Source organism: Podarcis bocagei, assembly GCF_964188305.1.
Source record: "Podarcis bocagei genome assembly, chromosome: 5".
NCBI classification, from domain to species: Eukaryota; Metazoa; Chordata; class Lepidosauria; order Squamata; family Lacertidae; genus Podarcis; species Podarcis bocagei.
This window is the reverse complement of record NC_138129.1, coordinates 91,979,117-92,101,415: the sequence shown is the minus strand read 5'-3', so window position 1 is coordinate 92,101,415 and position 122,299 is coordinate 91,979,117. Positions and strand designations below refer to the sequence as shown.

Genomic DNA, 122,299 nt, shown 5'->3' with positions numbered 1-122,299 from the left:
CGGGCTTGTAGGTGAGATGTCACGTACGGAGATTTTAAAAAAAGGGAAGAGTAGCCCATCCGTATTGTTCTGAGTGTGACTTGCGAGGAGCGTTTGCAGCGTTTCCCTCGGGGCGGAAATCAATAGAAGGAAGGAATTGTAGAGTTGGCTATAATTAAATAAATGGGATTGAGAATGTTAAGAAAAGTGAATAAGATGGACTATAATTGGAAATTGTTTTAGTTTAATAATGATATTGGAAAGCTGTTAGTTTTAATTACAAGGAAATTCAGAAGGGAGGGATTTGAGGAAGTCAACCAAGATGTTTAAAAGGTTGGATTTGTGAAGAATTAAGTTTGTTGTTATTGTTTATTTCTTTATTATTCCCTTCCCCCCTTCTTTTTCTTTTTCTGTTTTTGTGTATCATTTTGCTTTGTGGTTGGTGTTATCATTGTGGAAAATCTAATAAAAAATATTTTTTAAAAAAATTGTAGAGTTGGAAAGGACCCTTTGTTGTTTAATCGTGTCCGACTCTTTGTGACCCCCTGGACCAGAGCACGCAAGGCCCTCCTGTCTTCCACTGCCTCCCGCAGCTTGGTCAAACTCATGTTGGTAGCTTCAAGAACACTGTCCAACCATCTCGTCCTTTGTCGTCCCCTTCTTCTTGTGCCCTCAATCTTTCCCAACATCAGGGTCTTTTCCAGGGAATCTTCTCTTCTCATGAGGTGGCCAAAGTATTGGAGCCTCAGCTTCAGGATCTGTCGTTCCAGTGAGCACTCAGGGCTGATTTCCTTCTTCTTGCAGTCCATGGGACTCTCAAGAGTCTCCTCCAGCACCATAATTCAAAAGCATCAATTCTTCGGCAATCAGCCTTCTTGATGGTCCAGCTCTCACTTCCATACATCACTACTGGGAAAACCATGGCTTTAACTATAAGGACCTTTGTCGGCAAGGTGACGTCTGTGCTTTTTAAGATGCTGTCTAGGTTTGTCATGGGATGCAGGTGGGGCTGTGGTCTAAACCACAGAGCCTAGGACTTGCCAATCAGAAGGCTGGCGGTTCGAATCCCCGCGACGGGGTGAGCTCCCGTTGCTCGGTCCCTGCTCCTGCCAAACTAGCAGTTCAAAAGCACGTCAAAGTACAAGTAGATAAATAGGTACCACTCCGGCGGGAGGGTAAATGGCGTTTCCGTGCGCTGTTCTGGTTTGCCAGAATCAGCTTAGTCATGTTGGCCACATGACCCGGAAGCTGTACGCCGGCTCCCTCGGCCACTAAAGCGAGATGAGCGCCGCAACCCCAGAGCCGGTCATGACTGGACCTAATGGTCAGGGGTCCCTTTACCTTTAGGTTTGTCATTGCTTTTCTCTCAAGAAGCAGGCGTATTTAATTTCATGACTGCTGTCACCATCTGCAGTGATCATGGAGCGCAAGAAAGTAAAATCTCTCACTGCCTCCATTTCTTTCCCTTCTATTTGCCAGGAGGTGATGGGACCAGTGGCCATGATCTTCGTTTTTTTTGATGTTGAGCTTCAGACCATATTTTGTGCTCTCCTCTTTCACCCTCATTAAAAGGTTCTTTAATTCCTTCTCACTTTCTGCCATCAAGGTTGTGTCATCTGCATATCTGAGGTTGTTGATATTTCTTCCGGCAATCTTAATTCCAGTTTGGGATTCATCCAGGTCATCTAGTTCAACGCCCTGCAATGCAGGAATCCCCTGCCCAACGCGGGGTTCCCATGACCCTGAGAGCCTCATGCTCTACAATTTGAACTATCCACACACAACTCTCCTCCCTTGGAGGTTTTAAAGCAGGGGTTTGGATGGCCATGTGTCACGGTCCCTGGATGATTTAGTTGAGATTCCTGCCTTGCAAAGGGGGTTGGACTAGATGACCCTCAGATCCCCCACAGAAACTACTGTAGTAGCAGAGAGGGGGGAAATTCATGCTCTTTCTAACTCAGGACTTATTTGATATCGGTATTATTCATATTTTATATTTAATAGCCCCCTGATACTAGTTCTTTTTTCCTCTCTTATCTATTTTTTTTAACAAGCAATATTCTCCCCAGAAGGGAGGTGCACTGTTACTGGAGGTACAGTCAAATCTCGGGTTACAGATGCTTCAGGTTGCGCTTTTTCGGGTTACGGACCGCTGAAACTCAGAAGTACCAGAACGGGTTACTTCCAGGTTTCGGTGGTCACACATGCGCAGAAGCGCCAAATTGCAACCCGTGCATGCGCAGAAGTGCCGCTGCGGGTTGCAAACGTGCATTCCGCACAGATCACGTTTGCAACCCGAGAGTCCACTGTACTGCAATACCAGGTCGATGCATGGAGTGGATGGATCAAGTCCCTATTCCATCTCCCAGCTCCAAAAAGACATTTAATATATAGTCTCTGATACTAGTTCTCAGTGCTGCACTATTTTGTTCTCATGATATTGCAAGGTTTGGGTATAAACATCACAAAGTTTGGGTGCAGCAGCCTTGGGATGTACAGTGGTGCCCCGCAAGACGAATGCCTCGCAAGACGGAAAACCCGCTAGACGAAAGGGTTTTCCATTTTGGAGGTGCTTCGCAAAACAAATTTCCTATGGGCTTGCTTCGCAAGACGAAAATGTCTTGTGAGTTCCTGCGGGGTTCCCCCCCCCTTTTTCCCAAGCCGCTAAGCCGCTTATCGGCTGATCCTAAGCCGCTAAGCCGCTTAACAGCTGATCCGCTAAGCCCGCTAAGCCGCTTATCGGCTGATCCTAAGCCGCTAAGCCGCTTAACAGCTGATCCGCTAAGCCCGCTAAGCCGCTAATAGCGCTAATCCGCTAATGGGCTTGCTTCGCAAGACGAAAAAAACCGCAAGACGAAGAGACTCGCGGAACGGATTCTTTTTGTCTTGCGAGGCACCACTGTAGTCTGTTGTTGATATTGCAGGCTAGGGTTCTGAACAAGGCCAGTTTGCAAAAAAAAAACCTGCCCCCACACCATGCAAATCCAGCATCAAGCTCAGTTCTGCAACATTCCTTCTTCAGCCACTCTCAGAGCACCAATCCAGGATTCAATTGCAAACTACTGCTGTACTCGCATTCATGAAAACCAATTGCATTCTTAAATGAATTTTTTAAAAAACACAACTAAGATTAGTTAGAATGACTAAAAACTCTTGCATTTATTATTTACTTGATGACAACTATGGTAGTTTTGCAAATTGAGGTTGGAAGTTGACATCGATCAATTCCAGCTGCTGTGTTAGTAAAGTGATCTTCAAATACGCAATTTTTAGTATCTGGAACGACAGTTTGAATGTCTCGATCGCATCGAGTAGTCATTATGAATTATTAGGTGCAAATTTTATGATAGAGAACACCAGAATATGAGAGAAGCACCTTCTAGCATAGTAAGGCAGGAATGGGTTGCGGGTGAGCAATTTGTAGACTGCTCTGGACTGTTCAAACTGTCAATTTTGACCATGACTCAGGACAGACATTATTTACCAGTAATTTTCACACAAAAATATTAGGACTTTTGGAGCACGACCTTTCTAAAAAGTACATGACAGCATGAAGAAATTATGTGACAGATCTAACATTCCTCATACGTACCAAATCACATTTTAAAGAAAAGACGCAATGGAAGAGATAGTAATGTTTTATTTCGGCTTAAGTACTTGAGAAAGGTTAAAAACATTACACTGTGTTTCATAATTTATCTGTTCAGAAGAGTTAATCAAATGAAATAAAGAAACTACATAAAAACCCTGACACCTGGGACATCCTGCCCATGGGAAAACAATTCTTTACACATGAAGCTATTACATATTAGCTGTTGGTTTGAATTTTTCTTAGAAAGTCAGCTTCTGAATTAGCAAAACTGGGAGGGGGGGGGACACAACTTAAAATACGAGTTGGTTAGTCCAATAACAAACCTCCAATGAGAAAGATTAAACAGAAGAATTAAGGATTTGCCTTTTTAAGGCTGCAGTGCAAGATTTGCTTCATTAGAAGGAGGAAGCATGCCTAACCAAAACAAGTGAGACTCGTTTCCAAAGAAACAGAGTTAGGATTTGATTACAAAATAAGCTTTATAGAGCTCCAGTTCCTGAAACCGAACAGGGAAAGCAGAATGACAGCATGTATTGTACACATCATCGTAAGCCAGAAACCAAAGTTTATTGTGAACAAGCAGTATTCTGGTGCATAACTGCATGGTCACTCCTGATCTCCTCCTCCCCTACATCCCTACAAGGCATGTTCTTTGGAGTATTGTGATTCCCAAACCTGGAACTGTGACTTGTTTATAGAAAAAGAAAACCACAATCCCAGGCCTTACTTTCTGGAAGAGGACACTCTGCAGATGTGGGGAAATGGAATAATATAGCCATGGATATAAAATATCTCCAAAAATCCTTTCATTTGTTAACACTTTTTGAATAGTAAAGCACAAATGTTTGTGACAGCAGAAACAAAATTACAGGTGTATGCAATTCAGGCATATTTAGGCAGCTCACAAACGTCCGCTAAGAGATCGAGGATTCCTAATATTTAAGGCTGCAATCCTATGCTCACTTGCCTGAAAAGAAATCTGGCTGAAATTGCTTCTCAGAGGACAACTGTAAAAGTTTCTAGTTCTCAGGATAAAAGTGATAAAATGTGGTGTATGATAAAATGTGGCGTCCATCGTTTTAAACCCTCACTGAAATGCTCAACTTTCATTATGTTCAAATCCAGATATAAAAGTTCTCCAAAACAATGGCTTTTCAGATTTCTCATATCTGATGTGAATACAGTGGTGCCTCGCAAGATGAAAAGAATCCGTTCTGTGATTCTCTTCGTCTAGCGTTTTTTTTCGTCTTGCGAAGCAAGCCCATTGAAGGATTAGCGGATTAGCGCTATTAGCGGCTTTTAGCGGCTTACCTGCTGATCAGATCAGCTGATAAGCGGCTTAGCGCTATTAGCGGCTTTTAGCGGCTTATCTGCTGATCGGATCAGCTGATAAGCGGCTTAGCGGCTTAGAAAAGGGGGGGGGAAACCAGCAGGAACTCGCAAGACATTGTCGTCTTGCGAAGCAAGCCCATAGGAGATTCGTTTTGCGAAGAACCTCCAAAACGGAAAACTCTTTCGTCTAGCGAGTTTTCCGTCTTGCGAGGCATTCGTCTCGCGGGGCACCACTGTATAAAATATACCGTACACTAACTTATATTTTCACCAATGATAGCTTTCATCTCTGCCATGTTCAAGATATGCAAAATCAATTAAATGCCATTAAAATATACAAATTAACTCCAGTCCGCCTTATGACACATTTGCAATATGGTTCTTGGGGTTATTTTTTAAGTTGCCAACTCTTTGCACTCGTGGGTCTACCGCTCTTCAACTGAAGTAACTTTTTAATGTCCCCTTGAATTAATCTACTGGTGTTGCCTATGTCAAAAAGAGACAATTCAGTGCTAGTTCCATCAGGTCCTGTTATTTTATTTTATTTTATTCTTGCATCATGGTAGCGATGCCAAACGTTTCAGTGGGTGTATCAAAGACTAAGAGAGTACCACACATCTGACACAAGTTTTCTGTGCCACTCTGATCCTCTGCCCTTGCCAGGCCCTCCTAATTCACTCCAGGCATGTCACAAGATCCCTTTGCCTATGCCACTTGAGGCAAAACACCCCCCCACACTATTTTGGGCATATTTACTTGGCAAAAAAGAATCACTAAAAAGATGTTAACGATGTACGTTTCTGAATCTATGCTAAGGATGAAATCAGCTTCATAGGGGCTACCTCTTAATTTAGGACCTTTGTTCTGGTGTATTATTTGTTATCCAGAAAGACTACATTTTTACCTTGGTTTTAAACAGCTGAGCCGGCATATTTAACCACAAAACTAAGAGTCTCAGAGACAACTTTAAGCTGCCCCTGCTTCTAGGATATCCCAGGACCCCTCCCTGGATTTTCAACTTGACTTTTTCTTTTTTTTATAGTAAATCTCCAGACCTTTTATTTATAGAGGTACAAGAAAAAATATGCAGGCCATTTTCTACTCAATTGCTCATTTAAAAAAGAAGCCTGCTTCTGGCTTCCAGCATTGTGACCAATAAGAAAAAAGGCATTTATTGGGGGGATCTGACATCGTGCACATTTTCCATGTCTAAAAGATCGGAATAAATTATGTAATGTAACAAATATGCATATCTCCTTATTTTGCATAATATATGCATTTTTCATAATGCTGCTCTTCTTGGTATAGAACGTAGATTGTTGAGACAGAAATTGGTTTATTTTTTGTTTTTTTAATGGCCCTGGCTAAAACACCTAGCTGTAGACACGGGTTACAAGTTGCTGTAAACATCTGTCATTTTCTTTGGAAAGAAGGTATAAAGTGCTCTGCAAAAGGTGCAGAAGAATAGGATAGAGAAACCTGCCCCAACTATTCTAGCAGTTTTAAATATATCAACCACAACTATGAGGAATGGAATCAGACCACTCCACTGTCAAAGTATCTGCCAAATGGGGGGGGGGGGGGATCTGCCAAAGCTTTTAAATACAGATGCAATCATTCAGCTATAGCAAAGGTCAAAACTACATGCACAACTATGTTGTGCAAGACTCCCATAAGCAAATCGTTTCACCCCGTCATTTGAGATTTCCCAGCGTTTTCTTCTTAGCATGTTTCATGCAGATTTTTACTCTCCCTTAATGGTTACTTGATTTGATCAGGTCCTTGTAAGTTCTACTGACCCTTGGCTACAGGTCTCATTCCCGTGAGAGGGTCATCGGCCTCAATGAATATATTCTCAGTTTTAAAGCAATTACAAATGTTGAATGAGTCCTGTCGCTGACAGGTCACTCAAGTCTTCACCCCTTTGGTGAGAGCAAGTAGTCTTTGGAGGCCAGCTTCCAAGTTGTGGGAACGAACGACGAACAAGAAGTAGTAAGTGGCAGAGGAAAGATGATTCAGACTATCAGCATTCTCAAGGAGCTGGAGATTCAATATGTACGAGTGCTCTCAAATAGGATTTGAGAGTTTGAATAGACCTCTCTTTTCTAATTTTAAGGGTACTCTGATCATAAAACCTGCAAGGATGGGCTTTAGATAGCCAAGATAACCTTTTTCACTTCTCAGACTGTGGCTCAGGACAGTTGCCCCCAATATCTCCCCTTCTGTCTTTCCCCCCTTCAACTGCATCTTCTGCACTTGGCAAAGGCACACTTGCTTCCTTCAAACCTTCCCCCTGAGCAGAGCTGAAGCCTTTGGCGTCTAAATTCACTGACACCTCCGCATCGCTACCTTCAGTCTCTTTGGCTTCTGGAGAAACTGGCAGATTTATTGACGCTATTGCCAACTTTGCAATATTCAAAATGGACTCCTGTGCTTCAGGAGAGCAGCCCGGGAAGGAGAGAGAATCCACTTCGGTCAGAACAGAATGAAGAGAGGGGACTTCTGTTTCCGGCAAGCCAGATCCTGGATCTTCAACATAATGCCCTGTTTGGAAATGGTCATCCACTGGGACTGACTGAAGAGAAGGAAGCTGTTCTCTTTCCTGGTCATGCTTTCTAATTTCAGCATGTTGTTCTACCTGTGACTTCTCTTCTATAGGGACATGAGGAAGAGGGGAAAGGTCTCCTTCCCTCTGGCCAGATTTTCCACTTTCAGCAACTGGCTTTGTTTGAGATTGGCGATCAGGGCTGTCACTCTTCACATCCGTGTACCATACGCTGATCTTTGTCTCAGACTCTGCCCCTGGGCTAAGACCTAGTTCTTCACACACCTTGGAAGGATCCGGGTGAGTAATGTAGCGTCCTTCCCCAGAGACACTTGTCACGTTTATATAGTCCCCTTCCTCACTGGGTGGAAGGGAAATTCTTGTCACGTTTATATAATCTCCTTCTTCACTGGATGGAAGAGAAATTCTTGTCACGTTTATATAATCTCCTTCTTCACTGGGTGGAAGAGAAATTCGTGCCACGTTTATATGACCACTTTCTTCACTGGGTGGAAGAGAAATAGTTGTTGTGTTTGTATCGGCAGCTTCTGTGCTGGGTGGAAAATGCTCTTCAGAAGGTTCATGCATCTCATCTGTTTGACATTCCTCTACGTTCCTTTCCTCTTCCTTATCCTTCGTTTCTGCAGATTCCTGTGGCGTTAGAAGCCCAGTTTCATGAACTTGTTCCTTCTTCTCAGACGGAGGATCTGGCGGCAGTTCAATAGTCACAGTTAGCAATCTTCTTATTTCATCCACACCTCCAAGAACCGGAAGCTTTTCCTCTTCCTCGGGTACCTTATTTTCACTTTCTGTGCTTCCACCCAAACTTGTTTCTACCACAGTGAGAAGCTGTGGATCCACCCTCTCTTCCCTTCCTCCAGTAGGAATGCTAGATAGAGTACCGGAATTCTCTTCACTTTTGTTCCTAGCCTCGTGGCATTCACCCTGAGCCAATTTTTCCGGGGCGAACACTTCATTACTTTGAGTATCAGTAGCCAATGTCTCTATCAAGCTGGCGGAAGGCTTCCTAGCTGGGCTGGCTTGTGCTGATCCCGAAGGCGTCTTTAGATCACTCAGACTGGAAACACTTTCACAAGGCAAGTGCACTTCCTCATAAAGGTTATGTTTCTTCAAATGAGCAGCCTCTTTTATCACTAAGTAGGAAATAAACAAAAACAAAAAAGCGGGGAGAAAAGAAATTCAGCCAAAGGATGTGTAAGGGTGGAGAGGACAGCAGGAAAGTGACACACAATCCTAGAAAATCCAGGAGGTGGGGGTAGTCCCTTCCAAAATAAATTGTTGATTTGCTGGGTTTCTGTCCTTGAATCCCACTCGTGAATAAGCTTGGCTAAGTCTAGAGGGCAGAGGGGACTGGCAAGACCAGAGGTAAGGGGGCAAGAAACACAAAGGCTCCTGCTGGCTGTGGTTGCGAAAAATAGGTCAGGGACATGGGCTTGGTGGTATCAAGAGCTGGGTGAGTGAACCAAGGGGGCAGGTATTGGCTGGGTGATAAGGCATGGCTTCAGGAGCCTAGACTGTCTCCCCACCCCACCCCCTGAAAAGTTCAGCCTGTTAGGGGGAAGATTAAGGGTCTGGAAGACATCTTAGAAGATGGAGCAGAGTCGTTCTGTGTTGCTCCAGAGGGCAGGAGTAGAACCAATGGGTAAAAATGACAGGAAACAAGATTTCAGCTAAAGATTAGGATAAACTTTATAATGGCGAGAACTGCTCAGCAGTAGGGCAGCCCATCCAACCCTGGAAAAGCTTTGAGGGTGTGTGTTTTTTTTTGGGGGGTGGAACCCGTAGAGTCAGTAACCATCTAAGGAGGGCCACCATCTAAGAAGAAACTAAATGGATAAAGCCAAACTTCCTATCTCGAAAGCGGCTGCCAGTTTCTTACTTCGTGGGATTATTAGCGTTTTGTCACAGAAAGCGAAGTTACCTTTGAGGGCTTCGTCGAGCAAAGTTTGCAGCAAAATCTCTTCGTAGACGTTTTCGACTTGGATCACGTTGTTGTGCTCGGCAAAAATGAACTGCTCGTATTTCTGGAGCTCCTGTGGGGTGAGACACAATGTCAAGAGGATTAAAAAGGACCACGTCCCAGCTGCAGAAAATCGGAGTTCTTCCTGCATGTGTGAAAGAGGCCCAAGCCAGCTCTGTGCCAAAAGAAATTTCAGAGGGAGCGGGCGGATTTGCAGGAAACAGTGAGCAAGCCAAGGGAGCAGAGTTCTTTCCAACGAGGCAAGAAACCCAATATATGACAAGGCTGTATATTGTCTCCCTGCTTATTTAATTTATATGCAGAATTCATCATGTAAAGGCTAGGCTGCATGAATCCCAAGCCGGAATTAAGATTGCCGGAAGAAATATCAACAACTGTGGAACGCTCTCCCACCAATGTCAAAGAGAACAACAACTACCAGACTTTTAGAAATCTGAAAGCAGCCCTGTTTACGGAAGCTTTTAATGTTTGATGTATTACAGTATTTTAATATTTTTTTGCAAGCCACCCAGAGTGACTGGGGAAGCCCAGCCAGATGGGCCGGGTATAAATAATAAATTATTATTATTATTATTATTATTATTATTATTATTATTATTATTATTATTATTACAGTGGTACCCCGCAAGACGAACGCCTCGCAAGACGGAAAACCCGCTAGACGAAAGGGTTTTCCGTTTTGGAGGCGCTTCGCAAAACGAATTTCCCTATGGGCTTGCCTCGCAAGACGACAGCCCATAGGGAAATCTCCGGGACAGCGGGGAAGCGCAGCGCGTCTTCCCCACTGTCCTCGGACCTCCTCCCGCCGCGCAGCATCGGAACGAAGCTCCGATGCCGGGCGGGAGGGGAACGCCTCCTCCCGCCGCGCGGCATCGGAACGAAGCTCCGATGCCGGGCGGGCGGGGGGGAACGCCTCCTCCCCCCCCGCGCGGCATCGGAACGAAGCTCCGATGCCGGGCGGGGGGGGGGAGGCCTCCTCCCGGCGCGCGGCATCGGAACGAAGCTCCGATGCCGGGCGGGGGGGGGGGACGCCTCCTCCCGGCGCGCGGCATCGGAATGAAGCTCCGATGCCGGGCGGGGGGGGAACGCCTCCTCCCGCCGCGCGGCATCGGATGGCTTTCCTGAAGACTTGGGGTGGGAGGAGGGTTTTCCTTCCCACCGCCAACATTCAGAATGCTGTTCTGAATGTTGGCGGCGGGGAGGAAAAACCCTCCTCCCACGCAAGCCCCGGGAACAGAGGGAAAGCGCTGCGCGCCTTCCCCTCTGTTCCCGTACCTGTCCTGAAGGCTTGCGGTGCGGAGAAAAGCCCTTCTCCGCACCGCCAGCCTGGCAAGTGGTTTCCCTAGGAACGCATTAATTGATTTTCAATGCATTCCTATGGGAAACCGTGCATCGCAAGACGAAAAAACCGCAAGACGAAGAGACTTGCGGAACGAATTAATTTCGTCTTGCGAGGCACCACTGTATTATTATTATTATTATTATTATTATTATTATTATTATTATTATTATTAAAATGCCCATTCACAATGATAAGCCCAGTAGCTTCAGTATGCAAATCCTTCCTCTCCTTTCAATTCAAATACAGGTATTGTAACTTACCGGCTTACACGTTGACGCCAATGTCCGCTGAAGCGTGGGCAACGAGATTTGGACCAAGGCATCCTGAAATATCTTTTTCCGGGCGGTACTGCTGTCATAGTCATATTGCTGTCAATTTAAAAATAAATAAATAGAATCAGCTGCGAGATCTGAATGTGCTGGCAAACGTCTCCCAGCTTTCTGCACAAAATCAAGTAAACCCCATCCAAAATCAGTGCACAAAGGCAATCTATAGTTTCTTTTCAAACTATTCCAGGAATTCTTTGGAAACAGTTGCTTTAACCAAGTCCCTTCTTTTGTTCTTGCAAAGTATAATGTGCACAATCTATAAAATCCACATGTTAAAAATAAATGTGTGTGTGTGTGTGTGTGTGTGTGTGTGTGTGTAAGAAGTGAACACACACACACACACCTCCTCAAAAGACTCCTTGTTCTATCACACATGACTCACTTATCATAAGTGTTATTAATAAAATAAGAAGCATCTGATGCAATTTTTATTACATTTACTCTACCTTCAGATTGTTTCTAATCTTGTAGATTAGAAAACCTCAGATTAATTTTTGCTTTCATTCCGATCAACAATTGGATACGCACCAACTTCACACATTTACAAAATGGCTACAGCAGGGTGAAAGGGCAAAGGAGGACAGGGCTTCGGGACCTTTTAATAACTGTGGGGGGAAAGGGGGCGCACAACTTATCACGCACTATTAAAACAACAGAAATCGTGTCTTCTTTTGCAACCGAGCTAGAGCTGTTGCATGATTACATTCAGAATGAGACAACCAATAATAGCAGGAGTGGCCGGTATGATGGAGCGGCGTTGCAGAGTCCTTCAGATCCACTGAAGATATTTCTTCCCCGAATATCTATTAATATGTACTATGAACACTTTAGGAACATTAGGGACGCGGGTGGCGCTATGGGTTAAACCACAGAGCCTAGGACTTGCCGATCAGAAGGTCGGCAGTTCGAATCCCTGCGACGGGGTGAGCTCCCGTTGCTCAGTCCCTGCTCCTGCCAACCTAGCAGTTCGTAAGCACGTCAAAGTGCAAGTAGATAAATAGGTACCACTCCAGGGGGAGGTAAACGACGTTTCCGTGCGCTGCACTGGTTCGCCAAAAACAGCTTAATCATGCTGGCCACAAAGCTGTACGCCGGCTCCCTTGGCCAATAAAGTGAGATGAGTGCCGCAACCCCAGAGTCGGCCACAACTGGACCTAATGGTCAGGAGTCTCTTTACCTTTATGAACACCTACCGTATTTTTCTGTGTATTGGACGAGGTTTTTTGACACAAAAATCATGTCAAAAAACTGGGGTCGTCCAATACACAGACATGCTGTGCGCAGGGAGCGATCCGGGGGCGCTGGCTAGTGGCGCGCAGCTTCCCCCGATGCCGCTGCATGAGGGAAGCACTCCCTAGATCATTTCCCGCATGTAGCAGCATCAGGGGAAGTTGCCCTCCGGCCAACAAGCTGGCTGGCTGGAGCGCAACTTCCCTCGATGCTGTTGCGTGAGGAAAACACACTCTACCTGCGCGCAGGAAATGATCTAGGGAGTGTTTCCTTTCCGCAGCTACGTGAAGGGCGAGGCTCAACAACTTTGGGCCATCTCCCCTCATTTTCTTAAAATTGAGTCCCCCAAAATGGGGGGGATGTCCTTATACACGGGGGCATCTAATAGACAGAAAAGTACGGTATTTCCATTTCTTAGCATTGGACAGGAGCGCCTGGCATGGTGGATTTGCGTCGCTACAGCTCACCTGGCCAGGGGCAGGGCAGCATTGAAGTTGCAGCTGTGTGAACGCATCGGCAAGGCTGCTCCACTTCCTTGTGGGGCGGTGTTGCAGGTAGGCCACATGGCCTTCTGCACACAGGGAGTCCCTGTGTCACGGACCCCAGTCAGCCAATCCAGCTGGCCAAGGGGCGTGGCTTAGTGCATTTAAGCAGTCGCCGGAGGATCTCCCTTCTTGTTCCTTCTCCCACCCTCTTTTCATGCGTTCAACATCTTGGCCTTGCTATGGACCTCGGTTGGTCGCCTGTTGAGGGGGCCTGGTAGGATTTTTTCCACTTGGCAAATTGGCACTGGCCATTCGGTTTTTGCCTACCTCGTAGCAATCCTCACAACTTTTGTAAGGTTTGGCGCGTTGGTGGAACCTGGTTCTGGGGAGTGGAGGTTGTGACCATCACCTGCCCCTCCATTTTAAGGGTATTCCGTTAAAGGGATCCGGGGCTGCGGATCTTGTCCGAAGCCCGGCTAGGGGCTAGGGCCATGCCATGACCCCATCAGGGACCCTGGGGGAGCTCTTAGTTGATGTACATCAACAGGGCTCCCCCTATTGGTGGTTGACCCTTACTGGACTACCTGCACGGCAGGCAGGAGTCAGATACAGTGGTACCTCTGGTTGCGAACTGGATCCGTTCCCGAGGCCCGTTCGCAACATGAAAAGAGTGCAACCTGCAGCGGCGCGTCTACGCAATGCGCGGGTTGTGATTCGCCGCTTCTGTGCATGCCCGTGACATCATTTTGCGCATCTGTGCATGCACGAGCGGTGAAACCCGGAAGTAACCCTTTCCGGTACTTCCAGGTCGCTGCGGGACGTAACCTGAAAGAACGTAACATGAAGCGGACGTAACTTGAGGTATGACTGTATAGTCAATTCAATTCCAATGCCTAATAAGCCAATACCACTCACATTCTGTAACCAACAAAGTTGTGACCTTTATTTGCCCATTAACCTAAAATACTGTGTCCAGGAGGTGTTATTATTCAACATAAGGGGAGGCCTCGGAGTCTTGACACACAAGACAGCCAGTCTGGTTTTGCTGCTGCATCTTCACAGCCTTAACCTCACAACCCCCCTAACCATTTGGTCTAGCTGCAGGGGTGCTGGTACTGGGAGTGGGGTTCAGTGGCAGCGTCCCTTCACACAGCAGCTCCTTACCAACGCTAAGAAATGGAAACACATGTCCAGGCTATACATTAATAGAAATTGAAGGAATGTACCCTTTCTCCTAGGCTTCTGATAGACCAAGATGATAATTTATTTTTAAACTGTAAGTGTGCTGTCGTATCTTCCTGAGGCCGTTACTAGGGGGTTGCGGGGATTGTTCTGTGTATGTGTGTGTGTGTGTGTGTGTGTGCGCGCGCACACACACACACACAGTATATATATATGTGTGTGTGTGTGTTCATTTTTTAGTGTTTTGTGTTTTTAAAACATATGTTTGAAGCTGCTTCTGGGTAACAAGCGTCGTAATACGGTGGTTCTCAAACTTTTTCTTCTCTGGGCCACAATAAAAAATTGGTTTGCGCCATGCCAAATTTTTAACTGTTAACAAATACAATGGAAAACAAAAAGAAACAACCCCCAGCAGTGCTTGATTTGTAACATAGAACTCAACTGCTTTATACTATGAACATGTTTATAATATGAGCAGTGGCTGTTCCTAAGAGGGAGCACTGAAAGTATGAAACAATGCAACTGCATAAGACGATGATTCATTCCCAAAATATATTATAAACAAGCCTGAAATGTTTAAATATCTCTTTGATCGTCCTTGTGTCTTCCCACCCCACTTGCCATCCTCTCCTGCCACACCCTTTGCGAACCACTGGTCTAACAAGTCTAAATGCGGTGATATATATATAATTATAATAGACACTACACCCCTAGATTTCCCTTGCACAGGAATAAGTAAATAAACAGCATACCTTAAGAACACGGAGTTTGACTTTCTCAATGGCTGTTGACACTTTGGCTGCATCCCTATGATGGCTTAGACTCAGCAGGTGATCGAAGGTATATACAGCATTTTCCATAAGCTATAAACACATTGAGAGATAGATGCCATATTTATTTGCCTACAAAATTCCAAGAGTCACCAAGATGGACCTTTCAGTCGACATCAACCTCAAGACACTTGAGCACATCATCATCTTGGTTCTGTCAGAGACTCTACGGCTTAATTCAGGAGCCTTGTGGTCTAGGGATGGGATCTAGCCTGGTGATTATTGTGAATCCTCTGTGAATCCTCTTCAGGCACAGAAGGGAACAGTGACATCATCTCCTGCGATGGGCAGGCAACATGAAGTCTTTGCATCAATCTGGTCTGATATAGTTTCCATTTGCTTGACTTTCTTCCCTCGTATCAGGCGAGTGACTTCTATATTCTTCACTTCCTGCTCCAGTAACTGAACTAAGAGCTTAGGGACCTTGGCTTAGAAGGCACACACTCCAGATCTGGATTTCTGAGATGGCTGGTCAGAATGCTGGCTTGGCTCTGATGGCGCGAACCGTTTTCCAGATAGCATTTGGGAGTGCTTAACGCCTTAGAATGTAGGGACACGGGTGGCGCTGTGGGTTAAACCACAGAGCCTAGGACTTGCCGATCAGAAGGTCGGCGGTTCGAATCCCCGGGACGGGGTGAGCTCCCATTGCTCGGTCCCTGCTCCTGCCAACCTAGCAGTTCAAAAGCACGTCAAAGTGCAAATAGATAAATAGGTACCATTCCGGCGGGAAGGTAAACGGCGTTTCCGTGCGCTGCTCTGGTTCGCCAGAAGCGGCTTAATCATGCTAGCCACATGACCCGGAAGCTGTCTGCAGACAAACGCCGGCTCCCTCGGCCTATAGAGCGAGATGAGCACACAACCCCAGAGTCGGTCACGACTGGACCTAATGGTCAGGGGTCCCTTTACCTTTACCTTTACCACCTTAGAAATCAATACTACCCCACTGGAAATTGGCCAGTAATCTGAATGTGTGCTGAGCCACTGACAACACTAAGGGGCGCACGCACCAAGACCAAAACCTAGGCTGACTGTCAAAATAAATGTGAATTTTACAGTACCTCCTGCATGACGTTCTGGGTCATCTGAATAACCAAGCCAATATCATAGAATTTGAAGCGGCTCTTGAGGTCCTGCAGTTGCTCTTGAAGGAAGTCGACTTTCAGATAGCAAGGTTCCATTTTCACAGAGTTGTAGGGCAGGCTTGTCAGGTGCTTCACGTTCTGTCAGGAAGACAGTATCCATAGGTTTTCAGTAATGTTTATGCAACTACTTTGCTCTGGTGAAACGCAGTGGCTAAGAGTGTTATCCCAGGCAAAGAACTGATGGCTCAGGAACCCTGAAGATCCAGTGGTAATGACTGTGTGGTAATGAATCCAGTGGTAATGAATGACTGATCCAGTGGTAATGACTGTGTGAGTGTCTGGAGGCGGTTGGAGGATGGATGGCGGCTAACAGATTGAGGTTGAATCCTGACAAGACAGAAGTACTGTTTTTGGGGGACAGGAGGCGGGCAGGTGTGGAGGATTCACTGGTCCTGAATGGGATAACTGTGCCCCTGAAGGACCAGGTGCACAGCCTGGGAGTCATTTTGGACTCACAGGTGTCCATGGAGGCGCAGGTCAATTCTGTGTCCAGGGCAGCTGTTTACCAGCTCCATCTGTCTCCCAGTACACTTCCAAGCACAATTCAAAGTGTTGGTGCTGACCTTTAAAGCCCTAAACAGCCTCGGTCCAGTATATCTGAAGGAGCGTCTCCACCCCCATCGTTCTACCCGGACACTGAGGTCCAGCACCGAGGGCCTTCTGGCGGTTCCCTCACTGCGAGAAGCCATGTTACAGGGAACCAGGCAGAGGGCCTTCTCGTTAGTGGTGCCCTCCCTGTGGAACGCTCTCCCACCAGATGTCAAAGAGAACAACAACTACCACAGTGTTTCCCAAACGTTTTTGGGCAACGGCACACCTGTGTACTAAAAAAAAATCTCGCGGCACACCACCATTAAAGCCCCGCCCCGTGACGTCAGCGCGCAGCGTCACGCCGGGAGGGACGCACAAAAGTGAACGTTTTTTCCCTCGGCAGCTCCTCTCAGCTGCGCTCAATCCGCCTCCGCGCAGGCTGAGGGAGGGAGGGAGGGGCGCGTGTGACCCGTCTCTGCTGGGAGACCAAACCCAGCGAGACAGAGTCGCGCGGAGGCGCCCAGGCAGCGCTGCCGGCTGCGAGGAGGAGCGCCAGGCAGCAGCAGGAGGCGCGGCCTCTCCTCGCCGCCGCCGCCCCGCCTCTCGCCGCCCGACTCGCCCGCCTCCCTCCAGGCATCTCGCGGCACACCAGCCGGTGTCTCACGGCACACTCGTGTGCCGCGGAACACCGGTTGGGAAACACTGAACTACCAGACTTTTAGAAGACATCTGAAGGCAGCCCTGTTTAGGGAAGCTTTTAATGTTTGATGTATTACAGTATTTTAATATTTTTTTGGAAGCCGCCCAGAGTGGCTGGGGAAGCCCAGCCAGATGGATGGGGTATAAATAATAAATTATTCTTATTATTCTTATTCTTATTCTTATTCTTATTATTACCTAACAGCCAACAGAAGGCAGAGTTGGGCTTCTTAGAATGTCAGCCCCATAGAATAGGTCAACCAATAATGTGACTGATCCATTATTGACCTAGTTGCCATTGGGTTAATTGTATTGATGTCATAAGGATAGTGCAAATGAGCTAAGTAGTTGAGTGATAAGGGGCTCATAGCGTCAAACTAAACTTCAAATTTGCCACCACGGGAACTTTCCTCCCAATGTGAACAGCAGGCACATGGTGACAGCAAGTCTGACCAAGACAAAAACAGTGGCAAAGGGTGAAAGATCCTCTACCCAGATGCCACTATCTTAATCCGGCCCAGTATACCCGAAAGAGCGTCTCCACCCCCATCATTCAGCTTGGACACTGAGGTCCAGCGCCAAAGGCCTTCTGACGATTCCCTCACTGCAGGGTGAGGTTACAGGGAACCAGGGATGGCGTCCACCCTGTGGAACACCCTCCCATCAGATGTCAAGGAAATAAACAACGATCTGACTTTTAGAAGACATCTGAAGGCAGCCCTATTTAGGGAAGTTTTTAATGTCTGGTGTTTTACTGCATTTTAATATTCTGTTGGGAGCTGCCCAGAGTGGCTGGGGAAACCCAGCTATATGGGTGGGGTATAAATATGTTGTTGTTGTTGTTGTTAATATTATTGCTCCCAACTAGCTACTTGCTTTCTGTAAATGTAAACTGGCAAGGGCAAGCTACAGGACAAATGCCATATACAGTATGACCTTGAGATGATCTAAGAATTGTAATTCCAATTGCAGTAATCACTATATACTGCCGCAGCCTTTACAATTATGTACATTGGCTCTTTCTGAGCCTTTGAGTAGGAAGATAATGGCTGCAGACAAACAGATGACAATTACGGCTTATGGAATGTAGCTTAGCATTTGTAACCTTGTTCATTAGGCTTCTCGGCAGGCAGCAATATTCCCTTATCCTATTCCTCCTGAAAAGAATCCTGTGAGACAGGTTATCATTACCTTTTGGGTGAACAGGTGGGGACTGAACCAAAGGTCACATCACCTGGCTATCATACCTCTTTCAGCTTTGCAATGTCATTCGTCTCTTGGAAATTTTGGCTGATCTCGTTGACCTCTTTTTCAAAGAGAAGACGGACTTCGCTGAACCCAGAGCTCACTGGGCCCATGAGCTCCTCCAGGATGGAAGCCAGAAAGGGCTGGATGCTTTCGCCACAACATGTCTGCATGGGCTCAGATATACTCTCTGAAAGTTTAAGGCAGGCCAGAGTTAGAGGCTCCAAGGACAAGAAAAACTATCATAATCCAAAGGACACCTAAAGTCATTTATCAGTGAGGTACCAACTAAAGAAGAATGGCAACTTAAGTCAACAGAATATGCACAACTCGCAGACTTAACATATAGAATAAGAGAACAAGAAGAACTTAGGTTTAAAGAAGATTGGAAAACATTTATTGAATTTATGGAAAATAACTGTGTACAGCTGAAAAAGCTGGCAGCATTAAGATAAATTCAACAGGGTAAATAAGTTATGACGGATGTAATAATGGAATACTGAATAGTATAGTTTCTGAAAATATGCAAGAATTTATGATATGTAAAATGAAGCATTGAAAGAGAAGGAGGGAAGTCATTACTATCTTTAGGATGTAAAATTAGTATTTTAAATTGTAAAACAGAAATTTAATACACACACACACACACACACACACACACACACACACAGTCGTACCTTGGAAGTCGAACGGAATCCATTCCAGAAGTCCATTTGACTTCCAAAACATTTGGAAACCAAAGCACGGCTTCCAATTGGCTGCAGGAAGCTCCTGCAGCCAATCGGAACCCGCAGAAGCCCCATTGGACGTTCGGCTTCCAAAAATAGTTTGCAAACCGGAACAACCACTTCCAGGTTTGCGGCGTTCAGGTGCCAAAACGTTCGGGAACTAAGCTGTTCCACTTCCAAGGTACGACTGTATATGGTCATTTATCAGTGGCAGATTAATCAATACACAAACCTATTTCTATATCCTGCACGTCGTGAGAATATGCACATTGTGTCTGGCTTAGTTAGCAGTGTCTCCCATTGAGTTCTATGGATCAAAGTAATAGGACTGCACTATGAAGTACAGTTTTAACTCTTGACTCTCAGTCCAGACACTGGAGTCACTGGCAACAAGGGCAGCTCTTGTTCCATGGGACTGGAACAGTGCCTCTCTATGCGCTCTGAGAAAAGGATGCATCAAGCACACTCTCACACAAACAAGCATATTGCACATCATGCGCACAAGCATTTTACAATATCCTTGTTCAACATGACTAGGGGAGGAAAGAGTCTGATAACTACCAGATCTTTCCTAGACTGACACTCTTGATTCAGTTTCTTAGTCATGATGTAAAGAGAAGGGAGTAACAACAGGATAATTATACATGTAGTTTTGCAAAACAAGCTAGTTGATTGGCTACCGGCAAAATAGCAATGTAGGTGAGTTGCAACTTGGAAACTTCATACTGTAATCAAAATTTCTGAATGTTTCTTTTACCAGATGTGAAAGTCTGGAGCAGTTGACTTCTTAGCTCAGTGTGCTATCCCTGTATCAGTTCCACAGAGCTTTAGCACTTAGAAAAGGTCTATAATTATGGTAACCCTTGGGCATATTTAGGCTTGTTCAACTCCCTTTGATGAACAAGAATGTAGCTTTTATCTCTGACTGGCCAGCCCAATTTAAAATAAGTTGCAAGCTTTAAAACAATAGATTAGTTTATTATTAAGTACAGGGAATCAAGGCAAAACAAGACGTCCAAGATACAGAGGCTGTTCTGTTCCTATTAAGCCTTGGTGAATTGTTGCTGTGAAAACACAGGATACTTCTAGACCACACCATGTAAACTGTACTCCAGTTCAATTCAGCTGAAATCTCCCAAACAAGGATATGGCTAATGGTTACGGAAAGAACTGAAGGATGAGGTCACTAATATATTTTTGCTATCAACAGAAACATAGGCAACACCCATCACCAACTGGGAATTCTAAGTGAAGTTTGTGCCCTCACACACATTACACGATGGAAATGAAATGTGTAGTGTATTCAAAATGTCGGACAAAACTGGAGAAGGACGCCCTTTCACTAAAAGGCACAAAGGTGGGCCTACTTCATCTTTCCATAATACAAGGAAGAAACCACCAATTTGGATTCAACCAACGCGATGAGGGTTTCATCACTATCTAACTAAAGTTTAAGGGGAAGAAAACATAAGCAGAAAGTAAAAGACATGTTTTCTTGGTGTTAGTTCATATTAATGCAAGTGAGCACAAGATCCATTGTCCTTTATTGATCTGGTCACCTGAAAAATTAACATGTGTCCTGTCTTGTAGGCTTATTGTGCCACTTTCCTGCCAGCTTGCAATAGAGTAACATACTTTCCAGAAGGCAAAGGAAAAAGATTTTTACACGTGAACACACCCTACGTCAAGCAGTTTTCTGAGGATAAGCCTTTGAATCGTGCTGTCAACTCCCGTGTCTCCAAAGTATGACGATGGAGCAATTCTTAACCAGTTCATAGACTGGAAATTTGCCGTGAAGCTTTTGCCCAGAGCATAAATCTTAGGTTTGCAAACTAGTTTTACTAGTTATGCTCCTGTGACCTTCACACGTAGGGAGGGAGCACTGCCTCTGCACTTTGGAGGCTTCGCGTTGCTATCGCTGAAGCCAAGGAGCCTGCATTCGCTCCATAGGACGCACACACTGTTAGGATATTTCCGTTCCACCTTAAAAGGGAGCAGGCTTTGAGAGTCACAGAGTCTGCATATTTCCTGTTCACAGGATGTTTATGTTTTCTGTTGCTTTCGTTTTCTCTCTGTGTCTGGAGACACTGATGCAGGCAGTCATGTCTTTCTTTGTCCTGATCAACGCTGAATAAAACTTGTAAATAATGCTCTCCTGAGTGCGACTTTTGCTGTGCATTATCTGCTGATAGAGTGTGCATGAGCTCTGGAATGTGGCAAGATATTTTCTAGAAACTCATGTCGCTAATTGCTGATACTGCGTGCCTACGGGAGATCGATGGATCGTCCGGCAGACGGCATGGGGCCATGATGGACTTTGTCTCCCTGGCAGTATCCCAACACACACATCTCCCCTTAATTTTTGGAGGGGGGAAAGTGCGTCCTATCGAGCGGAAAATATGGTAACTCTTTAATGTCAAAGTTCTGAATACCCCAACGCACCAGTCCAGCATCTAGGCAGCTATTCCCAGATCTGTGCTCTGCGGAGCAGTTGCAGCGACTGGGGATCGCTCCCTCTCCACCAGTTTATGTACCTCACCCTAACGGGTTGTGTGCATACAGGCGGAGACTATGCCTGAGTAGAAGCTTCCTCTGCTCACCCCTCTTCAGTCCCCTCCTGGTTCTGGAAGACAGTGTGGGGACAGTGTGGGGAAACACCTGACCCTTCACGTGCCTGACCTGCTGCCTCCTTCTCTTCTTCCACCCCATCCCGTGCTCCACCCTCCAGCTCTGAAGCTTCCACTGCCTCTGACTCCTGCCTCCTGGCCGGTACAGTTCCCCACAGATCACGGGCCCCCTGTCCCAAGTCAGACTCCAGCCCCCTTCCCCCTGCTGCATTCTCATCAACGTCCTGCCAGTCCCTGACACACCAGGGGAAGCCCACAAGCAAAGCAAGAATCCTCTCCCCAACCTGTGATTCCCAGCAACCAGTAATTAACACCGCCAACCTTTTATTTTCCCAGCTAAGTGATTCTTGGAGGTCAGAATTTCATCCATATTTGACCGAATGGTTCCTTCAAGGCCTGCGGCGACTTCTTTGCATTCGTCTTTCAGGGTACGTAAGCCTTCGGAAACCTGATTTTGGACCAAATGGTAGGTTTCTTCTAGGATCTAGGACAAGGGAAAGCACAAAAGGAGCTTGATCATCAACGCAGGCCAGCTAGCTACTCTGCAAATTAACCATACAGTTGGAAGCGTGTTCTCTGGATCAAAAAGATCGCTTTCACTGAAGTATTTTGTATATAGCTAGAAAGCTGAGCGAGATTGCTTTAATATCCTTTGATCTCCAGTGGCTACTGCAAGCCACTGGAATTTTTGAAAAGTACCTCAGCTTCCTGGAGTGGAGCTGAAACAAACAGTTTTAAATCTATTTCCTGCAAGAGAAAGAAGTCTCAGCATTATAATATAAGAAGCAGCTCTGGGTGTGTTTGTACCTTTGAAGGACTGATTTCAATACTAGCATTGTCTCACACTGAACGACTGCGTCCCTCTGCTCAGCCTATAGACTTTATTACAAAAGGCACTATAAGTCTCTGAACTATTCAATCTGTAAAACGCTGCCCAGAGACTTCCTACTGCTCAGGAAATAGGGAAAACAATACTTACACCAAACCACGCCCGCTTTCGATCATGTCGCTTCCCTTTCATTTTAGGAAGCACCATAGTCTGAAGGCTAGGTAAAAGTTCCTCCATCACAAGGTTGCTGAGAATCTACAAGGGAGCAAAAAGAAACAATTATATTCTCAGCCTCAAAAGTATGTACCTGAACGCTGTGAATGAAGCTACAGTGGTGCCCCACAAGACGAATGCCTCGCAAGACGGAAAACTCGCTAGACGAAAGAGTTTTCCGTTTTGGAGGTGCTTCGCAAAACGAATTTCCTATGGGCTTGCTTCGCAAGACGACAATGTCTTGCGAGTTCCTGCGGGGTTCCCCCCCCCCTTTTTCTAAGCCGCTAAGCCACTTATCAGCTGATCCGATCAGCAGATAAGCCGCTAAAAGCCGCTAATAGCACTAATCCGCTAATCCGTCAATGGGCTTGCTTCGCAAGACGAAAAAACCGCTAGACGAAGAGAATCACAGAACGGATTCTTTTCGTCTTGCGAGGCACCACTGTACCTTGGCAGAAACTCAGAGGCCAAGGAGCTGGTTTGTGCGGGAGACTGCTGTCAAGCATAACTATACATGACTTCTAGTTAGTGCATGAAGAGGTTAAGGACCACAGAGCTGCACTGCTAGATAGATTCAATGAGATCACACACCCTCTCCAGAGGAAGCGAAGCTTTCCCTCCCACGCATCATGTAACAAAGGATGAGTGTAAGCTTGCTTCCAAGCTTAAAGCACATGTTTGGAACTATATTCTATACTTTCTGCCCAAGAGTATTATGCCTGTGCTTCTCCTTGCAGTTGCATGGAACAACACATGTATCAGACCTGTGAATCTGCAAGTAAAGCATTTTTAACTTTGTGAGAGGGGTAGAAAGAGGGGAGCACTGTAAATGGGATAATAAAGTTCTGACAACCTATACAGTGGTACCTGTATAGGGTTACATACGCTTCAGGTTACAGACTCCGCTAAACCAGAAATAGTACCTTGGGTTAAGAACTTTGCTTCAGGATGAGAACAGAAATTGTGCTCCGGCAGCGCGAGGACCCATTAGCTAAAGTGGTGCTTCAGGTTAAGAACGGACCTCCAGAATGAATTAAGTACTTAACCCGAGGTACCACTGTATTCCTAATGCTACACTGTTGTTCAGAGTCAGATGGGCGGCCCAGAAATAAAAATTATTATTATTATTATTTTGCCAAATTCTTTTTATCGATTTTCCAAATTTTAATGAATCAACCACAAATTAAAACTAATACAATTTTTCCAAAAATGGTTCCCCTCACTCCGTTGTCAATGTGTCCATAATTTCCTCTAGTTGCTGCAGTTTTCCCAATTATTTCTAATTCACATTTCATTTCCAATAATTATCCTTACATTACAATAGTTTTTTGTTACTTTTATCCATCAGCTATCCATTTGCCAATTCCTGCATGTACATTACGATGATGGTGGTGGTTTTAATACTCTGTTTTTAATACACTTTGCACAAAAAGAGCAGGCAATAGCGAACCGCGTGACTCATGACTATGGAGATAATAATGTAATCTATCTAAGCTCTGTTAAAATAGGGCTCAAGGGAGATATGGGCTGTGAGTAATTCCCACAGCTTGCCAAATCAGCTAATGAGATGCTATAAGCTTGCCAGGTGAATGCGGAGCTGTGCAAGTTTCAAATAATACTTTAATCCCCTCTGGTACATCAAAATGTCCAGATGTTATCACATTTGAGGTGAGTGGAAGCACTTTGTAGAATCATTTAACCTGCAGCTAGACAGCATCTTAAAAAGTAGAGACATAGCTGGATAGCTGATGGATAAAAGTAACAAAAAACCTTGCCAACAAAGGTCCGTATAGAAATAGCTATGGTTGTCCCAGTAGTGATGTATGGAAGTGAGAGCTGGACCATAAAGAAGGCTGATCGCCGAAGAATTGATGCTTTTGAATTATGGTGCTGGAGGAGACTCTTGAGAGTCCCATGGACTGCAAGAAGATCAAACCTCTCCATTCTGAAGGAAATCAGCCCTGAGTGCTCACTGGAAGGACAGATCGTGAAGTTGAGGCTCCAATACTTTGGCCACCTCATGAGAAGAGAAGACTCCCTGGAAAAGACCCTGATGTTGAGAAAGATTGAGGGCACAAGGAGAAGGGGATGACAGAGGACGAGATGGTTGGATAGTGTTCTCGAAGCTGCCAGCATGAGTTTGACCAAACTGCGGGAGGCAGTAGAAGACAGAAGTGCCTGGCGTGCTCTGGTCCATGGGGTCACAAAGAGCCGGACACGACTAAACAACAACAACATAGAAGTATGGATATGGGGCTGAAGCGTGGCCTTTAAACTCTATGAAAAGCTAAACTTTTAATAAATATGACTATATTCACGCCTCGGTCCAGTATACCTGAAGGAGCGTCTCCACCCCAGTTCTGCCCGGACACTGAGGTCCAGTGCCGAGGGCCTTCTGGCGGTTCCCTCACTGCAAGAAGCCAAGTTACAGGGAACCAGGTAGAGGGCCTTCTCGGTAGTGGCACCCGCCCTGTGTAACGCCCTCCCACCAGATGTCAAAGAGAAAAACTACCAGACTTTTAGAAGAAATCTGAAGGCAGCCCTGTTTAGGGAAGCTTTTAATGTTTAATAGATTAATTATTGTATTTTAATATTCTGTTGTGGCTGGGGAAACCCAGCCAGATGGGTGGGGTATAAATAAATAATTATTTTTTATTATTATTATTATTATTATTATTATTATTATTATTGCATATGGGTTTTTTTTAATCATAGTTGAATGCACATCTGAGTATCACCTAACCTCCAACTTGCAGCCTAGTCTTGTTCTGGTATTCCGTTTTCCTGTTATGGAAATGGAAGTGTCCTAGCAGCAGAAAGGATGTGAGGGGCGAGAGTCTTTGTGCTGACCACCTCCATCGCAAGGATCCTTCAGAAGGGAACTACTGCCAGGAGCGCTATGCACAGGTGGATTTTGAGGCATTGAATAGAATGGAAGTTTATGAACCATGGCGGAGGGGAGAGCACGTGCACAAACTCAACAGGGCATTGTTTGTTTTGTTGCTATTTTGTTAATGTTGTTTTATAGCAGGGGTGTCCAACAGGTCGATTGCGATCGACTGACCGATCCTTTGGTGGTTCTGGTTGATCACAGGCTCCTTTTCCTTTGCCCCGGCCCCTCGCCCCGTCCTCCATTCGCACATGATCACTAGAACGGAAGACGGAGTTATCCCTCAGCGGCAGTTTGTTTCCTTAGCGATCTTCTGGTGAGCAACTTTTCCCCTCTCCCCTTCAATAAATTTTGACATTTTACTCTCCAAAAAAAGCTCTTTGACCTGAATCCCCTCAAAAAGGGGCAGATCACTGCCAGTTTTTTATTCTGTGAGTAGATCACAGTCTTTTGGGAGTTGGACGTCCCTGTTTTATAGATATGAATGCTGTCGTACTTTGTGAATCCTGTTATATGATTTTTGGTGTAACTGTGATGTTTATCCTGTTTTTTAGTTGTTTTGTTAATAGTGCTACATAGATGTTAATTATTTGGGATTTGGGGTTGTTTTACAGGTGATTTATTAAGTATTCTATAAGATTTACGCTGCATTCCTGATGTTATTTTTATCTTTTGTTTGTAAGCCGCTTTGGGATTTATTTGAATAAAAACTGACATAGAAATAGAATCAATCAATCAATCATTTCTGGTTAAAACCTGCTCTGCCCCCTCCGGGTAATCATCCCTATATTCTAATACTGGTATCATAAAGGATACAGGTATCATAAAGGGTAACAATCAGTGCTGTTCAAGTATTTAAAGTCAATCGCATACATTCTTATCTCTGTAAGCCTTTGGGTAACGCAGGTCAGCTTAATTGTCCCTGTATTTCACGTAAAGGAGGGGCTGGGGCTGAAGTGGGCATCACCCACAGGGCACCCGAGGCTATTAAGTGTGTACTTAGAGGTTTCGAAATCTTTTTGCTTTTGCCTTTCTCACGAACCCATAAAGAAGCATCTGTGAACAAAACTAAAAATACCTCTCCCAAAAATACACCTCAAGTCATTTTTAAAACTCATGTTGACCACTTGTCATTCTATGCAACACCTCAGATCCATTCTTGGAGGTAAAACTATTCCTGTAGCAGGTATCATTTGCTAGAAAAGCTGCAGAAGAAAATCAAGGGGGGGGGAATATCAACAGCTCCCCTGAAATCAGGCTTCTTGAACCTGTTGCCCTCCAGATCTAAAGGTAAAGGTACCCCTGCCCGTACGGGCCAGTCGTGACCGACTCTGGGGTTGCGTGCTCATCTCACTTAAGAGGTCAGGAGCCAGCACTGTCCGGAGACACTTCCGGGTCACGTGGCCAGCGTGACGAAGCTGCTCTGGCGAGCTGGCACCAGCGCAGCGCACGGAAACGCCGTTCACCTTCCCGCTATAAAGCGGTACCTATTTATCTACTTGCACTTAGGGGTGCTTTCGAACGGCTAGGTGGGCAGGAGCTGGGACCGAAAGATGGGAGCTCACCTTGCCGCGGGGATTCGAACCGCCGACCATATGATCGGCAAGTCCTAGGCACTGAGGTTTTACCCACAGCGCCACCCGCGTCCCTCGCCCTCCAGATCTACTGGGCTACAATGAGTCCCGACCAAAACAGACTGTTGTAATGAAACATATCAGGAAGACACCAGGTTGGGAAAAGGTTGCCTGAAATTATTTGTGACTAATAATAATAGTACAGTGGTACCTCGGGTTAAGTACTTAATTCGTTCTGGAGGTCCGTACTTAACCTGAAAGTGTTCTTAACCTGAAGCACCAGTTTAGTTAATGGGGCCTCCTGCTGCCGCCGTGCCGCCGGAGCACGATTTCTGTTCTCATCCTGAAGCAAAGTTCTTAACCTGAAGCACTCTTTCTGGGTTAGCAGAGTCTGTAACCTGAAGCGTATGTAACCTGAAGCGTATGTAACCCGAGGTACCACTGTAGATCTAAATGGATTTATTGACTTATGTTCAGCACTCTGCATTTACAGGACATAAACTTTGCAATGGAATTCTACTCAATATTGATCCAGAGCAAAAGTCCAACGTATAGTTAGCAGAGTAAAAACTTATACATGTTGCAGGATTCCCAAAAAAATAGACCAGAAGCTATTAATATTTCATCCAGCAGAGCTTTACTGCTAGTGAAGGCAAATGAGCGTCGTGGTCACAAATCCAATATATTCAGGACTGGCACTGTCCATAAGAAATCCAGTTGCAGCAGACTTAACTTATAGTAACTTTTAAGAAGACTAAAACTTAATAGTACATACAGAAGGAAGAGAGATAGAAAGAAAATGTGGAACCAAGCTCCTTCTGGCCTTATTATTATAGTCAGCATAACCTTGAAGAAATAACCCAAACATCATGAACCTTCTGCTTGTTTCTTTCACACAGAGAAGATTCTTGAATTAAATAGAATAGGAAAGATCTCTACACATCAGATCAATACTTTCTGTACTAAGAAATGCAAAATGACATACTTTGTCTTTTATTATTTGTTGTCCTGGGGTGGAAAGGCATGCCATGTTGTTGCTGACCTTTAAAGCCCTAAACGGCCTCGGTCCTGTATACCTGAAGGAGCGTCTCCACCCCCATCATTCTGCCTGGACACAGATCCAGTGCCGAAGGCCTTCTGGCGGTTCCCTCATTGCGAGAAGTGAGGCTACAGGGAACCAGACAGAGGGCCTTCTCGGTAGTGGCACCCGCCCTGTGGAATGGCCTCCCATCAGATGTCAAAGAGATAAACAACTACCTGACATTCAGAAGACATCTTAAGGTTCAGGGAAGTTTTTAATATGTAACGCTGTATTGTTTTTAACACTTGATTGGGAGCCACCCAGAGTGGCTGGGGAAACTCAGCCAGATGGGCGGGGTATAAGTAATAAATTGTTGTTGTTGTTGTTGTTGTTGTTATTTGGAGGGGAAAGCAATATTTGGTGCATGGCTCAACAGACATGGCATTTGACCCAATTTGGGTTGTTGTTGTTTTTTCCTTGATCCAAACTTTCTGTACAGTTCTTCCTTTATTGTTACCACAAGTATCCTGGCTAGTACCTGAATTTCGTTGCCAGTTATCATTTCCGATGACCCGTAGTGGCCTTTCTCCTGACGGAAAAACTGGACAGCTTCCAAAAAGGCTTGAGCTTCAAATGAGGCCTGCTTGAAATAATCTGAAAGAAACAAAGAATAGGAATTGTTGATTTGGATTAGCAAGTGCTGATATTTTGGGGCAATCCTCTCCCAAAAAAGCTCAACAACTTGCCATCTCCACCCATTTTCTCAATTTTCAGACCCCCAAAATAGGGGGCATCTTATACATGGGGGCATGTTATACACGGAAAAGTGCTGTACTTTTCCCCAATATCTTCTATAAGACAAAGTCAATCATAGAATGAAGAACAATAATAATTAATGTAACCATCATCCCTAGAATGTTTCTAAAAAAAATTTGATGAATACTTTACCTAAACATATTCAAGATTCTGTAGATTTCTGGAAAACTCAATCTACAGATAATCAGTAACACATTAAACCATATAGTTCACAAAGATTTCTAAGCCAGCAGTTAGAAATGGCTACCATTTTGTACAACACTTTAATAAATGTGTAGAGAAACTGGAATTTTGAGCGCAGAGGCAAAGGTACATTTGCAGATTTCAGATGCTGACGATTTTCATTAGGAAAAAAAGAGTTGTATTTGTACTCCTACTTCACATCTTGGGAGCATCAGAAACCTCAGTAAAAATTGACTCTTAAATTCACTCACAGGGCTGAGTTTCTTATTAATCTTCTTCATGAAGAAATACGCAGGGGAGTCCTGTTCTGTCAGCAACAGTCCTCTTTCCTGATATTTAATGCAAGTGGCAATAACTTGATTTTGCCCCCTCCCATTTGGAACGCTTATTATTAGGTATCTTGTCCCATCATAGAGAAATCTTGCAATAACAAAGGACAGTCCCACCTGCTTCTCCAGTTGGTTCAACGACAATGTAAAAGTTTGTGTTCCAGGTTATAAGTTTATTTCTGTTCTTGTGTTTGTTATGTATTTTGTGTTCTCATTTTGTATATTTATGTTGTGAACTGCTGTATGATCTTCAGATGGAGGGAAATACACACATTTTAATAATTTTAATTTTAATTAAGTTAAATTAAATAAAAGACAGAGAAGGAAAGCAGCTTAAGGCAACTTCACACTTGGAGAACTATACCTTCAGCTCAACCACCAAGCAAACCCAATTTTTAAGTGATACAATATTGTGCTAGCACAGCAATCACTAGGTGCAGCCACAAGAAGTGTGAGGTTGTTAAAGCATCCACTTTTCTGCAGGCAAGAGCACTTGTAAAAACCATATTTGCCACCAGAGGGACCAGCTGCTTCGAAGTTCCCAGCCAGTGCAAGGTTTTGGGCAGAGGAAGACACAAAAGCTGTAATTATTGCCATGGTAGTGGGGACTCTGAGTCATGTGTTTTCATATTTAAGAGCTGTGCTCATCCCTATCCAGGGCAAGGACAACGAGACCAACAAGAAGGCTGGCATTTGGATGTAAACAAAGATGTCTCCACCCCAGCTAGCGATGATAGGGCTTCTCTCATGTCCACGAACTTTCAGATGTAATGATAGAATTAGTCATTATCTCTCTCGACAGTTTCTATTGTCTGACTGTGGGAGGGAAGGGGGTATCTTGTAAAAGCTGCAAGGGAGTCAGTGGCAGCTGGCTCCTTCGAAAAATGAGGGGGCTACATGTCCCCCCTCCACTCTGCTAAACCTTTTTTTGCATCACGCATGACTGTGGTTTCACTGAACACCCCTCCCATCAATCAAAATGGAGCTTCCATGTTCGGAGGCACTATACCAGATGCTAGAGACAAGCAACAGGGGGAGACTGCCGCCCCAGACACGTTTGGCTGGCCACCGTCAGAAAGGCTGGACTAGATGGGGACAGGTAACCTGCCCAATTACAGAAACTGAGAAGAAAGCACACCAAGAACTCAGGCCAATGTGAGTTTCAATAGTGGGAGAGGTCCCTGCTCACAAATCAATAGTCAATAGTAACAAAAACTAATCCATTCAAAAGTATGTATTCTGACAAGGATTACAAACTCAGCATGGAAGTCACGTGTATCTTGAGCTTTCCTACCCACACGTAGAAAATAACAGGATATATTTATCCGAAAGTCTTCAAACTTACACAACTGTTATGTACTGAGTTGAATAGGATCCAAAATGCAGCAGTCGGATTGGTCCTAGAACAATAGGATCCAAAATGCAGCAGTCTGATTGGTTCTAGAACAATTGGATTCAGAATGCAGAAGTCTGATTGGTCCTAGAACAATACAGCAGTATGATTAGTCTGCAGGGCCACCCAATCCAGCTCCAGATGGAAGTGAATCCACAACCTGATTGGCCTTCCAGGAGAATTCTGGAATTAGCCAATCACGTGCAGCCCATTGTGTAAATAATGTATATAAAGCAGATACTTTGGGGAGACTTTCATTCCTCCTCACCACTATGAGCTGAATAAAGAGCATGAAATCCACTCTCGACTCTGAGTATATTTCAACAACCCTTTAAAAATTGGCTGATGAAGGTGAATACATCGAAACAGGGCCCTGTCCTGGTTTCTAATCTATAATTGACTTCTGACTTCTGCTCTAACATCAACTTACCTCTACTCATAAACTCTTATCCCTAATTCTATAACGAATTATTGGGTTATACATATCTTTATGAGTTTGAGTTTGTAATCTCTGTTAGAGTTTGTAACCTCTATTTGAGTTTGTAATCCTTGTCAGAATACATACTTTTGAATGGGTTAGTTTTTGTTACTATTGACTATTGATTTGTGAGTAGGGACCACTCCCACTATTGAAACTTACATTGGCCTGAGTTCTTGGTGTGCTTTTTTCTTGGTATATTTAATAACAAGAACTCCAATTACAGAAACTGAGCACAGGGCAGAGGTGAGATCCGAACCCCAAACACCCAATTAAACCTCAAAGATAGCATTTGCTGGGTCAATATCCATTCTGCTAAAGGCAAACCAGTGAGAATCGGAGGCAAAAGACTTGCTTTAAGACCAGGAATTGACTATTAGTGTCAGTTTGCATTTCTTAGTACAGAAAGCATTGATCTGACGTGTAGAGAGATCTTTCCTATTCTAATTAATTCAAGAGGGTTCTACAAGCTTCTCTGTGTGAAAGAAGCCAGCAGAAAGTTTGTGATGTTTGGGTGATTCCTTCAGAGAAGCTTAAACTGGTTCTCTTATCTCTTTTTGTCATGCTGAATATAAAAGTAAAGCCAGAAGGAGCCTGGGTTTCGCTCTCTTTCTGTCTCTCATCTGGTGTGGTGTTCTGTATATAGCGTTAGGTTTTAGTCCAGTGGCGTAGCGTGGGTTGTCAGCACCCGGGGCAAGGCAAGTAATTTGCGCCCCCTAACCCGTGGATTTGCGCCCCCTAAACCTAACCCCCAGATGTTGCGCCCGGTGCGGCCGGCCCCCCCTGCACCCCCCACACTACGCCACTGTTTTAGTCTTATTATAAGTTATTGTAAGTTTAAGTTAAGTCTGCTGCAACTGGATTTCTTATGGACAGGGCCAATCCAGAATGTGACCATGATGCTCATTTGCCTTCAAGTAGCAGTAAAGCTCTGTTGGATGAGCTCTGTAATAGTTGCCTCTGGCCTATTACAGTCGTACCTCAGGTTACATACGCTTCAGGAGTACTGTGTCCAGTTCTGGGCACCACAGTTCAAGAAGGACACTGACAAACTGGAACGTGTCCAGAGGAGGGCAACCAAAATGGTCAAAGGCCTGGAAACGATGCCTTATGAGGAACGGCTAAGGGAGCTGGGCATGTTTAGCCTGGAGAAGAGGAGGTTAAGGGGTGATATGATAGCCATGTTCAAATATATAAAAGGATGTCACATAGAGGAGGGAGAAAGGTTGTTTTCTGCTGCTCCAGATAAGCGGACACGGAGCAATGGAGCCAAACTACAAGAAAGAAGATTCCACCTAAACATTAGGAAGAACTTCCTGACAGTAAGAGCTGTTCGACAGTGGAATTTGCTGCCAAGGAGTGTGGTGGAGTCTCCTATTTTGGAGGTCTTTAAGCAGAGGCTTGACAACCATATGTCAGGAGTGCTCTGATGGTGTTTCCTGCTTGGCAGGGGGTTGGACTCGATGGCCCTTGTGGTCTCTTCCAACTCTATGATTCTATGATTCTAGGTTACAGACTCCGCTAACCCAGAAATAGTATCCTGGGTTAAGAACTTTGCTTCAGGATGAGAACAGAAATCGTGCTCCAGCGGCGCGGTGGCAACAGGAGGCCCCATTAGCTAAAGTGGTACCTCAGGTTAAGAACAGTTTCAGGTTAAGAATGGACCTCCAGAACGAATTAAGTTCTTAAACCGAGGTACCACTGTATTGGCGGGGGGGGGGGGGGGAATCCCGCAACGTGTTTTAAGTTTTTCCTCTGCTAACTATACGTTGGAATCTGTTCTGGATCAATACTGAGTCGAATTTCTTGACAATTAGATGGAGACGGTGAATGGATCTTTAAATAAACAACACCAGCCATCAATTTTACTCTTCTGCAATTATGGCATGACCATTTTATTTTTAATGATGTTTTGGTGCTCATAATTATGTACAGTGGTGCCCCGCAAGACGAATGCCTCGCAATACGAAAAACTTGCAAAACGAAAGGGTTTTTCGTTTTTTGAGCTGCTTCGCAAGACGAATTTCCCTATGGGCTTGCTTCGCAAGATGAAAACGTCTTGCAAGTTTGTTTCCTTTTTCTTAACACTGTTAATACAGTTGCGACTTGACTTTGAGGAGCAACTCATAGAACGCAGTGTACATAGTAGCCTTTTTTGAGGTTTTTAAAGACTTTGGTGATTTTTGAAGCTTTTCCAAAACTTCTTTTGCAGCCATTTGGTAAGTTAAGCTTTTAAAACTTTTTGGGGGGGTTTTGGATTTTGGGTTGGGGTGTTTGGAATTCAAGGACTTGGTGTTGGGAAGGGGTTTGCAAGAATCTGGAAGCTTGTTTTTTTCTGCAATTTTATGATTTTCTGTGACCGTTGGGCCACTCTGCTGTTTTTTAAAAAAAATTCTGGATTTGAATTTCTGTGCGCTGGGTGGCTGGGGGAACAGTTGGGGAGGGGTTTGCAAGAATCTGGAAGCTTGTGGGTTTTTTTCTGCATTTTTATGATTTTCTGTGATCATTGGGCCACTCTGCTGTTTTTTTAAAAAAATTCTTGGTTTGAATTTTGAAATGCTCTTTACAGTATGTGTGACTTTAAAGAGCACTTAATAAACTCTTGTTGTACCAAATTTGGCTTTGTTTGGACTTTTTTTGACCATAGGAACGCATTAATTGATTTTCAATACATTCCTATGGGAAACCGTGCTTCGCAAGACGAAAAATTCGCTAGACGAAAAAATTCGCGGAACGAACTGGGGCTCAGTGGTTCATGCTTCTCCATGGTGTGCACAAATATGGTCCCAAAATCTCATGCGCAAGTTAGATGTAGCAGGTGAATCGGGTCTGGTAACTCGTGTGTGTGTGTGTGTGTGTGTGTGTGTGTGTGTCTTCTGCTAAAACCACTCCCTTTTTTGCCAAGCTTTTGGTGTGAGTTTTGGGTTGTTTGTTTTAACACCTGCTGCTATGAATTGTGTTTTGTTTTTGGTTTTTAGCTTACTTTGATTTTTAGCTCTTGCTCTGTTATACCGCTGTTTCTGCTGTATTGTACTGTAGTTTTACTTTCTGATTGTGAGCTGCCTTGGGGACTTTGTGGGATAGGAAGGTTTTCTTTAAAATATAAACAAGCAAATAAATAATATTCATTTAAGCCGGAATCACAGGATCTCAGCTCAACAAGAGAGCAGATCCTTCTAAAATGGATTAACTTCCATAGTGCATATCATTTCCTTAAGTAGCTGAATAGTTCAATTCACTATGCTTCTTTGACAGCAAAACAGGTTTGACCGCAGTTTGGGGCTATTAGTCATTTTTCAGGGCAGATGCTAGGAACATGGGGTCATCAATTTACCCAAAGGCTATTTTCCTTCTTAAAGGCCACGAAGGAAACTGATGGAAGTGTTTGGCCTGAAATATTATGGGACACATAGCAACACTGCACAAAATGTCTAGGGCAAGAACAATTTACACATCAGCCGCATTCACGTGATGATGTCTCTCAGAGTAATCAGAATGAATAAAGACATTCAAAACACCCATTACTACACTACTAAAGACTTTTCAAATACTGGAAAAAAGCAGTCAAAGCAACACTGCATGCGATAAATATTTGGCAATACAGCATTATTTGACATAATCCTGACCAACTGAGCATTCATTCTATCACCACTGAACTTAAATATAAGATCTGTCCAAACTTGCTTTTTTTAACTCTTCAGCAGATGGTGGCGGCAGGGGGGGGGGGTCCATGTTTATAAAGAAGAGTGATTCCTAAGAGAAGCCCTACAAAATAATTATGTAATCTTTGGACGTTTCATTACTGAGATCCGAAAACTAGACTTATACCAAAATTTATGAGGCAGATTTGCCTGCTCTGTAGCACAGCACAATTACATCTTGATTCATTCCACAGGGCTGAGGCACAATGACTCACTTTTTGGAAGCAAAGTTATTAGTTTGATATGTTAGCTAAGAAAAAAGAAAAAAGAAACGAATTTATTTTGTGAGATGTGGAAGCTGAGCACAGCTAAACTAAAAGCACTATTCTTAGCGGAATGGTAAATGCTATTTTCCCGGCCTAAACACGACGGTAATACGCTAATAAAAATATTTTTCATTAAGATCCTATTTTCTTCATATGTTCTGTTAATTTACATCTGGCCTGTTTTGGTTAAGCAGAGAGAGAGAGAATGAGAAATAATGTGTGCATGGAGGTTGGGATAGTAATATACTGAGAGAATATTAAGAAAGACTGAGAAATTAAGATCCCAATAATATGGGCTACTACTGGGAATTGGTCTTGACATATCAAACAGTATGATGTGACCCCATAATCAGTGTTAGAAACTGGGATTTGAAAGCTAGGAGCTAAATGGCTCCTTAAACCTAGGTTATGGGCGCCACAACTGAGGGCCTAGGCGCACTTTTTTTATAAGAACACAAAGCTGAAAATGAGTATTCGCGCCCAGTATTGCACCTAGAGCTCAGGAACAGCTCGCATTTATGAAATTCCCTGTCACAAAATGCGCCTAGAACAAGAGGACTTTCGAACGCTGCCCACAATTGCATATTATAGAATTACACTTGATTTTTATTTCATTTTTTGTCCTGACACTCATAGCTGAATGTGTGCACTGCCTCCACTGAAAAACATGACAAATGAGGCGATATCAAAGTTCTCTCTGCTGTTTTTTTGATTCCTCTTCACCTCTGTGGTGATGACTCATCTGTGATGCCTCATTCGCAGATAAGTATCTATTTGATGGGTGAACTGTCTCTCACTTAGCCACTATGCAGCATTTTCAAACACCCTATCTCATGGGTAGGCAAAGTAAGGCCTAGGGGCCGGATCCGGCCCAATCGCCTTCTAAATCCGGCCCGCAGACGGTCTGGGAATCAGCATGTTTTTATATGAGTAGAATGTGTCCTTTCATTTAAAATGCATCTCTGTGTTATTTGTGGGGCATAGGAATTCATTCATTTTTTCCCCTTCAAAATATAGTCCAGCCCCCCACAAGGTCTTAGGGACAGTGGACTGGCCCCCTGCTGAAAATGTTTGCTATCCCTATCTTGTTGTTTTATTGCAATTTTTTGGCAATTTAATGTATTTTCATTATATTCTCTTTTAAATCACGGTATCATACAGCTTGGCATGTTTTAAGTAAAAAGCAGCATGTAAATCTTTTATTAAAGAAACGGAAGCGCAAAAAATATATTCTGTGTTGTATGTAGTTTTTTCAGCCTCAGACAGTAAAATCTGAATGCAATTCAAAGGTGGTGAATTTTGGACTCCCGCCACAGCCCCACCCCCCAAAATAGACAATGCATGAGTCCGACACCATCTTGGAATTCATTCCATACCCCCAGATTTATAAAGCCATCCAGGTGAAGGTTATGTGTGTGAGGTGAAAGATAAGGCATGCAAGCTAAGGTGATGGCTGTTAATTCCCTTTTTCTGATCAGCAGTAAGAGCAGCAACTGCTGATCTTCCATTTTAGTTTTACACAAAGAGGCTCGTGACATCCCAAGCCTTTAGAGTCAAGTCACTGGAAGGCAATGAAATCCAAAAGGTTTTTCTCTTCAGACGGTTTGTTATTTAGCACAAAAGCATCAAGCCCAAAATCTTAACATGCAATTAAGGACAACCCAGCCAAATCAATTGTTCCCGATTCTGTGACTGCCATAAACCGCAGGATTACGTTACAGTTGAGCAAATAGCAGAAACCTGTCAAGCAATTTGCAAGCGGAAAAGTAAGGCTTTGATCCATGTTTGCGCAAGGTAAAATCCAAGTGCATAAAAATGAATGTCAGACTTCGGGTATGCTCACATTACCACAGTAAGAGAGTGCAGTGAAATTACAACCCATCATGCATTTCACAGCTTTTTCCTACCTAGTTGTTTGCATCAGCAAACAGCTTCGATTTATTTCTGTTTGTGTACACACCAGGGAGTGTTGATAGGACCAACGTATGCCTTTACTCTATGTAAAGGTTCATACCTTAGCTTGAGACAATTTAGGAATGGCTTAAGGACTTCAATCAGTGTGAAGCTGGTTTGAGAAACAACTGCATCAGACAGTAGTACAGTGGTACCTCGCAAGACGAATGCCTCGCAAGACGGAAAACTCGCAAAACGAAAGGGTTTTTGGTTTTTTGAGTTGCTTCACAAGACGATTTTCGCTATGGGCTTGCTTCGCAAGACGGAAACGTCTTGCAAGTTTGTTTCCTTTTTCTTAAAACCGTTAATACAGTTGCGACTTGACTTCGAGGAGCAACTCATAGCACGTGGTGTGGTAGCCTTTTTTGAGGTTTTCGAAGACTTTGGTGATTTTTGAAGCTTTTCCAAAACTTTTCTGACACCGTGCTTCGCAAGACGAAAAAAACCGCAAGGCGAAAAAACTCGCAGAACGAATTAATTTCGTCTTGCGAGGCACCACTGTATCTTATAACAAAGTAAAGGATACATAAGGATTTTGGATAATGTCAGGTGAACACGGACTGACAGGAGGAGGCACTGAGAGCAGTTTTGTGGCAGGTGGAAAAAAAGAGGTAAAAGGTAAAGTACCCCTGCACGGGGTCTCAGTCAAAGGCGACAATGGGGTTGCTGCGCTCATCTCGCTTTCAGGCCAAGGGAGCCAGGGTTTGTCCACAGACAGCTTTCCAAGTCATGGGGCCAGCAAGACTAAACCACTTCTGGCGCAAAGGAACACAGTGATGGAAACCAGAGCAGCGCACGGAAATGCTGTTTACCTTCCCACCGCAGTGGTACCTGTTTATCTACTTGCACTGGTGTGCTTTCGAACTGCTAGGTTGGCAGGAGCTGGGACAGAGCAACGGGAGCTCACACCATCGTGGGGATTTGAACAATAGTTCGAATTAATAGTGAAGGCAGCATATGTGTTTCTCTGATCACTCTGCCTGCAATGGGATGAGCCAGCTTTTTAAGAATTCTCAGTTATGACCGAAAACTCCATGCTAGCAAGGTGAGCGATGCATACAATCCATGTTTTGCCTGAATGCTGACAAAAGCATGCGGTGAGAATGGAAAGACAGACACCTCCTGATGTTACACTTCCTAAAGCAGTCTTCCTCAATCAGCCACTTCACTGCCAGGCATGAAGAACTCAAACTCCCAGCTTGGTTTCTGCCGAAGACTTTAAAGCTTAAATCAGAGCGCTAGACAAGCGAGGCACGATTGCAAGTTATGGCAGGGGCGCAAGAGGAATAGATACATGGCTAGGTGCAAGCTAAGTGGTTGATCAAGCAAACAATATGCCCCCTGCAGTGGGGGGGGGCACAGCATTTAGCACAGCAAACAGCCAAAGTTTATGAGAATGGGCAAGCAAATAGGCACTCCTCTGGGTGGGGTGAGTTTACGAGGTCTGTTCATACCTTGTATCCAATGTCCTAAGTCACTGTGGCAGACCTTGATGTCAGCTCAACATCCAATTTACTCATCACTGACAGAAGGAGGCACTGAGGGAAGTTTTGTGGCAGGTAAAAAAAAAAAAAGGTAAAGGAGCCCTGGACGGTTAAGTCCAGTCAAAGCTGACTATGGGGTTGCGGCGCATATTTTCTCTAATATAATGCATTTTACTAAGTTATTTTCAACGATACATACATTTTCATGCACACTTTATTTTAGCACACACATTTTTTGCACATATTACTTTGCTGGAGAGCTACACTCCAAAACTGTGCAAATTTCAAGCCTATGGCTTTGTTTTGGTTTGTATATTATTTTCTAAGGGGTAAAATGGTAAAGTGGCTTTTAAATGTGACCTGAGCCAAATTTTCCCCTTAGCCCTACTCCTAGGGTAGCTTACTATTTTATTAGTCTGTGCTTGCCTGAAGTCCTTGTGCACTTTGACCGAAAAATGGGTCACTGTGCAACATGAATGCAAGGGATGATGTATGTAACTTATGACTATATCATGCGTGGTGCTTAGAAATCACTGCTTATTTTCTTTTGATGCAATTTCTAATTCCATCTTACTTGCTTGCTTGCTTATCTTGAATCCTTTTCCTTTAACCAAAGTCTGGAGTTGACTGAGTACTTGCTAGCTCACAGAACTGGTTTCCACCCACATGCTGGCTGCTCATGTTTAAAGCTAGTGCGTTAACAGAAGGAAACTGGCCCAGATCCGCCTATCTTCTTAGAATTATCACATGGCTGAATTCCCACATGTTCAGAATATGATAAAATAAATTGGGTAGCAACAGTTACCGATAACTGCAAGCAAGACTGGAGTGCTTGCCTTTCTCATCCTGGTGCCCAAAGCGTTTGCTGCTCTTAAGGCAAAGAGAAGCAGAGATGGCAAAGCGAGCAGGTTTTTCAGCAGAGAATCCTAGATTTAATGAGTCACTAAACACATCCACATTCCGAATGTGTTCCAGGCTATCAGATGGAGCTACATGCAAGCATTCAGCCTGCCATCTCCGTCTTAAATGAGAAGCAGACCACTCCTAAATGAGAAACGTCTAACAGTGGGGATAAAGGGCTAGATTCAACTACCCCAGTGCAGTAGGGGAAGCTGGCAAAATAACTCCTGTTAGTGTAACAGGGCTTTCCCCTCTCTTCCCCCCCTGTACCTCCCACAAATCTGTTGTGGAGAACCCCCAGAACATTTGGCGGGGGTAGAATAGAGATCATCCTGTCAGGCAAGCAGAAATGGTTGTCTTGATGGAACCATTTTCTCAGCAGTATGTTGAATTCCACGCAGCACTGTGATTCAGTAAGTCTTCTGTGTACCATAAGGGTGGGGTATAAATATTATTATTATTATTATTATTATTATTATTACTACTACTACTACTACTACTACAGTGGTACCTCAGGTTACATACGCTTCAGGTTACAGACTCCGCTAACCCAGAAATAGTGCTTCAGGTTAAGAACTTTGCTTCAGGATGCAAACAGAAATTGTGCTCCAGTGGTGCGGCAGCAGCAGGAGGCCCCATTAGCTAAAGTGGTGCTTCAGGTTAGGAACAGTTTCAGGTTAAGAACGGACCTCTGGAACGAATTAAGTACTTAACCCGAGGTACCACTGTACTACTACTACTACTACTACCACCTCTAATAGTCCACTTAGATCCAGTGGTTGCTGCCATAGGTAAAAGGTAAATGTAAAGGACCCCTGGACAGTTAAGTGCAGTCAAAAGTGACGATGAGGTTGTGGCGCTCATCTCGCTTCGGGCTGAGGGAGCTGGTGTTTGTCCACAGACAGCTTTCCGGGTCATGTGGCCAGCATGCCTAAAACGCTTCTGGTGCAAGGGGACACCGCAACGAGTGCCAGAGCGCACGGAAACACCGTGTACCTTCCCGCCACAGCGGTAGCTATTTATCTACTTGCACTGGCATGCATTCAAAGTGCTAGGTTGGCAGGAGCTGGGACAGAACAACGGGAGCTCAGCCCATCATGGGGATTTGAACTGCCAACCTTCTGATCAGCAAGCCCAAGAGGCTCAGTGGTTATGGCAAGGAAGGCACATGGCTGGTGTGAGTGCTTTGTCTAAATAGAGAGGATTAGAACCGTGTCTTATATTGTATAGTATTTTGCACTGGTTTTCAAGCTTACTGCTGCAAGGTTACAATTTCATTTTTTCAAAAATGTTTAAAACCCTGAGAGCTGTTTTATTTTTTAGGCGATAGTAGTTGTGGATACAATCACATTGTAGGAATCGTTGGGTAGAAGTGGGAAACTGTTCCCACTTTTTGGGGGGTTGGAAATGAGGCGAATCCTTTATGAACTGGATTTTCAATTTCATGCAATCACAGCTTTATGATTCAGCATTTGAATGTAGTCTGCAAACCCAGATGAATAAGTAAGAGCTGATATTTGCAGAGCAGGAATTAAAAAAACAAAAAACCTCAAGGCTTCACTCTGTGCCATCCATTGTAATGAGAGCTGAATTGCCTGGTACACAAAGAAACAGGACTGTGAGGCTTCCTTAGCCAGATCATGCGGTACAAGAGCTGCTAACCACCAACAGAAACTAGATGAGGTCACTTCCAAACAGGATGCGGGTCTGCAATCATGTGCTGTTTTTATAGCAACAGAAAACTTGCAAGCTTCATGTACAAAGCTTGCATACCTATAGGATTCAGCTGTCCTCATCTTGGAGGATTTGCTGAATCCTAATGATCTGCAAAAAGCGTTGCTTAGTTGTAAAACTACAGCTTCCAAAAGCATGAAGAGCATGGGGTAGGGGCTGAATATTAAGGCACTTATTAATTTATTCTTTCTACCTTGCTCTATTACAAAGACTCAAGGACAGCAACAACCTGGGCCGCCACAGAAATTTGGCCTAAAGCAAAATGTGGAGCGAGTGTTCAGTTTCCTCTTCCAGCAAAATATTTGAGGAATCCCAGAGTAGTTGAAAATGTGGTCTGATAGGACGAGTGAAATATCTTGAAGGGAAAATATATCCCTGGTAACAACTTTACTAAAAGAGAACAGGGTGGTTTTAAAAACATGTATATACTGTATATAAGCAGAAATCTATTAGAGATATCTTCAAAACTCTATACAAGCGCTAACTGTGTCGTACGAAAACAAAGAATGAAGAAAGCAAATGAACACTGTGTAGGTATGCAGGACACAGCCAGGACTGCTTCAGCCCTGAGCGATCTGAATTCTGCAGGGAAGCAGGAAGTCAGGGCTAAAGGAACACATATTTGCCAAACATATAAATTAAATAGTGAGTGGCTTTTTTGCAGATCTAAGAGGAGAGTTGAGACAAGCAGCAGTGTGGTGACAAGTGGATTAACATCTAGGGCTGATAGAAGAATTATCAGCATGTGAAATATGAGCAGCCACCATAAAGGAGAACGATAAAGGGCATGACAGTTCTAAACTTCCAGAGTTGGCTCTACAGTTCTGTGAGCCTAATTGGAGACATCTATAAACTTAAATACTTGTTTTCAAATGCCACTCAACAGTCATGAAGGTTAGAACCTTTATCAAATGTGGAAACTATGGGTTGTTTCCAACGTTAATTCGACTCAGAGTAAACACTTGGAAATTAATGACTAATTTAGGTTCATTAATTTTAATGGGTCTATTCTTACTTGGTTTGGACCCTGAGTGAGAACCCAGAGGCTGAGAGGGAGGGTATCAGAAGGAAAATGAACTGATACGGATGTATATATATTACTAAGTTTGTATTAATGTAACATTTTATACGTAACTGTGTATTTTTGCAATATTTTGTTTAAGTTTGTTGTATCTTCAGCTTTTTGTACACCACCTAGAAATATTTTTAAAACGCTAAAAATTCTGTAGTTGATGTTAACTTCTTGTATCTTTATTTTGCATCTTATGCTTTCTGTATAAATTGTTCAATTTGGATGCAAACTTCCTGATGTTTTGTTTATTGTTTAGGGCTACTTTTGTCACATTTGTAGTTATGTCATTAATATATATATATATATATATATATATATATATATATATATATATATATATATATATATATTGTAAGCCGCCTAGAGCACGGTTTTAACCTTGGAAAGGCGGCATACAAATAAAACCGGGTGGGGTGGTGGTGGTGGGGTTTAAGTGGTGTAGAACTTAAAAAATCAATTAAATGTTAGGAGCCTAAATTCTATGCAGAATGTCAGATTCCATAAAGATGGATGCAGTCAGACAATTACAGCCACGCTTACCAGGCTGCACACTACAATAGCACTTGCACAAACCGCTGTCTGCACACAAAACGGGTCCTTCCTTAAACAGGGCACGTGTTGTGGTGAGACCTGGCAACCTAACCCTGTGTTGTGGGTGGGTACGTTTGGATAGCCACAGCACCCGATTGGTAGGTCCCCTGATGCAGGGTTCAATCAGGCCAAAGGGATGCAGGCTAAATGGATCAAGGGACCTATTTATGCTCATGCACGTGACCCAGAGCTTCCTCTTTCCGCACGTGCATTCGGAACACCTTCCCACCTATCCCTACTTTTAGGGCTTTGCGCTTGACCTTGCGATGCCGTCGTGTGTCATCTGTCGTTGGGACAGGGACAAGGCAGGAATTTTCCCCACTTGGCTGATTGGCTGTTGCCATTTGGGTTTCACCTGCCACATAGTAAATTGTCACAACTTGTAAGGTTGCAGATAGGCTCTGGTTCAGGTGGTAGGGATGGGAGAACGCTCTCGCCATCCCTATGTGAAGGGTATTCCATTAAAGGAATCCAGGGACTCGATGGTTTGGTCAACCCCTGAGAGGGGGTTGTACCCGTGCCTGAGTCCAGGGGGACATTTGGGTGGCGGAGATAGCCTGTTCCTGGCTTTCCACTTATACAGGTGTTCACCCTTGGCTGACCTATGCTGGAATCGTGGGTCAGCGCTACCTGCAAAGCAGGGAGCTAGTCGAACCAGAGCCTATGCAACCAGTCACTTGCTGTAATCAATAAAGTTGTGGCCTAAATTCTGCCAAAAACCAAACCAAAATTTGAGCCTTGTTTGAATTTATTTAAGAGGGAGGTTTAAAGGTCTAAACACGCAATGGGAAAGTGCAATTTCACTGAGTCCAGGAAGGGTCTGCTCACACTATTCCATCACTTCCCCCCTAGGGTTCCAGGATATGATATATTTTTTTACAGATTGTGGCGGTGTGCACAAGCCCTTTCCAACAGTAAGCCCAACACACCAAGGAGAGGCAGGCTTTAGGAGGGGTTCATCCTCCCCCCGCCCCCGTGTACACACAGCACACCATATTTTTCGCTCTATAGGGTGCACCGGACCATAGGGCGCACCTAGTTTTTTGGGGGGGAAATAAATTTAAAAAAATTATTTCCCCCCAGCCCCAAAGACCAAAGAAGCCAAGATAGTGAGCGGGATCCACCCCACTGGCTGTCTTGGCTTCCTCTTTAGCCACGCAAAATCTCTCCAGCCGGGAGAGGCTGCGATCCCGCTTGCTGGTGGATCCCGCTCGCTGTCTTGGCTTCCTTTTTAGCCGCAGGGCTGGGGGCTTCCCCCAACCCCAGCCCCCAGAACGGGTCCGGGAGCGGCGGCAAGGTTGCGCCGGTCAGGTTGCGGGCTCAGAAGGCTTGCGGATAGCTGCCCAAAGCCCGGGGTGCGCAGCGCTGTGCTCCCCGGGATCCGGGCTGCTGCCTGATATCCGCAAGCCTTGGAAGCCTGTCGGGAACTCCCACTGGGCTCCGAAGGCTTGCGGGTAGCTTCCTGATGCCTGGAGAGCGCACCGACCCCTCTCGCTCTCCAGGCTTCAGCGAAAGCCTGCATTCGCTCCATAGGACACACACACATTTCCCCTTCATTTTTGGAGGGGAAAAGGTGCGTCCTATAGAGCGAAAAATACGGTATATTGGGGGCAGGGGTCTGTGTGAATAGGGAATTTATTGCTGCAAAATATGATTCACTCACCAAGAGAAATCCTTCCATTTCTACTTTACACTTCCTACAGGCTTAATAAATTCTGTCTTGCCTTTAATACTGCAAACAAGGTCACAATCACAAATCTAACATGCTTGGAATTAACAAACGGACACGAAATAACAAGGTCAGGAACACAGTGCATAATGGCAGTAGCCTTGTTTTTCTTTAACAGTGTAGTTCTGACTAGATTTGCTGAAATCCTAAACAGTTGTGGGTTTTCGCTTTTAACTAACTACTGTTTAGGATTTCAATGTTGTTAGTTATTTCACTGGGGTAGCCACCCAGTGAAAGGGAAGGGCAAGGCAGATGCTGGTGAAATCAATAAGGGTGCTGCTTTCTTGTTGCCAAAATTTCTCTACCGGCCTTTCGTTTAACGTGTGTTGCAGTGTCTGTCATTCCTTCCCCTAAAATGAGCAGAATGAAGTCAGCCACACCGAAATCTCAGTTTGTGCAACGACTCCACCCCTCCCCTAAAGCAACTCTGCTCTCGTAAGTTTCCAGTCAAACATCCAGATATTTAACATGTGAAAGATCCTTCCACAGCGTGGTAATTTCATGTGACAGAAATAAATAAAAAATGAAGGCGCAAGCATGAAGAGAGCAGGAAATAAATCCAGAATGTTAAAGATAGAAAATACTTATTAGGTCATTTACTCCACACTTTGCTAGCACATCACTGAGAAATGGGCTGAAATTCAGCTAGGAGCGGGGACAGCCAAGGGAACCGCGAGTCAGCTAACATTTCTGCAGAAAGATATCGACCAAGCTAAACCCACTGTGCAGGTTCTGAGTCAGAGAAGATTTGCAGCGTGCCAGGAAAAGTTGATCCGCTCTATTACTGGCCCAGTACAGAACAAAAGAAGTTATATTTCACCCAGATCACTGTATGACCAAAGTTTCAAAAGATGAATAATGGGGATTACAAACCATGCAAAATAAATGCTTTCCCTTTAAGTATGCATCAGAGGAAATTGACTTCAGCTGGCTGTTTTACAGGGCGCATTCAGGGGAGGCTTATAGAGATTCAGGACTCTGTGCCATGCCAAAAATGTGTGTTCCTCCCAAAAGCAGAAGCTTCACCATATATAGATGCTTCACCACATATAGATCTTGCCTCAGTGCTGAGTACATTGTCTGCCCAAGTAAGGTAAAGGTAAAGGGACCCCTGACCATTAGGTCCAGTCGTGGATGACTCTGCGGTTGCGGCGCTCATCTCGCTTTATTGGCTGAGGGAGCCGGCGTACAGCTTCCAGGTCATGTGGCCAGCATGACTAAGCCGCTTCTGACGAACCAGAGCAGCGCACAGAAATGCCGTTTACCTTCCCGCCAGAGCGGTACCTATTTATCTACTTGCACTTTGACGTGCTTTTGAACTGCTAGGTGGGCAGGAGCAGGGACCGAGCAACGGGAGCTCACCCCGTCGCGGGGATTCGAACCACCGACCTTTTGATCAGCAAATCCTAGGCTCTGTGGTTTAACCCACAGCGCCACCCGCGTCTGCCCAAGTACAGATCTGTAATTTAAAAGAATTGGGGTCCCTTGCTCATGAAAGATCAGAAAGGTATAGGAAATGATTCCTTGTGGACCTTGTGGTTGCTAGGGAAATGTTGCACCAGCAGAGACCACTTCCAGTCTTAAAACTGGCTGGGCATTGCCCTTTACTCTAACACTCATCTATAATTAAGATGGCATTTTGAAAAACATTCAAAAATTGCGTGGGGGAAACACACACCCCAGTTTTGCACCCAGAATTCAAATGCTGGAATTCTGAATGTGAAATTTGTACCTCCAAAGTGAAATTCAAGTGCTTTTGTCATATTTTGATTGGTTGTTTAGCCAGTTAAAAAAAAGGAAAGGAAAAGCATTAGCTGTGATGAGAAAGCTGCCAAATTCATTTAATCAGGAGCTAATCGCCCATTCAGGCAAACCAAGCCTGAGGTGCTTGCCTCAGTTATTCTCTACATTCAAGAGCTTGTGTTTTCCTGCATTTCCTTTCTTTCTGACCTCGCTCTCTGCCATTCCTCCTCCTCCACCATGTATATATGTGTGCGCAACTCAAGGTAACATTTCATGCATCTTATGAAGTGGTCTGTAATCTACGAAAGCACTTGGCACAATAATTTTGTTAGTATTTAAATGGCTTGCGCCCTGGGGAGGTCACTTTGGTGCTGTTAACACAGCATTTTGACTTCACCCTTGGAGGCGCACTCCATTGTCTCTCAATACAGACAAATGCCAACAATTTTAAAAGTGCCACAAGATTCTTAATTGCTGTTGTCTTCTTGAAGAAACTAACACTGCTGACCCTCTTGGAACAATGTTTAGTCCAGATTAAACTCAATAAGCACAGAGAACTTAATTTAAATTCATCTAAGTCATGGGTAGGCAAACTAAGGCCCAGGGGCTGGATCCGACCTGAACGCCTTCTAAATCCGGCCCGCAGATGGTCTGGGAATCAGCGTGTTTTTACATGAGTAGAATGTGTCCTTTTACAGTGGTACCTCGGGTTACAGACACTTCAGGTTACAGATGCTTCAGGTTACAGACTCTGCTAACCCAGAAATAGCACCTCTGGTTAAGAACTTTCCTTCAGGATGAGAAAAGAAATTGCACAGCAGCAGTGGGAGGCCCCATTAGCTAATGTGGTACCTCAGGTTAAGAACAGTTTCAGGTTAAGAACGGACCTCTAGAACGAATTAAGTTCTTAACCCGAGGTACCACTGTATTTAAAATGCATCTCTGGGTTATTTGTGGGGCATAGGAATTCATTCTTTTTCTTCTTCTTCTTCTTTTCAAAATACAGTCCGGCCCCCCACAACTTCTAAGGACAGTGGACTGAAAAAAAATGCTGACCCCTGATCTAAGTGTTTTGGGTAAGGAGCCTGACAAAGTCCCACAGCCAAACCCAGACACAACCACAGTACTTTTCTGTCACCATGAAACTCAAGATGGCAGACGTAGGGTTTGTAGGCAGTCAGTCTGCCACTGAAGAACTGACCAGGCCTAGGCCTGCTCAGCTTCAACGTGTAACAGATGCCTTCTGACCACAGCCTCGGCAGTACCCTCATTTGCACGGCTACTCAAAAGCACAAAGTCAGAAAACAAATCATGGGATTGTAAATCCAACGTCCACCTTCCTTCCCCAAGCTTGACAAAATAGTCGGCTGAATTCTCCCCTACAACATGTAATAATATCACTTCCTTAATTTCATGATGTCATTGCACTTACCGTATTTTTGGCTCTATAAGACTCACTTTTTCCCTCCTAAAAAGTAAGGGGAAATGTGTGTGCATCTTATGGAGCGAATGCAGGCTGCGCAGCTATCTCAGAAGCCAGAACAGCAAGAAGCATTGCTGCTTTCGCTGCGCAGCGATCCCTCTTGTTGTTCTGGCTTCTGAGATTCAGAATAATTTTTTTCTTCTTGTTTTCCTCCTCCAAAAACTAGGTGCGTCTTATGGTCTGGTGTGTCTTATAGAGCAAAAAATACAGTACTTCCTCTACCCACCCCACCCCATGGCTGTGGCTGGAAAGAGCAAAGAAAGGCCTAACATGGCATTTCCACATCACCCATAATTTGTAGTTCCCTCCAGCTCCATACAAGGGAGTGACATAGTAATTTTGCAAAAGAATATTGGCCCGCTAGCTGGTGACAATCAGATATGTAGACACAAGAGGACTTCCGGGTTAGCGCGATCGACTAATGGCGGATTCCCTCCGAGCTCCGGAGGGAATCGGCTTGACAGGGGGCTGGGTCTTGCCGTGCCGGCGACACGGGGACCCTAAAAAACCACGGGCACGGAGGCCGTGGACATGGTGACTCGGCGGGCACCGTTAGCGCCCTCCCGACTCGTGAAGGAGCCTTTTTAAAGGCTACGGAACGGGTGCCGGGGAGCGGCGTGGTGCTATGAGTCTTCTGCTTCCCCTGCCGAGCGAAGCCGCATGCCGTTTGTCGGAGAGCACTGACTTCTTCCTGCCAAAATTTGGACTTAAAATCAAGAGCAACAACCCATGAGTAATTTGGAAATTGGATTACAAATAATTCGGTTTTGGATTTGGTACGAGCGGGGGAGGTGAAAAAAAAGGAAGTCCGTCTCCCCCCTATTGTAAACAGTTTAAAGCAAGGATCTGTCATCTAAGGTTGCGAGAAGAATTGTTGTGATTGGATAAAAAATATAAATTCCACGGATTTAAAGGACTAAGCTAATGTGCTGGAGGACAAGAGTTTATTTGTTTGGATCAAGTACCACCTTTCTCAAGCCCGGGAGTAACCCGTGAAAAGAGCCTGCTGAGGATTTACAGAAAACTTTTGACAGCTGTCAAATTAGCTGTCAAAGTTGGGAAAAACTGAAAGCTTAAATTTTAACCGGTTATATTGTTACAAAATATTGAAAGTAAAGAAAGATTGATACAAATAAATCTGACTTTTGGATCGGAAGGGAAAAGAATACAAAGTAACCAGAATCCCTCTAGAGGGGATTCTTGGACATTACAAGAATGGAACTAGGTCGGGAAATACGAGCTGATTTGCAAGAGCTTATCTTTCTCGTGGGAAAGCTGCGAGAGACGAGCGAGCAAGGCCATGTTTTGTCTACAAGCCCCACAAAGCCGAAGCTAACAGAAAATACACCTATTGAGTTGGAAAGGGACTTGATGCTCAAAACACAGGCAGCTGGACAAGAAAAGAAACCAAAAACTGAAGAGGAGGAAAAGACACCTGCTGAACAGGAGGAGCAGAAAGAAGGGGTGGCTGAAATGCCACAGAAGATAAAAGAGAGCCGGAGACCTGCCAAGATGAACTCTAATTCGACCAAGGTGAAAGCTGGACCATTTGGGACATACAGACTTAAGAAGCAGAGCTGGAGCTCCATCTTTAAACAAGTAGGCATGGCTGGAAGAAGCATGGTCAACACTGAGAAGGTACCTTTTCGACCCTGGAAGTTTAGCATGAGAGACCTTCGAAGAAGCCGGCTGAAAGGGACTGAGAGAGATTTGAGAGCCTCGGACATAAGGTCACCAGGCTAAAAAGATGGACTAACTGGACTTTGGTTTGGGACTGAAACCGGGGAGAGAAGGGTGGGGGTTTAGAAGTCCAAAGGCGGCCTGATTCTCACTTTGCAGTGTAAAAATTATATGTTCTTTATTATTATAAGAATGGGGAATCCGTGGATGGGAATTAAGGACAACTTTAGGAAAGGTATTTTTTCTCTTGTTTTTATATTTCTTGTTTCTTCTTTCATATATGATTAAGGTATATACTTTAAAAATTGTTGAATAACTAAATTAAGGATAAGGATAATAATGATAAGGTCTAAACTTACTGTAGAATCATATTAACAAATCAAGGTTAAGCAAATTAACAATTTATGGTTAGAACATTAAGGATAAAAACTTGTTTGAACAAACAACTGGAGTTGGAATACAATAAGGGGAGGCGTGGGTAAGTCATGAAAAGAAGTTATTGAAAATGAGATCTAAAAGGTGGAATCTTTTTTGTTGGTTTTTGTGTTTTCTTTTGTTTTTCTGTTTTGTTTTTTGTAACCTTTTGAAACTTTAATAAAGATTATTTAAAAAAAAAACCAGATATGTAGACACAATAGCAAGGATGTTGAACGTAGCCTTTTGCACCTACCGTGGTTTAAGTGTCTGATGCAGTCGTTCAATACGGTGCTGAATTTCTTCTGCGACTCCCGATCCGGAAAGCAGAAGCAACTGTGTCGGAGGAAAGGTTGCCACAGATAGACCGGAAATTCCTTTGGAAGGCCAACAAAAGCCTGTGGGTTTTCCTTTTCATTGGAACCTTTAAGAGAGAAAAAAAGACATTTAAAAAAACTAGTACAGTGGTACCTTGGTTCTCAAACTTAATTCGTTCCGGAAGTCCATTCCAAAACCAAGGTGTGCTTTCCCATAGAAAGTAATGCAAAATGGATTAATCCTTTCCAGACTTTTAAAGGTAAAGGGACCCCTGACCGTTAGGTCCAGTCGGGGATGACTCTGGGGTTGCGCGCTCATCTCACTCTATAGGCCGAGGGAGCCGGCGTACAGCTTCTGGGTCATGTGGCCAGCATGACTAAGCCGCTTCTGGCGAACCAGAGCAGCGCATGGAAACGCCGTTTACCTTCCCGCCAGAGCGGTACCTATTTATCTACTTGCACTTAGGGGTGCTTTCGAACTGCTAGGTGGGCAGGAGCTGGGACCGGACAACGGGAGCTCACCCCTGTCGCGGGGATTTGAACTGCTGACCTTCCGATCGGCAAGCCCTAAGCTCTGTGGTTTTAAAAACAACCCCTAAAACAGAAATTTTAAAAGTTCGCAAACCGGAACACTTACTTCGAGGTTTGCAGTGTTTGGGTTCCAAGTTGTTTGAGTACCAAGGCGTTTGAGAACCAAGGCACCACTGTACATTGCATGACTTGCCTCCTTGTTATACAAACATTTATCTATACGTAAATGGTGTAAGCTGCCAGGGAGGGGAATGTTTAACTCAGTATGCATTACGAGCGCTCGGTGTTTACAGATGCTGCAGGAGGACGTTTTTAATAGTGTGCTGCACTCCTAGTAAGGTTCACCTCACATGTCAGTCTTTAGGCAAGGCTTATGAGATTCCAAGCTCATCTCCCATCAGGAGACTCAGGGCCTATCTGCAACTCAGTTTGTCCTGAGATTTAAGTGTTTTCAAGTCATGGGTCTGAGCAGTGCCAGATTTACGTATAAACTAAACAAGCTATAGCTTAGGGCCCCACTCTCTTGGGGGCCCAAAAAAATTTAAAGGGGGGAAAAAACCTGGATGTACATTTCCAAAATATAAGATAAAAAACAAATAATACAGCAACAGTGTTTTGTGTTGTGTAAGCTCCTGTGATGTAAGTAATGGGCCCCGCCTGCTAGCCAGCTCCCTAAAATACCACTGGTTTGCTCATTTCTATATATAGGGTGCCTACATTCTGCATGGGGATGCGGGTGGCGCTGTGGGTAAAACCTCAGTGCCTAGGACTTGCCGATCGCATGGTCGGCGGTTCGAATCCCCGCGGCGGGGTGAGCTCCCGTCTTTCGGTCCCAGCTCCTGCCCACCTAACAGTTCGAAAAGCACCCTTAAGTACAAGTAGATAAATAGGTACCGCTTTATAGCAGGAAGGTAAACGGCGTTTCCGTGTGCTGCGCTGGTGCTGGCTCGCCAGAGCTGCTTCGTCACGCTGGCCACGTGACCCGCAAGTGTCCTCGGACAGCGCTGGCCCCCGGCCTCTTAAGTGAGATGGGCGCACAACCCTAGAGTTGGACACGACTGGCCCGTACGGGCAGGGGTACCTTTACCTTTACGTTCTGCATGGACTCGTTATAATTACTTTGATAAAATACGTATTTTATTATGTGCAAATGGCTTTAGATATCTGTTAGGTCCATAAAATTACCATATAGCATATATTCAACATAAGAAACAGCGACAATTGTTGACAAAGGACAGCTGGACATATAAAGGGCCCCATTACCTTCAGTAGCTTAGGACCTCATCAAACCTAAATCCGGCCCTGGGTCTGAGAGTTATGTGTCCCACTACCTTCCCCAGGAAAATCTGCTGTTTACTGCTGAATCAGAACAAACCAGGGTGGATAAAAATCAAGGAGTTAAAATAAATAAATAAATAAAATGGATTTTTTAAAAATTAAATTGGAATTTTTTGTAATAGGATTTTTAACATTTAAATTGGATTTTTAAAATAAAATGCTTTTGGAGGGAAAATATTTCTATAGATAATTTTCTATTTAAGCTATATCATAGTCCAAAGGCTATTCATCAGGAAATAAGGATTTGTTTTCAATTTTTCATGTGTGCTAAAACTCAGTCTAAGGTTTTTTTTAATTGTTTAACCACATCAGTTAACAAACATGGATACATAGCCTATAATGTTATTGTTTTAGTTACATAAATTGTTTAAATTGTTATTAAGGAAATGATTGTTTTTCTCCTTCCAATAAAGTACAGCAGAAAAGTTGCCCAAATATAAACAGTTAATTATGATATTATTGTGAGATTTAATAAGTTATCGGTCTATGTATTTCTAATAGTATAACCAAATCAGTAATTTTTGATATAACTGTAAAAAAACTACTCTGAAAATTTATTTTTCCAAAAATGAAACCTTCATCTGGTTGTAAATATTAAGATTATACCAGTAAGAGTCTTTCTTTAAAAAAAAGAAAATATTTAAATTAAGTCTTACTGACTAGTGACTTAAATCAAATCCACCCTGGAACAAACTCTATTGATGTGAAGGCACCCACAAAAGATTGCTGACTCATATACCAGTCCTCCCTTTCTACGTCTTGCCAATAATCAAACGGTGTAGTTGGGATGGAAATTGGCCATTCTACTTTCACTTGACACGCCTTACCACTCGGGTCTGGAAAATGTTTATCAGATAACAAGTTATACTCCTCTTCTGTCGTCAGTACTTTGCCTCCAACAGGTAAAATGCAGCTTTTAGGACTAACGCCCTTCTGGAACGCCTGGGTTCGAGGAAGAGAAATAAGGTTAAGAAAACAAGCTTATGATAGTTCTTCAACTTACGTATGTTAAAATGGGTGTAGGGATATGAGAGAAGGATTGTGGCTTTTAAGGGGTGCACAGAAACCACAGCTGGGGGTGGCCATCTTTTCTGGGGATGTCTGCTTTATTAAAAAAAGGAGAGTGCAAACAAGTTTCCAGTCCCTGTGGGCTATGCCTACTGAAAGCTCAGAAGTGAGAGTAGTGGCCGAGTAAGATTTGGAGGAACCCATATATTTCCTTGACCTGCTTAGCAAAATTAAAAGCCTGCATTTAATTTATTTGACTTGCGGCTCCCCTTTGATTTCAACAAGCTCTCAGCACAGCTTGCAACAACTCACAGAACAACAACTTACACAGAATAAATAAAAACAATATCAAATTAATTATGCAAACATTTTCCGTATGTATAATCTGTGCAGCTCAGGGATTTCAGCTTTCCGTGGCACAATATTCAGACTGCCTGATGTGAGAATTTAATATAGTTTTTGAGCACAGCCAACATGCTGCCCTGACCACGGGCAGCTTCTGATGTTACTTTTTTCGTGGAGTAAAAATTTGCTCCACGAATTATGTGGCATGGCATATTCATGGTTCTGTTCCTACCTTCAGGACTAAGGTCAGAGAGTTGCATTGAGAAAGTGCCTTTCAGCCCCCGGGCTATTTAATATATACATGAAGCTATCTGGAGTGGTCATTAGGAGTTTTGAGGCGAGGTGCCATCAGTATGCTGATGACACTTAGCTCCATTTCTCCATAACATATGAATCAGAAGAGGCCTTGCTGGACACAGTGGTGAAACGGACGAGGAAAAATAAGCGGAGCTTGAATCCTGGCAAGATGGAGGCACTGTGGCTGAGCAGTTCCCACTTTTGAGAAACTGGTCAGCTGCTTATCCTTGATGGGATTATAATAATAATATAATAAATTATTATTTATACCCCACCCATCTGGCTGGGTTTCACCAGCCACTCTGGGCGGCTTCCCAAAAAATATTAAAATACTGTAATACATCAAACATTAAAGGCTCCCCTAAACAGGGCTGCCTTCAGATGCCTTCTAAAAGTCTGGTAGTTGTTGTTCTCTTTGACATCTGGTGGGAGGGCGTTCCACAGGGCGGGCGCCACTACCGAGAAGGCCCTCTGCCTGCTTCCCTATAACTTAGCTTCTCGCAGTGAGGGAACCGCCAGAAGGCCCTCGGCGCTGGACCTCAGTGTCCGGGTAGAACAGTGGGGGTGGAGATGCTCTTTTTGGCGCCAGATAAAAACATTCCTGCTTAGACAAGCCTAGATAGTCGAGGCAACCCACTTTAGTATTTTAACTTTGGTGTTTTTTTAAAGCAGGGTTGTAAATCTTTCTTGATTTTCCTGTTTTATCTTTTGTAAACCGTTTTGAGGTTGTTCTTTTTTTAAAACAACAACAACCAAGCAGTGTATAAATTATACGAAATAAATAAATTACAATGGAAATGAGCAAAGGAAAAATGCAGGGAAGTGGGGAGCGGGGGAGAGACTGAATTTCAAGGTGCCATAAAGTAAAGAATACCTGGGAGGTCAATATTCAGATGTGATCCCTTGTAGCAGCAAGTAGGAAACACTCGGTAGGAAAGAAATCAGAGTACAGTGGATAAAAGTGTTTTGCATTTATTTCGTTGCCACTATCCATTAGTCAGTGAAGCAGCACTGAGGATCTCAAAACTGAACATGACGAATCAATGCACCATGACATCAAGCCTCAGCACCCGGTAAACTGACAATTTACCTCTTTGTTTTCAAAGCTCTCCACGGCATATTTGCTGTTAACCACTATATATCTGTCTTTCCATTTCTTCACGTCTTCAGCAAAATGTGACACTTCTCCTTCATAAAAGACCATCCTGGAGTCTGCAGGGGGCTACAGAAAAGATAAGTTACTGAGAAATAGAAATGGCTTCTTTCTGCTTCTTCGTTTGTAAAAAGAAAGGGGTGTGTTTCTTCATGGGAGGGCGTGTCCAAAACCTGACTAGAATATGTTAGAATAGAAACTGAAAGCTTCTGGCCTATAGCTTCTGTTGTTTGGGAGCTGGCATTGACAGCACACTGCGAAGTTACACTGGCTAGCGAAATGTTTGCTTGACTCTGGTGTACGAGCCCATCTATAGTTCTGTTTTATGCTGCTGCTTTAATTTATTTTATTTTTTAAATTAGCTTTAAGGATGAAATATACCGTATTTTTCGCCCCATAGGACGCACTTTTTCCCCTCCAAAAATGAAGGGGAAATGTGTGTGCATCCTACGGGGCGAATGCAGGCTTTCGCTGAAGCTTGGAGAGAGGCATCGGTGCGCACCGACCCCTCTCGCTCTCCAGGCTTCAGGAAGCTATCCGCAAGCCTTGCAAGCCCGGCGGGAGTTCCCGCGGGCTCACAAGGCTTGCGGGCAGCAGCCTGCAGCCCCGGCGAGTGTCCGCAAGCCTTGCGCGCCCGGCAGGAGGTCCCACCGGGCGCGTGAGGCTTGGGGCGGCAGCCTGCAGCCCGAAGCACGCGGAGCCCTCCGGAGGGTGCCCCGTGCTTCGGGAATGTGTGCGCAAGGCTTGGGGCGGCAGGCGGGGGGGGTTTCATTTTCCCCCCCCAAAAAAAACGAGGTGCGTCCTATGGGCCGGTGCGCCCTATAGGACGAAAAATACGGTACTCTGAGTCCTCTAGTGATTTCATGCTCTTTATTGCAGCTTGTAAAACAGTGATTGAATTACGCCCCCCAACCTCAGGCTTTTATATACATTGTTTACACAATGGGTCCCGTCTGATTGGCTGATTCAGCTTCCCTCCTGGAGCCTGATTGGTCTTTTCCTGCAGGCCAATCAGTTGTTGCATTCTACGATCCTACCAGCCTAATAGGCTGATTAGTTTCTTCCTGGAGCCTGATTGGTCTTCTCCTGCAAGCCAGTCAGTTGTTGCATTCTACGATCCTATTTGCCTAATGTTCTAGGATCCAAGGTTAGCACATAACAAAGGACTTGTTCCAAGCTGCCTCAAAGAGTGAAAATGTACTATTAAACATCTAATAAAACCAACAAACTTAAATGCGCTCTGTACTTGCTCAGAGACACCATATCCCGTTATCAACCCCCAATCTGAGGCCTCAGCCTCTATCAGTCCAGTTTCAAATTAAAACCTGAGTTTCCAATGTAAAAAGATCTCCAGGAGGTCTTTTAGCAAGGGTGATGGTGTTCTTTGCCCTCTATATAAAGCTGATAGATGGGAATAGGAAGGAAGGAGACGGACTGAATTACATTATTTCACACTGCAGCCTGCCTGTGGGTGCACTAATTTTCCCCCTCCCCACCGGCTACCCCTGATAAAGAGACCTTGTAACTAAAAGTCTGTTTGTGGCACTGAAAAATGTGTTGTGTGGCACTGAATACAGGGAACAAGACCATTGCCCTTTTTGTGGTTTTCATGGGACACTTGGGAAAGGTAAAATGGGAAGAAAAGAGGATAGGAAAGTTTTGCTAAATAAATAAATAAACAAACAAACTTCAGTTCTGGGTGAGGACTTGCAACTTGTTAAAATTCCTGTTCCGTGATTGCAGTCATGGGATTTTTGTCTATCACATGACGGTGTATGTTTTGACTTCACAAAGTGGGAAGTAAGGGAGACAGGATGTTTGTGTTACTGTGCTCCATGAAGTGAGACTATTATCCTTTGTTCTTTCTCTCTTTGCTGTCTGATGCTAGAGAGAGAGAGAGCCATGTTGCAGTGCTCCATGTGTGTTTATATTTAAATAACGTAGATTAGCCAAAATGCTGAGTTGCTGAGGTGTGTTACGCAAGCTGCACAAACTCTGCAGATCCCTAAGTGTGCCAATGTCTGTTGGCATCGGTCGCTGTGATGTTCGGGCTGAAGAAAGCTTTTGAAGCTCCCGAACGATCGACCAGGAGGGAGAGAACATGCCAGTCAGGCATGCGTTTCTGCCAGGATCCTACTTTAGTGTAGGACGAGTTCCTGACACAACTAACATTAACAGCTATTGTGGTTTGCGAAAACCAGGAAGTGCCAAGGAGAACTGGCCCATGTGAGCAGAGGTTAAACAACCAAACCTGTGATCAATAAAAGGGTTTCATAATGTGTAGAGCACATTCAGCCAGTGCAATAGCAAACTCTTCTTGTAGTTACCTTTGTTTTTAAGAAATGGGACTGCAGGTCCCTGTTTTGTTCCAGCTCATTCTGGATGTTCTTGCAGAAGGACACTGCATATTGGCGTTTATAGTGCGGACTGAAGTTCTTGATCACAGCCTCCGTCTTTCCTGAAATGGAACATGAAAATTTATTATACATTCAGCAGCTCGCTCGCTCTCTTTTTCCAGATTTCACAACTGTGAAGCTCTCAAAACTGCATTTAATACCACACTCTGCAAAAGACCTACACAATGGCATGTACTGGGTGACGTTGCAAGACGAGGGAAGTTTCTAACGCACACCTTTGAAACAACAAAAACATTACCTGAACTAATAGCCTTTTGTTATATCTGACACAGCACTGTTTCTAGTCCTTCCTGGAAAGCTTAGTGAGATAGGATCTTCTAAAGAGATCTTCCTGTTCTTCTGCCAGCATTTCTGATGGGCTGCGGCAACATATAAAGTCCTGAAGCACAGCATTTTAACATACAGTGGTGCCTCGCAAGACGAAAAGAATCCGTTCTGTGATTCTCTTCGTCTAGCGGTTTTTTCGTCTTGCGAAGCAAGCCCATTGAAGGATTAGCGGATTAGCACTATTAGCGGCTTTTAGCGGCTTATCTGCTGATCGGATCAGCTGATAAGCGGCTTAGCGGCTTAGAAAAGGGGAGGGGAGGGGAAAAAACCAGCAGGAACTTGCAAGACATTGTCGTCTTGCGAAGCAAGCCCATAGGAAATTCGTTTTGCGAAGTGTTATGTAGTGTAGTTTTCACCCTGGGCCAACAGGGGGATACTGTATATAGTTTTCACTCAGGTCTGTAGATAGTTTTCACTCAGGTCCGCGGCAGTTAGTTTAGGCGGGAACTCTGGGCTGTTGTGGTTACAATGTTGACAGCCGGCTGCCTATAAATACAGGCCGGCTGAGCTGTTCGCAGTCAGTTCTATTCCAGCTTGTCTTAATAAAGAGCTACTTGAAGAAATCGCTGTGCCGGCTGCTATGTCAACCCACTACTTAATACTGGCGACGAGGATGGGATGGATGGACATCAGAGCACAGCCAGATGCGGCCAGCATCTGAACAGAGCTGAATCACAGAGCGAAATCACTGAGCGAAATCAATGAGCGAAATCACTGGGCAGAACCAATTCAGAGCTGACTGTTCTGGCTAGAGCACTGTGTTCCATCCATCGCCCTTCACGCCGGCATCGGAATCATGGCTTCACTTGTGCCTCTACCGCCGTTTGCGCCAGCCTCTGAGTCATGGGACTCCTACCTCGCTCGGTTCGACTGCTACCTCCAAGCCAACGAGCTGACAGCAGTATCATTGGATCGGAAGCGGGGCCTATTCCTCAGCCTCTGTGGGCCTGAGGTGTTTGAGACGGCCCGAGCATTGGTTGCGCCTGAAGCAGTCCAGGCAACACCATGGGACACGATCCAAGAGAAGCTTCGCAACCACTACGCACCAAAGCCGTCCAAGATTGCTGCCCGCCATGCGTTCTACCACCGGAACCAGGCAGAGGGGGAGTCAATCAACAACTACGCCACCGCCCTGCGACAGGCTGCAATGCACTGTGAGTTCCGAGACTTAGACGATGCCCTGATGGATCGAATCGTCTGCGGGGTCCGGGACATCCATCTGCAACGGCGTCTCCTAGCCAAGCCAGACCTCACGCTACAGAAAGCCATTGAGGAGGCTGTGGCCTCAGAAGCTGCTGAACACTCCGCCCAGGAGATCCGCAAGTCCAGCAGCCCGCGTCTTGCTAGGGGGCCAGTTCCGGTGCATCATGAAGAGGCCAGCAGTGATGAGGCATCCTCCAGTGAAGACGATGACGTGCACCAGACAAAGCGGGAGCGCAGGAAGCTCCAACAGAAGTCCAAGGGCCAACCGGAATGTGCTGGCTGCGGAGGCGACCATTCCCGTGCCAAGTGTCGATTCAGAGACGCCATCTGTAGGAGGTGTTCCAGAAGGGGCCACATCGCTAAGGTCTGCCGATCGGCTCCGTCTGACACCCCCCCTTCATCGACTCGCAAGTTCAAGTCTTCACTCCAGTCTGCCAAGGAAAGTTGTTTCGCTCTCACCAACTGCCGCTGCCCGTCTGGAACCACGATTGGCCAAACCGACTCGTCTACGCGACGCAAGCTGAACGTCACGGTGCTCATTGAAGGAGCTCCATGTGACATGGAGATCGACACCGGGTCTGCCCTGTCCGTCGTGTCATGGAGCACCATCAAAAGACTGGTACCCAGAGTATCCAAAAGGCAACTCGACTCTCACCGCGTACACCTGAGAGACTACCAGGGAAACGACATTCCCGTGGTAGGCGTTGGCCGGTTCCGGATCGCCTTCAAGGATTTTTCGGGCCTGCTCCGGTTGGTGGTGGTCGAAGGTCAGCGGCCAAGCCTCCTAGGGCTAGACTGGTTTGATGCCCTCGGCCTGGAAGTCACCGGCATTAACTGCATCTCTAACGCAAAGACTGAGGGTCTGGTCAAAGACTTTGCCGAGGTTTTTGACGGCACCTTGGGACAATATACTGGTACGCCCATCTCCTTTAGCCTTGATCCACAAGTCGCCCCCATCAAGCTTAAGCCACGCCGGGTTCCCTTTGCTCTCAAGGCTAAGGTGGACGAACAACTGGACAAACTGATCGCCCAAGGAGTTTTGGAGCCCGTTGACCACGCAAAGTGGGAAACCCCCATCGTCACACCTGTCAAGCCAGATGGGTCGGTGAGAATCTGCGCTGACTACAAGTGCACAATCAACAAGGCACTTCAGCAGCACGCTTATCCGGTTCCTGTTGTCCAACACCTGCTGCATTCCCTAGGTGAGGGTAAGGTCTTCGCTAAGCTGGACCTTGCCCAAGCCTATCAACAACTGCCAGTCGATGATGCCACTGCTGAAGCCCAGACGATCGTCACCCACCGGGGGGCATTCCGTTGCCGCCGGTTGCAGTTCGGGGTGAGTGTGGCTCCTGGCATCTTCCAAAGCCTTATGGAGCGTCTCCTGCAAGGGCTTCCGGGCGTGGTACCATATTTTGATGACGTCTTGGTGTCTGCAGACTCACACCAGCAGCTGTTCGAGCGCCTCCGTGCCGTGCTGACCAGGTTCCAGGAGGCCGGGCTCAAGGTAAAGAGGGAGAAGTGCCTGATTGCCGTTCCACAGGTAGAGTTCCTGGGCTATCTTATCGATGCCTCCGGCCTTCATCCAACCACATCCAAGATCCGCGCTATCCAGCAGGCCCCCACCCCAAAGGACAAAACGGAGTTGCAGGCATTCCTGGGGCTGCTGAACTTTTATAACATGTTCCTGCCCCACAAAGCCACAGTGGCTGAGCCTCTTCACCGACTCCTTAGCACTAAGACGCCTTGGGCCTGGGGTCATCGAGAGACGGCGGCCTTCAACGCGGTCAAGGCTCTCCTTTCTTCAGACAGTGTGCTGGTACAGTACAGTGAATCCAGACCGCTGGTCCTTGCCTGCGACGCCTCACCTTTTGGCATCGGTGCTGTCCTTAGTCACCGTTTTCCAGATGGAAGAGAAGCACCGCTCGCCTACTTTTCCAGGACACTATCTCCGGCGGAACGGAATTACAGCCAGCTCGACAAGGAGGCATTGGCACTTGTGGCTGGAGTGAAGAGGTTCCATGAATACCTCTATGGCAGGACTTTTGACCTCATCACTGACCACAAGCCACTCCTGGGCCTCCTCGCCGGTGATCGTCCAACTCCGCCGGTCCTCTCACCACGCATGCTGCGATGGACTGTTTTCCTGGCTGCCTACCACTACCGGCTCATCCATCGCCCGGGGAAATCGATGGGCCATGCCGACGCCCTCAGCCGTTGCCCTCTTCCAGCATTTGTGGAAGACCCGGCTCCAGCTTCATCGCTCCTTCTGATTGAGGATCTTCCGGCAGCGCCTGTATCGGCTGCCACTGTGGCCTCCGCGTCTGCCCAGGATCGCACCATCAGCCGGGTGCTCAACTGGGTGTGGAGGGGGTGGCCACAAGGGCCTTTTGCATCGGAGTTCCAGCCCTTCGCAACCAGACAACATGAACTCTCAGCTCATCGCGGCTGTCTGCTGTGGGGAGACTGCGTCGTGATTCCCCAGGGACTCCGTCAGCGCGTCCTGGAGGCTCTGCACGTTGGCCACCCGGGAATTGTCAAAATGAAGGCGTTGGCTCGATGTTACGTCTGGTGGCCTAATATGGACGATGCCATCACTGCCTGGGTGTCCGCCTGTCAAGCGTGCCAAGAGTCGAGGCCTGCACCACCGGCAGCTAAGGGACACACCTGGGAGACGCCAAAGACACCCTGGTCGAGGGTGCACATCGATCTGGCTGGCCCCTTTCACGGCCGGACCTTTATGGTAGTGGTGGACGCCTATTCCAAATGGCTGGAGGTCGCCCTGATGCCCTCCACCACTACCGAAGCTGTCATCCGGGTGCTGCGAGGCCGGTTTGCAACGCATGGGTGTCCTGATGTCCTTGTCTCTGACAACGGACCGCAGTTCACGTCAGGCACGTTTGAGCGGTATCTTTTGGGACTGGGCATCCGCCATGCCCTAACGGCACCTTTTCATCCATCCAGCAACGGGCAAGCGGAAAGAATGGTGCGCTCGACAAAAGAGGCACTGGCGCGCCTGGACCGGTGAGACTGGCATGAGCGGGTCGCCGAATACTTGTTCGTGCAACACATCACTCCTCATGCGGCCACAGGGAGGAGTCCTGCTGAACTGCTTATGGGCCGCCGCCTCAGGTCACCGCTCGACCGGCTACACCCAGACTTTGCCGTGGCTGAACCCCCAGGCTGTGCCAACGCACGACGGTCATTTGTCCCAGGAAACCAGGTCTTTGCCCGGAACTATGTGGGGGACATCCCTTGGGTGCCAGCCACAGTAGTGGGAGTCACTGGACCTCGCTCGTACCAGGTGGCACTCGAAGACGGACGTTTGTGGCGACGGCACATAGACCAGCTTAGGCGCAGGGTTGGTGACTTGGACACTACCGAGGTGCCCCCAACTGCGCTTGCGGCTCCAGAAGAGACACGTACAGATGGCAAGGCCCCACCTACACCTCCCTCGCAAACTGCCAGCGTGGAGCCGAACCAAGCCGTCTCAGAACAGACTCAGACCACTCCATTTGCGGAGGCTCCACCCACAGCAGCGGATCCAGGGGAGTTGGTTCCAACGCCACCTAGGGTCGCACCACAGCCTCAGCGAGAACTGTGTGGCCCTTCGGACTTGGCTACCAGTCCCCGGCGGTCTGGCAGAGTTTCCAAGCGCCCAACTTATTTAAAGGACTACGTTGTTGGACAGGTATCACTGTTGGTCTAAGTATGGGAATGTAACCGTTATGCTTTTGTGCCTAATTGAACCATTACGCGTAGTGCTGTATATAAGGAAACCATTACGATTGTACCTAACGCCTTATCTCGGTGGGGAGGGGTGTTATGTAGTGTAGTTTTCACCCTGGGCCAACAGGGGGATACTGTATATAGTTTTCACTCAGGTCTGTAGATAGTTTTCACTCAGGTCCGCGGCAGTTAGTTTAGGCGGGAACTCTGGGCTGTTGTGGTTACAATGTTGACAGCCGGCTGCCTATAAATACAGGCCGGCTGAGCTGTTCGCAGTCAGTTCTATTCCAGCTTGTCTTAATAAAGAGCTACTTGAAGAAATCGCTGTGCCGGCTGCTATGTCAACCCACTACTTAATACGAAGCACCTCCAAAACGGAAAACTCTTTCGTCTAGTGAGTTTTCCGTCTTGCGAGGCATTCGTCTTGCGGGGCACCACTGTACTTGAGTCCAGATTGCGAGTCTCGTTCCAATAAGTTTCCCTTAAAACTCTCAAAGAAGTCTTTATTTGTCTCCTGGCCACCATCTCAGGGCCTTCTTCTTCTAGAGTGGTGAATCCAGATTATCTAAATTCACCAAAAGGTTGGTTCAAACATGGGTCTCGTTTTAATGGGCTCCATGTAGTGAGGTGTGGGGATGAAGTTTCAGCTTAGCTACATATATAGTGTTGTACATGAGACCTAAAGCCACTTCTGGCATTTTGGTCCTGGCTAAGAGGGGACAAACTGCATGTTACACACATAATGTGTAAAATGAAGCTCTGAATTAATTTTATTATTATTATTATTATTATTATTATTATTATTATTATTATTATTATTATTAAAATAAGCTTGAGAGTCTGCACTTTTGAGCATAGGAGTTACAAAGGGGAAAGGGGCACTTAACTCTTTTCCTGCAATACATTTTTCAACGTTGCCATCTCCAAAGCTGCTCCTTCCTTCCTTCATTCATTCATTTTACTTCATGAAAATAAAAATAAATAAACCACAGAGAATATACAGTGGTGCCTCGCAAGACGAAATTAATTCGTTCCGCGAGTTTTTTCGTCTAGCGAATTTTTCGTCTTGCGAAGCACGGTGTCGGAAAAGTTTTGGAAAAGCTTCAAAAATCACCAAAAACCTCAAAAAAGGCTACCACACCGCGTTCTATGAGTTGCTCCTCGAAGTCAAGTCGCAACTATATTAACGGTGTTAAGAAAAAGGAAACAAACTTGCAAAAAACGCAAGACGTTTTCGTCTTGCGAAGCAAGCCCATAGGGAAATTTGTCTTGCGAAGCAGCTCAAAAACCGCAAAACCCTTTAGTCTAGCAAGTTTTTCGTCTTGCGAGGCATTCGTCTTGCGGGGCACCACTGTAAAATACAGTTGTACCTTGGAAGTCGAATGGAATCCATTCTGGAAGTCCGTTCGACTTCCAAAATGTTCGACTACCAAGGCGTGGCTTCCGATTGGCTGCAGGAAGCTACGGCAGCCAATCAGAAGCCGTGGAAGTCGCGTCGGACGTTCGGGTTCCAATGAACGTTCGCAAACTGGAACACTCACTTCCAGGTTTGCGGTGTTCGGGAGCCAAAACGTTCGACTGGCAAGGCGTTTGGGATCCAAGGTACGACTGTACACAAGCACCAATACAACAATCACCTTAACTTTCCAAGAAACATATCAGTTACCCAAGAAATTCAACAATTCTTAAGAACATAGAATGCAGCCCTACCTAGAGAACCTGGGGTGTTCTGTACATAAGGCAGAAGCTCTACTACCATTGAGCTATGGTCTTTCCCACTGTTGTCCTGTTTCCACTGAATTTGTACAAGGGTAACAACTGCAACCTAGCAGTTCGAAAGCACAAAGTGGAAGTAGATAAATAGGTACCACTCCAGCGGGAAATAGCATTTCCGTGTGCTACCCTGGTTCATCATGCTGGCCACATGACCCGGAAGCTGTACACCGGCTCCCTCGGCCAATAAAGCAAGATGAGCGCCGCAACCCCAGAGTCGGTCACGACTGGACCTAATGGTCAGGGGTCCCTTTACCTTTAACAACTGCACATATGGAGCCTAAGTCACAGGGGAAAGCAATTTCAGGAGGCAGATCCGAGTGGGGAAATGGCAAGTTGAGAACAGCATTCATCCAGTCATTTGTTGACTTCTATTTTGCCTTTTTTCACAAGGTGAATTCAAAACAGCTTACAGAATAAAACACCATATGGAGCATAAAACACATCCAATATAAAACTACCCAAAAAAATCCTAAAGGTCTCACCCACCCACACAGATACCATTCATGGAGGTAACATCGCAAAAGTTAACAAAGACAAGGAAACAATTAAAAGCCATCTGGAACAGCCGCGGCTTTGCCAGATTATCTGAAAGAGTAAACTATCAAAGGGTTAAATACACTTTCTCCCCTGCTGCTGCTCTGGTTAAAATCCAGGGGCTGATGGGGGGGGGAACAATTAAGATTTCATCACACACATCTGCAAGTAGCATGTACTTTCCAGAGTTTGTATCAAGGAGTTATTAGATCAGAAAATTCACTTTTGCCATGAGCTGACAAGAAGTAAAAAGGTAAAGGTAAAGGACCCCTGACCGTTAGGTCCAGTCGCGAACAACTCTGGGGTTGGGGTGCTCATCTCGCTTTACAAGCCGAGGGAGCCGGCGTTTGTCCGCAGACAGTTTTTCCGGGTCATGTGGCCAGCATGACTAAGCCGCTTCTGGCAAAACCAGAGCAGCGCACGCAAACGCCGTTTACCTTCCTGCCGGAGTGGTACCTATTTGTCTACTTGCACTGGCGTGCTTTCAAACTGCTAGGTTGGCAGGAGCAGGGACCAAGCAACGGGAGCTCACCCCGTCACGGGGATTCAAACCGCCGACCTTCTGATCGGCAAGCACAAGAGGCTCAGTGGTTTAGACCACAGCACCACCCGCGTCTAAGACTGCAGGAAGTAGTCTTAGGCAAATCCTCTCCCACCCAGGAACCAAGGAATCTGGAAAACTGCAAAAGTCAACCTTACAGGATTGTGAAGGGTTGTTCAGGCACCATAAATTGCCATATAGAGTGGTACCTCAGGTTACATACGCTTCAGGTTACAGACTCCGCTAACCCAGAAATAGTGCTTCAGGTTAAGAACTTTGCTTCAGGATGAGAACAGAAATCGCGCAGCAGTGGCGCAGTGGCAGCAGGAGGCCCCATTAGCTAAAGTGGTGCTTCAGGTTAAGAACAGACCTCAGGAACGAATTAAGTACTTAACCCGAGGTACCACTGTAAAATGTTACACACGATTTCTATTTAAAAGTAATGATTCATATTAATAAATATCTCTGGGCAATCAGAGGGTAAAATTTTAGAAGTAAAATTTTGGGGTTTTATTAGCAAGTTCTCCAGTTTCTGAAAGCCACACGCACAAAGCAATAATATCCATGCTATATTCTAAAACTTTGAAGGTGTATCTTTCTTTGGTGCTCAGTTTGTTAATACAGTTGCCCCTCTCACCGAAACTCCTCCATAAGTTCTCTCGCTTGCACACATTTGTCAGCCCTTTCCATCCGCCTTCTGAAAGGGTTCTCGGCCTTTTTACATATGGAAAACATGAAGCTGCATAGTTTATTGGGATTTTTTTTTCCAAAGAGGCATTACTACATCTGGCCGCTGTTTACAGTATTTCTTCCTTGCAGCTGTTTCAAATTGTTTAAACACTTCCATTGTGCTCTCTCTCCTCTTGTTATTTGGGTAGGGTCCACATCCTTGCATTTTACGGCAGAGATAATTGAAGGTCTCAAAGACATTCGCAGTGCTTTCTGCATCTCGAATCTCTCTCTCCCTATCTGTGGCTCAGCGGTAGGAAAATATCCCCATCTGTTATTGGTCGCAGGCCATTCCTATGGTAACCTCAGAATTTTAGCACATGGGGAAGTAGAATGATTGAATGAATGCATTTTCATTTTCTTTAGTAGCCTTAAAGGAGCTCTTTACTATTAGCAATTATTATTACAGTGGTACCTCGGGTTACATGCGCTTCAGGTTACATGCGCTTCAGGTTACAGACTCCGCTAACCCAGAAATAGTGCTTCAGCTTAAGAACTTTGCTTCAGGATGAAAATAAAAATCATTACAATTTGGAAGACAATTGGACTTCTTTATTGGATTTGATTTGATATGTTAATTGGATGTTCTTATTGGAAAATTAATAAACGCTTTTAAAAAAGAGAACAGAAATCGTGCTCCAGCGGCACGGCGGCAGCAGGAGGCCCCATTAGCTAAAGTGGTGTTTCAGGCTAAGAACAGTTTCAGGTTAAGTACGGACCTCCGGAACAAATTAAGTACTTAACCCGAGGTACCACTGTACTGTTGTTGTTTTTCCCCCACCTTCCAACAAGAAGCTCCATTAGGATTGGCTTGGCTTTGCCACAATGGGCAATGTCCACTTAAGACAAGGAGATTTTAGGCAGCATAATGTTTTCGCCTTCCATTCTGTAAAACAGGCCTCAAGCCACTCTGAATCTCATTTCCACGCTTTGTGTTTGTCTTTTCCTGAGCGGTGGGAAGTCCAGAGCAGCCGCTATGGTTTCCTTTGGGGCAGAGAACACTTGGGAAATTTATGATCTGTGCAATCATCTCGTTTATTCCCAAATGTGCAGGAAGCGATGGCAGAAGGGATTTGCAGGCAGGCAGGCGGTCTCAAAGCAACGCAAGTCCAACACTGTGAAATTCTAAACAAACATCCCTGCTGCCATACTAAATATGCTTCTTTTTGGACAAATTTCCCTCCCACACTGCAGGTGAATGTCTTTCGAGAGACATTTCAAGGGGGCTTTAGATAAAAATATTAGGTTGCTCAATCGCCAAATATCTATCATTCACCATCAGCAACCAGGTTATAGAAAAAACTTGAGAAAGGGCCATGTCTCTCTGCAGAAGAAAGCGGTTTACAGCAGATAAAACAGATAAAATCAATAAGAATGTACAACCCTACTTTAAACCATGAGTAAAGTATTGATCAAACCTATCCATTCTGAAGGAAATCAGTCCTGAGTGCTCACTGGAAGGACAGATCCTGAAGCTGAGACTCCAATACTTTGGCCACCTCATGAGAAGAGAAGACGCCCTGGAAAAGACCCTGATGTTGGGAAATATTGAAGGCACAAGGAGAAGGGGACAACAGACGACGAGATGGCTGGATAGTGTTCTCGAAGCTACCAGCATGAGTTTGACCAAACTGCGGGAGGTAGTGGAAGACAGGAGTGCCTGGCGTGCTCTGGTCCATGGGGTCACGAAGAGTCGGACACGACTAAACAACAACAACAAAACAACAACAAAGTATTTTCGGAAAGTGATCCTGTCAGATTGTGGCAGGATGGGGTAAGGAAGAAGCAATCAAGAGTTTCCCTGCTACTGAAGCAAATGAGCAAGCGTGACCTGAAACCTTTGACAGGGGTCAGGGAATACCATGTTATCCATCTGGTCATCTGTAGCTAGGACACTCTGTCACTTCCTGCTCTGGCTACAACTGGATGATGGCACACAGACCAAATTCCTCCATGATACGTATCCTTCAATTTTGAGGACTGGAATTATATGTTGCGTTCAACGAACACCGATGAGCCACACCAAAGGGAGGAGACAGCATGTACAATAATAATGCCCCTCTACGTATTAGGAATGTGTTCCAAGGCATGAAGTCCTCTGCCAGTGAGAAAAGTAAAGGTTTCGCAGCCCATGAAAGTGTTTATTAAACCAAAGTATCTTTGCAAAATAATATGGCCCGGGAAACAAGAAGTTTACTAATTCTTGCTCATGCTTTGTTTTCCCTTCAGATTTCCAAAAACTTGACAAACGAGCTTCCTCCTTATCCCATTTCCTAATTTAGTCCTGATTCTTTGGTATGGATGTTAAGAGTTGTTTGAGGTGAAGCTAAGCCAAGTTTTTCCATTAGTCCACTTGGCTGGATTGATTGTAGCTAGCCTGGGGAGGGGAAAGCAACGCCAAGAGCTCCAGGAGGCGAAAATCTCTTCTGGGGAAACGATGGCCAGAGTCCAAGGGGGAAGAGCCATGGCTCCATGGCAGAACACATGATTTGCAGGAATAAAAGTTTCAGGCTCAATCATCAGCATCTCTCAATCGGGTTGGGAAATGATTGTCTGAAATGGGCTCTCCAGGACTTGTTTCCTTTATGAAGAATTATTAAGCTTTTTCTAATTATAACTTAAATATCCACAAAGTCTCCTGCAGACATTAATCGAAACAAGTCCAGGTATGTACTTTAGGGCACTGTTTTGTGAAGTATTCTCTGCATTTTCCCCATGCTTTTTGAAACTCTTGTCTAGTGTGATCTCTAATTGTCTCTGCTAATCTAGCCAGTTCAATATAGTCTAACAGTTTATCTTGCCATTCCTTTTTTGTTGGCACAGTTTCTTTTTTCCAATTTTTAGAAATTAGGATCCTTGCCGCTCCTGTGGCATAGAGGAATATTTTCTGATCTTCTCTTGTTATACCTGTGTCCGTTATCCCGAGTAGAAAAGCTTCCGTATTTTTCATAAAGTTATACAGTGGTGCCTCGCAAGACGAAATTAATCCGTTCCACGAGTCTCTTCGTCTTGCGGTTTTTTCGTCTTGCGAAGCACGGCTATTAGCGGCTTAGCGGCTATTAACGGTTTAGCGGCTTTAAGAAAAAGGAAACAAACTCGCAAGACGTTTCGTCTTGCGAAGCAAGCCCATAGGGAAATTCGTCTTGCGGAACGATTCAAAAAACAGAAAACTCTTTCGTCTTGCGCATTTTTCGTCTTGCGAGGCATTCGTCTTGCGAGGTACCACTGTACTTAAACATTTTTTTAAGCTCATGATATAATGTGTTCCAGAAGCTTTTGATTTTTTCACAGGTCCACCAAAAATGTATAAGTGTCCCCTCTGTTTCGCCACACCTCCAGCACAAATTTGTTTTTGTCTTATACATTTTAGTTATTTTGATAGATGTTAAGCACCATCTATAAAACATCTTGATTAGGTTTCCCCTCAATACTTCACAGTATTTAAATACACCCAAACACACCTCACCGGAGATGAAAAAGCAGCTCTAAAAAACAGCCACACCAACTGGCTCATTTTTGACGGCTGAAAGCATGCGATACACCCATCAATGCAAGATTCACATGAGGAGAAAATCCCGTGGGTGGGATTAAATATTCATTGCTTTATTAATAGTTCAGATGATTTGGTCCTGTGGTGATATTCTTAACTGAGTTTTTTCCTTCCTCCTAACCAGGCATAGGCAAACTCGGCCCTCCAGATGTTTTGGGACTACAATTCCCATCATCCCTGACCACTGGTCCTGTTAGCTAGGGATCATGGGAATTGTAGTCCCAAAACATCTTGAGGGCCGAGTTTGGCTATGCCTGCTCTGAACGCACAAAATATTGATCTCCCCTATTGCATGTGCAGAACAGTGTATTGCCATACTGGGCTCAGGTTTTTACAGCCTTCCTTCTCTTTATTCTGATTTGTCAGCCTCTTCCACCTTGCTCTTTAAAACAAAACAAAAACAAATAAAACATGGCTGAGTCATGAGTCACATGGGCTGATTGCTTGCATCAATCATCTACAATATAAAACTGGGGCAGTTGCTGAATTCATGGAATTCTTCCCCCTCCCTGAGCGATTTCGTTCCCTGTGGGCTGAAAGCATGAATAAAGTTGCCAGTTTCTTTTCTGCTTCAACTCCCCAGCCTTTAACAGTAGCTGGACACAGGAAACAGCCAGAGCTTCTTCTGTCACTTTGATCTCTTCCCCTGGTACCTCCATTGGTTAAAGAGGAGTACAAAGCAAACACCACAATCCCATCAATATCGCAATTTTTAATATATATATATTTGCTGCTGCTTTAATAGATGTAGTTTGGAAAACAGCAACAGGTTGGCTGTGGCGTGTGTGCACTTGCTTCATGTGGCTGAACAGCTACAACCTGAAATTCTAGATAGACTCATTTTCTGCCATTTATTTCAAAATGTACTCTGTGCCTCATTTTCACAAGTGTCAGCAGTAAGTCCCTATTTCCTAGCAGAAAAGGTGAAGTCATACAGGCGGCAGGGGGTGGGGAGAGCTGCCCACCACTGCCATAAGCAAACTGCATTGTAAGATTTTGGCTTCTTGTAAATCTGTTCTTGGGAGAAAAGCAATGAAAAACCTGGACAGCATCTTAAAAAGCAGAGACATCACCTTGCCAACAAAGGTCCGTATAGTTAAAGCTATGGTTTTCCCAGTAGTGACGTATGGAAGTGAGAGCTGGACCATAAAGAAGGCTGATCGCCGAAGAATTGATGCTTTTGAATTATGGTGCTGGAGGAGACTCTTGAGTGTCCCATGGATTGCAAGAAGATCAAACCTATCCATTCTGAAGGAAATCAGCCCTGAGTGCTCATTGGAAGGACAGATCCTGAAGCTGAGGCTCCAATACTTTGGCCACCTCATGAGAAGAGAAGACACCTTGGAAAAGACCCAGATGTTTCGACAACACAAGGAGAAGGGGACGACAGAGGACGAGATGGTTGGATAGTGTTCTCGAAGCTACCAGCATGAGTTTGACCAAACTGCGGGAGGCAGTGGAAGACAGAAGTGCCTGGCATGCTCTGGTCCATGGGGTCAAGAAGAGTCGGACACGACTAAGCGACTAAACAACAACAAAAAATCTGTTTTATCCACACTCAGTCAAATCTATTCAGATTAATTCTATATGAGAGCAATCAGCAGCCTTGTATAATAGGAGAACCAAGCAGATAAGATTCCATAGGCTAAAAGCCTTTTGGCTCTTACTAAAAGCTCAAACCTTTGTCCTGGGTACTGGAAGGAAGGGGAGATCTCCTCTCCTAAGAACTTCATCAGGAGTCCCAAGTGAAACAGCATTTCCGGCTAGCCACTTTTGTGCTCACCCTCACCCCCGTATATACTGTAGTGGCCTTTACAAGATACCTTGCTGGCTGCTTTTGCAGACGACAGCAAGACATACTTTTATCTGGAATGAGCCATGTGCTTGTGAATGCTTCACGCTCACTTCCGCTTTGCTCCTCCAACAACATGGAAAGAAACCGAGGAGGCAGGTGCCATAGTTTGTTGCTTCCTAACAAGCCACAATCTGTAAGTGACAAACCATTGCCTACGGCTGGCTAGAAGTCATGGCTTGTTGGGGACAAACAACCCATAATTTGTAGTTTAGATGTAACCCGATTCTAAGGCTTTCTGATTTATTGATCATGATAATTTTCTTAATTTTGGGTTCCACACTATCCCATTAATGCCAATGGAAGTGGGAGTGATGGGGCAATGTCCATTAGCACACTGCTTGCTCTAAAATCTACATAAACCATGATAAGTCAGAAAGTCTGGCTAACCATCACATGCGAGCGCTGCTTCTATCTTATCACCATGGGGCCTTTGCTGTGGTTTGCGTCTGAATACTTCCACCCATGTGGAAAATCCATCAGGATAATGAAAGCCAAGTCCAAATTTTATCCCCTCTCCCGCTATTATAGAGAACTTCTTGAACCAATCTTAAGCCCGTGTGCATAAATCAGAGGAACAAGATGTGCTTTCTTTTCCAGTACTCAACGAAATCCAACAGCTTCTCTGAAAGTGCTGCAGCAAAAGGTTCTGCTCGCTGAAAGCAAAGGTATTTGGTTTCCTCTTCTAAAAATGTGAAGTTAAGTATGAACAAACAGCAGCCCCATAGAGGTCTAGCATCTTGAATTTGTTGTTTAGTCGTTTAGTCGTGTCCGACTCTTCGTGACCCCATGGACCAGAGCACGCCAGGCACTCCTGTCTTCCACTGCCTCCCGCAGTTTGGTCAAACTCATGCTGGTAGCTTCAAGTACACTGTCCAACCATCTCGTCCTCTGTCATCCCCTTCTCCCAACATCAGGGTCTTTTCCAAGGAGTCTTCTCTTCTCATGAGGTGGCCAAAGTATTGGAGCCTCAGCTTCAGGATCTGTCCTTCCAGTGAGCACTCAGGGCTGATTTCCTTCAGAATGGATAGGTTTGATCTTCTTGCAGTCCATGGGACTCTCAAGAGTCTCCTCCAGCACCATAATTCAAAAGCATCAATTCTTCGGCGATCAGCCTTCTTTATGGTCCAGCTCTCATCTTGAATGTGTGCCTTTATAAACGAAGGGTCCTACAAGTCTTGATACGCTGTGGATGGGTAGATTTCAGGTTCTTGCTGAGCTTCTAGCAAGGCGATTCATTACTCTTTAAAATGACATTCTAAATCGACTTGCTCTCCGCCTCCTCTTCCCACACTTACTCACTAGGGCGTCATAGAATGTGAGCCTCGGCTCTAATTCACCCTGTATACAATCTCATCACCCTTTCATTTTTGTTATGCGTGCTAGATTGGAAACTCCCCAGCCTTAGGAATGTCCCACAAGGGTGAGAATCGCTGCTTTACCCTGGGCAGAAAGCCAAGCCAAGTTTTCGCTATAATTAGAGAACAAGTCTTGCAGACATGGTTTAAGTGAAAATAGACCAAAATTGGTCGGAATCCAAGCCTACTCACTCCTTTCAAGTCAAGAGCAAAGTTACAGTCTTTAGAAGCGCATGCATGCCACTCCAAAGAACCAAGACCTAAAGGGCAAAGGGGTTCCCTGGATGACTAGGGAAGGAGTAAACAAGCACCATATGGGACACATTCACACACGGTGCCAAGATGTGTTTCAGTGCTCCATGGAATGAGCCCAAGCAAAGCATTAGGTTTGTATACTCCCCCTCATTCCACGTGATCAGGAGAAAGTCTCTGGCATGGTTTCACTTTTACTTAACCCTGGGCTTAGCGTTTGCATTGAAACCAAGGATTCTGGTTGAATTCTGATGAATTTTAACAGGGAGAAATGTAAAGTATTGCACTTGGGCAAAAAAAATGAGAGGCACAAATACAAGATGGGTGACACCTGGCTTGAGAGCAGTACATGTGAAAAGGATCTAGGAGTCTTGGTTGACCACAAACTTGACATGAGCCAACAGTGTGACGCAGCAGCTAAAAAAGCCAATGCAATTCTGGGCTCCATCAATAGAAGTATAGCATCTAGATCAAGGGAAGTAATAGTGCCACTGTATTCTGCTCTGGTCAGACCTCACCTGGAGTACTGTGTCCAGTTCTGGGCACCACAGTTCAAGAAGGACACTGACAAACTGGAACGTGTCCAGAGGAGGGCAACCAAAATGGTCAAAGGCCTGGAAACGATGCCTTATGAGGAACGGCTAAGGGAGCTGGGCATGTTTAGCCTGGAGAAGAGGAGTTTAAGGGGTGATATGATAGCCATGTTCAAATATATAAAAGGATGTCACATAGAGGAGGGAGAAAGGTTGTTTTCTGCTGCTGCAGAGAAGCGGACATGGAGCAATGGATCCAAACTACAAGAAAGAAGATTCCACCTAAACATTAGGAAGAACTTCCTGACAGTAAGAGCTGTTTGACAGTGGAATTTGCTGCCAAGGAGTGTGGTGGAGTCTCCTTCTTTGGAGGTCTTTAAGCAGAGGCTTGACAACCATATGTCAGGAGTGCTCTGATGGTGTTTCCTGCTTGGCAGGGGGTTGGACTCGATGGCCCTTGTGGTCTCTTCCAACTCTATGATTCTATGATTCTATGGTTCAAAACAAACTCTGGTTAGTTTAATAAGCCAGTTTCCTAACCTATGGTTTGAGGTTGGTTTGTGATGAGCAGATGCTACACACAGAGAGAGACACAGACACACACACACACACACACACACAGCTTTATTGAGGTCTATGGACCCAAAATACACAGTACAGTGGTACCTCGGGTTAAGTACTTAATTCGTTCTGGAGGTCCGTTCTTAACCTGAAACTGTTCTTAACCTGAAGCACCACTTTAGCTAATGGGGCCTCCCGCTGCTTGCTGCACCGCCGGAGCACGATTTCTGTTCTCATCCTGAAGCAAAGTACTTAACCCGAGGTAATATTTCTGGGTTAGCGGAGTCTGTACCCTGAAGCGTATGTAACCTGAAGCGTATTGTAACCCGAGCTACCACTGTACAGTCGTACCTTGGAAATCGAACAGAATCTGTTCCAAAATTCCGTTCAACTTCCAAAATGTTTGGAAACCAAAGTGCAGCTTCTGATTGGCTGCAGGAGCCTCCTGCAGCCAATCGGAAGCTGCGGAAGCCCCAAAGAACATTCGCAAACCAGAACACTCACTTCCAGGTTTGCGGCGTTTGGGACCCAAAACGTCTGAGTACCAAGGCGTTTGGGATCCAAGGTACAACTGTACAACAATAATAATAATCAACAGTTACTAAGGTGTAAAATTGGCCTTGCTAGCCAACAGAGGAGCTTTAACCTGTACGTACTGATTTCTGATTTTTACTGCCTCTCAGAGGAATTTTGCTGCAGCCAGTGTGATAGCATCAAACTTATCCTCAAAGAGAACCTTGACATGAAATGAGTCAGCAATTTCAGGTTGTTCTGTTAGTATAGGATTGATTAGACGCTGTCTAACCTGTTTATACAGACTACAATGCAATAAAATGTGTTCCACACATTCAACATCCTAGGAGCATGGGCACAGCCTATTTTGGTATGGGACACCAGCTAATCTTTTTCTCAGCACTTCAGAAGGGAAAACATTTAATCTGGCTTTAGAAAACAGACGGCAATAGTTAGATACGGTCAAATTCTTAAGGTAGGGAGATAACAAAAAACCCTGTTTCAGATTACCGGGCAGAAGGAATGGGTGAGAAATTCAGTTTGCACTTACCTGAATTTTGCAATGCAAATAAATTCTGCAAAAATGCATATATTAGGGGAAACTGAGCATTAAATGAACGTATTTGTGAAAATAACCTGCAGAAACACATTACATATGGGGAAACTGCTTGCAACACTGTGTGCGTTACTCAAAAATACATACAAAAATGCATTTATTAGGAATTCATGGTGAAACAGTGGTGGATTTTTCTGGGGGAAACAGGGAGTGTGTAGGGGGAAGAGAGGGGAAGAAGCCCTGTTGCACTAGTGTACATCCTTGCATGGACTTCCACTGGCCAGGGTTAAATCCTGCCCTAAAAGAACTGAAATGTGACCGATACTTCCATCTCTACATGGTAATTCAGTAAACAAGAACTGGCATAGTACTCAAAAGTCTGGGAAAGAGAAGTTCCAAAGCTCAGCATGGGCAGTAAATCCTTGATACGGTTTCAGCTGGGAGCTATACATGATGGCTAGAGTAGACACTATATGTTTGCCTGAGATACACAGATGACATCTTTATTCTCTGGAGCCACAGAAAAGAGGAATTTCAAAAGTTCCAGACTTCCAACAACTTTCACTCGACTGCCAACCTGAGCATAGACGTAGTCCATGCAGCATAAATGAATATTACATTCATTTTATTTGTGCAAATTCAATTACCGTATTTTTCGCTCCATAAGACACACTTTTTTCCTCCTAAAAAGTAAGGGGAAATGTCTGTGCGTCTTATGGAGTGAATGTGTGGTCCCTGGAGCCGAATTGCCCAGGGGCAAAAACCAGATTGTGCTCTTTTTTTTCCAGAAAGAGGGAAGGGAGTGTTAAAACAAAGCCACTGAGCAGCTGATCAACAAGCGATCGGGAGAGGAGATAAGGGACTCTAGCGATAAAGGAGGCTGCCTGGGAGGGGGGAGGTAAAAGGACATGGATCCTCAGGATTTTTGCATTGGGTCACCCCAAATTCTCCATCAGATCACATAGCATGTCCATTGGCTACAGCCTGCACCCAAAAAATCATGCACCCACTGTTGCCTGGGGCCGCAATGGTGCAAAACCGTGGTTACAAAGCACGGATCCACATGGATCCTCAGGATTTTTGCACTGGGCTACCCCAAACTCACCGTCAAATCACATATCATGTCTGTGGCCACAGCATGAGCCACAAAAATCATACATCCACTGTTTCGTTCGGAACAATTTTTTTCTTGTTTTCCTCCTCTAAAAACTAGGTGCGTCTTATGGTCAGGTGTGACTTATGGAGCGAAAAATACGGTATATGCGTTTGGCGCTGGTGGCAACAGAGGAGAGGGGAGAGACTAGCAAAGGGGAGGAGGGAGGCAGACAGAGGAAGGAAGAACCCCCGGTTCCCTCAGCTATGAAACAAGATGGAAAGTGGAGGATGACGGAGGAAGAAGAAACACCAGCTGTTGAAGGGAGGAGGGAGGGCGATAGAAATGTAGGCAGAAGAAAAAAGTTGAAATGGATATGAAACAGAGGTGAAGCTTCTGTCTGCCTTTCTCCTCCCTTCTGCATCCAAGGGAACTAGGCATAGCTGTCAACCGTCCCTTATTTGGAGGGACAGTCCCTTATCCCAGCGCCGTGTCCCGCTGCTGTCCCTTATTGATGATGTCCCTTAAATTTCCCGGGTTTCAAAGGAAGCAGTTCCTCTCTCTCCTTCCCTGCCGGCCAGGGAGGAGGGAGGCTCCAACTGTGTTGCTTGGCTGCATTGCTCACCCAATAAGGAGTCTAAGAACGACTGGGGGGTGGAGCTTGCATGCCTTGTGCTGATCAAATCGGCCGCGCTGCCTGGGGACTCGCCTTTGCTCAGCGCTTCCCAGCAGAGAGGTGACGGTGGTTTTCCTTGCTGCATCCCCTTTGCCGGGTTGCTGTGCTATGGGAACCACCGCTTGAGGCTTCGTTTGGCTGCTGGTTGACTAAAATCCCTTATTTTGGCTGCTGATCCCTTATTTTCGAGGCTGCTGGTCCCTTATTTTCAAATCTGTAAGTTGACAGCTATGGAACTAGGTTTACTCTGCCTCTGCCTCCTATTCTGCAGCTCAGGAAGACGGATTTCTCCTTCCTCCCACAGCTGAGCAGACACAGACAAAGGAAGGAAGGAAGGAAGGAAGGAAGGAAGGAAGGAAGGAAGGAAGGAAGGAAGGAAGGAGGGAAAGACTTACCTGGCCCTCACAACTCAGTTGCTTCCATTACCTCACTGACACACACACTTCACCCTAATTTATCTGCCCCTCCACACACACACAGCCCTCCACTCACTGTGTGTGTGTGTGTGTGTGTGTGCGCGCGCGCGCATGTAATCCTCCATTTGGGCTCCCTCTATCTTCATGCCAACGGTGGTCCCCAAACAAAACAAAACCCTAACAGGCTCAGCCATCCACAAAGCTCCTTCCTGACCTTCCCGACACAAGCGAAGCCTCTGTAACTGACACCAAGCCCCCAAAAGAAAAGAGCGCAGCGGTTTTTGCCTCCCCTCTTTTTAAAATATATTTGTGCTGTGACTTCTTGCACTTTTGCTTTTTTACAATTTCTTCCTTATTTATTTATTTATTTATTTATTTATTTATTTATTTTACTGGTTTTCGCATATTACATTACAAATGTACCAAAGCCAACACCATTTCCTCCCCGCCCCCCCCCCACATTTACAGTTATATTTCCTCAATCCATCATATTATTCTTTTCTCCTTCCTCCCCCTTCCCTACGCCACCACTCGATTTCCTCCACATTATACAATTTACAATAATCTTTGCATTCTACAGTCTTCTCAAATCATCTATATATTCTTACTATCTTTCCTTACTAATTTTTCTTCCATCCAGTACTTCACATTTTAATCTAGGCATACTAGCGTATCTTTTTTTTGAGCAATATTTTGCCATATATTCATCAAAACATTTCCACTCCTTTTTTAATTTTTGAGTCGACTGATTTCTTATTATAGCAGTTAGTTTTGCCAAAATTAAATATTCATTTAGTTTACAATTCCAGTCCTCCTTTGTGGGTATAGTTTGTGACTTCCACCTAGCAGCAATTCACTATTCTAGCAGCTGTACCTGCATATAGAAAAATTTTCCCCCCCATGGTATCTCTTCATCTATCAATCCAAGGAATTTTTTACAATTTCAATGTTCACGGTGCAATTGCCATGCTAAACCTTTGTTCAGTTCCACAAAAATGGCATCAAAAGGAAGTATGTGGGAGCGGCAATGTCAGGAAGAAGCTACTTCAGTTCTGCACATTAGCACAGCAAAAGTGATAGGGGGGTGTGGGTGTCCCCAGAACATTTCTGGTACGAAAAGTTTTAGGATATGTGCTGGAAGCCACAGCCCATGCATAGATTGCTAATTATGCCACGTGACTGTCCTGTTGTGAGGGTGCAAATCAGGGATGCGGGTGGTGCTGTGGTCTAAACCACTGAGTCTCTTGGACATGCCGATCAGAAGGTCAGCAGTTCGAATCCCCGTGACGGGGTACGCTCCCATTGCTCTGTCCCAGCTCCTGCCAACCTAGCGGTTCAAAAGCACACCAGTGAAAGTAGATAAATAGGTACAGCTGCAGCAGGAAGGTAAACGGCGTTTCCGTGCACTCTGGTTTCTGTCACGGTGTCCCGCTGCGCCAGAAGCGGTTTAGACATGCTGGCCGCATGACCCAGAAAGCTGTCTGTGGACAAACGCCGGCTCCCTCGGCCTGAAAGCGAGATGAGCGCCACAACCCCATAGTCGCCTTTGGCTGGACTTAACCATCCAGGGGTCCTTTACCTTTTTTACCTGTTGTAAGGGTGCAAATCAACTTGAAGGCCAGAGCACATGTGACCACCCTGATATTGTTAAATACACAAAGCATCCCGAATGCACAATAAAAAGGATGTCCAGAGGGAACGTGGCTTAGACTGGATTTCTCATTCTTTTGTGTTGTCTGTAAACCTCTCACATGTGTGCAAAAAACAAAAAACCCTGTACAGTAGTACAGAATCTAGATGCAATCTGGCTGGCCATTGAAAGAACACATTGTGGGACCAGAGTCCAGGAGCACTCTTCTTATGTAATACTCCTATGTTTGCACTTCCCTTTTAAGAGATTGAGCCAAGACAACACTCCTTTCAATTGTCAAGCCCTCTCCAGATGGATTCTCCCCATCTGAATTCGTCTGAATGAATCGGACAGTGCCAAATTCCTCCTCTGCACTACAGCTCCTTATGCATGCAAAATCCATCTCAGGCCATCTGTATTTCCTTGTCTTGTGGAAGAAAGATTGGTCACCTATTTGCCAAATAACGAGAGTTGCGCACACAGGGGAGAATTGCATAAATATAGCTCTGGAACAGTAACAACAGCACAGCTTCAGCTGGAGCAAAGGGAGCCAACTAAACAACAGCAAATTTGGCTCTGCTGCCATGCTTTTTTGTTTTAAAAAAGGCATGTACAGTCAAAGCACAGTAAAGAAAAGGAACTATGAAACACTCTGAGACAGAAACTAATTGGGGAAAGGGGAGGCAGGATGCAAAAAAATAATAAAAGGTTGCCAATGTGCCAATGTCCAGTCTCACATCAGCTACAGAGCAGGAGACCTGGTTTTTGAACACTTGAGATTGTTCAATAACCCTTACAATTTGCGGTTTTCCCCGCTGAACTCCCGATGGAGTTTATGTGTAGTTTGTTGGTTCCTGAGGCCTCTACCACCATTCCTAGATACCTGTAGTTTGTGACTTCTTCTAATTTATCGCCTTGGAGTTCCCAGCTTCTAAGCTTTGTTTTTTCCCCAAAAGCGAGTGTCTTGGTTTTTTGATAGTTGATTTTGAGACATGCAGATTCACAGTATGCTGCGAGCTTTCTTAGTGCTCTTTTGAGTCCAATGGGGGTTCTAGATAGAATTACCGCATCATCGGCATATAGCAGGACCGAAATATGCCGATTTGCAAGCTTCAGCGGGTGGAGTTCTGAGTCATTGAGTGCAGATACTAATGTATTTAGACAGAAATTAAATAGTAGAGGGGCCAATAGGCACCCTTGCCTGACTCCTTTGAAGGTTTTAATAGGGTCCGTTAGATGTTCTAGGCGGCTGCACCTGACTCTAAGAGCCGTGTTGTGCAATAACCCTAAAACTTTTTATTAAAGGAATAGAGAAGGACACATGGTGCATCAGTGGTAGAGCACATGTCTTGAAAATATTAAGTTCAGCTCCTGGCGTCGCTAGTTCAAGACTTCAGTTTTCCCAGGAGAAAGACGTCTGCTCTACCCACAAGTTTTTACTGAGTAGCAGTCAGAAAAGAGGAATACGATACAGTGGTACCTCGGGTTACATACGCTTCAGGTTACAGACTCTGCTAACCCAGAAATAGTACCTCGGGTTAAGAACTTTGCTTCAGGATGAGAACAGAAATCGTGTTCCAGCGGCACGGCAGCAGCAAGAAGCCCCATTAGCTAAAGTGGTGCTTCAGGTTAAGAACAGTTTCAGGTTAAGACGGGACCTCCGGAACGAATTAAGTACTTAACCCGAGGTACCACTATATATGGGATGTCGAACAGGGAAGTTCAGCTGGAGAGCAGGGTGTAGGAAATAAAACTCTGTATAAAAACTAATGAGTTGTGCATCGGGCACATTTCAAAATCCCTTTGTCATCCAGATTGGAATAAATCTGTTTGTGTTCAGAACACTGTTTCCAGAGCAAATAATGTTTGCCACAACAAAGATCTTAGCATCAGGCCAGTTTAGTTCTCTTGAGTTTCCTTCCCGTTTTTCTTAGATGCTCTTTGTGGTACAGTGGTTTTAGCAGGGCAGTAGTTGTGGTGGTATTGCCACAACAGTGCTTCCTAAAGTGGGGTGTGTGGGTGACACTCAGCTACAGTGGAAGGAAGGAAGGCAGTTAGTCATACTGAAAAATATTTTATGGAACTGCCCCTAATTTGCACATCATTGTCCCCTGTGCACACCCTATACACATTCCATGTGCATAATACAATTTAAAATATTCCTGGGCACAATGGGAATGGCATATTGCTAGGGGCTGAGCCTTTTCCCCTTATAAGAGCACTTAGGAACAGTTAACTTTTAAGGGACAGTTCAAACATGCCAAGTCATCACCTGATGCCTACAGCTTCAAATGATGGTTTATGTCTTTAAAAATGTAAGCAGAAGTCCTATGTCAGGGTCAGTTCTAGGATTAAAATGAGAGTCTCTTAGGTCGCTGCCCAAACTTACTGCGACACAAGGCTAGGCAGCCAGCATGGCAAATTACCGGTACAGTGGTACCTTGGTTCTCAAACGCCTTGATTCTCAAACTCCAAAACCCAGAAGTAAGTGTTCTGGTTTTCAAACGTTTTTCAGAAACCAAACATCCGATGCAGCTGTCAGCTAAGGTTTCCGGGGCACTTGCGCCAATCAGAAGCTGCGCCTTGGTTTCTGAACATTTCAGAAGACAAATGGACTTCCAGAACTGATTAAGTTTGGCGCTTTTGTTTTTGCTATTTATTTTGCGTTTTTGTTTTTGAGGCTTTTTCAGTTAATTTGTTTTTGTGACTGTGTGGAACCCAGTTCAGCTACTGCTTGCTTGATTGCTTGTGTGACTGTGGAAATGGATAAAAGCCACTCATCCAAACAATGACTATCAACAGTGCAGGTAAGAAAAAAAATAATTTTAACTTTTATCATCTACAATACTGTCTTATTTATTTTATAGTACAGTACATGGAACCCAGTTCAGCTACTGATGGATTGATTGTGTGACTGGAGTACATTGTTTACTGATTTCATTTTATGGATCAATGGTCTCACTAAATAGTAAAATTTATGTTAAATTGCTGTTTTAGGGGTTGTTTTTAGAAGTCTGGCACGGATGAATTCGCTTTGCATTACTTTCTATGGGAAAGTGCGCCTTGGTTTTGGAACGTTTTGGTTTTGGAACGGATTAAGTTTGAGAACCAAGGTACCACTGTATTAGGGAATTATAGTCCAACATCATTTGGCAGGCTGAAGGTTGTCCAAGGGATATGGGGAAGAAGCTACAAGTGGGAACCTTTGGCCATAATTGGCTTTCCCAACTGGCTGGTAGCAGCGCCATTTCCCAGGCTCTCTAAAAATTCAATCTGTGAGTTTGGCGTGCCCAGCAGGGAGCAAGTTGAATGATTTTGGGGGCATGGAAGTTCACACCCAGGAAAAGGGTAGTTGGACTTAAAAGGTAAAGGTAAAGGGACCCCTGACCATTAGGTCCAGTCGTGGCCGACTCTGGGGTTGTGGCGCTCATCTCGCTTTATTGGCCGAGGGAGCTGGCATACAGCTTCCGGGTCATGTGGCCAGCATGACTAAGCCTCTTCTGGTGAACCAGAGCAACGCACGGAAACGCCGTTTACCTTCCCGCCAGAGCAGTACCTATTTATCTACTTGCACTTTGACGTGCTTTCGAACTGCTAAGTTGGCAGGAGCAGGGACCAAGCAACAGGAGCTCACCCCGTCGCAGGGATTCGAACCGCCAACCTTCTGATCGGCAAGTCCTAGGCTCTGTGGTTTAACCCACAGCGCCACCCGCGTCCCAATGTTTACTCGGCAAATTCAGAGCAGAGTTTGAGGAAAAGGTAGCCAACAGAAAAGCACTGAGAAAGCTACAGCACATTCTGTCTCCCAGTGAACCACCAAAAACCACAGGAGAAGTGATGTTTCATGAGATTTTTATTTTTTACTCAGTAATAATCATAAATAAATGAGAATAAAAATGTGTGCCCCACCCCCGAGACCATTCCATTGTAACTATCCAACCTCCCAAAATTCCAACACCTCTTGCGATGGTTTGACCCCTTTCCGTTTTAACAGTACAAATTCTACAAACTCCCTTCATTATCTCCTCAAAATCATTTCTCCAGCATATTCCCCGTCTTACCTTAATGGCACATGTTAATTTATCATTAATAGCTATATCCCACACCTCTTTATACCATTCTTCCATTTTACCGTATTTTTCGCCCCATAAGACGCACCGGCCCATAAGACGCACCTAGATTTTAGGGGGGGAAATAAAGGGAAAAAAATTTATTTCCCCCCCAGGTGCGCTGCGCTAATCCAGAAGCTTGGGGCAAGCTGAGGTCAGCGCGCCCCAAGCTTCTGCGTGCCGGCAAGCAGTCCGCTGCCGCCCCAAGCCTCCCGCACCCGGCAGGAGGTCCCGCTGGGTGCGCAAGGCTTGGGGCGGCAGCGGACTGCTTGCGCGCACCTAGAAGCTTGGGGCGTGCTGAGCTCAGCACGCCCCAAGCTTCTGCATGCCGGCAAGCAGTCCGCTGCCGCCCCAAGCCTCCCGCACCCGGCAGGAGGTCCCGCCGGGTGCGCAAGGCTTGGGGCGGCAGCGGACTGCTTGCGCGCACCTAGAAGCTTGGGGCGTGCTGAGCTCAGCACGCCCCAAGCTTCTGCATGCCGGCAAGCAGTCCGCTGCCGCCCCAAGCCTCCCGCACCCGGCAGGAGGTCCCGCCGGGTGCGCAAGGCTTGGGGCGGCAGCGGACTGCTTGCGCGCACCTAGAAGCTTGGGGCGTGCTGAGCTCAGCACGCCCCAAGCTTCTGCATGCCGGCAAGCAGTCCGCTGCCGCCCCAAGCCTCCCGCACCCGGCAGGAGGTCCCGCCGGGTGCGCAAGGCTTGGGGCGGCAGCGGACTGCTTGCGCGCACCTAGAAGCTTGGGGCGTGCTGAGCTCAGCACGCCCCAAGCTTCTGCATGCCGGCAAGCAGTCCGCTGCCGCCCCAAGCCTCCCGCACCCGGCAGGAGGTCCCGCCGGGTGCGCGAGGCTTGGGGCGGCAGCGGACTGCTTGCGCGCACCTAGAAGCTTGGGGCCAGCTGAGCTCAGCCCGCCCCAAGCTTCTAGGTGCGCGCAAGCAGTCCGCTGCCGCCCCAAGCCTCGCGCACCCGGCGGGACCTCCTGCCGGGTGCGCGAGGCTTGCAGACACTCGCCCGAAGCAGGGGGAGCCCTCCAGAGGGCTCCCCGTGCTTCGGGCGACAGGCTGCCGCCCCAAGCCTCGCGCACCCGGTCGGACCTCCTGCCGGGCGCGCGAGGCTTGCAGGCATTCGCCCCATAAGACGCACCCCGATTTCCCCTTCATTTTTGGAGGGGAAAAAGTGCGTCTTATGGGGCGAAAAATACGGTATATTCTGCCTGCCCCTTCCACTTCCTAGCTATCATAATTCGTGCAGCTGTCAATAAATTTGTGAGCAAGTCCTTCGTAGCCTTTGAACCTTCCACCCCATCGTAAATTGATAATAATTGCTACCTCTGGACTTTTGGTCAGCTTTAACCCAGTGATTTTTGTTATCTCCTTAAACACCCTTTGCCAAAAAAAAAAGTTCACCACATGTGAACATAATTCCCTGTTTCCTGGCATCCCCTCCAAAATAACACTGAATATTCCTTGTTTATTTGATTTGATCCGACTCATTTCATGAGATTTTAAAAGCATAACAACAACTTTGTACTTGTTTCAGGAGCTTTCAAGATGCTCAGAAAAAAACTCAAATTTGTAGTGTTCACCCAAAGACAACAATACTGAAATGCTAAACTCTATTATCAACAAGCCTGGGGCTAGAGTTCAGTAAGCCCCAACCAACATAAATTTAAGATTATATTGCATATTGCTCAGGGGGCCTAAATTGCCGCTCGCTCTCCCAAGTCATTTCCCCCAAATTCTAGATCTCTATTTGGCATCAGAAAATACACTATAGGAAAAACATTTCTAATCGCCATAATGATAGTTTTAGACTTTTAACATTCCACAGTTATTGTAACAGGAAAATGGTCTTAGGCTAGCCAACAGCTGGAAAAGTAATTGGCTGATCCTAGAAGAAAAACTATATTGGTTTTACAGATGTCACCATTCTCCTCTTTCTAAGTGGATTAAATTGCTGATTGCAGATGGAACCTTAAGTTACAAAACTGGATTTTTCAACCTTAGCTCTGGAAATATTTAAAGCACGGCAAAGTCACAATTTGGATCCAGGTCCATATTTTGTATAAAACCAAAGCCCATTTCAATCTAGCATTGCTTCACATCTTCTAACAGTATGTTTGTTTCTCCAATGGGGCCATAGCTCCTCACTTGTCTACCCCACTCCCTAACCATGCCAGAGTCTTTTGCCTGGACCAATGCCAGCGCTGGGAACTTCTTCTTTTTTAAATATAATTTTTATTAGTTTTTTGAACATATCATTTTTAACAGTAATTAAAAATACTTTTACATCTTATTCAAATTTTTGGCTTCCATCAATCCTGTCTGAAAATTTTCCAATCTAATCTCTCAGTAGGCATTTCTTATTTTCCCTATTACATTTCAAACTCATAACCAGTATCTCGTATCTTTTTCTACTTTGCAACACTTTATGTTGTACCTACAGAAACAATGTAAATAAATGGACACACTAGCAGGGTTTGAGTAAACACCTGCAACTAACAAAAGCCAATACAGAAACTATAAAGATGATATGAAAATAATAAGAGATAATAATAATTAATATAAATAACTCAATATGAAAATATAATAAAGCAAGCAGAGGGAGTTAATATGTAAAATACCAGAAGAGGAAGTTGAGGGAAGTCAGGGGGGGAGGGAGGAAATTTGGGGAATGTTCTTATTTTTTCATTTTTGTGATTTGATATAATAATAATAATAATAATAATAATAATAATAATAATAATAAATTTTATTTATGCCCCACCCTACCCAGCCACCCAGCCAAGACCGGGCTCAGGGCGGCTAAGACCAAATATAAAAACAATTGATTAGAATACAGCTTGAAAAACAAGATTAAAATACAACATTAAAATGCAGCCTCATTTCAGTGGAACTCAATCAATAACTTTTTGGGGGATAAAAACGTCAAGTCTTCACCAAGGCTAACTATCCAGACTGGTCCTACATGATATGTTGTTAGTATGATAAAAATGAAAAATTTAATTTAAAAATTATTTTAAAAAGAGATAAAACACTGCTGCTGTTCAATGTTGCTAATAAATAAACTTGGACAGAAAGGAAGGGGATGAGAGAGGAAGGCTGTTACAGGGGAAGCGAATGTGAAACGATCAGGGAGGAGGAATGGAAGAAACTGTCAGTTTGGGTATGGGGGAACAAGGCACAGGTTGAGTGTGAAAGGAGACTGGGGAAAGAAATTACAGGAGGTGGTTAAAAATAGTCTGAGAAGCACATGGGGGTGGGAAGGGGAAAATATTAAAGACAAAACCTCCACTGAGAGACTGCATACATACCGTACATGTAAAGCACATTGAAAGCACATTGCTTCTCCCAAAGAACCCCGAGAGCTACAATTCTCGCCACCTTTTGTTGTTTGTTGTTTAGTCGTTTAGTCGTGTCCGACTCTTCGTGACCCCATGGACCAGAGCACGCCAGGCACTCCTGTCTTCCACTGCCTCCCGCAGTTTGGTCAAACTCATGCTGGTAGCTTCAAGAACACTGTCCAACCATCTCGTCCTCTGTTGTCCCCTTCTCCTTGTGCCCTCCATCTTTCCCAGCATCAGGGTCTTTTCCAGGGAGTCTTCTCTTCTCATGAGGTGGCCAAAGTATTGGAGCCTCAGCTTCAGGATCTGTCCTTCCAGGGAGCACTCAGGACTGATTTCCTTCAGAATGGATACGTTTGATCTTTTTGCAGTCCATGGGACTCTCAAGAGTCTCCTCCAGCACCATAATTCAAAAGCATCAATTCTTCGGCGATCAGCCTTCTTTATGGTCCAGCTTTCACTTCCATACATCACTCCTGGGAAAACCATAGCTTTAACTATACGGACCTTTGTTGGCAAGGTGATGTCTCTGCTTTTTAAGATGCTGTCTAGGTTTGTGATTGCTTTTCTCCCAAGGAGCAGGCGTCTTTTAATTTCGTGGCTGCTGTCACCATCTGCAGTGATCATGGAGCCCAAGAAAGTAATATCTCTCACTGCCTCCATTTCTTCCCCTTCTATTTGCCAGGAGGTGATGGGCCCAGTGGCCATGATCTTCGCCACCTTTAACAAGCTACAATTCCCAAGATCCTTCGGACAGGATGCCTGCTTTAAATGTATGGTGCCTGGGCAGTCAGGGTACCTAGATCGGCAAATCCTACCTACAATCAGGAAGCTTAACGACGACTCCAGAGCTGCCGTCTATATTTGGCTTCAGGAAGGCCGAGCTACGGAACTCTTTCCCACAAGGAAAACGCCGTGGGAAAAGTATATAGCAATTTCCAGAGAGGGATTAGCTAATTACTGACTTCATTAAGGGCCAGTTAATTATGCCATCTATTCTGTCTTCTCCCTCCGCCGTATTTTGGGACTGGTTCCGCCCCAGGACCAATGTTTTGCGAAAGGCGCGCCTCAATCATTTTCAGCTGCTTCAAGACGCTTGAGAACCGTTCGTTTAAGAGCAGCAGACCTTTGTGCCAAAAGTGGGACATCATCTTGGCTTTTGTTTAAAGGGAGGCATTTAAAAGCACAGCAAGAATGGACAGGAGGAGTTTTGCCAAACCCTCCTACTACCCTGGTACCTGTCCCCAGAACTGTTTCTCTCCGTAAGTTTATCTTCCATTTTTCTTCATTCTATTTGTGTTGGGAGGAAAAGCTCACCATTGGCACCAATCTGCTCTCAATGATCAACCTTTGAAGAACTGCAACAGGAGAGGCAGGGATAAAACTCTCCCACCTGCTGCAATCCCAATAATTATCACACACACCCCAACCCTGTCTGCTGGCTGTTCACATTTTTAAAATGTGTACATTAAATCCAAATATGCATTTGATAGGGCTGCCATACACTCAATTTCCTAGGCGGAGCTGGGATTCCTCCATCAAAAATGGCGTCCGGGCAGAATTTTTGAAAATTGCTTGAAATGACCATATTGGAAGTGGTGTTGTTGTTGTTTGCGAATTTTCTTAAAAACAACTCAACAACTTTTGTGTCCTGAATTTCACTTTTTGAATTATGGCAGCCCTACGTTTGACATGTCTATTTTGGCTCCTGAGCTACTGGTTCACGAAATTTCAAAATCCAAAGTCCTACAAACCTTCCAAAAGTAGATGCTGGGTCGAGAATATGTGCATGGACTAGGAAATTTGGTGTAACATTTCTAGGAACAAGCCCTGAACCTGTTTACTGGGTGAAGGAAGGACGCGGTGACAGAAAGGAGCAACTTTTTCATTTTAATGAAGAATGTTCCATACTGCACCACACAAAACTATTGAATGTGTGGCTGGCAATGAAGGGGTGCTGTGAATATGCCACTGCCCTGCCTCTCCCCAGTCCACACATGCCAGAGGCAACATTGCCCGGAGTCCAGGTCCACAGTACCCCCCAACCAACCACTTCTAGACGCTTGGCAGCATCTTATTTCTGAGGAGCAAAGAAAATGTCACAAGAGAAAGAATGGGGCTGCCAACTTTGCTTTTCTTGCTTTGCAATGCTCACGTGGCGGCTTCCGCAAAGGAGAATGAGAGGGTGGTCCACTGATTTTCCTACCCCCTGAAAATGTTCCCTCCTGGGCAGATTTTTATTTTCCCACTTAGGGTGGGTTCTGGAACTGGGCTAAGAAACGTAGATTTGTAAGAGACAGGATTGCTGGATGAGAAAGAACCCCTCTCCCCTACTCTCCTGTCCTCCCCTGTATTGTTCCCCCCACCCCATCACCTTCCCTCTTGTATTGGCAAAATGGGATGGCCTCATTTGCTGAGATAATCTCTTCAGCTAACTGATTATATAGGATGCATTTTTATTTGCTAGCATTCCAGCCAATCTTACCGCAGAAGGCAAGGTTCAGTGGGACTTAAGATCCTTTAGAATCCTTCAAGATTTTAATCTGATTAACACTATTCCTTAGGGTATGGCCCTCTGCTGCTCTTGTGTTAATGAAACTAACACCTGCTAGAGCCGACTCTTACAGGAAAAGCAGAATATTTCAGTTGACCACATTTCCTGTTGCAAAAATATCAGGCGTGCAATGTGGGGAGGGTAAAAGCTTAATAACTCTCAAGCCGCAAGCTCTTACTCAAGTTACCACACAGAATTGTAACTCACACAAGATATGCTTTGGAGTATTTGTTTACGCTGAGAAGCCCACTTGTATCCAAGTGCAACTTATGTGAGGGTGAATTACGCTCGGTTCAGTGCAGCATTCGTGATGGAGCTTCACATTTTCCTTTCTGCAACCAGGCAACAAGCAACAGAAACAAAACAAAATGCATCATCAAGGACTCCATAGCATGGGTCAGTATAACCCGAGACCACATAACACCGGTCTTGAAAGACCTACATTGGCTCCCAGTACGTTTCCGAGCACAATTCAGAGTACTTAATTTGACCTTTAAAGCCCTAAACGGACTCAGCCCAGTATACCTAAAGGAGTGTCTCCACCTCCATCGTTCTGCCCAGACACTGAGGTCCAGCTCTGAGGGCCTTCTGGTGGTTCCCTCACTGCGAGAAGTGAGGTTACAAGGAACCAGACAGAGGGCATTCTCGGTAGTGGCCCTCGCCCTGTGGAACGTCCTCCCATCAGATGTCAAGGAAATAAACAACGATCTGACGTTTAGAAGACATCTAAACACAGCCCTGTTTAGGGACGTTTTTAATGTTTGATGTTTTATCATGTTTGTAATATTCTGTCGGGAGCCGACCAGAGTGGATGGGGAAACCCAGCCAGATGGACGGGGTATAAATTATTTATTTATTTATTTATTATCTCAGCGGGGTGGTATTGATCCATCTATAATTGTTATGGCTGAAGACTGGATAGGCCATTTCTAGTGGCATTCCAGTGTTGAAGCTGCCAGGAAGGTTTAATATTGCACCTTTTGTGCTGCCTGCAAATTCTGTGCCACCAGGTCTCGCCCAATACATTTTGTCACCCGAGGCGAACCACAAAATGGTACTCCGCTTCCCCGCCAGGGAAAAAGTGGCGAGTGAGATCTACATTGGGAACTGCTGCCCCTGTGTGCATCCTGCCACCCAAGGTGGCTGCCTCATCTTTCCTCATGGTTGAGCCGGCCCTGTATGCTGCTATTATCCTAGAATCCTATGCCAAAATTTTAGGTGCAGTGTAGCAGTTTGGCGAAGCCATCTGATGTCTTTTAGTACTATCATCCTCAAAGTGAGACAGAAGAAAGGAAGGAGTGCTCCACGTATTGATGCAGGAAAGGGAATAAACTCTGTATGCTTTCCAATTCTCACTGAAGCATATTATGATTGGGCCAGGGGGACAGGAGGCTAGAGTAATTGTTATGTTTTCAGGTGTATGCCCTCACTTTCTCTGTTTAGGATTCTTGCCTCTTAGAAGTTTGCAACAGATCTCAAGGTTTTCGTCTGGCTGATGTGACTTTGCTCTAGCCTTCTCCCATGCTGTTTCCTGTGCCAAAGCTCTGGGTGCAAGTCCTAGTTTAGCTGAATATATTTCCTGTGGGCCTATCCAAGTTTAAGGCTCTCTATTAAGAAAGTTAGGGACGAGGGTGGTGCTGTGGGTTAAAACCGCAGAGCCTAGGACTTGCCGATCAGAAGGTTGGTGGTTCGAATCCCCACAACAGGGTGAGCTCCCATTGCTTGCTCCCAGCTCCTGCCAACCTAGCAGTTCGAAAGCACGTCAAAGTGCAAGTAGATAAATAGGTACTGCTCTGGCAGGAAGGTAAACGGCGTTTCCGTGCACTGCTCTGGTTCGCCAGAAGCGGCTTTGTCATGCTGGCCACATGACCCGGAAGCTGTCTGTGGACAAACGCCGGCTCCTTCGGCCTATAGAGTGAGATGAGCACACAACCCCAGAGTCGGTCACGACTGGACCTAATGGTCAGGGGTATCTTTACCCTTATTAAGAAAGTTAGGAGGGAGCGGGTGGCGCTCTGGTCTAAACCACAGAGCCTAGGGCTTGCCGATCGGAAGGTCGGCGGTTCGAATCCCCGCGGGTTTTGCCCTAGGTTGTGCACGTTCAGACATGTTTTGCACTTCCCATTACATAATGCCCAGGGCAATTCCCATCTTTGGAACAGGATGTAAGGATTAGCTTTTATGAAACGCCGTGAAGATTAATCTAAGGCTTAATCACTAGTCCTTTTCATCTTCAGGTATAAATATTTTAATCCACCCCCAGATCTGAATAAGTTTTTTAAAAAATAAATAAATTGGGAGTTCCCTTTTAGATGTCTTAATAAACTAGATGAGTGGCAGGAAAAGAAGATGCTTGAGGGGTATTTGTTGAACTGATAAATGATGCTCAGCTGTTAACTGCTGCTGCATCTCCTTTCCTTCAACACGGTGCCAACAATTAATTCTTAAAGCAATTTTACCCATCATTCAGCATCACCATTCAGAAAATTTAAATGTAACACCGAGTGCAATAATGTCTTCCAGTTGAACCTAATAAAACAGAGTTGCATATGAACTACGGCAGATGTATTCCGTGACTTAGGCGCAGAATTACATGCAGAATTCCGCACTCTGAGAATCTCAGGGGCTTGTTATTCATAAGTTAATTTACTGGTCCATGCAGGACACAGCCATGAGTTGGATCCGGAATGAAGCCGCAATCCTAAACTAGCATAAGAAGAGAGCTTTATTTTTACAGAGTGGGACTTGCCTTTGAGTAAGCTTACACAGAACCCCACAATCTTAGGTCCCATGGAAATTGCCCCATTGATTTCAACGGGAGCTAAGTTCAATAAACACGGGCTTATCTATGAGCAGGCAGGGCCTGGTAAAATCTCAAGAGATCAGTTTGAGTCCAAGCAGGATTTCCAGTCAGCGTAGAGCACTGGAGGGCACATTTACGACTTCCTGAGGTCGAGTTAAAAAGATCTGCATGGAGTTTTCCCAAAAGCAGCATTTAAATGTAGCACAAAACCATAGTTCATCAGTACAGTGGTACCTCGGGTACAGACTCCGCTAACCCAGAAATAGTGCTTCAGGTTAAGAACTTTGCTTCAGGATGAGAACAGAAATCGTGCTCCAGCGGCGCGGTGGCAGCAGGAGGCCCCATTAGCTAAAGTGGTGCTTCAGGTTAAGAACAGTTTCAGGTTAAGAACAGACCTCCAGAACAAATTAAGTACTTAACCTGAGGTACCACTGTACTACAGAAATGAGTGTGGTTAAGACCTAGGCCCATGTCCTCCGGCACAGCCACAGAAAATGTCCAGAGGGCCCCAACCCCCCAACCCTTTTTTTGTGCACAGCCCAGGATCCCCTCCTTTGTTTTAAACTTAATTTTTGAAACCTTTGTTTGCAGGGCAACTGGGTCCATGGCAAAGAGGACGGTTGGTGAGAGCCCAGTGTAGAAACCTGCACATAAAGGTAAAGGGACCCCTGACCATTAGGTCCAGTCGTGGCTGACTCTAGAGTTGCGGCGCTCATCTCGCTTTACTGGCCGAGGGAGCCGGCGTATAGATTCCGGGTCATGTGGCCAGCAGGACTAAGCCACTTCTGGCAAACCAGAGCAGCGCACGGAAACACCATTTACCTTCCCGCTGGAGCGGTACCTATTTATCTACTTGCACTTTGACATGCTTTCAAACTGCGAGGTTGGCAGGAGCTGGGACCGAGCAACGGGAGCTCACCCTGTCGCGGGGATTCGAACCGCCGACCTTCCAATCGGCAAGTCCTAGGCTCTGTGGTTTAACCCACATATGTAAAGCTAAAAAGGTAAAGGACCCCTGGATGGTTAAGTCCAGTCAAAAGCAACTATGGGGTGCGGTGCTCATCTCACTTCAGGCCGAGGGAGCTGGCGTTTGGCCGCAGACAGCTTTCTGGGTCATGTGGCCAGCATGACTAAACTGCTTCGGGTGCAATAGAACACCATGACAGAAACCAGAGTGCACGGAAACGCCGTTTACCTTCCTGCCACAGCAGTACCTATTTATCTACTTGCACTGGCGTGCTTTCAAACTGCGAGGGGTTGGCAGGAGCTGGGACAGAGCAATGGGGGCTCACCCCATCGTGGGGATTTGAACCACCGACCTTCCGATCGACAAGCCCAAGAGGCTCAGTGGTTTAGACCGACGCGCCACCCACATCCCATCTAATTCTGGGGACAGTAGCTTTCTCATCACAGTTACAATTCCCAGTAACCTTAAACTATAGTTCCCAGGGTTATTGAGGGGAGTGTTTTAAATGTATGCTGTTCATTTGCCTAGAGGGATCTGTAAATATAAATTAGCGTGTGCAAATCTTATGCGGATTTTTCTCAAGGACTTGTGCTTTAAGTCCTTTAGCTACCTCGTAAACACCCCGGGGTAGAGCCACAAATTAAATGCAAGATATTGCTTCTGTCTTCAACTAAACATAATTACTTGTTATGTGGATAGGGCTGCATACACGCCATAATAAATAAATAAATAATAAATAAAAATTATTATTATTATTATTATTATTATTATTATTATTAACCTAAAACACATGAATCCCTAAGAATCCCTTGAGGCTGTAATTTACACCTTACAGAACTACAATTCCCCGCACCCATAACAAACTGCAATCTCCAGTATTGTTTGTGGAAAGCCAGACAGAATAATTAAACATGGTTTGAAGTTGCCTTGTTTTGAAACCAGAGTTAACAGGGATCATACTTTGTCTGGGTTCAAACACCACAAGAAAGGTCTTTCCAATCACCTCCTCGTTGCCACATCAGAAGAGACAGGATAATACAAGTCAAAGAGCCTGTGTACAGTATGCTAAATTTACTGTCATGTGGAAACCAAGCAAACGACTAGCAAAGTTAAGCGAAATAGATGCAAAATCGCTCACATTGCACAATTTATATTGGATGCAGAATTCAGCTTTCCTTGGAACGGAAGTTTGATCACTCTAACACATGCTTCCTAGAAACAGCCCTAAATTGCCACCCACCCAAAAAAAAGCTGAGTTTGTTGAAAATCTTATTTTCAGATACAAAATTTACAACTAAGGCCCCCCCGCCCCCCCAGATCTCACAAACAGCAAGTGAGAAGGTACAGTAAATCAGTTTCTCAGCTGTATCACTTCAAACTGTTCCCCTAGAATAAAACCATTCTCCATGCTGGCAAGTTAAGTTTTCTATGCACATGGATTTCTTTTGCATGACACAGTAGTCAAGTCGTGAGTATCCCTTCTTTCACAGCTCTCTAGGAAAGCTATGTCTGAACTTCAGTAAAGGAACTTGTGAAGGCTGTCTTCTGGAGCACGCCCCCCAAAAAAACTGAATAGGGGAATTTGATATATAGGCCTAGGCCTATTTAAAACATATTGTGATCTGACGTTCAGGCAGATATTCAGAACTGGTTTTGCCGCAGAAAGAAATCCAAGGCCTCATAAAATATTCCCTATTTTAGAGACTCCACACGGAGGACGCTCCAGCCAACTTCGGAGTGGCGAAGGCTTCATGAGCAGACTACAATGTTTGCAATCATCTTGCCATGTGACCAGATAAACTACATGGGAAGTTTTATAATAAAATAATAAGAATAAGAATAATATTTATACCCCGCCCTTCCTGGTTTAAAAACTGGGCTCAGGGAGGCTAACAAAAAATTTAAAACACTTAATTATAAAAGCAGCATAAAATACAGTATAAAAACATGAATAACAATAAAATTCAAAAATCAATTTAGGGGAAATAAGCATTAGATGATCAGCAGGGCTAGCTGGATGAATTGGTCCTACTTGGGCCAGCGAGGAGCCCAGGGGAGAATTAGCTGTGGGGTCTCAGAGCCCCTCATAAAAGGGGAGGGGAAGGGAAGAGAAGGGAAATAAAAGATCAGGCTGAATTCAAATTAAAGGCCAGGCGGAATAGCTCTGTCTTACAGGCCCGATGGAAAGAGGTTAAATCCTGAAGGGCCCTAGTCTCCTAGGACAGAGCATTCCAGCAGGTTGGAGCCATCACTGAAAAGGCCCTGGCCCTGGTGGAGGATAGTCTGACTTCCTTAGGGCCTGGGACCTCTAAACTATGGTTATGCATTGACCTTAAGGTCCTCTGCGGGGCAGACCAGGAGAGGCGGTCCCGTAGATACGATCTACGCACACAATCATGCAGTAATGTATTTCTAACATTGCAGCCCCGTTCTGGAAGACTACCGGAGAGAAATTATCTCTTTCCTCCTAGGGAAATCATAGCACAACAACAGCTTGAATCGGCATTGCAGGGGGTTGGACTAGATGACCCTAGGTCCCTTCCAACTCAAAGATGCTATGCTTCATAAAAAGGAAGAGTTTGCTTTGGTGAAATCTCTGGTCTGCATGACGTATTGCCCTATAGTTGGGTGAAGAAACTGGAGCCTCCAGGAAAGCTATTTTAATTGCACACCTTAGTGTCTTTTTCCTTTGGGACACTAGACACAGGGTTGTTCCAGACTGTCGCTGTTTTTGGCTGGGATTCAATAACCACCTACTAGCAAATTCAGCTTGTGCAATTATAGAAGGCCTAGTTTTTCAGCACCTGTATATGATCACCAAGTTTAACCAATCCAATTAACACAAGAAATTTTGATCATCAACAAAACAAGCAATCAGAATCCTACCCATCCATTGCACCTTTTTACCCACATTTGGTGAACAAAAAGCACTGATTTCAGAATTTTGCATGCAAGTCAACTGTGAAAGGGCATTTGATTCCAACGGACGTTCTTGAGAGATGGCGCAAAGCAAAGAGAGGATCTTAATTTTAAGCGGAATTTAGCTTCAACTCTCAAGGGTCAAATCAAATCAGATGTTCATGCTCTTTACTTGGGGGAGGGCTCTTCCTAAATTACGGCTGCACACTGGAGCTTCCACTAAAACCTGTGGGAGTTTATTTCCACATAATTTGTTTATAAGACAGGAAGCCACTTTAAACAGCAGTCAAGCTGTCCATCCAGCTCTGACTCTCTGCTCAGAGACGTGGGTGGTGCTGTGGTCTAAACCACTGAGCCTCTTGGGCTTGCTGATCAGAAGGTCAGCGGTTCGAATCCCTGCGATGGAGTGAGCTCCTGTTGTTCTGTCCCAGCTCCTGCCAACCTAGCAGTTCGAAATCACGCCAGTGCAAGTAGATAAATAGGTACCACTGTGGCGGGAAGGTAAACGACGTTTCCATGCACTCTGGTTTCCGTCACGGTGCCCCATTGCGCCAGAAGCGATTTAGTCCTTCTGGCCACATGACCCGGAAAGCTGTTCGTGGACAAACACTGGTTCCCTCAACCTGAAAGCGAGATGAGTGCTGCAACCCCATCGTCGCCTTTGACTGAACTTAACCATCCAGGGATACTCTACCTTTGCCTTTACCAGGGTACATTCCCAGTCCTCCCTAAAGATATCAGAGACCGAACCTGGTTATTGGCCATCCCTAATCTCAATACCAAACTGAGCAGCGACCTTCTTTGAAGGTATCTTGTAAGGTTATGAGGCTAAATGATATTGGCCGAGCACTCAAACCACAATGTATGGCAAAAATTAACATTAATCACTTTTGCAAGCTCTGCCCTATCATTTTCCCACTCTCCTATGTGCACAGAAGGAACAAGATCCTATTATTATTATTGCTTCAATATGGCATGTCTCATGCTGCAAGGACTCATTTCCGCTGAAGACTTTAGGATCTAATTGCCAAGGTTGTTTTTCTTGACATTCAACCTTTTTCGTTGTTGATCATTTTGCCCTGTTCTCTCAGTGCAGCACTGACCCACCCTAAACTGTTTGTACACTTGTTTAGAGCCACACACCCATTTAAATGTTATTAGGGACACACCAAATTGCAGGCTATACTTAGTCAAGCAGACTGCAATGGCTGTGTGAAATTTTTCTAGCATAAATCAGCACCTGCAACCCTTTGAATTTCTTCCAGGTGCACTGCGGCCTTCTTTGGTGATAATGCCAAATGGCCTCAATGTGGCCCCAATGGTCAGTTTCTAGAAGAAGAAATCTCCTCAGAAGAAATACTAGTCAGGAAGGAATTACTCCTGTTCTCGTGTGTGTGTATGTGTGTGTGTGTGTGTGTGGACTCTTTGTAATTACACAGACTAAAGCTAGGCAATATATTTGTGCTAGACAATTTCTTCAAACAGTTGGCTTTAGGTCCCACAGGTGTAAACCTGAAATGGGGTGCGCGCCCCCCCAAGCAATAACAGTTGCTTCTCACCGACCCTAATATTTCATCTGCTGTTATGATTTATGGCTTTGTGGTTTCAAGTGCTTAAACCAAATTACAGTGTAGGGCCATATCAGAGGGCAGCTGTAGCTTTCCCCAGAAAGAACAGGCTTTCGTGTATTAATGTGGTAAGTAACAGTGCTTTTCTCTCAGAAAACAGATTTAAATTGTTTCCCATCTGTACAAAACCGTGGTTCTCAAAGGGTGTGGTGTGCCACACTGGTGTGGCAGAAGAGGATGGCAAACATGGTGGGAAGATTCACAGACAATCAGAGAAACATTTAAACATTTCAGTATACTATTTTACACATCACTTGGGAAGGCTGGGGAGCTAATGCCAGTGTACTGGTAGAAACAAAAATCAGAGGCGTCAAAGCAACGATTCTTCAACATCAACTTCGTTGGACTGGTCATGTTGTGCGGATGCCTGATGATCGTCTTCCAAAGCAACTGCTCTATTCCAAACTTAAAAATGGAAAGCGTAACGCTGGTGGTCAGCAAAAGAGGTTTAAAGACTCTCTCAAGGTAAAATCTAAAAAAATGTAGTATAAACGCCAACAATTGGGAAACACCAGCCTGCGAGGGCTCCAATTGGAGAACAGCCTTTACCAAAGGTGTCATGGGTTCTGAAGACGCTCGAACTCAGGACGAAAGGGAGAAATGTGCTAAGAGGAAGGCACGCTTGGCAAACCCTCACCGTGATCAACTCCTGCCCAGAAACCTATGCCCCCACTGTGGAAGGATGTGTTGATCCAGAATTGGTCTCCACATTCACTTATGGAGCCACTGCTAAAACCGTATTCATGGAAGACAATCTTACTCCGCCATGAGTGATTGCCAAAGAAGAAGAAGAAGAAAAAGACTATAGTATCAAAATAATATTTTATTTGCAGAATATGGTTAGATATATTTTCAACATGAGAGCAAGACCTAAAAGTGATACTGAAGCCAACCCTAGTTGTGATCCAGAATCGCCGTTTGAACAGAGTGCTGGTGAAACACTTGTTTATATTTTGAGAATAAGTCATGTTCTTATGTAGCTGCATTGTCTTATACTTTGTGGATGCCCCAGGATCCTTTTATAAAGTAGTTGTGTTCTATATTATAAATCAAGTACTGCTAGGAGTTGTTTCTTTTTGTTTTTAAATGTATTCCTTATCCATAAAAATTTGGTTTGAAAGTGTGCCGCAGAGGGGGGAAAATGGGGGGAACCACTGGTATAGAACAAGGCGTTCCAAAATAGCAAATGTCTTAGCAAAATTCCCATCATTATGATGAGAGGAATACATGGAAGAAAGAATCCTCTGCTGTAGCTTCACCAACCTGGTGCTTTCAAGTTTTGGACTCCACGTTGTATCATCTCTCACCACTGGCAACAATGGCTGGGGTCGATGGAGCTGCCATCCATCAGAATCCGGGGGGAACTAGGTAAAGGTAAAGGACCCCTGGGCGGTTAAGTCCAGTCCAAGGCGACTATGGGGTTGCAGTGCACATCTCTCTTACAGGCCAAGGGAGCTGGCGTTTGTCCACAGACAGCTTTCTGGGTCATGTGGCCACCATGCCTAAACTGCTTCTGGCGCAACAGAGCACCGTGACGAAAACCAGAGTGCATGGAAACACCGTTTACCTTCCTGCTGCAGTGGTACCTATTTATCTACTTGCACTGGTGTGCTTTTGAACTGCTAGGTTGGCAGGAGCTGGGACACAGCAATGGGAGCTCACTCCATCGCTGGGATTCGAACCGCCGACCTTCTGATCAGCAAGCCCAAGAGGCTCAGTGGTTTAGACCACAGAGCCACCCGCATCCCATCTGGAGGGTACTAGTCTTATGCAAGAGCTGTTGGGAGACACAGCACATCTTTGTGTTGGCAGGTGTGGGGTAATGGCAAACTCTCCAAGTTATAACCCTTTACTTTTCTGTATAGGAGTAAATGGTAATAAATCACTTAGAAAGGAGGGAAACATGGGATGAGGGCTAAACCATCCGCTACTCCATTGAGATTCCAATTACTGCCATGTAGCTTCATCCAGGATTCTGTTTCTTAATCACACTGGTGCGTGACAGAATCTTGGAAATTCTGATTTTTATTAACCAAAAATCTACAAAGTACCGCCGATCTGAGTGTACTGCTTTGTAAGGTGAAAGGTCCCTATCCTTGAAAACCACAGAATTTAAATTATCTCACAGGCAAGAAGGAGGAAGGAAGAGACAAGGATTATGCAAAAGTAGTGAGTCAATGCCATTGCGTGAACAAGGGAAGGAGGCGGAAGCGTTTATGGAAGTAGGTTTGAGATAACACATGAAAGACGGTTGTTGACAATGTGTTTCTTAAGACAAGCCTCGCCTGCCCTTGAAGCAAGTTCAACAAGTGATCAAACAGGTAGAGCTGATTGAAGAACTTGAAGTTAAGGGAGTGGAAAGGTACCAAAAGCTAGAATATTGGGCAAGGACGTTGGGGGGGGGGAAAGCAGGGTGGAGGAAGTCCATACAGGGACCTGATAGAAAGGGTTTCCTATTAGACGCTGCCAAGCCCAACTCAAAAGGTGTCCACATTGATTTATAAAGCCCTAAACAATTTAGGACCTAAATTCTTGAAGTGGTGTTTCACTCTCTACCAGCCTGCCCATATATTAGAAGGGAACACCTTTCTGACTTGTTGGGGGGTGAAGCCCATCGGACTGTGACACAAAATAAGAGTCTTCGCTTCCACTGGAGGTATGCCTTCACTATTTGGCTTTTGGTAGCAATTTAAGGGGACGCGGATGGCGCTGTGGGTTAAACCACAGAGCCTAGGACTTGCCGATCAGAAGGTCGGCGGTTCGAATCCTCGCAATGGGGTGAGCTTCCGTTGCTCGGTCCCTGCTCCTGCCAACCTAGCAGTTTGCAAGCACGTCAAAGTGCAAGTAGATAAATAGGTACCGCTCCGGCGGGAAGGTAAACGGCGTTTCCGTGCGCTGCTCTGGTTCGCCAGAAGCGGCTTAGTCATGCTGGCCACATGACCCGGAAGCTGTACGCCGGCTCCCTCAGCCAATAAAGTGAGATGAGTGCCACAACCCCAGAGTCGGCCACGACTGGACCTAATGGTCAGGGGTCCCTTTACCTTTACCTTTTAGCATGATAAAGCCAGCTGTAATGAACCAATGTCCATCCGAGGTATTGTTATTTCATATTTTAAAGTGGTTTTTAAACTAGTAGTTGAATGTTGTTATTTTGAGGTTTCGGATTGCAAACCACCTTGGGATCACAACTGACGTACTGTTTAAATATCAAATAATAAACAGATAAGTAGGGGTTTTTTAATTTTTTTAAAAAACCCTGTATTTCCACCAGCATGTTTGTGGACATCTTCTGATTTTGCTTATTTATTTACAGGATGGAATTAGGCTGCATGAAGTCTAAAGATTGCAGGATACTCCTGCCTGCATACTCATATCTGAAACTCACGTAGCTAAGGATTTCTTTTAAGGTAAAAAAAGTAAAGGTAAAGGACCCCTGGACGGTTAAGTCCAGTCAAAGGCGACTATGGGGTTGCGGTGCTCTTCTCTCCAGTGTTTGTCCACAGACAGTTTACTTATTTCTTTTAAACAGGTCCCTAGTCCTTGAAACAAATTGAGAGAGCATAGCCGGTACCTAAAAGTTATCAGAAGGCAGAAAAAGACCCTAAATGTTCAAAATGCCTTCATTGGATAAACTTTGCCTCTGAGAGTTAGGGTGAATTCAGGTAAGTTATATGTGGATTTTCACCATGAGAACGGTTGAAGAAATCTTACACAAATTGACAGGTGTTATTTCACAGACCAGGTGAATGAATGCATTCTCTCACACACCCTGACCTTAATTCAAAATTATCTTGCTGATTTCAGCTGAAATTCTTTTGTGTTTACTTTAAGAGTGATTCCACCTGAATCTGCTGGAGTTTACGTCTGAGTTTATGCGTAACATCAAGCAGAAAGGCCAACTTACCTAAGGGTAAGCCCAGCTGAGTTAAGTAAGACTTACTTCTAAGTAGACTTGATTCAGATTGCATTGTAACATATGAAATATGGAGAAGCTGTCTACCTCTCTTTCTACAAGCTTTTGTTACAATCAGGTTGCAATATAATGAAAGTTTACATCTGGTGGCTGGTTTCTGACATTTTTGCTGACATTTTTGTTCCAACTGGTTCAACAAGGATCAACTTTGTATTTTTGCGATGCAAGATCTTTGCTGAAGGGCAAAGTAACCAGTAATGCATCTTATCTTGATTTTTGTATTTTGTGAAACTTTTTCCTTTTCTTCCACCTGAAACGGTGTTCTCACCGGCTCCCGTATCTCTTGCATAAGCTTCACATATATGTAAGCTTGCTAAAGTTGCAGAGATGGAGTCCAGTTTGTTAAAAGCAGCCACAGGACAATGTGTACAAAGGAAGGGTAAGCAAAGGAACTGGTAGGAAATATGCCATTTGCATAGCTTCCTGGCACTGCAGGTATTTTAAAGAAACAGACACCATAACTGTGCATGTAACAACCTGGTAACCCTAAATAAAATGCTTAATTCAGGCATCCTTTATATTTCAAGCCATATCATTCAAAGCTGAGATGACTATTTGAGGTTCAGCTATATGCACTGATGAACAACCTGGTTCTCATGAACAACCATCCTATTTACTGAGGCTAAATCACACATGCTAAGATCTTTATGCACCGGGGGAAAAGTCTTATGGCCATACAGTATATTTTTGTCCACTGATTTAATAAAACGCAGCAAACATCAAGACGCATTGCAGCCAAAGTTAAGCATTTTTAAGCCTCGTTGATTTCAAAGGCAAAGGTTTAAACATGTGCTTAATTTTACCATTCAGACTAACAGGACTGGAAACGACTGCAGCTGGATTGTGACCATGCAACTTCACTCTTTAAGGCCGATTCCAACTGATGCGAAGAACTATTCCACACCCCTTGCACGTCTTTAGAGCAGCCATGGTGCACTTGCTGAAATAGATCTACTTGCAAACAAGTGCAAGTAGCATAAATGTGCGCCTTTCCCAATTCCCCTCTGTGTGTGTGTGACATGTATACTGCAAACAGTAACACAGGAACAAAATGAGGAACTAAAAGCAAGACTCCAATGAAGTATTGAAAGTCCTCTGTTTGCCTACCTAGAGTAGTAACCCATTGAACCAGTCTTTGTCTAGGACAGAACCTTCCAAACTATGTGTCACAACACATTAGTGTCGGCCGCAGTGTGTAGGTGTGTTGCGGGAACGCTCCCCGCGGGGCTAGAAAGGGAGCCAGCAGCCCGCCAGTTTGCTAGTAAAACTGAATTACAGTGGTACCTCGGGTTAAGTACTTAATTCATTCCGGAGGTCCGTACTTAACCTGAAACTGTTCTTAGCCTGAAGCACCACTTTAGCTAATGGGGCCTCCTGCTGCCGCCGCGGCGCCAGAGCACGATTTATTTATTAATTTTCCAATAAGAACATCCAATTAACATATCAAATCCAATCCAATAAAGAAGTCCAATTGTCTTCCAAATTGTAATGATTTTTGTTTTCATCCTGAAGCAAAGTTCTTAACCTGAAGCACTATTTTTGGGTTAGCGGAGTCTGTAACCTGAAGTGCATGTAACCTGAAGCGTATGTAACCCGAGGGTTTGCTAGTAAAACTGAATTACAGTGGTACCTCGGGTTAAGTACTTAATTCGTTCCGAAGGTCCGTTCTTAACCTGAAACTGTTCTTAACCTGAAGCACCACTTTAGCTAATGGGGCCTTCTGCTGCCGCCGTGTTCTCATCCTGAAGCAAAGTTCTTAACCCAAGGTACTATTCCTGGGTTAGCAGAGTCTGTAACCTGAAGCGTATGTAACCCGAGGTACCACTGTACTGTGTCACAAAATGATGCACGTTTAAAAAGTGTGTCACTGACATGAAAAATCTGGAAAGCTCCGGTCTAGGGGCAAATGAATGTTTGCAATTCCACCGATACATTTGTGGTATTTAATACAAAATTCAGGTTTCCAAGAGCAGCTTTCTTTTCTTTAAAAGCAAGTTTCCAGTCCTTATGGTAACGTGGGATATAACTGCAATAAATAACTAAGTAAGTAATATAAACAGCTGCATACTTCTCTAAAAGACTACCAGAAGCAGTATATATCTAAGTCATAAAAATCTGCAGAACTAGACAGAATAAGAAATTATGCAACTGGTATATTCAATAGAGCTGGAGTTTCTCTGTAGCTATTGGGGCTAAAGTCAAGGCTCTTATTTTCAATGACCTTAGTCACCAATATATACCGGGTTGATGTTCTATTGAGTTGTCCACCACAATGACTATATCTCCCTTTTGCTTAGCCTCTGTCAGTTCAGACCTCATCAGTTTATAAGTACAGTGGTGCCTCGCAAGACGAAAAGAATCCGTTCTGTGATTCTCTTCGTCTAGCGGTTTTTTCGTCTTGCGAAGCAAGCCCATTGACGGATTAGCGGATTAGCGCTATTAGCGGCTTTTAGCGGCTTATCTGCTGATCGGATCAGCTGATAAGCGGCTTAGCGGCTTAGAAAAAGGGGGGGAACCAGCAGGAACTCGCAAGACATTGTCGTCTTGTGAAGCAAGCCCATAGGAAATTCGTTTTGTGAAGCACCTCCAAAACGGAAAACTCTTTCGTCTAGCGAGTTTTCCGTCTTGCGAGGCATTCGTCTTGCGGGGCACCACTGTAAAAATCTTCCCCTATCACAACCTGCATCATGTCACACTAACGAGCGCTGAACCTCATTTGCTATTATTTCCCATTCACCCAGGTTTGGAGGGATCCTTTCAGAGCTCATCCCAATCTGCCCTTGTTGTCCACGAAACTGGCCACTTCACTATTCATCCTTGATGCCAGATTATTGGTTGAAAAATAAAAGACTATCAGTCTCAACAGAGATCTTTTTGTAGGGGAGCACTACTCTCTGTTTTGAGAACTGTCTGCTTACTCCTATACTCAGCTTTCCATTATTTTTAACCACTTACTGACGCATAAGAGCACCCGTTCTTGTACCCCAAGACAGCGAATGCTCAGGAATCTCTGGTGAGGCACTTTGTACAAAGGAATTTCAAAAGTCCAAGTATATGACCCCTTTGAGATTGTCTCTATTGACACACTTGTTGACACTCTCAACAGCCACACTCGTGACATAACACTTCCCTTCGCATAAACCATGCTGCTGTTTCCTCAGCAAGACATGTTCCTCTATGTACTTAATGATTCATATATATCGGGGTCAATAAACTTTTTCAGCAGGGGGGTGGTCCACTGTCCCTCAGACCTTGGGGTGGGGGATGGACTGTATTTTGGAAACGAATTCCTATGCCCCACAAATAACCCAGAGATGCATTTTAAATAAAAGGACACATTCTACTCAAGTAAAAGCATGCTGATTCCCGGACCGTCCATGGGCCGGATTTAGAAGGCGATTGGGCCGGATCCAGCCCCTAGTTCGCCTACCCATGGTCTATATATCTAGATCAAGCATTAAGGTAACTGGATTGTAATTTCCTGGTACCCTCTTGGAAAAAATGAGCATCATGCTGGCTACATTCTAATCCTCCAGTAAGGAGCCCAGTATTACTGATAATTGCATGTTATTTGTAGGAGATCAGCAATGTCACATTTCGGTTCTCAAAGAGCTATCGGGCCTACGCCACCTGGAATGTGGCTTGTGCACTTTTAATCTGTCACCGAGTTGTAGAACCTTCCTTCTTTCCACCTCTATTTGACTCAAACACGCCCTGTAAAAGCAGCTCAGGCATGAGTATCTATCCAACACCTTTCACAGCAAAGGCTTAGGCAAAGAGTCATTCTGAAATTTCCTTCGTCTCCTTTAATCATTATTTCACTCCTTCCTTGTCTAAAGGTCCAACCACACCTCCACACAGGGGTCTCTTGCTCAGGATGCATTTAAAGAGTTTTGTTAGCAGCTTTAGTGTTTTTCTTCAGTAATATGCTCCTCAAATTCACGTTTTCCCTATTTATGCTCTTGTCAGTTTACCATTAAGGCTCCTTTCTGTTTTCCTCCTATGAGCAAAAGATTTCCACTTCTAAAAAGCAGCGACCTTGCCTTTGATAACTTCCGCTACTCTGCTTATTAGCCAGGCTGGCATCGTTCTGGATTTATTCGCTCGTTTCCTAATCTGCGGTGTAAATTCACCTAAGCCTCTATTATTATGGTTTCAAATCACCTCCCAGCATCCTGAAGAGATTTGACACCTTTGACTCTTCTTCTTCTTCAACATCCTTTTAACTAATATGCTCGTTTTAAATACGTTTCCTCCTTTGACCAATCTAAGCTTCAACAGCACACTCCCTTTTGGTTATATATTTAAAAAAATACTGATTTATACTGATGTTTTCAGCCATTAACTCTTTAAATTATTATTCCCACCCCCCCACCCCTCCATCAGCTTTCTTGTCAGTGTGTATTTTGGTTTTGACTCGCATGGGGGCAAAATACAGTTTCCTTTGGTGCAGAATGCAAGTTGCATTATTTCCGTAATGGCAGTAGGTAGCACAAGCAGTCATCTAACGCAAAACAGGAGAGAGCCCTCATCCCTTTACTAATTTGGCAGAAAAAGGAATTTGGACAGAAGGAATCTCATCCCTACATGTTAAACTACATCTCTATCTTAACTTTGCATTTGTCCATCTCTGCTTTTCAATGGAAGCTATAGCAACACTTTTTTCTTTTTTTGCACACCAGAGTGATCAACCTGCAATGTCCTATTACAGCAGGGGTCAGCAACCTTTTTCAGCTGTGGGCCGGTCCACCACATCCCTCAGACCATGTGGTGGGCCGGACTATATTTTGAAAAAAATATATATGAACGAATTCCCATGCCCACAAATCACCCAGAGATGCATTTTAAATAAAAGGACACATTCTACTCATGTAAAAACACCAGGCAGGCCCCACAAATAACCCAGAGATGCATTTTAAATAAAAGGACACATTGTACTCATGTAAAAACACGCTGACTCCCAGACTGTCCGCGGGTCGGATTGAGAAGGCAATTGGGCCGCATCTGGCCCCCGGGCCTTAGGTTGCCTACCCCTGTATTAGAGCATGATGCAGTTCTTTGGATATGTTTTGGGCTTAACTAAACATTTCTTGGAAACATTAACCTACTGCCAGTCTGCATACCCTCCTTCATTTTAATATGTCTTCAAATAATTATATATTATAATTCTGTTTGTTCCTAAATGGAGCCATCGTCGGCTCTCATCCAAAGACTGGCCAAATCCATACCAGCTTTGCTTCAGCCTGGCCTACCTAGAATCATAGAATCATAGAGTTGGAAGAGACCACAAGGGCCATCGAGTCCAACCCCCTGCCAAGCAGGAAACACCATCAGAGCACTCCTGACATATGGTTGTCAAGCCTCTGCTTAAAGACCTCCAAAGTAGGAGACTCCACCACACTCCTTGGCAGCAAATTCCACTGTCAAACAGCTCTTACTGTCAGGAAGTTCTTCCTAATGTTTAGGTGGAATCTTCTTTCTTGTAGTTTGGATCCATTGCTCCGTGTCCGCTTCTCTGGAGCGGCAGAAAACAACCTTTCTCCCTCCTCTATGTGACATCCTTTTATATATTTGAACATGGCTACCATATCACCCCTTAACCTCCTCTTCTCCAGGCTAAACATGCCCAGCTCCCTTAGCCGTTCCTCATAAGGCATCGTTTCCAGGCCTTTGACCATTTTGGTTGCCCTCCTCTGGACACGTTCCAGTTTGTCAGTGTCCTTCTTGAACTGTGGTGCCCAGAACTGGACACAGTACTCCAGGTGAGGTCTGACCAGAGCAGAATACAGTGGCACTATTACTTCCCTTAATCTAGATGCTATACTCCTATTGATGCAGCCCAGAATTGCATTGGCTTTTTTAGCTGCCGCGTCACACTGTTGGCTCATGTCAAGTTTGTGGTCAACCAAGACTCCTAGATCCTTTTCACATGTACTGCTCTCAAGCCAGGTGTCACCCATCTTGTATTTGTGCCTCTCATTTTTTTTGCCCAAGTGCAATACTTTACATTTTGCAATACAAACCCTCAAAGGGTTGTCACGAGCAAAGTGGTCAGAATTGTAAAGCACTATGTTCTGCACTCAATGATGTTACAGAAAGGACTGAAAGGGGTGTATCCTCTTCTATGCATCCCCACCTGCTCAGAGATCTTAGAGTCAGGCAGGTGGCAAATATGCAGCTGGGGTTTCTTTTACTTGGTGGCAACAACAGCTTTGTTGGAGCCAGTGTGGTGTAGTGGTTAGGAGCGGTAGCCTTGTAATCTGATGAACCGGGTTTGCGTCTCCGCTCCTCCCCCTGCAGCTGCTGGGTGACCTTGGGCTAGTCACACTTCTCTGAAGTCTCTCAGCCTCACTCACCTCACAGAGTGTTTGTTGTGGGGGAGGAAGGGAAAGGAGAATGTTAGCCCTTAGGGTAATGATAAAGCGGGATATCAAATCCAAACTCCTCCTCTTCTTTGTGGAATGCACTCCCACCCTAATCACTGACAATCTCTTTTAAAAAGCTAGTTAAGGCATATCTATTCAGAAGGGGTTTTGCAACAGTGTTGTTGGCATCTGAATGCCTCAAGGGACAATGGAGTGCGCCGCTCTGGGGGTGAAATCACGCTGTTTAGGGAACTTTTTAATGTTTGGTGCTTTGTTGTGCTTTTAATTCTGTTGGGAGCCGCCCAGAATGGATGGGGAAACCCAGACAGATGGGGGGTATTCTTATTCTTGTTATTCTTATTATTATTATTATTATTATTAGCACCCAAGTGACCTCCCTGGGGCACAAACCTGGGTGGTCTGTAAGAAGGTCCTGCGCTATAACCATTGGTTATGGAATGGTTATGTAAGCTTTCAGAATATTTAGAATTAGCCAAACTGACAGATATAATAAGACAAAAACCAGAAAGTGAAATGAAAAAGGAATGGGAGTGCCTAAATAAATACCTTAAAAGCCAAGGTCTGAGGACAGAAATCTGGCTGAGTCTGGAATAACCTTGTGAAGTGAAAGGATAAGAAAGAGGGATTTATATCTAGATGCTAGGATAGAGATGATAAGGAAAACAGGAAGACACAATGAGAGGTAAAGGAGGTGCTGTGAGATTGGTGGAAGTCAATGTTTGTTTTTCTTTTTAGTGTTTATATTATTAACTTGTATTATTAACTTCACTTGTATTATTAACTTCACACGCACTCATTTCACACGCTAGCAAGGTTATGTTTAAAATTCTACAAGGAAGGCTCAAGCAGTATGTGGACCGAGAACTCCCAGAAGTGCAAGCTGGATTTAGAAGAGGCAGAGGAACCAGAGACCAAATTGCAAACATGCGCTGGATTATGGAGAAAGCTAGAGAGTTCCAGAAAGACATCTACTTCTGCTTCATTGACTATGCAAAAGCCTTTGACTGTGTTGACCACAGCAAACTATGGCAAGTTCTTAAAGAAATGGGAGTGCCTGATCACCTCATCTGTCTCCTGAGAAATCTCTATGTGGGTCAAGAAGCTACAGTTAGAACTGGATATGGAACAACTGATTGGTTCCAAATTGGGAAAGGAGTACGGCAAGGCTGTATATTGTCTCCCTGCTTATTTAACTTATATGCAGAACTCATCATGCGAAAGGCTGGGCTGGATGAATCCCAAGCCGGAATTAAGATTGCCGGAAGAAATATCAACAACCTCAGACATGCAGATGACACAACCTTGATGGCAGAAAGTGAAGAGGAATTAAAGAACCTTTTAATGAGGGTGAAAGAGGAGAGCGCAAAATATGGTCTGAAGCTCAACATCAAAAAAACGAAGATCATGGCCACTGGGCCCATCACCTCCTTGCAAATAGAAGGGGAAGAAATGGAGGCAGTGAGAGATTTTACTTTCTTGGGCTCCATGATCAGTGCAGATGGTGACAGCAGTCACGAAATTAAAAGACGCCTGCTCCTTGGGAGAAAGGCGATGGCAAACCTAGACAACATCTTAAAAAGCAGAGACATCACCTTGCCAACAAAGGTCCGTATAGTAAAAGCCATGGTTTTCCCAGTAGTGATGTATGGAAGTGAGAGCTGGACCATAAAGAAGGCTGATCGCCGAAGAATTGATGCTTTTGAATTATGGTGCTGGAGGAGACTCTTGAGAGTCCCATGGACTGCAAGAAGATCAAACCTCTCCATTCTGAAGGAAATCAGCCCTGAGCGCTCACTGGAAGGACAGATCGTGAAGCTGAGGCTCCAATACTTTGGCCACCTCATGAGAAGAGAAGACTCCCTGGAAAAGACCCTGATGTTGGGAAAGATGGAGGGCACAAGGAGAAGGGGACGACAGAGAATGAGATGGTTGGATGGTGTTCTTGAAGCTACCAGCATGAGTTTGATCAAACTGCGGGAGGCAGTGGAGGACAGAAGTGCCTGGCGTGCTCTGGTCCATGGGGTCACGAAGAGTCGGACACGACTAAACGACTAAACAACAACAATTATTAACTTGTAAGATATGGATTTGTTTTTTCGTATGCTGGTTTTTGTGTTTTGTGTATTGTTATTTTTCGTGTTGTTGTTGTGTGAAAAATACTAATAAAATTTATAATAATGTAAGATCCTGGGCTGCCCAGAAGACAAGACCTCCCTCTCAGCCTTGCTGATGTGGTCCCAAAGGAAAGCAGAGCGAGATATTTTGGCACCAGCTTGGCTGCTGGAGTTGCCAGGAGGAAGTGTACCGTCCTCCAACTGTCTTAGCGACTCTGGATTTGGGTAGGGTTTACACCGTAGCATTTTCTTCTCCCAAAGATATCCCACAAGGCTGCAGAGATTTCGCATCAGAGCTTTCCTTCTCCATTGTGGGCTACCTTTCGAGGTCAATGAGCCCCATCTGTGCCCAACTTCCCTTTACAGCAAATGCAGAAACTGCCTTCTTGACAACTGGACCCACGACTGGTCTTGTCCACACAATCTACCAGAGCCTGTCTTCACAAAGTCCCTAACACACCAAGGGTTTGAAACCTGTTGGCTACCATCACCTGATTTAGCCGACCGAGCAAGACTGTTCCCAGGGTGTTGCACACTGACAGCACCTAGGAGCCATAGGTGGGGGCTGAGTGCAGGATGGGAACCAACACAAACCACCCCAAGTAGGAGCACAATATGTCCCCAACAGAGGTACCGCCTCTCTCCTAACACCCCATACAGTAAGGTAAAGGTAAAGGGTCCAGCCGTGACCGACTCTGGGGTTGCGGCGCTCATCTCGCTTTATTGGCCAAGGGAGCCGGCGTACAACTTCCGGGTCATGTGGCCAGTATGACTAAGCCGCTTCTGGCGAACCAGAGCAGCGCACAGAAACACCGTTTACCTTCCCGCCAGAGTGGTACCTATTTATCTACTTGCACTTTGACGTGCTTTCGAACTGCTAGGTTGGCAGGAGCAGGGACCGAGCAACGGGAGCTCACCCCGTCGCGGGGATTCGAACCGCCGACCTTCTTATTATTATTACTTGATCGGCAAGCCCTAGGCTCTGTGGTTTAACCCACAGTGCCACCCGCGTCCCTACCCCATACAGTAGCTCACTGTTAATTGGATTTTTGAGCTAAGTTACGTTGTTCAGGTGTCTGGTTTGCTTTCATGTAAATGAAATTATTTTATTGATGTTTTGGTGCATGATGAAATACTCTGAAAGCAGCTGCTTAGGGGCAACATCAATGGGATGCATATTTTGGTGGCGTGGTCACCCAATTAAAGAAATCTACATCTAAGAAGAAAAATAAAGCAGCGGGCATTATCCTACAGCAGGCATCCCCAAACTCAGTCCTCTAGCTGTTTTGGGACTACAACTCCCATCATCCCTAGCTAACAGGACCAGTGGTCAGGGATGATGGGAACTGTAGTCCCAAAACAGCTGGAGGACCGAGTTTGGGGATGCCTGTCCTACAGCAAGCCTTTATCTTCTGTCTTGTATAGAAGGGAATCCTGGTTTTGCTTCCTATCTGCAATTTGTATGAACACTTTTATTCAATGTATTTTAGCTATCAAGATGTTACTAATGGATTAACTAACTGATAAATGGTCGCAGTAACTGAAGCAATGTCTAAAATCTCCTTTAGGGGGTTTTGAGCAGCAATGAGAAAACGCATTATAGGGTTAAGTTATAATTACAGTACTCAGTCCAAAGCTGCCTCTTCCCTCCCTAGAGATGATTATAACAGGTAAGTGCTATATATTCCACCAAGTATCAGAATTCCACCGTTGCACAGCTGCCACAAATCTACCATTCTTTTTTTCCATTTGCAGACTGTAAATAGCAAAGTAGCACCTCTCTGTCCAATTCCTCCACTCACCACTTTCTCCTATGTACTGTATATATTTCTAGCTGGTTTGCGCCTCGATCCGCCACCCCGGCACCTGAACCCAGATTTGACTGCGCGGAACTTAGGGTGCAACGGGGGTGGGGGGAGAATCCTAGGCCACGGTCCGGGTCTACTCAGAAGTAAGTCCTGCTGAGTTCTATGGGACTCACGCCCAAGTTAAAGTTAACACACTCACGGGCAGCAAACCCTGCTTCGCCCGAGCGTGAAAACGCATAGGATCGCGCTGCACGCGTTATGTTCAGACGGCGAGCAAAACAAACCGCCTGGAGCCCGATCGCCTCTCCGCATGGTCTCCTTCCCACGTGCGTGTCAGCTGCTATCCGTGTCCGCTGCTATTTAGAGCCAAACCGCTAAAAGAGCCCGGAATCGGCCCCGAAATAGCACGCACGCAACAACCACACAACCCTCCTCCATCCTTGGAGAGGTCCAGGGATCATCTCCAGAGTCGACGCTCCTCCTTTCGGCAGGATGCCGCTTTCGCACTTCCAAGCTCCAGGGAAGCTGGCAGCCCAGCCGAGCGCGTGGCAGCGCCGAGGGGGATCCACTTTCCAAACGCGAGTTTGGAAAAGTTCCTCGCTGCCTGGCGCAAGGCTTTCACACGACCCCTTGCGCCCCAAGCGCGCGCGTAAAAACGCACACTTCTTTCCCCAAAGTTGGGGTTTGTTTTTTCCTTGCAAAGTTCCTTTTTTTTTGCCCAGTTCCCGAGCCTGGCCAGCCCCGGCTTACCTCGGATGTAGGTGCACTTGCTCTCGTCGAGCAAACTGGATCCCGATCCGCCCATGGCTGGCCGGTGCTCGAAGGGGCGGCGGAGGCAGCGAAGGAGAGCGGCGAGCGCAACAACAAGCCCGGGAAGGAGGTGGCGATCTCGGCGAGCTCTTCTTCCTCGCCGCGTTCGCTCTGTTGGGCAGCGGCTGCAGCCCGGGCGCTTTTCTCCTCTCGGTCTCCACCTCCACCGCCCCGGCGCTTAAACTTCCTCCCGCCCGAGGGCGCCGCCCTCGAAGGCGCCTCCTTCCCGCAGCGCCTCCGGGCAAGAGGGTCGCCAGGCAAGGCGGCGCGCTCGAAACTTCTTCTCTTCTTCTATCTTTGGCGATCCCTCGTAGCCGAGTAAGATGGTCTTCCACGAACACGGTTTTAATGCAGCTAGGGGGGGGGGCACTGCCGGATTTACGTATAAGCTAAACAATCTATAGTTTAGGGCCCCACTCTCTTGGGGCCCCCCAAAAAATTTAAAGGAGAAAAAAACCCCTGGATGTACGTTTCCAAAATATAAGTTCAACAATGACTTTGATAAAATACATATTTTGTTATGTGCAAATGGCTTTAGATACCATTAGGTCGAGTCGTGACTGACTCTGGGGTTGCGGTGCTCATCTCGCTTTATTGGCCAAGGGTGCCGGTGTACAGCTTCCGGGTCGTGTGGCTGGCATGACTAAACCGCTTCTGGCGAACCAGAGCAGCTCACGGAAACGCCGTTTCCCTTCCCGCCGGAGCAGTACCTATTTATCTACTTGCACTTTGACGTGCTTTCGATGAGCAGTGGGAGCTCACCCCGTCGCAGAGATTCGAGCTGCCGACCTTCTGATCGGCAAGTCCTAGGCGCTGTGGTTTAACCCACAGTGCCACCCGCGTCCCGTTTAGATACCTGTTAGGTCCATAAATTACCATATAGCAGGCCTGTCCAACTTTCAAGAGACTTGAGATCTACTCCCACTATAAAAAAATTCTGGCAGTGATCTATCAAAGTTGTTGTGCTTATTTTAGGAAGCTAAGCTTGTTGAGCTTTATGGGGGGAGGGGTGCCCACAATCCACCACAGACCCCTCACAGTCTACCAGTAGATTACGATCTACCTGTTGGACATCCCTGCCATATAGCATATATTCAACACAAAAACCAGTGACAATTTGTTGTTGACAAAGGACAGCTGGACATATAAAGGGCCCCATAACCTTCAGTAGCTTAGGGCCTCATCAGACCTAAATCCGGCCCTGACTTACATTACTGGGCATTGTGTAATTCAACATTGGCATTTCTGATGTTCTGTAACTTGTCGTTACTGATTACTTGTGTTTTATTTCCTGGAAATAATAGCATTTATTGTAAACTTTATCTTGATTTTCTTTGTGTTGCACTGAAAATACTGTACCAGGTAGATATGCTTATTAAAGAACGTGCTCATATAGCTGGCCTGAGTTTTTTTTAAAAAAATATTCCTTTTACTTTAAAAGCTACATTTCATACATACACAACATAATTAGAATTCAAAGTCGATGGTAGATATACAGTTAGTGGCAGGCTTAGTGATTAACGTGAGTCATTCACGCTGAATTCTCGGTTTCAGTCTGGTGCAAAAAAAATCTAAGAATGGAAATTTACTACATTGCACCACTGAATAAAAGTATCTGTACAGTTTTTGGTTACCATCTGAGCAGGTTTACCCATTAATAAACATGTATATTAACTAATTGTATCATTTTCAATGCATTAAAATGAATATTCTCCTATTTTAAATGAAAATTCTCTAATATTCTCATTAATCGAGAATATTCTCCAAAAGATTATTCTCAAGAATTTAACATCATCAGCTCAGTCATGGATACCTGTGGTCTAAACCACTGAGCCTAGAACTTAATCTCTTCTCACTGTTATATGCCTCAGTTCCTCAGTGTCCCAAATTTAGTTCCGGCACTGGGATCTGAACTATAACTACCACTGCAGAGATGCAAAGAATTGATTCAGCTTCTCTGCACCAATTTTGCTAACCCTGAGGTAAGGTAAAGGGACACCTGACCATTAGGTCCATTCGTGACCGACTCTGGGGTTGCGGCGCTCATCTCGCTTTATTGGCCGAGGGAGCCGGCATACAGCTTTCGGGTCATGTGGCCAGCATGACTAAGCCGCTTCTGGCAAACCAGAGCAGCGCACGGAAACGCCGTTTACCTTCCCTCCGGAGCGGTGCCTATTTATCTACTTGCACTTTGACGTGCTTTTGAACTGCTAGGTTGGCAGGAGCAGGGACCGAGCAACGGGAGCTCACCCCATCGCGGGGATTCGAACCGCCGACCTTCTGATCGCCAAGTCCTAGGCTCTGTGGTTTAACCCACAGCGCCACCCACGTCCATAACCCTGAGGTATACCTCTGGTAATCCCCCTGCATGTAATTTTTTCACAGCATCCACATTTGTCTTTAGAATGGCAGCCTTTACCTCTCCTTCTTGTCCCCCAACCCCCATCCCTTAATCCAGATCATAGGAGGCAACTCCGGCCCACCCAATAAAATATTTGAAGGGGCTATTCCCCCCCCCCCAAGATTCACAAATAAACTCGCCCAATTTCCCCCAGAAGAGGTAAATCCAGATCAGGGGTGCCAACTTGAATAAAATATTGGTGGGTCAGCATGGGTGTGGCCAGGATTTATGTTGCAGGGCAGGCTGCAAAAATGGTTTCTAAGTGGTTCTGTCATAGCAATAGAGACAGCACAGTCTGGCATGCATGAAGCACATGTTTTTATTTTTCCCCCACTCCTCCCCCCTTTCCTCTTTGGATCATGGCCATTGAGTGCAACTCAGACATACTAACCAGCTTTCAAAAGCCTTTGCAGCAATGTCATGTCAAAGGTATGGTTGTGGAGATATGGTGGCAGAATGGTGTACATAAATTTATCACAAAGCAAGTTCAATTTAATACACTAGGATTTATTTCTGAGTAGACGGGCATAGGATTGCAACTTGCTGCAAGCCCCTCTTGTCATATCTGGGAGATCTTGCAGTCTCTCCTGCCACACAATCCTCATGGAAAATCTCCACAAGGTGGCAGTGGATAATAACACAAGAGATGTCTTGAGAGAATTTGAAGTGTGATATTTCAGCTCAACAGAGGGTTTATTTTCATAGGTAAAGGTAAAGGGACTCCTGACCATTAGGTCCAGTCGTGGCGGACTTTGGGGTTACAGTGCTCATCTCGCTTTATTGGCCGAGGGAGCCAGCGTACAGCTTCCGGGTCATGTGGCCAGCATGACTAAGCCACTTCTGGCGAACCAGAGCAGCGCACGGAAACGCCGTTTACCTTCGCGCCGGAGCAGTACCTATTTATCTACTTGCACTTTGACGTGCTTTCGAACTGCTAGGTTAGCAGGAGCAGGGACCAAGCAACGGGTGCTCACCCCGTTGCGGGGATTCGAACTGCTGACCTTCTGATCAGCAAGTCCTAGGCTCTGTGGTTTGACCCACAGCGCCCCCCGCGTCCCTGGTGTAGTAGATATGTGAGTTTAAGTCATACGTTGCCATAAAGCAAAGCTTCAGGCAAGGTGCTGCATCTAGGATGCTACAGGGAGGACCCACAGCTGAGTCTTTGCATGTGTCTCTGTTTAAAAGGATCAAGTAGCAGGTGATGTGAAAGATGTGGGATGTGATACGTAAGTAGCAGTCAAGTACAACATTCCTTGTTTTCCTAGAGTGGACATGCAGGGGAATGTTTGGTCCGGCCAGTTGAAAACTGCCTGTTTCCTCCTGGCTGTGACATATTTCCTTTACATGTGACTAGAGGTGGGTATGACCTTACCTGTCCAGGTAACACAAGGGAAAAGGCACGCAGCACACTCTCTCTTTTTGATTTCCTCTGTCGTTGGAGCAGCTTTTAGCTAGAGATGTTCTGTTGGCTTCCAGCCAACAGAGGAGACTAAGATTATCCCCATATGGGATAGCTCCCCATGTATATACTTTGTAACTAAGCCTGCCTTCAGGGATCCATCTGTGAACTGAATGTGAGTAAACTACTTTTATATACTTTACACAAGATTGTGGCGTGTTTATTCTTTTAAGAGGGTTATAAGGGAACTTACCAGGAACCTAATAGTGAGAGGCTTACACAAGCCTGCAACCAGCGTTTAAAAGGGGAATGTGAAACTTTGCTAATTAAAGGAACTTGCTGGCGCAAGTTTGGAAGGATATTAATAAACAATATATCCTCTCCTGTCTCCCTGAACATTCCCACAAAAGATCTCTGCCCTGAGATTTTGGAGAGCTACCACCAGGTAGAATAAACAAGATTGAGCTACATGGACAAATACCTTGTAAAGACAGCTTACAACTTTCATTCTATCACTCAGCCTAACCTACACCCCAGAGTTATTGTGGGGGTAAAATGGTATGCTGTCCTGAGTTCCTTTTATTTATTTTATTCAATAAATAAAAAAAATGTTTTCTTTGCCTAAACATGTCATGTTAAAGGAGCAGGAGCACCATTCTGCCTGGAAATTCTAGAGAGTAAATGGTGCTCAGTTTTGAGTATGCATAGAATCACAGAATTGCAAAGCTGGAAGGGACACCGAGGATCATTAAAATCCAACCCCCCAGCAATGGAAGAATATGCAGCTGTCCTATACGGGAATCGAACCTGCAACCTTGGCATTGTCAGCGCCACGCTCTAACCAACTGCGCTATACAATATTAGTGTTGCTGTTGTCTTTCTATTGAGCTCTGCCCAGGAAGTCGGTAGCTTTTCACTCCCAAGCCTTGGGATGCTGCTCTTCTGCAGAACCACCGCTTGTCAATGTTAGTGCCTCAATCCACAGACTTTTGTCATAAGCAGCCAATTGCACGTGCACAAGTGTGTGTAAATAGCTCTGCTGGAAGGTGGCAGTAGCAAGACCTCTTCTGTTACATTTTTATTTTTCAATAAAATATATAACAGAGGCATAGGCAAACTCGGCCCTCCAGATGTTTTGGGGACCACAACTCCCATCATCCCTAGCTAACAGGACCAGTAGTCAGGGATGATGGGAGTTGTAGTCCCAAAACATCAGAAGGGCCGAGTTTGCCTATGCCTGATATAACACAATAACCATATAAACATACAGCATGGGCTTGCAATGTTTTCCAATTCTGATCCAAACTATGGGTGATTGTGAGAAAACGAGCTTATGATAACATACACATGCCATGGGGAGTCCTTAGGTTTGCAAATACATTTGGTCCTGATTTCTTAAATACAGTGGATGCTCGGGTTGCGAACGTGATCCATGCGGGATGCACATTTGCAACACGCAGCACCCGCAACCCACAGCAGCGGGTTGCAATTCGGTGTATCTGCACATGCGCAATTTAGCACTTCTGTGCATGCACGACCGCCGAAACCAGGAAGTAACCCTTTCCGGTGCTTCCAGGTTTCGGTGGTCCACAACCCGAAAAAACGTAACCTGAAGCATCAGTAACCCGAGGTATAACTGTATGGCCTTTTCTGTGGCTTTGCAGCACCACTAAAAAAGGCAGAAGCAGTAGCTCTGCTGGGTGCAAATGGCTGGTACCAAGAAGATGGGATGGGATGTTAAGACAGTGCAAAGTTTAGAATCATAGGGGAGGCAAAACTCAGCACAGTTTCAGAAATGCTGCATTAAGCAGTCATGATGTGTGTTTTTTTCCTAGATAGCAACTGTTACCAATGTGAAGCTATGTAAATACTGTGGGCGATGATTATCTCAATCATACACTTCCTCCAAGCCTGAAGACAACAAACAGCCAAAACTAGTTCCGATAAAGAACTGAGCTTACACAAGTAGGTTTATTAATCTTAAAGTGATGGGAGTCCTAAAAACACACATACACAAAAAACAAGCCCAATGTAATGTATTGCTTTAAAACCACGGCGAATTTGAAATGCTAACACATGCTTAATTCTTATTTCAGAATTTATTAAATATAATAACTTGCAATTATAGGTTGTTACAGCCATGCAGAATGTAATGTTTTCATGTTACGTATTACCTAACGATAACAAATTCCTCAGTTGATTCACGCATGTGTATTCACTCATTTCTCAATTTTTTATCATTTATTTATTTCCAAATTTATAAATGGCATTTTCAATTACATCTACCCAATGGAGAGGGAACGATTGGTCCCTTTTATCCTGGATGGGGATCTGCAATCCTACATAAATTTATCACGAAGCAAGTTAAATTTAATTCACCAGGATTTATTTATGAGTAGACGGGCATAGGATTGCAACTTGCTGCAAGCCCCTCTTGTCATATCTGGGAGGTCTTGCAGTCTCTCCTGCCACACAATCCTCATGGAAAATGTCCACAAGGTGGCAGTGGATAATAACACAAGAGCTGTCTTGAGAGGATTTGAAGTGTGATATTTCAGCTCAACAGAGGGTTTATTTTCATAGGTACGGATATGCTAACAGGATAGGGCTTCTGTACCTGTCATGCAAGCAACGCCCTCTTATATCTCCTCTTCTAGTCAACTAGAACCATCTCCTGGTCAGCACCTGGTGTGTGGGCAAAGATAAAAGGATGGGGGGGGGTGCTGCTTGTGTGCCATTGACCCCGCTGCATAGCAGCCTCAGTGACTGAGCTGGCAAAGGCAGTCTCTGGCATGATGCTGGAAAAATTCATAACTGCTGTCCTGGGGAACAAATGTCCACACCAAGGTTGTTGTTCAGGACTTCCTGATCTCCAGCTCCATGGGGTTCTCTCAAGAGGTCATTGTTTAGGTATGTCCTTGGGTGAGAATCGGGTGGCGCTGTGGTCTAAACGACTGATCAGAAGGTCAGCGATTTGAATCCCCGCGATGGAGAGAGCTCCTGGTCCTGTCTCTCAGCTCCTGCCAACCTAGCAGTTCGAAAGCACATCAGTGCAAGTAGATAAATAGGTACTGCTGTGGCAGGAAGGTAAATGGCGTTTCCATGCACTCTGGTTTCCGTCACGGTGTCCCATTGTGCCAGAAGTGGTTTAGTCATGCCTGCAACATGACCCGGAAAGCAGACAAGGTGCTTGTAAGAATGTAACTGCCCAACCCTTGTGATTAAAGTTAGCTGTCGGAAGGGGCATGGTGGGAATAGTGAATGCATCTTTGTGCAAAGGGGTGGTGCTTGCACCCAGCCAGGAAGTGTTAGTTTGGCCACTCCTGAAAAGTCCAGCCTGGACCCAGTGTTATTTAACAGCCAAGTTGCAAGGTATTTGAGAGGGTTGTAGCAGTGCAGTTGCATACATTATTGGAGGAATCCGATTATCTTCTAGACCCGTTCCAATCTGCGTTTGGGACTGAATAAGTTATGGTTGCCCACCGTTTTTCAGGAGAGGGAAGTGTGCATTTCTTAGTGCAGAAAGTATTTGATCTGATGGGTAGAGATCTTTCCTATTCTACTTCAAGAGGGTTCTGGAAGCTTCTCTGTGTGACAGAAACTAGCAGAAGGTTCATGAAGGTTATTCCTCCAGAGAAGCTGAGTACTGTTGGCTTAAACCGGCTCTGTTATCTCTGCTTCGAGGTCATGCTGACTATAATAACAAGGCCAGACGGAGCCTAGGTTTCCTTTTTCTTTCTGTCTCTCTTCCTTCTGGTGTGCTGTTCTGTATATAGCGTTAAGGTTTAGTCTTATTATAAGTTACTGTCAGTTTGTTCTGTTTGGGAAGTGGGGCTCAGCTTTCCACCTCCTGTATTGGAGGTGATGTCATCAACGTGTCTAAGGTCCATGAATAACCATAGTTTAGAGGTCCCGGGCCCTAAGGAAGCCAGACTATCCTCTACCAGGGCCAGGGCCTTTTCAGTGATGGCTCCGACCTGGTGGAACGCTCTGTCCCACGAGACTAGAGCCCTGCAGTACTTGATCTCCTTCCGCAGGGCCTGTAAGACAGAGCTATTCTGCCTGGCCTTCAGTTTGAATTAGCCTGATCCTCTATTCCCTTCTCCCTTTCCTCTTCTATGACGAAACCCTTTCTGGGGCCCCACATTTAAATTCTTCCCTGGTCTCCTTGCTGGCCCTAGTAGGACCAACGTGGCCAGTTAGCCCTGGTGATCATTCGATGTCTACTGACTGGGGTCCCCCCCCCCCCATGACCCCAGAATTTTTGATTTTTATTGATATCGATGCTGCATTTTATGTTGTATTTTATGCTGTTTTTAAGTCACTGTTTTTAAGTCGCTGTTAGCTGTCCTGAGCCCAGTTTTTAAACCAGGAAGGGCGGGGTATAAATAAAAATAAATTATTATTATTCTATCAAGGGAGAGAAAGTCATTCACTGAGGCTTGTGTGCCTGGATTACAAAATCAGCTGATGTCACTAGCTGCCAGGGTTTTGAGAACCCATTTCTGCTAACCAGGAATTCGCTCCTGCTTGCTTCTCTCCTCCATCGAAGAGTATTGAAAGTATCTTTTCACACCTGTCCGCCAGTTCTTAACTGTACAGAGAACATATTTCAGCACTGCCACTTTGCTTAGCACTTCCCCCTTGGCCATTACCATTCAGCTGCATAGAACATAATAGGGCTTACTGTCTAACTATCGCTGACAGGCGATCACTTCCCAGCATCCACTAATCCCTCAAACCCACCAGCTGCACAGGGCACAACAAAGGTCCTACAGAAAAAAGTTGATTCTATATAAAGAAAAGTACTGCAAACCAGTCCAGAACTGAGCAGGAGAAGGTTCTAAAATCCTGCTCCACGTTCTCTGTCCAAAGGGAACAGAATAGCTACCCACTCTGTGAAACAGGCGAAGATCTAACTAATAATAATAATAATAATAATAATAATAATAATAATAATAATTTATTTATACCCCGCCCATCTGGCTGGGTTTCCCCAGCCACTCTGGGCGGCTTCCAACAAGAGATTCAAAATACATTAAAACATCAGTTATTAAAAACTTCCCTAAACAGTGCTGCCTGCAGATATCTTCTAAAAGCCAGATAGTTGTTTATTTCCTTGACAACTGATGGGAGAGAGTTTCACAGGGAGGGCGCCACTACCGAGAAGGCCCTGTGCCTGGTTCCCTGTAACCTCACTTCTCGCAGGGAGGGAACTGCCAGAAGGCCCTCGGAGCGGGACCGTTGCTTGGTCCCTGCTCCTGCCAACCTAGCAGTTCGAAAGCACATCAAAGTGCAAGTAGATACTCTGGCGGGAAGGTAAACGGCGTTTCCGTGCGCTGCTCTGGTTCATCAGAAGCGGCTTAGTCATGCTGGAATGACCAGGAAGTTGTACGCCGGCTCCCTCAGCCAATAAAGCAAGATGAGGTCCGCGACTGGACCTAATGATCCGGGGTCCCTTCACCTTTACCTTTTAAACTGCTCTGAGATTTTTATTAAAAACAGAAAGTGCTGTGGAAATTAAAAAATAAATAAAATAAAATGAAAAATTGATTTTTAAAAATT

At 45.1% G+C, this 122,299-nt stretch overlaps 1 protein-coding gene and 1 long non-coding RNA gene across 2 annotated transcripts; one reads left to right on the top strand and one right to left on the bottom strand.

Moving 5' to 3' along the window:
• Positions 1–5,145: 5,145 nt before the first annotated feature.
• On the bottom strand, positions 5,146–113,078 carry NIBAN1 (niban apoptosis regulator 1). Its single transcript, XM_081194341.1, has 14 exons — positions 112,875–113,078; positions 57,613–57,743; positions 55,223–55,354; positions 53,310–53,424; positions 50,553–50,720; positions 28,886–29,001; positions 22,800–22,904; positions 22,142–22,304; positions 18,468–18,655; positions 15,907–16,068; positions 14,771–14,881; positions 11,053–11,160; positions 9,391–9,502; positions 5,146–8,602 (listed from the first exon to the last, which is right to left on the bottom strand). Exons 1-14 carry the CDS (start codon positions 112,927–112,929, stop codon positions 7,077–7,079), a joined length of 3,192 nt encoding a protein of 1,063 aa, XP_081050467.1. The 5' UTR covers positions 112,930–113,078; the 3' UTR covers positions 5,146–7,076.
• On the top strand, positions 101,376–102,882 carry LOC308587185. The gene is made up of 3 exons (XR_014008276.1): positions 101,376–101,505; positions 101,675–101,753; positions 102,627–102,882. It is a non-coding gene; the product is annotated as an uncharacterized lncRNA (long non-coding RNA).
• Positions 113,079–122,299: the final 9,221 nt, after the last annotated feature.

Coding starts and splice junctions, on each gene's coding strand:
- NIBAN1 (XM_081194341.1), bottom strand. CDS start 112,929: ATGGGCGGATCGGGATCCAGTTTGCTCGACGAGAGCAAGTGCACCTAC. Junction 53,425..55,222: donor AGAGCTTTGAAAACAAAGAG/GTAAATTGTCAG, acceptor CCTCGAACCCAG/GCGTTCCAGAAGGGCGTTAG. Junction 9,503..11,052: donor TGGCGTCAACGTGTAAGCCG/GTAAGTTACAAT, acceptor CTCACCCCACAG/GAGCTCCAGAAATACGAGCA.